The sequence below is a fragment of the Alnus glutinosa genome, chromosome 4 (genome assembly GCF_958979055.1).
Source record: "Alnus glutinosa chromosome 4, dhAlnGlut1.1, whole genome shotgun sequence".
NCBI lineage: Eukaryota > Viridiplantae > Streptophyta > Magnoliopsida > Fagales > Betulaceae > Alnus > Alnus glutinosa.
In genome coordinates, this window is record NC_084889.1 from 22203452 (window position 1) to 22309559 (window position 106108).

Below are 106108 nucleotides of genomic sequence, written 5' to 3' on the forward strand. Positions count from 1 at the left end.
TACAATGAGCATTTGGTCTTTAATATCATAAGATGGCATTTGCCTTAAAATTCGCCACCTATTCTTCCACACATGAAAAGTTCGCTCGATTGCACTTCTAAGTGATGAGTGAACATAGTTAAACCTCTCTTCTATCCCATTTCCTCAACCAGCTCGTCAAAAATCTAGAAGGTGATATTTATCCCCCTTGTAAGGTGTCAAGTATCCTTTCATTAAGGGGTATCCAGAATCAACGAAATAATATTTTCCTACACATGATAATAATAATCATTTATACGACTGCATTCATAATAAATAAGGAAAGAAAAATACTATACCTGGTGGTGGTTTCAGAAAGTTGGCAAATGGACTACGAATAGCATTTAAAAAAATACGTGTATCATATGCTACACCTTCCCATCCTGCCATAATAAATGTGAAAAGTAAATCAAAATCGCATGCCGCCATAACATTTTGAGTTATTGTTCCCTTTCTTCCAATGTATGGAATTTTCTTACCCTCTCTAACAACAGCTGGGACATGTGTTCATCAATGGCACCAACGCAATCCTAAAATACAAATTTCGTTAAATTTATATACTTATTAAATTACTTTAAAAAAGGATAAGCATAAATTTAGTAATACAAATGAACAAATAAAATAAATACCTTGAAATGTGGCCAATACAGTGGACAATGCCGTATTTTTGTTGGAACTTCACTGAATATAGGGTTAGAAGGTTTGATGAGATCCATTGCCATTAGGTTAAGCGCTTTTATAACTTTATGCAATTGTCTGTGTATAGTCTCACCAAAATGTTGAAATCTTTCTTGAACCAATCTATTACACAATCCTTGTGCAAGTGTCATCAAACATATACCTACTGACTCTTCTAGTCTAATTTGTCTCGTGTGCTGAAGTCCATATGTATGTTGTAGAACATTACATAATTGAAAGAAAACACGTGGTTTCATTCTAAACATATCATGACATTTTGTATCGCTGCCAATCAATGTATGTATTAACCACCTATACCGAGTTTCTTCAGAATTTCGACAAGATTGTTTAGCAATGTGTTTAATGGCATACGTCACTACTGCACGACATCCGGCAGAAATAAGATGATAAAATTTATCATCATGACCATCATCATTCTCGTCATTATCATGGCAATGATCATCATTACCATAATCCATATAGTCATCACAATCCATGTATATGAAACCTAAAAAACAATAACAATTAAATTGTTCAACAATCACAATCTACAAAATCATATTGTTCAAATATAAAATAACATAAGCTGCAGCAAGTAGAGAAAATAAAATCACATAGTCCAAACATTTTTTTAGCATAAAAATAAAAAAAATAAAAAACAAAATAAAAAAAAAAACAATAAAAAAAACACATAGTTTATCCACTTGCTAACCAAATAGAGAAGTGGCGTCCCCCCAACAATGCTGCTTCATCTTTTAGAAACATGAGCTGCAGATGTGGTTTTTCCATCACAAGAAATATATCTCTCTTCTCTCTATTCTAGAAAATACGAGCTGCCATGACATCACGAATACTGCTACCTGAATTCCTCGAACTAGTTGACCTCTTTAACTCTACAGCATCACTGATACGACCTAGCTCGTAAATCAGCTTTGACACTGTTCCTCCTTTCTTCCCTTTTACTTTGCATGAAGGTAGCTACTCGCTTCTTTCTCTTTTCTTGGGGTGGCTGTGTAGGATTAGGCAGTTGTGTAGAATTAGGTGGTTGTGTATGACTAAGTATCTCAATATCATCATGATCATTTTGAGGACTTGGCTCACCAGATGAGTCACATGACACATCCACGAGAGTCTCAAAATTAGTAGAAAAACACCTGAAGGGGGTCCATGAAATTTCTCCTGTGGCAACAATATCTTTGAATGTAATGTCTAATAAATGAAGGTTCTCTAAACCTTTTTCCCATAATTTTGAAGCATCGGGAACCTCCTACATAATTAAAATGGCTATATTAATAGCTAAAAGTGCGTAGTAGTCCTTTAAAACAACAAAATAAAATAAAAATAAAAATAAGAAGCATAAATTGGTTATGAGAAACACACATTTAACTTCCTATCCCACCACTCATTTGTTGCAACTATTGTTCCTTAGGTTGCGTCCCATCCCAATCCAGTTTCACTTTCATTCAATTTGTTCCAAAGAATCCAATATTTTTTCAATGTATCCCACTTATTCTTGAACTTAAGATATTCCCATGACTTACCGGTCTTATTTTTAAATGCCGCTTCAATGTTCCTCCAACCTATTTTTGTGAAGTGGGTATTTGGTTAATTACCCTTAAACACCTCATCTACACAGACTTCACAAAAGATTGTAGTAAATTGAACTGACCAAAGAGCTCTAGCATCTTAATTACTTTGTTTTGATTCAGGGTTGGGATTGGAGTTCATATTTTTATTATCCATTTACAAAATTATAATTTTAAAGTCAGATTGAACACTAATATATAACAATGAAATTTTTTTTAAAACACAATTCAATAGCATTCTTAAATCTAAAAAAACAGGCACGATCACTGAAAATGCCTATTATGTCATTTCTAAATATTCTTTAAGGCTAACTGGACCGTTTGATTCTTTTGTGATTACGATCTTTAATTTATTTATTTTTTTAACATTGCAACTAAACGTTTTGTTTTATATAATTGCATTGTTAAGTGGTAGTGTACTAGTGCTATTTGCATAATATCACTAGATTTCCTTAAATTACGGAAAAAAAAAAAAAAAAAAAAAATCTAATACAATAGCCCTCTAAAATATTTCTTCGATTTGTCTTACTGACAAAAGAAGTACAAACAGATCGGGGGTTTTTTTTTTTTTTTTTCTCTCTCTACTAATTGCTTAGGAAATAAGCTATGTCTCACTCTAATCAATCAGTGTACAGTTACTGTACAGTAATCCTCCTGAACTAGCTTGTCAACCTCGCTTATATTATATATGATATATACAAGTAGCGTTGGAGCCTGCTGTCTATGATAGGGATCCATAGGGCCATAGATTATTGTTCATTGTACAGTGAACAGTAAACAGTGATCATCACTATATTGTTTGCAGCACTCAGATATCAAGCACGTACTGTGCAATGTAGTGCACATTGCTCGATCACTGAGCACTACAGTGATGCGTGCATCTAGGGCTGTAAACGAGCCAGTCAGAGTCAAGTTTTAGCAGTCCCAAACCAACTCGTTTTAAGGAGAATTTAAACTAGTCGATCTTGAGCTCGAGCCTTAAGAACCTTTGTCCGGGATCGACTCATTGAGGTAATACCCCAACTTGGGACCAAGCTCGGGACTATTAAGTCAGTCCTCACGAGTTTATACAAATGCTCAACTCGCTCGAGTCAACTCGAGTTCGGATCAAACCCAAAAAGTTGTTTCAGATTCGATCCGAGCCCAAGTCCGAGCTCCAGGTTCAGGGCTCGGCTTGTCGAGCCCTAATTGGGTAGCTCGGCCTAATTAGGGCTCGTTTAGTTCAATAATAATTGGGAAAAAAAAAAAAACAGAACCATAAACAGACAAAGACTATATAAATTACATATTTGAAATTTGAAGTCTACAATTTACAAACTTGAAACTACATACATGAATCAAGATTCATCTAAAGCTAATAAGCTATGAATCACAAAATGAAACAAGTTGCATCTACCTGCAACTTAAATTACAAGTTTACAAATTACAACATACAAACTACAAAGAGATCAGATTTACATAGTCTGAAAGAGATCAAATTTAACCCAAATACAAAGAAATCAAATTTACAAAGAGATCAAAATTAAAAAGACAAGTCTACAACTCTACAAGACAACAACTGAAATTATAGCGCAACTGCAGCCTACAAAATGTTAAAAACAATCTGAGTTGTCACTTGCCAAATGCCACAGCCCAAAGTAGTCACAGGATCACGTACACTAAACTAAGACAAAAAAAAAAATTGTTAAACTATTTTTACACCCTTGCATATTTAATCAAAGTTTTATTTACCTTGATAAACATGTCAAGGGAGATTTTCATTTAAGATTTGTCTAGATAGACTATACATATCAACTGCAACTTCTCCAACAGAAAGGGTATAAAATACAAAGAGATCAAATTTACAAAGAAATCAAGCTTACATGAAGGATGAGTGATTCTCATTCGAGTGAAGGACTAAAAGACAACTTAAATTAGGACATATTAACAATTTGAAAATGAAAAGTTAAAAACAATTTGAGTTGCCACTACCAAATGCCACAAAACTACACTGCACTAAGACATTCTTGGGATAAAATAAATTGCATAACAGATTTCAGATTCTCACATTTCAATCTTATCATTAGTGCATAGCTTAGGTCATTTGGTAATGTGGCTTGCATGCAAGAGAGTCCCACTTGCCTCCTATGCTTGTGATTCTCTTGAATTACACGCATAAGAGGCAAATAGAATTCTCTTGGCATACAAGTCCGATCACCAAAGGTCTAACTTAGGTTCTAATGATAGATTAAAATGTGATAGTTCTATAGTTTAAGTATTTGGGTTTTTAAGGTTTTAGGGTTTTAAAGTTATAAGTAATAGTTCAAGATTATAGGAAAATGAGAATCTATTAGGGTTTAGTGTTTAAGATTATAGATTCATAGAATGTGGACTAATACTATCAAAGAGAATTGCAGATTCTAAGATTGTTAATTAAACAATCTAACCTCAAACAACATAGCATATTATATAATAGAACAAAGCAAAGCATCATAGATTACAGATTTCTAATTAAGCAAAGCATAACAAAGAACATGGCAGATTGTGTTTTATTAACTAAAAAATAAACATGGCAGAATATGAAATATGACAGATGAAAGAAAACTTTAGAAACCAAAGAAAAGCATAATTTTTTTAAAGAACTCAATTAATCAAACAAATGTCAGAACCAGAATAATAGATTACAGATTTCTAACTAAGCAGATCATAATTTTTTAAAGAACTCATTTACTTAAACAAAGCCTAGCTATCAGCATAATAGATGAGAGATTTCTAACTAAGCAGATCATAATTTTTTAAAGAACTCAATTACTCAAACAAAGAGCGATGTTTACCACTTCACCCAAATGGCCAAAATGCAAAGAGATCAGATTCATAATGCCACGTGTGACTTGTCAAATGCCACTGCTTACAGGACCACACTGCACTAAGACAAAAAGAATTATTAACAATTTTTACTCCCTTGCATATTTAATCAAAGTTCTTTTAATCTTGATAACATGTCAATGAAGATTTATCATTTAAGATTTGTCTAGACAGACTATACATATCAATTAAGAGTTAAGATATACCTCATGACTCATGACATGAGTCATATCAACTTCTCCAACAAAAAGGGACAAATGGTATATTAGCTCAGGTTAAACAGATTGTCCAGCAACAGATTGTCCAGCAGGAAGCAATTCAAGTTTAAACAGATTGTCTAGCAGTTCATATTACATACTTAACCAAAAATAAACATACATAAATTTAATAATGTTCGAATATCTGAATCAAATCCTGAGAGAATCAAGATGCTGCCAATTCAACTTCAATCAGTTTCTACAAAAACAAACACAAAGTCAGTTAATAAAGTTAGTTTATACCTAAACAAAAATCAGTGATAAACATATGTAATTTCATGCAAATTATGTGCTTAAAATGCCACTTACAGTTAGGGCTGAGCATGGGGCGGGGGGGCGGGGATGGAGATTTTTTGACCCCGCAGAAAACCCCATGCACCCGCACGGGGTGGGTGTGGATGGAGCGGGGTTGCGGGGCGGGGATCCCCGTGGGTTATGCCAAGGTGAGAAAAATTGGAACAAGAAGCTTGATTTTAATTGGAACAAGGTGAGAAAAATTGGAACTCCCTTGACTCTGAAATACAAAGGTTCTAACAAATTCATGAATAGGTCTGATGTTTTCTTCTTCCCCCTTGGTAATTCTTTGTATTCATGCTCAGCCAGTCTACAAATATATCTTAAACCAATCCAACCGGCTGTAGAAGCTCCAGTCCTTGATCTAATGGACAAGCAAAAGAGTTGAAAACCAAGGCAACTCATATAACTATAGGTCTATATCTTGAAGAAACATTTTGGCCACCAGAAGGTAAGAAAATAAAGGAAACTAAAGGAGAATAAAAAGATTAAAATTTAGAGATCCTGCCGGAATCGTCGCTGGGAATCGCGCCTTAGACCACCGGAATTGCGCTCCAGGCCACCCATGGCGACCCAACGGTGAGCCCTAGAGGATTGAACCCCCGGCTCTCACGATCGGCCTCTGGTCTCTCTCAGCCTCCAACTCCAATTCTCCCTCTCTGTCTCAGCTTCTCTCTAACTCTTAGTCTCTTTTTCCCCTTCTCTGCATCAAGCGAATACCATTACAATCGACAATCAAAATCCACAACGATGAAAAATAAATTAAAAACATAAAAAGGAAAGCCAGTGAACCGTTACCTCCTTAAAGCCTTCCCCTTCCTCTGCTGCGGCCTGCGGGTGTGTCCGTGCGTGCAGGGAGGTGAGGGCGTAAAGGCACGAGGGAATGAATCACCCAGTTCTCTTCTTTCTTCCTTCTCGCTTAATCTTTTTCCTTCTGTTCTTATTCTTCTCTCAACCGACCACCAAGAGAGAGGAGAAAAACAGAGAGAGTGAGAGTTGGAGAGGGAGAGTGAGACTGGAGAGATCAGAGATCGGGAGAGGGGGGAACAGTGAGGGGCTGTGGCGCTTAGGGAGTTAGAGAAGTTAAAGACTTAAAGTTAGGGTTAGGTTAGAAAAGTTGAAAGTTCCTGCCTCTTTCTTTCTTTTCTTTTCTTCATTTTTTTTTTTTTTTAAATCTGCGGGGCGGGGGCGGGGGCGGGGACCCGAGAAATTTCAAGGTCCCCCCCTGCAACCCACCTCGCACCGCACGGGGGGTCCAAAAAATGCCCCGTGGCCCGCACCATGGGTGCGGGTTTTAGGCTTTGCAGGGCGGGGATTGCGGGGCGGTGCGGGTCCTGCGGGGATTTGCCCAGCCCTACTTACAGTTATAGTTACAGTTTCAGAGGTTTTTTTCTTGAGACCATGGATTGCTCTCACTCAATCGGAGCCACACAAAAGCATTTGAACAGTTTCAGTTTTCAAGGATGCTCGATGTGGATCAATTACCCTACCACCTGCACTTAATGAAGATTCAGAAACAACTGTCGTGATAGGTACAACTAGAATGTCCTTGGCCATCTTAGACAAAATTCGGTACTTCAAGGCATTGAACTTCAACCATGCCAAAGCCTCGAATTCGTTATCAATATCTTCACCACTATCATCTTTCTCGCCTATGTACACATCCTCTTCAAGATAGATATCCAAATCTGATTTAATGGGTCGAATGACATCAGTAATTCTAACATGATCCCGATACCTTGATTGAGTTGTGGACACTTTAGGAACATGTGGGGTAGAAACACTTTGTGAAACTACTGCAGCCTGCTCACTAGCACTTAGTTTCAAAACAGAAGAATTAGGGGCAGTGACATACACTTCAAACAACTCATGCAGAACGGCCAGCACATTTTGTATGTGCTGTAGATACTCAAAATCAAGGTAAACAAGAGGAAAACTGAAATTGATCAACTTCATCTTGTATCTTGGATCCAAGACAGCAGCTATGGACATCAACAAATTGCATTCCCCCCAATACTTCTCAAACTTTTGAGTCATTTTTTCTGCCAATGATTTAATGTAGTCATGCCTATCAACACATTTCAACTATATAATTTTCTTCATTCTCCATACCTCAGGTAGAAGCAAATTTGAGGTAGGATAATCACTTCCTGATACCATGCTTGTAACTTCATTAAAAACCGATAAAACCTAGTTTACATTCTCAACCTTTTCCCACTGTTTCAAACTCACAACCCACTGAAATGCTTGATCAACTTGGTGATATTTTGGGAACACTTCTTTGAACCCTACTGCAGTGGCCAACATCAAGTAGGTGTTGTTCCAATATGTGGGGACATCTAGAACCAGTTTCTTAGATGGCAAATGAAAACGTTTAGCTATTTCACTAAATTCTTTCAATTCCAAAGCAACCACATACTTTATTCCCTGCCTAACAGAATCAACAATGTCTCCAATTTCAGCAAGCCCTGCTTGCACCAACAAATTTGTCACATGCGCACAACCTCGTACATGGAATAACCAACCCCCAACATCCAACTCATTCCTTAACTCAAAATCATCTTTAATGATTCTAATGGCAGAATCATTTGCTCTTGCATTATCAATTGTTATTGTTAATACCTTATCCCCAATGCCCCATTCTATGAAACACTTCCTAAGGGCATCAGCAATAACAACACCACTATGAGGAGGAGGTACATTCAAAAAGTTCAAAATTCTCTTTTGGAGGAACCAATCCAAATCTACATAATGCCAAGTAACAACCATAGATGACACCCTCTGCGAAGATGTCCACATATCAGTTGTTATGTTTACCTTCTCAACCCCACCAAGCATTACTTTAATTTTCTTCTTCTCACTAAGGTATGCAGCCATGCAATTACCTTTCAAAGTTGCACGACTGATCTTTTTCCAATGTGGCGTGCATGCCTTCATAAACTTGTTAAAAAGTTCATGTTCCATCATTTTAAAAGGGTACTCATGGAAGAGCACCATGTGGGCAGCAAGTTCCCTAACCCTTTTCTCACTATAAGAAAAATTTGTCAGGGCATCTCCAGCAATGAAAGTTATAATAGCTATTGAAAAAGTCCAACTCTCTACTTTAACTAATGTTTATCCTATATTCTCTCCAACAGATTTACTATTCAACTCTCTACTTGAATTTAAATATTACTTCTCATTCTTTTTTTTTAGTTTTTTGCCAACACTCAATGAAATAAGAAGTATTGAATTTCCACACATTCTTTGAGCTACATTGCACCCAATACATAAAACAATTTCCTTTCACTTTTTTTTTTCTTTTTTTTTTTTTAAGAACAAAAAAAAAAAAAAAAAACAAAAAACAACAATACAAAAAGGAAAACAAAGCAACTACAAACATACAATAAGACTAATAATTCTTAAAATAGACCATGCAATTGCCATAGGTGCTCGATAAGGTCAGATTGTAGCTGAGAATGAGTTTGACGATCTCTAATGTTCACATGCTTTTCAATGAACTGCAGAAATCCAAGGGTATGCTCGTGAGAAATTTGTACATAAGGAGTTTCATCGATTTGTTCATAATCAATGTCACGAGCATCGTCAGTATTTCGTTCATCTTCAACGATCATGTTATGAATTATTATGCACACTTTCATAATGTAAGTGAGCGTTTCATGGCTCCAACCATGTGCAGGTCCATGAACGATTGCGAATCGTGCTTGAAGCACTCCAAACGCACGTTCCATGTCCTTTCTTGCTGACTCTTGGGCTGCAGCAAATAGTTTTGCCTTTTTTCCTTGTGGGCATGAAATTGTCTTTACAATAGTTGACCACTGTGGATATATACCATCACCAAGATAGTATCCTATTGTGTAGTTATGAACATTGATTGTGTAATTGGCTGGAAGAGCACGCCTTTCAGTGATATGAGAAAACACAGAAGACCGTTCTAGAACATTGATGTCATTGTGAGAACCTGGTAACCCAAAAAATGCATGTTATATCCATAGATCTTGTGAAGCCACTGCTTCCAAAATCATTGTTGGTTCATGACAATGGCCAGTAAACATACCTTTCCCTGCAACTGGGCAATTCTTCCATGTCTAGTGCATGCAATCAATGCTACCCAACATCCCTGGAAAACCACGAGTTTCGCCAACTTCTAACAATCTAGAAACATCATTGCTGTTTGGAGACCTTAAATATTCATTAGAAAAAATATTAACCACCGCACTAACAAACCTTTGAAGAGATTCTACTGTAGTGGTTTCTCCAATTCGCACATACTCATCAACGTAGTCAGCTGGTACTCCATAAGCGAGCATCCTAAATGCGGCAGTCACTTTTTGAAGGGAAGACAAACCGATTGTTCCAGCACAATTTCTTCTTTGGACAAAGTACGGATCGTACTCTTCTACCTTAGACAAAATACGACAAAAAAGATGACTATGCATCAGAAACCTCCTGCGAAATATTTTTGGAGGATATACTGGTGAATCAGCAAAATAATCCAAAAAAAAGCCTTTGGTGGCCTTGCAAAGAATCATGATCGATGAACATACGTCCTGGAACAGAACCACCACGACGTGAACTAGATCCTCCCTTTCTTTTGAAATATCTACGTGCCAGAACAATTGCAGATAGTAGTTCCAACTCATTCTCAGAGTCAGAGTCTTCCAAGAGCATTTTTCTTATAGAATTGATAGACATTGTGTTGTAGATGAAGTGTATTTGTGTATTGAAGTGATAGCATAAAACTAAAAAAGCTCATGAATGTTAATAATCCACATGTCTGTGGTGTATTTAAGTGCAGCAACTTAATAAATTCACAACCACTCAAGTGCAGATTTTAATAAATTCAGCAATCAATGTTTACAAGTGCAGATTTTCCAGCAAGCAAGCTTGCTGGCCTAACTCTATAGCTAGTGCAGATTTTCCAGTTTGGTTTCGTATCTTACATTCTGAATTTCCAGCAATTTAATGAATTCACAACCACTCAAGTGCAGATTTTAATAAATTCACAACCACTCCTGTTTACAAGTGCAGATTTTCAAGCAAGCAATTTCAGCAGAATTTCCAGCAATCTCATGAATTCACAACCACTCAAGTTCAGATTTTAATAAATTCACAACCACTCATGTTTACAAGTCCAGATTTTCCAACAAGCAATATTCAACAGAATTTCCAGCAATTTCAGCAGAATTTCCAGCAATTTAATATAGCAATTTATAGCAGTATTCTTCAATATATAGCAGAATTTCCAGCAATTTAATGAGATTCAGTACAAGAAATTCTATACACGAGATCCAGGAACAGAAGAGAACAAAAAGAAACCATCATTTAAAACATAAACAATCCACAATCACCATCAACATAGAAACTTTTACACCAACAAAAATTATTAACCAGAAGTTCTAGCAAACAATAAGTGAAAAACCAAATGATTTCCAGCCATAACTCAAGCATGCTTTACTTCATCCTTCGACTTTCAAGGATTTCCATTTGTCGAATACAAATATATTCTCTTTGGGATTCAGACAAGCCACTTGTATCTGTGAGCATGATTTTGTCCTCATCTACTCGTAACTTAGCTTGCTCAATTTGAATCCTCTCTGCCTCAACTCAAATTTTCTCTCCCTCAAATTGAATCCTAGTATCCTCTTGAGCACTTGTTTTTTCCATAAGTTGTAGTTTCCTCTCAGTTGTTATCATTGCTCTTTCGTTCATCTGAGTTAGTAACCCCACAACAATATCATCATTGTTATCATTGCTCTTTTTTTTATTCAATCTTTGTTTTGCGGTCTTCCTGCCTTCATGTCTCTCCAAATCTACCAAGTTACTAGTAGAGACATTATCTTCCCCTAGATTTATCGGACTTTCAGTAAAAGGTGAAGATGCATTTCCGAATAATCTTTTTATTGTTTTATCACTGTTAGTACTCCCTTTTGGACAATTCTTCAATAAATTCCAGCAATGTTCATAAGCAAATGGAATGCAAACCAAAGTCCAGTATAACTCCTTTGCCCCAGTAATCTGCAAAATTAAGAAATAGGAACATAATTATACCTTTAATAAAAATTGGTGGATTGATGCGTTGACACAATAATCAATATAAATTATACCTTATCTTGTTGAGTGATCCCACTTTGATGTGCTGACTCAACCTGAGCTAAGCATCCACAAAATTTATTTACGTTCTTATGAATTACTCCCCATTTATTAAGTAGAGATGTCTCATTCCGACTAGTATTGAAGGTATTATGTTCATGGTACTTCTCCCAAATTCTCCACCAATATTTCTTCTTTGATTGCTCATTCCCATTCACTGGATCAACACTAGTATTTATCCATGATTCTACAAGTAGAACATCTTCTTCAATGCTAAAGTTGCCACTTCTGGGTTTCTTAAGATTGGTTGCAATCTCAGATTCTGGTTTATCAATTTCAACACTTAGATATGGAGATCCCATGGATTCATCATAATCTTGATTTAAGAGGTTGATGAAAGATGTGTTTCCTTTCCCTTGAGAATCCATTCAACAAAACCTTCCCAATCAACAAGGTTTTATAGTTAATACATTAGAGGGGGAGTTAATCCATTCCAGCATGCAAAGGCTTTCTATCATATATTCTACTCGAAGAATGCCAATTCCCAAAAATGAAATTTCTCATTTGCATTCTAATCGATTTTTTTTTATTTTTTTTATTTTAAAGATGAATCAAATCTTTATAGAACAAATACAACATTTTACAACTCTCTCTAATTAAAACTAGATGCAAAGGTCCCTAAACAATGAACAATGCTGTGCATAATCAAAAGTTGGGCTTTGGTGGATTGCATACAAGACAACCAAAATAATACTAAACTAAATAAAACAGGGAACTTTATCGAAGGTTGATTGAACATATAATTATCACTCAAAACAGGCAACTTAATCGAAATCCAACCCAATATCACAATGCAACACGTGCACATGCATCCCGAAGCTATCATTTTTTTTTTTTTGGATGAATTACAGCCTTTATAACCCAAACAAAGAGTCAATATATCCAGAAAAGACTGGATTCCACATTCTAGACAGGGACAAAACCCCCCCGAAAAGAATACCCAAAAGAGTACATTACACAATTTGCAAAATACCACAACACAAACAGAAAAAAAAAAAAAAAAAAAAAAAAAAAAAAAAAAAACAACTACAATCGCAATACACAATCTGCTATTAACACGGGTGGATTGCGTACAAAACAACCCAAAAATGGCAAACTAAACAAAACAGGGAACAATGCGTTTACCCGCTGCTCAGCTCCGTCGCTCCGTCGTTCAATCTGTCTCGTCTGCTTCGCCTCTCTCTCTCGCTCAGCCCACCGCCCCTCTCGCTCAACCCACCGCTCAGCTCCATCGCTCTCAAAGCGGCGTCGCTCTCTCTCGCTCAGCCCCGTCGCCCAGCTCTCTCGCTCCGTCATCTCTCTCTCGCTCCGCTCTCTCCCTGTGAAGCTCAAGCATTTTCATTCAGAAATGTATCTTCTAGATTCTATCTCAGAAATTGATTAGTTTATTCTGATGATGGGAGAGAAATTGATTATTTTATTCTGTAACTGATGAACAGTTAATAGCCAGTGTTGGCTATTCATTGTTTATATGTTAAGAAAAAAAGCTAGAGTGACTATTCTGCTGGAAGAGAGAAAAAGCTGATAATAGTTGAATTTAACCATTTTGGTTAAAATAGCAAGTCTGTTGGAGATGGCCTCAAACTAGCCCCCCCACCTAGATGACCATGATCATAGGTCAGATGCTTTTGCTTCTTACTGTTGGACTCCACATACTTCACACAAACTACCAAATGCCTACCAAGTGTTGAGGTATAACTAGATATAGAAACAGCAAACAACATTTTACACCAATTACACCGAGATTTTTTTACACTTAAAACTTCAATTTAAGAGAAGTCATCCCAAACTTTAGAAGTCTTTTGTCTCTGCTTCTTCTCATATGCACTAGTATCAGTAGTACTGACATCACCAAGAGTAGGAGCACTACCCCTAGTGTGAGAATCAGTAGGAGCAGGAGTGCTTATAGTTTGGGGATCCAAATAAGGAGTATCAACAGTTACTGGTTGGTCTGGTGCATTTCCATTGCTAGCAACTCTATGGATAATGGAATGAGTAGTTGTATTGATGTGAACCTCGTCAAGAATAACGAGACCCAACAACGAAAGGGAACCCAAGACCGTTTCTAAGGACAGATTCGAATGGAAAAACCTCGACCCGTTGTTTATGACAAACAAGAACCTCGGTATAAGGAAGACGCCACAAACGGTGGTGGAAATTCCGTTTGATAAGTCGAGATGAACGCCATGGGAAATCCCGATAAGTTCGAGTAGTTCTTCAAAGAACCAAAGAGAATAAAACCTCACAAGTTTTATGAATCATCAATGTCTTGATTACATGGTAAGTACACCTATTTATACAAGAAAATTACTTGCGGAGAAAGTAGTTCTAATCCTAATAAGTAAACAAATCAATTCCTAGCAAGGAAAGAAAATAAAGTCCAAATCAATTCCTAGCAAGGAAAGAAAATAAATAAAGATCTTAGGTAGGTAAAGAAAATAAGTCTTGCAATCCGATCCTTCTAAATTAACGAACAATCTCAGCAGTTCTTAGCCTTGACCGGATCCTTCTAGAACTTGAATCAAGATGACAATTCTTTGTTGCCCACGTGGGTCATGCTTAATGGGCCTCCACAAATTTCTTGAGCCCATAACTCTTAGATGAGTCCGTTGAGCACATCCTTAAACTTCTTTGCTCGTGCTCTCGTAACCGGCCCAATTGGTACTTGAACGAGATACTTCAAAGCGGTGCCTTGATTTCCATCATTAAATGAAGTGAACCTCGTCAAGAATAACGAGACCCAACAACGAAAGGGAACCCAAGACCGTTTCTAAGGACAGATTCGAATGGAAAAACCTCGACCCGTTGTTTATGACAAACAAGAACCTCGGTATAAGGAAGACGCCACAAACGGTGGTGGAAATTCCGTTTGATAAGTCGAGATGAACGCCACGGGAAATCCCGATAAGTTCGAGTAGTTCTTCAAAGAACCAAAGAGAATAAAACCTCACAAGTTTTATGAATCATCAATGTCTTGATTACATGGTAGGTACACCTATTTATACAAGAAAATTACTTGCGGAGAAAGTAGTTCTAATCCTAATAAGTAAACAAATCAATTCCTAGCAAGGAAAGAAAATAAATAAAGATCTTAGGTAGGTAAAGAAAATAAGTCTTGCAATCCGATCCTTCTAAATTAACAAACAATCTCAGCTGTTCATAGCCTTAACCGGATCCTTCTAGAACTTGAATCAAGGTGACAATTCTTTGTTGCCCACGTGGATCATGCTCAATGGGCCTCCACAAATTTGCTTGAGCCCATAACTCTTGGATGAGTCCGTTGAGCACATCCTTAAACTTCTTTGCTCGTGCTCTTGTAACCGGCCCAATTGGTACTTGAACGAGATACTTCAAAGCGGTGCCTTGATTTCCATCATTCCCTTCCTCTTGAAAAGGATTTGTCCTCAAATCACCACGCTCGAGGACTTGGAAAGGGCCATCTCCCTTTTTTTTTCTTTTTCTTTTTTTTCGTGGTCCTCTTCTTCTTTGTTTAAGGATCCAGCTTCTTCTTTGCAAGGAACTGCAACGCGCCCCTTTTGTCTCAGCTACAGTTCCTTTCCATTTTCCTTTAACAACAGATTCCCGGTTTACTTCTCTTTCAATGCAAAATCTGGAACTCTCGGGTATTGCCACAGCATGCTTCAATTTTTTTCCAGCAGCAAATTTCCGATTTCCGTCTCCTTCAACCGAAAGTCCGAAAATCTCGAATCCCATATTCATTCTTCCTCCGCCAATCAAACCCAAGTGTGCTCCTCTGTCCACCTCGCTCACAGGAAACTGTCGTTCATCGGCCGGCGCCTCTGCATCCGTCACAGAATCACATGGAGGCTCGCCCCTGTGCTCGATGGAAGATTCTGGGCTACCGTGGTTCACGCCGAAATCGTCGTTCAGTGGGTAATCGCCGTCTGGGGGGCGTTTGGGTGGCCGCAGACGACCGGAGAAATAGCCCGGTGAAGAAGCTTGCTTCGTCGGACCTCCCTCCATTGTTCCAGCTTCTGGGTCTTGTCGCCGGCCAGGGAACGGCACTCTGGGCCACGGCCCAGTTTGGGTCGGCTCCCCGAGCCTCCTCCTTGCCAAACGCCAAATCGTCGGAATTGTGAACCCCTGGATGTTGGCCCTCAACACCTGCCTCTTCTTCTTCGGTCCTCTGTTGCTCATTTTGTATCTGGCCCGTTTCTTCCTTTTGAACCAATCTATGTGGAAAAAATTGGGTTTCCATGGTGGGGATTGTTTTTTTGGTTTGATCCTTTTGGTTTGTGGCTGACCATGGGTGATCTTGAGGTATGGGAAACGTTGGGTTGAGGGAATCGTGAAGAGGGTGGCTGGGTTTTGAGGTTTCGGGGGTGGGTACCGTGGGTGATGGAGTGGCTGGGTGATTGATGAACATGGTGGGAATTTCGGAGGTGTTGCTACGACTGTGGGTATAGGCAGTGGTTGTTTTTCTGGAAAATTTTCAAGGGGTGATGGTGGTGGTAGGGTGGCTTTTGTGGGTTGTTTTTTGAGTGGTTTTTCTAAGGGTGATGGTGGTGGTTGGTCTTGTAGTCGTGCAGTGATGGGTTCGGGGTCTTTGCATGGTGGTGGGGCTGTGGTTTTGGGCAGTGATGGTTCTGCCGGGTTGATTTGTGGTGGGGCTATGGATTTTGGCAGTTGTTCGGGTGGGTTTTCTAATGAAACAGATGAGAATTGTACCTGACGTGCCGCAATTTCATCTCTCCATTGCTGGAAAAATTGATCTTTCCACCGGTTAAGTTCTGCCCATGATTCTTTGGAGAGTGTTATAGACATAGTTGGCTCTGAACTAGAAACTATGCTTTGATACCAAATGATGTGAACCTCGTCAAGAATAACGAGACCCAACAACGAAAGGGAACCCAAGACCGTTTCTAAGGACAGATTCGAATGGAAAAACCTCGACCCGTTGTTTATGACAAACAAGAACCTCGGTATAAGGAAGACGCCACAAACGGTGGTGGAAATTCCGTTTGATAAGTCGAGATGAACGCCACGGGAAATCCCGATAAGTTCGAGTAGTTCTTCAAAGAACCAAAGAGAATAAAACCTCACAAGTTTTATGAATCATCAATGTCTTGATTACATGGTAGGTACACCTATTTATACAAGAAAATTACTTGTGGAGAAAGTAGTTCTAATCCTAATAAGTAAACAAATCAATTCCTAACAAGGAAAGAAAATAAAGTCCAAATCAATTCCTAGCAAGGAAAGAAAATAAATAAAGATCTTAGGTAGGTAAAGAAAATAAGTCTTGCAATCCGATCCTTCTAAATTAACGAACAATCTCAGCAGTTCTTAGCCTTGACCGGATCCTTCTAGAACTTGAATCAAGGTGACAATTCTTTGTTGCCCACGTGGATCATGCTCAATGGGCCTCCACAAATTTGCTTGAGCCCATAACTCTTGGATGAGTCCGTTGAGCACATCCTTAAACTTCTTTGCTCGTGCTCTTGTAACCGGCCCAATTGGTACTTGAACGAGATACTTCAAAGCGGTGCCTTGATTTCCATCATGTATCATCACCTAAGTTTACTTCATTGACTAATACAATTTCATTAACTTCCATAGACTAACTTCTGTCCTCCATGGGCTGTTTTAAGTTGTAAACAACTATTAAACTTTTATTTTTATAACAAAACTAGAGTTGTTAACTACAGATTATGTCAGATTTGAGATTAGGGATTATGGATTTAGGGTTTTAGAGTTATAGGGATTAGGGATTTGTGGTTTTAGAGTTATAAGGATTAAAGATTTATGGTTTTAGAGTTTTAGGGATCAGGGATTTAGGGTTTTAGAGTTTTAGGGATTAGGGATTTATGGTTTTAGAGTTTTAGGGATTAAGTTTTAGAGATTAGGGATTTAGGGTTTCAGAGTTCTAGAGATTTGTCTCTTATACTTGTGATTTATGGTATAGTGTTTAAGATTATGAAATATAAGAGTTCTATGGTTTAAGTATGGGATAATTACACTTAACCCCCCTGATTTATCCACGGTGTGGCGATTTACCCCCCAATGTACCAAAATTGGTACATGACCCCCCGAACTTGCCAACGTATGGCAAAATCAACTTTCCGTCCAATCGACCGTTTGTTTGGACGGAAAGTCGATCACGTGCAAGTCACGTGACTTGGGGAGGGTCTCTATCTTAAACAGTCACGTGACTTGCACGTGACCGATTTTCCGTCCAAACGAACGGTCGATTGGACGGAAAGTTGATTTTGCCACACGTTGGCAAGTTCAGGGGGGTCATGTACCAATTTTGGTACATTGGGGGGTAAATCGCCACACCGTGGATAAATCAGGAGGGTTAAGTGTAATTATCCCTTTAAGTATTTAGTGTTTTAAGGTTATAGGGTTTTAGAGTCTTTTAGGGTTTTAGAGTTTTAGGGATTAGGGATTTAGAGTTTTAGGATTAGGGATTTAGGGTTTTAACTTTTAAGGAGAAATGTTTTAGAGTCTTTTAGGGATTTAGGGTTTTGGAGTTTCAGGGATTAGGGATTTAGAGTTTTAGGGATTAGGGATTTAGGGTTTTAACTTTTAAAGAGAAATGTTTTAGATTCTTTCAGTGATTTAGGATATTAAAGCCTCAAACTGTTGAACATGGTAGAATGGCAGGATATATAGTCAAACAACATGGTAGATTATATAAAGCAAAGCAAAGCATAATTTTTAAAGAAACTCAATTACTCAAACAACAAAATAGATTATATATGCAAACAAAGCAAAGCATAATATATTATAGCATCCTAACATAGATTACAAATTTCTAACAAAGTAAAGCATATTGTTTTAAACAACTCAGTTAAACAAATCCTAGCAATCCAGCATAATAGATTAGAGATTTCTAACAAAGCATAACATAATTTTAAATTTAAAGAACTCAGTTACTCAAACAAAGGCCAGCATAACAGATTATAGATTTCTAACTAAGTAGAGCATATATTTTAAAACAACTCAGTTACTCGAACAAAGGACAGCATATAGATTACAAATTTCTAACAAAGCAAAGCATATATTTTTAAACAACACAGTTACTCAAACAAAGCCCAGCATAACAGATTACAGCCTCTAACACGACTACAAAGCACAACAATAATGTCAATAAACAAGCCAAAGCAAACAAAATTAAAACACTTTGTGCATATTATTTTTTGTTAGCTAAAAAATAAACATGGCAAATTATGGATTACTCAAAGAACATGGTAGATTATGGATTACTCAGTTACCCAAACAAACCCTAAACCCTAATATATTGCAGATTTTCGAAAGACCTTTGAGTTGATATTGTTCTAATTGGTTTCACCGTTTTAGGTTTGGATCTGCAGTCAAGGAGGTTGATCTGGTGTCTCTGACTCTCTATCACTACCTGAGATTTGGAAGAAAAAAAACCCATACATTAGATCTAAGTAAAACTAAAAAAAATTAAAAACAAACAAAAAAATAAACTTGTTCCCTTCTTGAGATTTGAGAGTTGAGACCGAAGTTACATACCTTTAGGGTATGTAGTATGCTTGTAGACTGTAGTTGTAGTTGGCTTTGGCATTCCAAACCCTTCAGAGTTCAGAATATTTCCTCTCTCAACTCTCAAGCACCAAACCGTGAGCAATAGCGTGTAAGATCTATCATATGAGAATATTAGAGAAAGAAAGAACAACAAAAAATAAAATAAATCACTCAAGCGCAAGTACTCGAGTAGCCCATCCATCATATCATCTAGGTTTAAGGATTCTGGCTGCGAGATGTGAGGTATGGTAGCCTTTGGATGGATCAGGGTGGGATGGGATGCTAGGTTGATCATTGCCCCCTTGCACCCTTTACTGGTTTGAAGTCGACGAGAGTGAAGAACAAGAAGGAAATGGAAGACGGGAATGGCATTTGTGCCATTGGATTATCTCCTTCATCGTTCATCAACGGCGGATGGACAGAGTTGATGAACGGGTCATTGAGAAAATTGAATGAGAGCATAATGGGCATTCAATTTTCTTCTGAACTCCCATTAATGCTTGCCGATTCAATCGAGTGACGGTATGGTTTTTTCTTGATTTTCCACCATTCGACTGTGGAATTGGTAAAACTAATTCTTTTGAACGGCTTAGATCTATTCATCGGTGATGACGGTTGAAGAGAACATTTAATGGGTTGTCGGCAAAATGGTTTTCCGAAACCATGTGTAGGTTAAAAAAAATAAATAATCCCCTGCGTGCGTGACGGTTCACTATGGCTGAAACCGGTGCCATCTCTACATCTTGACTGTTGATTAGGACTACCATTTTTATTAAACTTAAATCTGCTCATTTAAGTGTTGAGCTCATGTGGACATGCAAACACCGGATTAATTTAACCTTAGTGGTGCGTTCTAGCTGCCATCCATCTTTCAATCCAACGACTAGAATTTCTTCCACTTTTAATCGGATAGCTAGGGGCATTGCCATTTGAATTCTTGGGAAATGGTGCAGGCCGAATGGATATTTTAGGTTAAAAATTTTCCCCCTCATTTTTTTTCGGCTTCTAGACTCTTCCTCAATTCCTCCTTTTTTTTTTCTTTTTTTTTTTTCGCTTCGTTGAATTTCTCTACCAAATTCCCAATTTTAGCATTTTTTTTTAATAATACGAAAAAAAAAAATTAAAATAAAACAAGGACTAGTCTAAATGTCTAATAAATTATTAAATTTAATTTTTTTTAAAAAAAAAAAAAAAACAACACAATTACTTAACAAAGACTATTAGACTACTTTAATAAATTAATATCATAATTTGTTCATTTTTCATAAGATGATTAATTGATTAGATAAGTGATAAGTTTTTTTTTTTTGTTAAAGAGTAAAATTTAAAGCATTAGGGTTTTAATGTAGATATAGTTATTAGGCATTAGCTAATGTTAGTCACTTAGTATGATAGTATTACACTATTACTATATAAGTTAATTTAATTATGAATCTTACTTTTTATTTATTTAATTTGTGATTATAATTTATAAACAAACACATTACAATTGTTAATTATAATGCTGTTATACATTTATACTAATGTTACTATATTAGGGAGAACTGGAGAAGATACAAGAAAGTAATAAAACTTTGAAGAAGCTTCAAACTGTGCATAACAAGTACATTGAGAGACAAGAGGTTAGCAGATATTAACGCAAATCACACACAAGACTCATAGAGTCATAGCCCATACATGAGTCTTGTGTGATGCAATCAATTCGAAAATCCAGAGATAGGAATACCGAAATTGCAAAAGTTGTTAGATTAGGAGAAAGTCTTAGAGGAAATTTAAGATAATCAATTCAAAGATAATCAACTCAGAAGTTGTAACTTGTAAGGATTTAAGGAGATTGAAAGGTAGGATGTCAAATATCGAGAAGATTTGAAGCACATGAAGCAAAAGATCAATAAACTTAATGATAAACTTGAAAAGATGCGGAAGATATTTCTCTAATTGAACCGAACACACATTTCTTTATCTAATTGGAAAAGGAGTGCGAAAACTCCACAAACCTGATTCCAAAACTTGAGGAAAATATTCCAAAACTGCAAAAGTTCTTGCTGGATGAGAAGAAAGTCTTAGAGAAAATTAAAGATAATTAATTCAAAGATAATCAACTCAGAAGTGGTAAGGAAGAGTTTGAAAGGCAAGATGTCAAATATTGGGAAGATTTGAAGCACATGAGCAAAATATCAAGAACTTGATCATAAAATTGAAAAGGTGAGGAAGATATTTCTCTAATTCAACCGAACACACATTTCTTTCTCTAATTAGAAAAGGAGTGCGAACACTCCACAGACCTGATCCCAAAACTTGAGGAAAATATTCCAAAACTGCAAAAGTTCTTGCTAGATGAGGAGTAAGTCTCAGAGGAAATTAAAGATAATCTATTCAAAAATAATTTATGATTACATGAATCACATTGTTACGTATGTAGGTTACGTAACATATCTAATGATAATACGTATATCATATGCTTACATAGTTATAGTTATATTCATATGATAATGATAAAATGATATGATATATGATATAATTATTAATTTATTACATCAAAATTGATTATTCGAATTTCTAAAATTTCGAGCCCTAAATGGGTTCGGTCGGGTCGGGTCAGGTCGCGCGTTATATGGGCCAGAAATTTCGAGTCACAAACGAGCCAGGTGGATCGGGCTTTTAACCGGTCGAGCTCACAAGCCCCCGTTGAGTTATGTCGGGCAAGTTGAGTATGTATCACTAACTAATCAAGCGGGATTCAACAGTAACAGGTGAGTTTGAACAGTGCCGAGCTCGAGTTCGGATTGACTTTAACCGGGCAGGTAGCGAGCGGGACCTCGAGCCCGGTCAACTCCCTTACAGCCCTAAGTGCATCAATAATTAAAGCACTACGGTGATGCGTGTGAATTCCGATCACGCATGCATTGCAGTGATATATACGCAATAATTAAATTTAGACCTACCCTTCTACCTTTATTTTCTAACATATACGCATATCAAACCACATCTGGTCTACCCCTTCTACCCTTCTTTCCCAACAGCTCTGAACTGGTTTATCAAAACCTTTTCATTTATTCATACAAAACCACACAAAAACTTTGCAAAACCAAAAACTGTCTAAGAGAGTCTGCAAAAGCAGTATCACCGATCATAGAAAAAGAGAGTCATGCTCTGGAAATAAGGTGAGATGCTTACCTGAGTTTTGAAGACTAGATGCAGCGGGAACCGCAATCAGGAGCAGTCCAATGCCAGTGAGAAAGAGCAAAGAGGCAGAGAGAAGAACAAGAAAAAGAAGGAAAAAAAAAAAAAAAAAACGGTTTTGATATATTAAGTGGGTTTGCCTGGAATTTTTTACCTTCCCACTCGAAAATTTGGTAATTGTCGCACCAAATATTTGCTTTATAAAATTGTGATTTTAGTTTAAATTCGCGCCTTTTCAATTAAGCACCCCCTAGCCTGCTGCCAGAAATCACGGATTTTTCCATGATTTTAGAAAATGCGATTTTAAATCGCAATCCCAAACACCTCACGTTTTGCAATTTTCTTTAAAATCGTTGATTATTCTTGCAAATAAGCAACCCCAAACGCACCCTAAGGGTGTATTTCACATTGCAATTTTATAAAATATATATATAGAAAGAAAGAAAGAAAGCAAAAAAAAAAAATTAAAAAGTGTGATGCCAAAATCCACCAACAAAAAAGGCAGAAGCTCATTGATAACATCGAGCAATCGTAGCCGAGGAACACAGGATATGTAGTAGGCCTCGGTGGCCTCGTCCTGGAGCTTAGAGGCACGACTCTACTACCATCACTGGCATTGGGTCCAACTCTACCCTTGACCAACACGTTGTCGTTCCCATCTTGCTCGTCATCGTCCTCCTTCTCTATCTTGTCTATTAGCCTTGCTTTCACCCCATTGATTGGAGGGTTTAAAGTCCAAGATATTAATTAAAATTTTAAAATATCAATTAGACTAATTAAGTGAGTAATTAGGTAAAGAATGAAAAAGAACATTTAAAAAATTGTTCAAGTATGAATTTTTGGGATGTGTGTTCGAACAGGGCATTCTTTGTATTCGAATAGGTCAAACAGTAAAAGCTCCGTTCACTTTCGCTTCCAGACAGCTTGCAGGCGGTGTTGGCAGTAGGTCCCAAGTTCAGCGCGTGTCTGGACTGGACATTTTGGTGTCCAGATGGTGCGACTTGAGAGTCGAGATGCGCGTTTCACCAAAACCCCTAATTTACAAAACGTTGAGAAAATATAGGGTTTAAGACCTCACCTTGTTTTATGGAGGAATCCGAATTTTCACACCACAAAACTCCTACCCGTAGCTTGAACATGGTTTGAAACTCATTTAAACACAAAATTCCCCAAAGAAATTTGAGGGATTAAGCCAAAGAACCCAAAATCAACTCAACTTCAAGTGAAAACTAAGATTCAAGGATTTACCTCAGATCAATTGGTAAGATCCATGTTCTAACACCAAGGATGATGTCCCCAAGGATGATGTCCCCGATGTTAGATTTGGCTTTGGAAATTCTATAAAATCAAAACCCAAGGTTTGTGTACAAATCCTAAGTGAGAGAAGAGAGGAAAATCGTGAGTGAGGGCAAAAATGTGGGAAAAATGAGTTGAAAATGTGTTTTAAAACCCCATTTACGCGTCAGACATAGCGCGCGTTCGAACGGTCTAAGCCACTGTTCTAACAGGCTTCTCAGTAAACAAAAAAGAACCCATTCGAAGGACCCCTTTCGGATGCTGTTAACGAATGGATCGCTTTGTCTCATACCCGTTCGCACACCGTTCGAACATTCCCCACAAATGAGACACTCTGCCCATTCCTTTCTTCATTATTCTCTACGTCGTTCGAACACCTTAGCGAACGACACATTTTAACTCACCATTGGAATGTTCTGTTCGAACTAAGAGAACCACCCGTTTGAACGCCCATCAAGTATAAGGAAATTTTTCTAATTTCCAAGGCTTTTTCCACATCCAAAGTATTTAAACTTAATTATTGAACCACTAAGTACCCCAATTTATTTCTTGGGCATTACAGAAGCTGCTACTGACTAGCTTCTAAGAGACTATTTTGAGGATTAACTTACCCTTGATTTTGCATGGAAGAGACACAAAAACTTTATATAGGGTTATAACCAATCTGGATTTTAGTTTTGAACAGAAAAGTTGGAGAAAACCTGAAGAAATCACTTGCTGGTTGCAACCTTGAGGGATTTTATTTGAAGACTTTTCTGTCTTAGCATGAAGAGAAAGAGAGTTAACTAACTTTTGAAAACTAATGTTGGGTGTTTTTAGGGCTATAGATGACAGTTGAAAATGTGACTTTTAGGTTTTTAAACTTAACAACAGATTAGGGTTTTGGTTTTGCTCAAAAGTTGCGGCAGTTTAGTGTAACTTTGGGGTATTTAAGTTGCAATTTAAAAGCTGGCAGTATTTAGGTAACTGACGGCCTTTTTTAGGTATGCTGCTAAAGGTTTCCAAGCATGCCTAATTTTGAGTAAAAGGGTCATCAGAAATTGTAATTTGGAAGCGTGTTATTTTGCTATAAATGTGCATTTTTGTATATATTGTCATGGAATACTTGGTGATTTGATGTCGTAAACTATAAACGTTTTTTTTAGTAAATATAAATGATTACAAAAGGAATGATTGTGTGATTCTTATTTACATGCATGGATAATAAAATTAATAATAATTGTAAGGCATGGTCACCATGAGAAAAAGAATTAAATAGTGAGGCTTGGCTAAAGCTCAAAGGAGAAAATATGGAAAGCTCGCAAAATCTCTGGAAGTGCAAACTTCTGTGCCTACCATGTGGCACGTTGGGCCGCAACCAGTTCTTTTTCTGGTAGCTTTCCAAGTTCTCCTCTTCTTTTTTCTTCACTTCTTATTGTAAGTGGTAAAGACCCCCTCCATCCTTAGTGATAGTAGGAGTCTTACCACCTAGTTTTCTTGTTTTCTCTATGCGTTTGTTTGAAAGTATCTATATAAAAAATAAAAAATAAGTTTATTAATTTATTATTATTATTTTTAATTCAAGTTGGATTCGTTTCATAAATAAATCAAACTCAAATTATAATAGAAATCGTTGAACTATTTATATTAATAATCAGTTCATACTCCAACGCGTCACCCTCCCACCTAAAACTTGTCCATCCATGACCATGATTTATGGGAGAGCGAGAGAGAGAGAAAAAAAGAGAGGGAGAGAGTGAACTTGAAATAAGATCTTTACAGTGGGGCCCAAACTCGAATATGTGCGTTGAATAAATCGCTTGATTCCAACCATTCAAGGATCGAAACACAGCCTCTCCTGATTACATGTGACGTGTCAATAAATTAGCGACTTAAAATGAACGTCTGGCCGTCCATTTGCGAGCACACATCCTCCTCTGCGCTTTTTAGACACACATTATATATACTCCTCTTCAATTAAAAAAAAAATAAAAAAAAAATCGATAGAAAATCAGAGAGGAGGACCGGTTGGAGGAGGTTGTGGTGGAAAAGAGAGAGAGAGAGAGCGGCCATGGAAACTGCTATGTGCGGTCGAGTCCCTCTTTCACCGAACCACGTCTTCAACCCTACCAAACCTGGTACTTTCTCTCTCTCTCTCTCTCAATTGTTGCTTCAATTGGATTTCTAAATGGAAAATTCGTGCAAAAATTGGTTCGTTTCTAAGGTTTTAAATTCGTTATGGATGAGATAATTGAATATTGCCTGTTATGGCTTGTGGCCCTCCGCAGGGGATAAGTACTCTGCTTACAAGCAATGCACGAACCGGAGCGTTTTGATGACAGTATCCGCCGCTGGGCTAGGGAAAGGTGGCGGCTTACTGGAGAAGCCTACCATTGAGAAGACGACACCTGGCCGTGAATCTGAGTTCGACTTGAGGTAATATGAAATCTTAACTGAGTGAACTGTATCAGTATGCCGAAGCAATTGCAATCTTATGAAATTTCTCACTCTTTTCAGCTCTCACATGTAACTAACTGATCACTATAGAATTAGTAAAATTCCTTGGAAACTTGGATTCACCAGAGAATGGAATGGTTTGTTTCAACAAGTGGGTAACTGAGTATTCACGTCGCACATCTCTAACAAGAGCAATTACTTGAACGGTGAGCTATAAGAAAGACTTTTAATCCTTCATCTTGTTAGGTACTTAACCAATATATATATATATAAAACGCCTCATTTTCAAGCTTTCTCTAAAATGCAGTTTTGGGCTTTTTTAGTGCAAAAAAAAAGGTTTTTAAGTTTTTTAAGTTTTTTTTTTTTTTATCAAAAGGACCCATTTTTGCTTGATACAGTTTTTTTATGTACTAAAAGTACTTCTTAAGTTTATTCTCAACGCAATCCCAAACAGGCTCTAAGCTGGCCAATCTAGTGCCCATACCCCAGGGTCCACCATGATCATAACAATCCACCACGCTTATGTGCTGATGTTCATGCCGGACTCTATAGCGGCTTTCATTCCAGATCTAGTGGCCTTTTCAATTTTGTGGCGGCTTCACTCAGGCACCAGGTAGCCCTTTTCATAGGTCGTCCCTTTCGAGATTCGAAAACGTGATGTAGTGGGATACTAAATGGTACCTAATCAATACGCCAAAAGCTCTAGAACTGATGGAATGCAGAAAGTTCGGTCCTTAAACCTATCCTCATTGTTGGCCCAATCTAGCTCTCATACCCCAAATTAGGCCCCACTAGGATCACAACACAACTATTTGCACATTTCTCAAACTACAAATTGCACATTTGTCTGACTTGTATAAGAAGCTTTCTGTTATTGTGCTCTTGCTTATACCATCGAGACTAGTTATATGCTCACCTGCCTATAGGCTATTAGATTCTCAACCTTTCGGGTATGTTCTGTTCAATCCCTTTGTCATCTGATACAGAGGCAGTTTGTTTTTCAGATAGGCTAGCTTTTATACTTTAAGTCCTATCTGTTTTCTATTTTATGTTTATTATATTTGTATGTTTTTAATCTTGTTCTTTCATGGGGGATCTCCTGTTTGTCATTTTTCTTCTAGGAAATAACTATGTATAGCTGATTATAAGTAATTGGGTGTCACTGGAGTAGATTTAGGTAAGTCAGGACTTAGATTTTAAACTTCATGTCTGGATTAGTGACATTTTAGACATTAACTGCTCATATGTGGTTGCATTCTTTGTTATTGCATATATGTACCCTTGATTTTGTGCAAGGATTAAGACTAGGATCATAGATATATGTGTTCTTGTCTTTTTTGTAATTCATATATTTCCAACTTTTGAACTATTGATTTTTATATATTCTTTTCCTCTTTTTGCTTTTTAGTAATGCGCGAGACAAATACTTATATGAAAAAAGTAATGCAAAAGACAAATCAAGTACATAAAAATTAAAAATTAATTTATAAATTACCTCCCTGTGGTTAAGGTCCTCCTTTCTTTTTTTTAGAAGCGTTACTAAACCTTCCTATTTTTTGGAGAAAAATAAAATCATCATGTTTTCCATTATAATTGATGGGTTCTCCCACATAATGCGCACATGTTTGATTTAAATACAAAATTTAGCCCTTAGGTGGAGCTCAATACAGCTTGAAGTTTCATTAAAATGGTGACAAGACAACTTTGTTCTTGATTTTTGGAAAAGCAGTACTATTCTCGTCCATTACAAGGGCCAAGTGAGGCTAAATTGTGTTTCACATAACATCTGCATGTCATATAAGGGAATTTGTCAATGGGGGATGGAAACTAGAAGAGTGTATTTTGCTCCAACCACATAGAGGTTTAATGACAATTTCCAAAATATAAAAAGGTAATTCGTAATTAGCCATAACCACAAGGATGTAATTTGTAATTTATCAAAAATTGAATAGCTGTCATAGGTTTAAATAGTTTTTAAGTATAAAACCAATCCTTTATAAATTATATCACATGTTAAAGTTTTCATTTTCAATATCTAGCATAATTTTTTGAATTTGCTAGATGTCAAATATACCTTAATATATGTCAAAGTTTTTCAAAAAAAACTAAACATTTAGTAGATAATTTTCCTTCAAAATTAGAGTATACATTCTCCAACAAAATTAGGCTTTGAATTTTGGTTTTCTTTCTTTCAAACTTTATTACTTCTATTTCTCCTAGATATTGCATGGCTTCAATGCTGTAAATTGTCTTTTTCTCTCTTCAACAATTCTATCTGCTTTCTTCCCCTCTCTTTTTCTAGTTACCACCAATACTAACTTTTAAGATTGAACAAAAAAAAAAAAAAAAAAAAAAACCACAATAAGTAATTTATATATTTATTTATTTTTTTGCATCCCTTTATGCGTTGTATGCAAATCCATCTTCCATCCTATTATGTTAACGACACTCATTCTTAAGTCAATCTCTTCACTACATCTAATTTGAACTCAAATTATATATGTAGTAGTCTCACACACTTTGTAACTTATTTGTCAGTATTCAACTTGTATATACATGTATATTAAAAGCTTATTACAATCATCTATCCAAAAAAAAAAAAAAAAAAAGCTTATTACAATATATATAGTCTAGATTAATTGCATATACTGAAATCACTTCAAAATGGAGTTGATTTGCTTTTCAAAATTGATTCAAAACCAAATTGAACTAGTTTTACAGTACAGCCTCTAACATGTCAAACTTAATTTTAGTTTCCTATTTTTACACACTATTTTTGCCTCCCCGAGATAAATCCTGACTTAACCATTGTGTTTGTACATGTTGCTCTTAATTGAGTGGCATTTCTCTTGGGGGGCTCAACTTCTGTCAGTTGTTCTCTGTTCTTTACTGTATTATTGCAATTTTAATCGTAAGTTAATTACGAGTGCTCCAGAGCAAGAGGTGGAGCATGGAGCATACCATCATCATTTTATTATTAGAAAGAAAGGGAAGTATGGAAATTTCCCACTGAAAGTAGAAAGAAGTAAATTATGAAAATGAACTTATCAAAAAAAAAAAGTAAATTATGAAAATGCCCTTATTTTTTTGGGGGTGAATAGCTAGTGCATTCTTTAACCTCAAGGTGATAAACCATAATTTCAAATGGTCAATTGTTGCTTGAATTGTCTAATTTAATAAATAAAATCAATCACATAATAGCCAAAACCATCTATCTAATTAACAATCCTTGCAGGCCTTTTCATCTTTCTTCTCTGGTTGTGCCTTACAGGTTGTTGATTAAACTATATTTGTTTAACATCATTTAAGTTCATGCAGAATTCATGCTAAGATAGGGATGACAATCCTTTTCTTTAGATGATAAGAGAAGATTCAACTATGTTCATTACTTTGGCTTTCAGAAAATCAAGGAAAATGTCGCCACCTTACCGTGTTCTGCTGCATAACGACAACTTCAACAAGCGGGAGTATGTTGTCCAAGTGTTAATGAAGGTCATCCCTGGAATGAGCCTCGACAATGCAGTTAATATCATGCAAGAGGCTCATTATAATGGCCTGGCTGTGGTAATTATCTGTGCCCAAGTTGATGCAGAGGAGCATTGTATGCAACTGAGAGGAAATGGTCTTTTGAGTTCAATTGAGCCTGCCAGTGGTGGCTGTGAGTAATCTCATATTGTCAGAAAAATGCATGTCTTTTGCAACAGTTTTAATCCATTTCTTGTGCTAGAATTCTGCTCATATGTACATATAAACTCGAAAAGTTCATATTAATATGAACCTTTGTTACCAAGTTAAGACATGTCTACAACTATAGAGATGGACGGTTATCAGTTTGCGTGCATTGTATCCAAATTTGTTTACCAAGACCGTTATCATCTTTACCATCTCTTTCCTCCATGGGATTCTTCTTTACCAAGTTATAGCCTTATAAGGACATGTTCGAGTTGATTTTACTTTTTTCTCATTATTACTTCTTTTTTTGGTTCAGACTTCTCTTCTGCTACCTACTGCATGCTGTTGTATCCTTGCCTCCTTGGTATATGATTGTTATTCCAATCAGATAAGAGCGATATAAAACTTTCAAAGTGCTTTTTAATCAGAGTAATGTTACATACTACATCTCAATCTCATGCATTTTTAATAGGATTAATAAAACATGTGATTTTTTTTACTTACATTTTTAAAATTGCATATGAGAATCACGTTATTTAAGGGATATATGTCAGTTCAATAGACTGAATTTTTTCCACCATTTATGATTTGAAATTAATTGAGTAACACTTTTGGCAATATATATTTGACAGGTTACAAAGCACTGCCTTCAGATCTCTGTCTCTGGTTTGGAACACTATAAAATGAAGTAACACATTTTTATTAAAACGTTGGTTAAGAAAAATCACATGAGGTTGGTTATGAAATGATTAGACACAGAAACGCAGAAAAGAGAGAATGAATATTTCAAATTTTCGAGAGGGAATCAGCTTTGAGTTGTGCGTAAAGTTTGAAAATAAACTAAAAACATATGGAGACGCGGGGAATCGAACTCCGTGCCTCTCGCATGCGAAGCGAGCACTCTACCATATGAGCTACGTCCTTATGTTGCAATAGTTATTTCTTTTTTATTATATTATTTTGAGTCTAAACATATTCCCTTAACACCTGATATTAACACCAAAAGATAAAAACAAAAAGGAGGGGAGGGGGGAAGAATATCTGAATATGTATGTAAAGAAGATGAAGTAAAATGTTTCAACTAAAATATTTATAAAAAAAAAAAAATTCATCACATAGGACGAAGTAAAATATGGTTCGGTTATATATAATTGGAGTGAGTACAGCGTACGATCAAATTGGTTCCCTCCTGATAAGAAAGGCTGCAATACTCATTTCCTATCAAATAAAAGAAAGGGAAAATATTTAACATTATAGTTAATGTATCACTTTTTATCAAATCCCTCCTATAGCTTCATTTTTTCTTATCGATTTATCCTCTAAAGTTTCGATCATTATCAAATGGATCATTTTGTCAAGGCTTCGTTAATTTTGCCACGTAATATCCAATTAAAAGCTGGCGTGAAATAGCATAGTTAGCATGTCTACTCAGTGTCTGAAGACTCCGACTTGTCACGTCAGGCCACATCAACATGACAATTTAGAAGTGTTATAACCTCTTGGAGTCTTGGGAAAGGGATAGATCAAGTTCTGGTAGGGTGAATTTAGGAAAAACACATTCTAGGAAAAACAATCGAACAATATCGATGAATGTTTGAACGGTCCATGAGAAACGACAAATGTTTTAGGCAGAATGTGCAGGATTAGGCTTTTTAGTGTAGATTAGATTTTTGCTTAGCATCTTGATTGATATTAGAGTATGGTTGGTAGAAACAAGAATTTTGACCTTTTGGTATGTCTGAGGTTGGATCTGAGCATTCGAGGTAAGTAATCACACATGAAACACCAAAATGTTTTGTCATCAAGCATGAATATTTTATCTATAAACCGTGCATTTTGGTACTCATGCCTTTCATAAAATTATGCCATGAGCCTAACACTTTATAAATGATGATTTACTAATTAATTGTTATCCATTGTTTACCCATGAACTAAACTGTGTTTCTCAATTGAATATATGTTTTTGTGTGTCGTATCCTAATGGGAAAAAGAAGTGCAGAATCTGGAGTGCGTACACACTAGTTTATGAACTTTACCTTATGGCCTAGATTTAGAGATGTTAGGTTGCCTTGGATTCATTGGTCAGAGTGATCGACGCAACTAACCACGGATAGTGGTCATGCCTTGCAGCATTCCTATTTGTGTTGATCACTCGAGGTTTGACTCGGTCAGACAACTAGTAGTGGCTAGCCACTATACCTCGTTGGGGCACCAACATTGTACTAGATGTCCCATGAAGCCACACAAACCTCACAGTAAGTGGTAGGGCTGGCAAAACAAGTACCCGACACAACCCGTTTATGACCCGTAGAGACCCCTGACCCGTTTAAGGTAGACCCAAACACGACACGACACGACAATTTCACTGGTCATCCGACACGACCTGTGAAACCCATTTAGCATAATGGGTCGTATCGGATCGACACACCTTACACGACCCATTTGATACGTTTAGCTTAAAAGTGATTTTTTTTTTTTAAAGAATTTCCATACAATATGGAAATCCTACTGTATCGTTTAAGCATCATACTGTATTCAACATATCTTGGATTTTTATTTTTTTTTACATATTCTCTAATCAAAGTATATCTCAGGATTTCCGTTCAATATGGGGGTATAGAATATCGATACAACTTGCTCAAACCCTCTCAATTATTATCTATTGTTTATTGAGTCCAATACAATCTGATGAGGATTTCCGGTCGGCATTTCTAAATGGACTATTGACTACTCAAGCCTATATATGTTCTATTAATGATATTATCATTCAAACAACTCTAAGACGAATTGTCATTGGCAAAAAATTATCTGACAAGGCTCTCAAAGACCCCAAAACTATTTACAAAACCAGAGGACCAGCTTGTACCTGAAGAAAAGGTGATAAGTCTTTAATTATTTGATTCAAGACCCCTTAATTTGTATTTGTTATACCTAGTTTGTGTTGTAAATATAATATTTTATTGTAGTTTTGTGTTTTGTCTTATTTTTAGGTCTTAGTTGAAATCTAGTTCAAAACACTTGAATTATACTTGAAAATACATCAAGGGTATTTTAGTCATTTCCAGAGTTCGAGATTGTTCCTGCGAGTTGAAGAATTGGCTAAGGCAATTAGATCGATCGACTTTAAATAAGATCGATTGAAATTTAGATCGATCGAAAGTTAGATCGATCGAAATAAAATTCGATCGATCGAAGTTCATTAGTCGAAGAAAAATTGATCCTGCGAAATGCGATCGATCGAACCAGGACAAGCCCGACTGCGATCGAACGAAATGCGATTGATCGACTTTATAATCGATCGATCAAATTTTCCGTCTTCCAGAAGATCAGATATTTCAAGATCTTTTGAATTCTTTATGCAATTCAAATCATAAGTTGGATTTTGTGGACAGAAATGGACACCGACCAGCTCTAAATACTTGGCTAGAATTAATTCTTGATGGTCTTTTGTAAATCAAATTCTCTATATATATGAGATTAGGGATTTAGGTTTAGAGATGCATCTTTTGGGGATTTCGGATTTGCTCAGGTGTATCAACTTCATTTTCTTGCTTTTTAGTTTCTTTGATGCTACTCTCTAGACCGTAATCCAGAGAGCTTGTTCCCTTTGTATTTTCTTCCTTGTTCTTCAATTTTCTAGCTTAGTTTGCTTTTCTTTTTCTTCCTTTTCTTGTATCCGAATTTTAGAAGTTAAATATAGTTGTTGTTCTTCATTTCCTTTACTGTTTTCATTAATTTTCATGCTTAAATTAGATTCAATTATGTCTAGCTAAATTAGCTCTTAGGGTTCGATCAAAATCCTCTCCAAAAACCATGAAGTGTTTTTGAGGTTCTTAGGATTTTCTAGATGTGTTTGATGATTGTGAAGGGATAGAAGATCTCAAAACCCATGCTAAAAGGTTTTGTTTTCAAGATTCCAATCTATTTATTCATGAAAAATAGTCAAACTTGTCTATGAGTTTTTTTAGATTTTTTGAGTAAAATCAACGTTCTTGAAAGAGAACGATGTCTTTTGCAATGGTTCTTTTTGACATGATATGCGTTTACTTATTAGAGTTACCTTATAGGGTATGCTAGGGAGCACCGGTCATTTCATACCTTTGGTAGTGTAGAATGTCTTTCCATTGTAGTTTAATCATTACATGGAATTGACCGGTGCAAAACTAGATATCTTATCATTGTGGCATAATTAGGGTTTTCATGTATTGTGTATGCTTATTAGGATGTATAATAGAGTAGTAAGCTAGGGAGCATCAATCTCCCACACCTTTGGTAGTGTAATTGTTTTTTTCAATTATAGTTTAAGTCTTTACGTGGTAAGTGATTGATGTGAAACTAGGTGTTCTATGATTACATTTTAACGAAAGTGTTTTCGTGTCGAGGTCGTCGTAATGGTTGACGCCCATTATGCGCTCATGTCATGCACATTAGGAAGATCCATATAGACGTTAAGCATTTTATCAGTTAAGGAGTGGATAAGATCAATACCCTAAGTTTTCTTTTAAGTTTGTTTTCATTTCCCGCTTTTCTTATTTTACTCGTTGTAACTTCAATTCTACAACCTTTGATTTTATTTTTACTTTCAAAGTTAAGTTAAATACACTCTTTACGTATCTTATTACGCAAAACAACCAATAATCTATGTGGTTCAATCACCCTTACTATAGTACAATTGATTTGTACTATTGCGAAGTGGTAAAACTTATAAATTTAAAATCCATGTAGTTGATTAGCGTACTACCAAAAGGCTTTAAATAGGAAAAACAATATCAAAACTCCCAAGTATGCAGAAATCATTAATTAGAGCCTCCATTTTAGTTCAAAGGCTACCCATAAACCAAAACTAGGTATATAACTACAATCGGTTCACAAATTCACTCATCAGTCATCACTAGATTACTATCTACATCTAGGCTATTTCAATGCAAGAACTAATATGCGAAACCCAAAGGACATAATAATATCCACAAGGTTTGCTATATTCATTCATCCTTCTAAATCAACCCAAACTTCAAGTGCATAAAACAATTCCAAACACAAACTTCCCACAAAGACAACAATATAAAAACAATCAAACAATAACCATAATTCAAAACTCAATCAAACAATGTCCAGCCCATGAAGCTGCTTCTTGCAAAGATAGCAAGAACTAAGAAAATCAGTTGTCTAAAACTCCATCCTGGCCTCACTAAAATTCATAGGGGAAGCTCAACAATGACTCATACATTGTTGTAAATAACATACTGGCGGTACCGGATGCGACATCGGGAGGAAGAAGAAGGGGCGACACTAAAGAAGAGCAGAGAGAGAGAGCGTTGCTGCGTCGAGCGGGAGGAAGAAGAGGGGGCGGCACGGCGGCGCGGCATTGAAGAATAAGAAAATGGAAGAGGGGGGGTGGCGGGCGGGGCAGCTGGAGGAAAAAGAAAATAATCTGATTCTAGAGCTTTTGTGTTTAAGTTAAGGCTAATAATAATCTAATCCCATTTCTTTTTCTTTTCTTTTCTTTTTAAAAAAAAAAGAGATAATCATGTCTGGCAGGTCACCCACGGGTGACCCGTGACCCGACCCGCTAGACTGAGATAAACAGGTCATAAACGGGTCGACCCGTTTATGACCCAAACTCGTTTAAGGTAGACCCAAACCCGCTAATTTCATGTCGTGTTCGTGTCGGGTTGTCTTGTCATGTCAAAATTGTCAGCCTTAATAAGTGGATTAAGGGTACAGGTAGGCCATGTGGGGAACAATTATGGACTGTGAATTAGATGATGAATATTATATTGTACATTTCATTAGAATAGTTTTCTACCTTAAATTGCAATATTGTGTCCTTGAAATTATGCATTAATTGCTTTATAAATGTACTATTTTTTTCTGTTGGCATAATTATGGAGAGAACGATCACTAGTATAATTTATTCAAATCTCATAACATTTCTAAAATGTCCATTTTTTATATTTATTTCCAACTAAACCAAGCTCACTGTATGAGTTAGGTTCCGTTGACGATTTACTTACTAAGTATTAAATGAATTTTTATAGTGAAATGTCTAAAACTTGAAGACAAAATGAATAGCTTAGGGTTCATTCAAAGCCCACCGTTTTGGGGAGATTTGATATATTTTTAAAAAACAAATAAAAAAAAAAAGTAAAAAACTTGATGAAGTGTCATGCTGACGTGGCATGATGTGGCAAGCCATAGTATTCATATCCTGAGTAGCAATACTGATTGTTCTTTTGTGATACGCGTCAAGTTTTAATTGTATATTACATGGTATGGACATTGGACATTAAAAAATTAACGGAATCTTGACAAAATTATCTATTTGAAAGGATTAGAACCTTAAGAAATAATTGATAAAATTTAAACCTTAGGAAGTGATTTGATAAAAAATGATACTTCAATGACTTCCGGGGGAAATGATATTTGGGGGACGTTTTACCGTCCTCCAGCAGCCTCTTTTAATAAAAAAATAATTTCATCAGAAGTTGTTTTTTCATTAAAAAATTCATTTTTAATGAAAAAGGACAGGCAGGGGCCGGCTGGTTTGCCCCTGCCTATCACTGCTCGACTTCTAGAGCATTTTTTTTTTCCTAAACAAAAGCTTTCTTTAGAGACGAGGCGGAGCTACATGTAGCTAATTTTATTTTATTTTTCTCTAAATTATATGTTTTTAATGAGATAGATCCTTCAAAAAAAGATTTATTTTCAGTTTTGCCCCACCCACATCTAAAATTAGAGTTCCGTCCCTGTTTAGACCATAGAGGCAACAAATAGCTTTTACTTATTTATTAATATATCGGTAGCACGCACAAAATACTAAGAAAAATTAAATATATTTTTCACAATTTTTAAACCAACAACTTGTATGGAGATATTTGAGTTTTGACTATAAAGATGCTCAAAACTTGATGATTTAGGTGCCACATCGTCACGTTCATAACCTCTAGTTTTATATAACACAAGCATCGTTTCTTTTTTTTCTTTTTTTCTTTTTCTTTTTAATTGAGAAAACAAGCATCGTTTCTATTTTCCAAATACTTGAACGATTATGATAATATGTTGCACAGCACGGGTGCGCAAAATATTGGGACCCTCTCATTCAACTCGACAAAAACAGGTCCATCCATAGGGGGTTTGGTTGACCGTCAAGTTTAAGGTGTTTGGAAAAACTAATATTCAATTTTATTAAAAATAGATGGTATCCAGGATTCAAGTTGATATATTTAATGGTGTCCATGATGCGTTTTGATTGAAACGGAAGAAAGAAAAGATTGATATTATGAGTTGTCTCATGCTTCCTTTCATTTATCCGACGAAAGGAAGCATGAGACAAATCAGACTATTAATGATTATTTCCTATTTTTGTGAAAAATGTGTTTAATTTACTCCTAATTTAATGGACTGCACCAGCATGGAACTTGTAACGAGTTCCGGTGCCTTCGTGCCAACCACCTACATGCATTAGCTTACAGATCGAGTTGAATGGAGAGAGAGTGAAAGAGACCCAAATAATCTAACGAGTAATGCTAATTAATAGTCTACTATGTAAAAATCAGCCAATGATTTTTTTTTTTTTTTTTTAACAAACGTTGATTCAATGATTGATTTCTACTGCCACATTATCAAGCTGTAATCAAGCTGTATGATGGTTGTATAGCAGTTTACTAAATAGCATTATTCTAATCTTAAACTGTCTTCTTAGTGTCCACAACTACAGCATAATAGCTAGATGAAGTAGCAACTTTGGTGCAAACTTCCAATAATTTAAACAATGTTCAATGTGAAATCAGAACCAATGGGGGGGCATTAATCTATCTACGGGAATAAGGCAATGGAGCTACAAATTAAGCTAATGCTACAGTTTTGAGTAGTTTACATATCAGACACAGGCTTCTGAGCTTTTACAGGCCTGAAAAAGTTAAAAGTGTGATGAAGCACGTAAGGATCCGGAAGTTAATGCCTAAGCAAAGGGTACAAAGCCTCTGGCATGTTTAAGGGCATTTTCTTTGAATATAAGAAGCCCCATGTTCTTCATACCTGTTAATAATAGCACACAAAAAGTGAAATGATGAAACAACATATAAAAAATAAACAAGTATTCACTTAATGCTCAACACTGATTTTGTAAGCGCTACTTCAATTTTGCTATTTATTTATTTTTTTTTTCCAATAGATAAGTGAAAAATAAAAATAGAAAAAAAGGATTAAATTGTTCATCTAAACTCCTCCTCCAATAGTTAAATACACTGTTCTACGCGTGCGAAATCTCGGTGACAAGGTGAAACTTACTCAGCCCTGGAGAACCACATCTGCTGGAATGAACCAAGAGAAGCCAAAATGCTCCCTCCTATCCAGACACTGCAAAAAGTACTCGGCACCAACAATAAGTTAGACGAAGCGCAACAGTGCATGAATGTCGTATGCATACAAAAATTTCGCAAAAAACAATCAAAGAAAGACATGTTCTTTCACCAACGGGTCCAACTATACAAGTATAATATTCAAAACTTGAAAGGCTACACAGCACAAAAAATAGAGAGAAATGTGTCATGATCAATAGATTGAAATTGCTAAAGGTAGAAAGCCAATCAGATCCAAGTGTGTCGAGTATATGGAATTGGTCTATATATAGGTTGCCCTAGTCAGAAGACACCTAGTAAAACATGTTAAAACACTTATTCTATACAGAAGCATGAATCACATAACATCATGCTTCAATCATACAGAAATCCACATCCTCATCATGCTCCAAGCTTGGAGAAATCTAGAGAGACAGACGTGTCAAATTGATGCCACCTTTACACAGGGTAAAAAGGATGTCCCCTCGCTCAAGCAGCACAAGTAGTCCTCATACATCGTAAGATTAGATCTTGTAAGATAAGAAATTGTAAAGAGATTTGGTTTGTAACTACACCAGTCTTTGGTTATTAGAGTAGGCTTATTTACCTCAACATAGGTCCAAAGAAAAATCCGTTGATCTTTTGAGATGTAAGTTTTGGGCTAACCAAAGAAAAAAAAACCTAATAGATTTACCTCAACACCGGGAAATAATCTAATCCCTCAAAAACTACAGATTCTTTTCATAGCAATATGATGAAGCTTTTCAATCAATGTAAGTCCTGGGAAATTGTTGAACAAAATATTATTTCTAACTTAACTACAACTGGAATCACTGACGCTGTACTTAGGCTCAGATAAATATGTTGTCCTTTTTGTTCATATTATATATAAGCATGGCACATGTACACACCCGACACTAAGAGAGAGAGAGAGAGAGAGAGAGAGAGAGAGAGAGAGAGTTAAAGTAAAATGCATCCTACCTGAATCTCCTTTCTGTTGCATTTCCACTCGCCAATACTTTAACTCTAGCGGCTTGAGGAGACTCCTACACATCGAGGATGATATATCTCAGACATGCAAGATCTCCGGATAAACCATAAATTCTTCATGACTTTCATAAGGTGTGGTGTGGGTGTGGATGTTTTGAGGTGGGATCCACAAGATTAAAATATTAAGTTGAAGGCTTGAATGTTCCACTGAAGATTGCAGATGATAAGTTGGACGAAATTATTAGAATTGCTACTCAAACAATAAGATCACAGAAGTTACTTTTTTTCTTTTTTTTTCTAAGTAAGAAATGTTATTAAAAAAAAGCGTAAGGCGCTCCTAAGTACACATGTAGTATACACAGGAACAACCCAGCTAACCCACAAAACCCACAAAAGAGAACCCAAATACAGAAAACCCCCAACAAACACCCAAAAACAGTAGAAGCCTCCTCCAAAATACAGTAGAATCCCCCATCAAATACCCAAAACATGTCCTGAACCCCAACAAAACCCCCAATGAAACCCCCAGCACCCAAATGAAGACCCAAGAAATATCCCAAAAAATCCCGCAAACCCAAAACCCACAGAACACCCAAAAACCCGAAATACAAAGCATACCCAAAATACAGAGAAAAACCAGAGCTACAGGGGAAGAAAAAAAAAACTGCAGTGGTGGAAACACTAAGTTATTTTTTAAGTTACAGAAGTTACTTTTTAAGTTATTTAGCTGTGGAAACACTAACTTGTCATTTACTACTTAAAGCCTACTGCAAGATGAAACTAATCTATATAATCATTGAAAAAAGAGTACAAACCAAAAAGTTCACCAAGAGTTGGGAGGAAAACAAAATGAAAAAAATAAAGGAGAAGAAGATAAAAAAAGGCTGTAGGTAGTGCTTCAGGAAAAACAATATACTTCTAGCAAGTCTTTCTCAAGGCGTTCCTTCAACTGTTGCATTGATGCTGTGCCACCAGCAAGCTGTACATAAGAGAAACAGCAGAACCAAATTAGTTTGAAAATGCTCCAAGCTAGAGTAAACAAAGAAAGTTACCTCTGTCGGGATATATATATTGTGTTGTCTGATCCAGTTGTATTAAGAAATTAGTTTTTGTGCCTAATTGTTGTCTCTGAAATGCATGTCAACAAGTCCCACGGAAAAGATTGAATCCTTGATATAATAATTAGCCCAATTAAGCTACTATGAAGTGATACATTATAAAACTATAATACTTTTATCAATTTTTCCACCAAAAGGAAAATATTATAAGGTATCCAACTTAAACTAGGTTACACTCAAAGTTTTCAATACCTAGTTGCATTTTCTAATCTACAACAAACAAAAAACAAAGACAAGAATTGATGATTGGAAGTAGAATGTTACATGACATTTCAAGGAGGAAATTGAAAAGAAAAAGGTGAACCGACACATATTAAGTTTACCAGTATGCTACTGAATAGCTCTCTCCGAATATCCACGTCACACTTATTAATGCTCTCTATTACCTGAACATATTAAAAAGAAATCACTAATTGAAGAGTGATTGAAAAAATAATTAAAACGCAAATACATGCAAGTCTACATCCATAATGAAATAAAAGGAGCTTACCATCTGTGGCAAACCACGAACTGAAGGAGCAATCTCCGCAAAATTATCCATACCAGGAATTGCCTGAGGTTTACATCATTAACAAAATTTGAAACATGAACAAACACCAAAAGAAATAAAAGGAATTTGCATTACCGAGTAAATTAGACAAGTGCACAAAACCACTGAGATCAAAATATCAGATCAACCAGTTTGCAAATGTATATTAATCTTTTTGGTATGCGCACATCATACTAAAATCGAAGATCAGATGTTTATTGCACATGCACTTGTCAAGAAATGATCAGTCGCCGAGGTGAATGAAAATTAAAGGGGTTAACATTTAGAAACCAAATGTGCTCTTGTGCCTACCATGTAAGGATTTGAGATTAATGCAGCCAATATTTAGTCAAAACTAGAACTATAGAGCTCTGAAAAGCTAGGAATAAACATTACAGAATTCAACTGATCAATTTAGACGAACATTACAAACTGTTGTCAGAGGAATTTAAGAACTTTTTTTTTTTTCCCCTAAGCAATAAACAAAGGGAACCAGTCTTGATTCTATTGGAGAGGGGGGGGGGGGGGGGGGGGGAGGAAAGAGAGAGAGAGAATTTGTGGGAATGCTTTCATAGACATCATGGGAAGCAGCTCATTTAACTACATCACGTGCCCGAGAGATGGCACTTCTATGAACTTTGTTTGCTGTCCAATTTGAGAAGAGCTTGAGATGGTGGATGTCAGAGATTAAGGGGGAAAAGTGCCAATCAGAAATTAGGTCTTTGTGCTAGATTGCCATGATTAAGTTAGTGAATCTCCTTTTCAGGATGAGGTTCTGCTAGCCCATATTTGCTGCATGGGTCACTGCCATCAAAGCTGCCCGGGCTTCCTCGGAATTAACATCAAGAGGAGGAAGACTGATAGAACACGGTTGGGTGTGGGTTGTGAATGATGGACGATATGTCAGTGAGGAATGGAATTGTATTGAATAATACTCCGCTTAGGGTAGGAGTCACCAGCATACACACGAGGTGATTGATAATATTTCTCAATGAATCTCTTCCCCTGTTCTGCACTTCTACTTATAAGCAACTAATGGAAACCAAAGCAACTACCACTACTAGAACCCAATGCAATTACGGCTACATCTATTAAGTGATCCCAATCCTTTACTAATCTGATAGAGCTTGGTTATCACGATTCCTATTATAACCCTACTGATACTCAACTACTGGATAAAAGGTAAATCAGATAAAGAGATAAATCAAAGACGTTCAGCTCTGGCTGAGAATAGGGAGTCCAATTTATTCACTGAAAACAGCTGCGATGAAAGAAAAGGGAACCCTCATAGTTAAATCAAAGATAGCTTCAATGAAATTTTTTGGAAGGGGAGACCATTCTTTTAGGCGAGAAGACAGAGGGTGTGTTTGGTAAAGTTTTTTGAGTGGGTTTTTTTAAAAAAAAATATATATAGTAATAATTGACTAATGTAGAAAGAAGTTTTTAATTTTTTGTATGGAAAAGTGAAAGTTTTGTTTTGTAGTGGGTTTTTTTGTTTGAATAGTAATAAAAAGTAATTGGTATAATATTAAAAGTGAAAATGGTTTAAATGTTTTGAAGTTGACTTTTTAAGAAAAAATTGGGGGTCGGGAGACTCGGGAGAGGGGTTTGCCAAACAAGCCCAGATTTTCCCAAGCCCCCAAATGCTTGTGGCTTGTAGTGCGGATCTAATTGATCAAAGAAAAGACCTCAGGCTGAATGGAGTTATGGACGGTAGAGTTTCTAGCCATCCAGATGAAATCCAGGACGATAGAGGCAAAAATCTGGAAATGATGCACCTCCGCCGATTCCATAGAAAGAGTTGCCTGAGGATCCAAAATAGATTTAATCCAAACATGAATGGGCTGATCAGCAAAAATGAGGGTACTAATGGGCCATTTTAATTCATACCAAGTGATTCTAGCTACGTTGCAGCAAAGAAAGAGGTGCTCTACTGAATGCAGATGAGAGTGGCGGATTGAGTAGGTCAATCTTCGGGAGTAGATAAGTGGATGAATCTGGAAATGTTAGTTTGGTAGGCAAGATGTTCCAGGAAATTTTCCACAGAAATGTTTGAGTCTTTCATGCAACCTGAGTTTCCAGTGTGTTTTCCACACAGAATTAGATAAAAGGCTGGTACGAGTAGGACTCAATTGTTGATCAATCTCATGAACCAATAGATATATTGGTACTGCATTTTGAATCTTGTAAAGCCAAGAGTAAATTGGCTTTTTGATTGAATCTGGTGCTTATTCAATTAAAAATGTCAAAATAAAGCTCTAATTAACTAATAAAGGAGAAGGGGTTCAACAAATGTCATATCCAAAACCCAAGGAAGATGATATGCACACTGGGAATAAGCTAAAGTGCAGGAAAACTGTTGTTAGTTAAGAAAAGTTCTCATCAACCACATGGTGGTTACAAGTGAGCTATTCAGAACATGAATAGTATTACCAAAGCAATAAAAGCCAATTTCTCCACAATCATTTTTAAAAACTGTTGGCATAAAAATCTGTCACCCCAGCTAGAGAAAGTAAACTACAGCAAGCAAGCCACTGGAGACAAAGTCTAGAGACTACGCTGCAATACAGTTCCAAAATTTTCTGGCATAAGTGACAACATTTCTGTTCCTTAGCTCATAAAGGTCAAGTAAACAAAACAACAACAAAAATCCTTTCTCCACCCAATGATGAATATTTTCAGCATCACAACAATCAGACATCTCCAGAACTTCAAACTGCATCAACATAGATGAGAGACTGGCAAAGCCACATCTAATTTCTACTGTGTTCCAGCAAACGACTTATCTTTCAGTGTCTTACTAAAGCAGTGTAATAGAAAAGGTAACCAGTTAATAGGAAGTTAGTGTTAATAGAGAGCCAATTGGACTTTTAAAGGTAGAATCCAACTTGGCCAATAAATGAGCAAAACGACTTAACTATTTCAACCCCATAGAATCATAATAGACTAGACAAGGTTAATGTTTAAAGACAAATATTCAAAGTCTCAATTAAATGAAAAAGAATAGAATTAAATAAGATATGCACCCAAATTTACCAATTTATCTGAAAATATATATAAAAATCTGACACTTCGTAAATTTGCAAGCAACCCACCTGAACCAAGGATGGATTAAATAAAATATCAGGAATCTTGAATCTGTCAGCTCCAATTTCAATTGTCCTGTGTTATGTGGAATAAATAACTATACATCAATATTAGAAATAACAATTTAATGCTTATCAAGTAGTATAAAACTAGGTAATATTATGTTGTTGGGATGCCACATTGTGCCTCATGAATCCATAAAGGTTACAGAGACAAGAACCAAGAAATTCAAAGATGCAAAGCAATGAAACAAGATGTAATCTGATTACTGGTAACAAAAGAATATGGGACTTACTGGCCATCAGGTAGCTCATATGGTGTCATTGGAATGTTTGAATAAGCACTTTCTGTGACAACAAGGACACTGTATCAGAAGGCTTAGCATGATCAATGCGTTTGGAGCCTCAAAGATCAAAGCATTTCCCTATGCAGTGGAGATTTAATCTTAAGAGCATTAACAAGATTATCAAGGTTTAAATATAGAAGAACAAGACCTATTGTATATTGTCTATTGCTCATGTGAAAGTACTAATTCTTGGCTTCTCAGGCCTCTGTACATTTTCCAAGATTCTTTGCTTGCCATTATGAACTACCAAAATTCAATTTAACCTAGTTTTGAAAGAATTAATTTATCTCAGTAGCCCTTCAGTAGTTCTTTGATAAGCAAGCAAAGAAGTTTATAAAACGCGTAAAGGCGCCTCTAAGCATACAGGAAGTATACAAAAAGGACACCAAAATAGGAAAAAAGAGGGAAGAGAGGAAAAACATTCACAAAACCCAAAAATAGGAGAAAACCCAAACACCCCAACATAACCAGCCCACAAAACCCAGAGACTATTACATCACATCAGTGGCCCTCTTGCCTTGCCCAGGCTAGAACCAAAACCCCTGGCATCATAATTAATCGTGCACTCTAAGTTCACTTCACGACTCCCTTTAAACTTAGAAGTGGAGACCAGAGCCTCTTGACATTGCACCGCATCAACTTGAGCCATAAAGTCTAAAAAATCCTTCATATTCCCCTCGTGGGAGACCCCCAGAGTTTGAAAACAGAAGCTAAGATCAATCACTGCCCCAAGAGGACCACCAATCTCTTCAAAACTACCTCCCGTTGAAGATTCACCCACCTTTTAGAAAGACAACAAATGAGGACACCGGAGCATAGACTGGACTGAAGAGAGAGGAGACCCACCCACTTCTGACGGAGGAAGGACCGTGCCGCTTGGGAGAAGGAAGGCACACCGAAGAAGAGGCTAACAGACCTCATCTCGAAAAGGCGCAAGTGGAGACACTACCCCATCCCTTGCTGGTGCTGACAAGGGCTTGGCAGCAACCCCAAATAATAGCATAGGAGGAGCCATGGGAGCACTGAAAGCCTCTAAAACCTCTGCAAGCAAATGCTCATCCAATCTGCCAACCTTATGCTTCTGGGAGTATCTAAGCATTGACTTGGATTCCGACAGGATAAATAGGCGCTTCAGACTCCGACATCACAGGGAGAGAATAACGCAGCCTTTCACCTAATGCATCTGCACCTCAAGGGCAGTCGCCTAGAACATCCAGGAACGCTGGACCAAACCCAACTAGACCCGGAGACGGAGCCAACTCCGACAAGGCAAACTAGTCATGCTGACCAGCTCTGGCGGACTTCCATATAGCACCCAGCTCCAGCAACCCAGAGCTGGCCTCAGACGAAGACGGCAAAGGAAGGACCCCATCAACAAGCCTTACCGAGGTGGAGGCAGCCGACATAGGCCCACCAACGCCAAGATCTGAACACATTGGTGAAACAGTGAGATCCAGGCCCACCGCAGAGGGCACCGTTGAACCCACAGCGAGATCCAGAACTGGAGCAGAGGGCACCATTGAACCCGAAGCAGACCCACCGCTGGCGAAAGTCATAGATAGAGGTCGAAGCCGCCAACACTCCTCCAACATGCATGAAAAGCACCAAACCCGAATCTCCAAATGGCCCAGGAGCAAAGTCAGAAGGCTTGGAAGAGGCCTTGGAGCCCAAACGTCTAGACCCAACCCGAAAATGGGCCCTTCTTAATACTACCTTACCCTCTTAAACATCCGACCCACCATTAAACAACTTGCCTTGCGTTTAAGCCTAAAATGCTTTAGGCCCAACCTCGGCGCTTGCCCAAACAAACCACTACCCAAAAAGCTCAAGAAGGTTTCTAAAAACTCTTGCCTTCGCCTTCTCTAAAAGGTCACCATCACCCTCTGAAACCCTACAACACGCCAGAGCACTCCTGGAGCCATCAATAGCACGAGGGTTGTTGCCTAAAGGATAAAGCTAATGCTTCTCCAAAGCACAACAATCCACCGGCTGCCGTTCCACCGCCAAGCACCCCATCCTCACCGGAAAATGCTTCTCCGAATCACCTCAAGCCATCGCATGCTGCGCTTCTACCAGCTCTGACACAACGTATGCAGCACCGCACTGCTTCCTAGCACCCTTGACAGAGACAGGAGCCGCCGCACGCACCACTTCTGCAAACAACAAAGACCCAGCTGCCTTACCCAATGTCTTCCCAGCATCTTCAAAAAAAAGCAAAGACTTTAGAGAACTTGCCAGAGACACAACTCCATCCCCGCCCACCACGACCTTCAGGAAACAGAACCAGACCTTTTCGGCCACCCACGTCATAGACCACCACCTACAAGAAACGACCGAAACTATTTCGCACGATGGTCACCTTAGACCCCTCCCTATAAGACTTCACGAAATCTTCAAATCCAGGATTACGCAAAGCCTCTTCCAGCATCGACAACAGCTACACGATGCAACGAAATCCCAAAAGGATCAACCCTACGAAAGCTTTCCACTTTTCCACAACTTTGAGCTCTGCAGTCCCAAGCCCCACCGAGAACAAAAACGACTTAGCCTCCACATAGAATCAGTTCTCCATATCCCCAAAGGGGAGCGAAACCAACACGCCACCACGCACCACTCACAAGACCACTCTCCAAGGTGACAAACATCCTACCGGCAGCTCCAGCCGAAACTCTCTTTTCTATTTCTTCTTCTTGTTTTGTCTAGGAAGATAAATTTATCTTCAAACACCCATGAATAAGGATACCAAAATATATATTCCCAAATGTATCCACTAGATGGGGCACCTTTGATACATTCCTTCCAACAATAACTAACACTGTTCCAACTCATGTCAGCCATATGCCATGATCCAACACATGTCCACACAAGTTCGAGTCCTCTAAGTGTCTAATGCTGCACAATTAAAACATCAATTCTATATAGAAAGTGCTTTGCTAGAAATTTACGTGTGAGGATCCAAGATGTGTCAAGCTACAATCCATTCCTAACCCAAACCCCTTAAAAAGTAACAAAATGGGGGGAAAAAGGTACGAAAGAAATAAGGGAAAATCAGGTACTGGTCCTATCAGCAGGAGTTGGGGAACCCTTTCAAACCTTTTTTTTTTAATTTATTATTTATAAATAGTACCCTTTCAAATATCGAGGAAAACATCCGAAAATGCACTCCCAAATTTTATGAATTGCTACAAGAAACATGCTGGCACACAAAGCAGTAACCGCATAAAACAAACACATTACCCAAATAAGTTAAGCAAAGATATATCAATCTCCAATTAGAAAAAACCTGACGGGCAAAAACAGAGTAGAAAAGCAGCTGGAGGTGTACATATGGGAGGAACACAAACCATCATATGGAGTATCTGGGGCTCGACATACACATTCCTTAATATCACTAGCGATTACCCTCTGCAATAGGAAAACGATCAGAAAAAAAATGAAAGGGTACTCCTAGCATATAAAATATAAAGGATAAATCATCTTAAATAAAAAGACATGCTCCTCCTACTCCCACATTTTACTCCCTCACCCGGACGTCAGGTTTCCACTATACCAAACCAAAGCCCATCTGACAGAATTCTTGTGCACACAATCCAAGGGGTTTTGGGGAGGTATAACCCTCACCCTCTTCTTCTTCTTCTCTAGAGCCTTTTACTGTCACAATCCAAAGGTGCAAATCGCTTTTCCTGGGTGAATGGAATGAAATCCTTCAAAATCCTTTCTGTGAGCATTGCGTTTTCTTCATCCTTATTTTTAGCGACAGCTCAGATCTCCTTCCTAATTTGGTTGAAGGACCTACATAAGGAAGGAGAACTCCCCTCAGATCCTCATGCATTAGAGAAGAAGAAAAAAAATTGAATTCCAAAGGAGTTTCGGAAAACTAAAAGCAAGGCAAGAAATTGGTTGAAGGACAAACATAAGGCAGGAGAATCTCTCTGGACCAATTTGTGCTTCTGTATTGTACACCCACATTCTTGTAGCTTCTTGGGATGGACGGTTGGTGAAAAGTGGGGTGAGTCAGAGATTCAGCAAGCTACTGAAAACTTACAAAGTGAGCCATTTTTTAATAAAGCACATTAAACAAATCAATTTAATAACAAAGTATGACCAATGCCTGATCTGTCAGAACAAAGTAGAAGCACAAAACAGAGTGATAGACGCAGACAGCATTGGTCATACTCTCAACCAATTTCTTGTCTTGCTTTTAGTTCTCCAAAACTCCTTTGGAATTCAATTTCTTTCCTTTTTTGGCTTCTCTGAAACTCTTTGGAACTCAATAAGAAGAAAAAAAATAATCACGCTCAAGGATCTGAGGGGCGTTTATCCTGCCTTACGTAGGCCCTTCACCCAAATTAGGGAGGAGATCAGAGCTGTCGCTAAAAATAAGGATGAAGAAAACACAAGGCTCACCGAAAGGATTTTGAAGGATTTCATTCAATTCACCCAGAAAAAGCAATCTGCACCTTTGGATTGTGACAGGAAAAGGCTCTGGAGAAGAAGAAGAAGATGGTGAGGGTTATACCTCCCAAAAACCCCTTGGATTTTGCGCCCAAGAATTCTGCCAGAAGATGTCAGAAAGCAACCCTATTTTACACGTTAAATGGATGCTGGATAGTGGAAATGAACTGTCACGTCAGGGCATAAGGTTGGGGGAGTAAAATGAGGGAGTACGGGTAGCATTTCTCCTAAATAAATAATTAACTGTGAAATCACAGACCTGGGAGTAAAGCCTGTAGCTTTCTGTTGTATTTGGAAAATCAATGTCTACTGTCTGAGATTCAAAAAAGTTCCAAAGATTGACAGTATTGAATAATGTTAACAATTGCACCTGATGACTTAAAGCATGAAAAAGCATACAACTGAGGCAAATGTGAATGCAAAATTAGGAAATGTATAACAGTGCTTTTCATTCAAGATAATAATGGAAGGCAGAATTAAGAATCTCAATTTATCTAGTAGTGCAACAATAAAATGTATTCTCAAACCAAGAAGCACTGTAATAAACCAAGACACATACTGAGAAGCAACAATCTTTTTGGTAAATGAAGACAAACCTCTTCTGATAATTTAACTCTAATCTTAGGCAACAACCAACAACTTTTTGGATTCCAAGGGCCTTTGATTACAAGCAGAACGTCAGATTATCAAATGGGAAACAGGTATCTTAGGGTCAAATGAAACCAAATCTCAGTGCCATCATTCCCGTTTGGACCAAGTGAATACGTTGTTAAAGAAGTCATTAATTTTTACTGAATCAGAATAAGGTCTTATGTTTCTGACCCCCAAAATTAATTCTCACATGAGCCTTCTCCAATAAAGCTTGGAAGCTACCTTACCATGTGGGTATAGCGAGAAGTCAAGACAGAGAAGGTGAGGGAAGACATGAGATTGAAATATGATACTTTCCAATTCCATACCACAAATAAGAGAAAATAGAATTGAAAGACTTATGCGCACAAAAGAGACTACCACTAATAATCATTAAATACCTGAAACTCTCCTGGCCGAGTTTCCTTTCTCTTGAATGAATATCTGGGTTTTATCTGCAACAGACAAGAAGAAAACATTCTGAAACTAAAAGGAAAGGAAACTAAACAACATGAGACAATTGATTTGTCTTTCAAGATAAAAAATTTATTCTAGCCACTTACCGTGATACCTTTGCTTTCCAAACTTTTCATTAAGCAATCACTCAGATAGTCTCCTCCAATTGCAGAGGATGCCACAGCCTATAGTTGCAAATGCAATAACAAGGCAAAGAATCTGTTACAAGCTGAGAATAGCTTTATCAAACTGTAACATATGGGCATTAACAAATATTGTCCTTTCATATGCCGGAGGATCAGGAGAGGGCCCACATTATAGACATATAAGGTGAATGTTCATTTCTAAAAGTGAAGCTTATATCACATCATTGAGTAATGTTATTGTGTGAAAATATCGAATATGTCAACAAAAGACTGGCATTGAAACTTAAAGGCTAATAACTTTTATACAATAAGTCAGCATAATAGTACAGCACCTTTTTAACAGATACGTGCTCTACACCTAAAAAAAAAATATAGAACTAAAGTCTGAGCATAAATTGCTTCAATGAAACATTGTTTTTCAGGAAAACCATAATGGCATATATCCAACCAAGAATGCACATGTACATACCTATGCACACACGTACATATTGAACAACTGTCTTGCAAATAAAGGACAATACGATTTATTGAGAAGTTATCACAAATATCACATGAAAATAAAAATATAAAGGAGCACCATAAAAGGGAAGAAATTTTTCAAGCACATAAAGCTACCAACCCACATATTGATATATTGCACAAAACCTTGGTTTTTTTTTAAAAATAAATAAATAATAATAATAATAATAATAATAATAATAATAATAATAATAATTAAAAGAAGAAAAGAAAAGGAACAGTAATCAGATCCTCTCAAAACCCTCTAAAGTCACATGCAAGAATCCCATGTGTAGAAATTGGGTAAAAACTGAGTTTGTTTGACACGTAAACAGAAATATGAACTCAATAAAATTGTGAAGCAAGTCATTCTTTCTTTTGGTTGGAAGGTGGGCAAAATACCTTCTGAAGAACATAACCATCATGCACTGGTGCAACTGTAGTTGATCCTCCACCACTGAATTAGTTTGTAAATATAGAAAATATCATACATTAGTTTTGCATCTAACATATATCAAGAAATATTAAAAGAGGATAAACATTAGATCAAAATATAAGTGAAAAAGGAAAAACATAACAATTGCGCATTGGGCATTTTTATTGACTTACAAAAAGACGAGAAGATTCTACTCAACAGATTTCTTACATGGAGAACGACAGAGAAGAAATAACATTCTTTTAGATTTCAAAAAATTACTATCATAACGATAGATGAAAGAAGGAACATAATATCAATCAATAAGTCAATTTCTTTTGACTCCAAAATATTGAGAATCGATTAATTCCCTTTCAAAATTGTGCTGAAAAATATACTAAGAACTTGATGAAATTCATTGTACAAACTTCTAATACCACTGCAACCGAAAGCATTTTGCAAATGAAACCAAACTACAGAAATGAGGAGTGCACTGTTGTAAGATATCCAATACTCTTCGTCTTTTTGAGCTCATATATGCATTTAAATATCTATTTTTTTCATGTATTTCTTTCTCAGCTTGGTGATACTTTTTTGGTGTCTTAACGGTGTAGCCCAACATATGAAAGCAAATTCAAATGTTTTTATTCCACCTATAAAAATTAAAAGGAAACAGTGTAACAAAAAAAGTAACTCAAGAAAAGGTTAGAACCAACATCAAACTCCTAAATAAGCCCCAAGAAACACTAAAATTCAAGCAATCTTACTCCATAGCATGGAACATCTCAAAATAATCACAGAAATACAATCCAAATATGATATACAAAGTGGCCTAAACTAAAAGGAATGTCAAACAATAACACTTTAGCATTTGGTAGAAAGGTAATGCAACAGAAGAGAAACCAATACTGATACTGTAAAATTACATATATCCTACCAGTCAACAACTAATGAGGTAGCACGTCCTGATGCAAAAGATGTGAGAACCTGGCATCAACAAGCACTCTAATCAATCACCATACTGACATTTCTTGATAAAAGGAGAGGAAAAAGAGCATATTCATATTGACAATCAAAGTGATTCAATTTGAAGTGAGTTCATGGGTCCACTCGGGGCATACAGCATTCTTGGCCAAAAATAGTGCGGGAACTTTGTACTTTTCAAACATAAGCTCTGCCGTCCTGCCAGATAGATGAAAATCAAACTCTTTTACTAAACATAAAGAAATATCCTAAAGAATAAAATACAAGGACTTAAAACCATAAATATTGGCCATCACTAAAAGAAATAAAGCTTTATTGAGTGAGGTTGGTAGAATTATTTATCGTCAACAAATAAATAAATAAACTGTTTAGCAAATATGCAAAATTAGAGCCAGATAATGAAGGAATATAGCCGTATGTGACAAGAACCTTTATTTTGTAAAGATTTTATAAAGAAACTACTAATCAGCTACCATGCTTTCCATCAAATAGAACTTAACAATATGTGCTATTTAAACCATTAAATTAAACTTTCCTCCATTAATCAATCCAATCTTAAATGTTACAAAAGAGCCTATTAGCCTAATACGACAGCACTTATGCTCAAACTACATACAACATTTTTATACAACTGGCACCCTGTTCTCGACAAATTCAACTAAAATGCATTTGTGTAAGATCATGCCACTTTCTAAAAGAGTATTATTAAGTCTTAGTTTTTCCTAATCTTAAATCTTAAAACATTTCCAATCACCCAAATTAACATCATCACCTCCACAATAAGTTGCTTTTGCACTTTTTCTTAAGGTTATCTTCTCATGAAGCTTCTGAAGAAAGTATGATTTCAAAGCTTTATATCATCCTTTCTTAAATTGTAGGCAACCCATCTGAGGCAGAGAGTGCAAAGGTCAGCGCTTAAAAGGCTTCGTCCAAGCTTATTCACTTTTTTTTAATAAGAGTGATATCATTAAAAGCGCAACCCAGTACACAGGGAGTACACAAGAGAAGCGTCTAAGAATGAGAAGAAAAAAGTATAAGGAAATCATTAAAGCTAATCACTAAGAGAGCTAAGAACGCAGCAGTCCAAGAAAAGAGAGAATAAAAGAAAGCTTTGAGCTCATCTATCGTCCTTTCTTGGTCCTCAAAGTTTCTATCATTTTGTTCCCTCCACAAGCACAACAAAAGGCAAGAAGAAACCATCTTCCACACATCAGCACTCCAAGAGCGTCCGCCAGCAAGCAAATAAATTAACCACTTGAAGAGGCAACCCAAGACAACCCAAAGCGGCTGAAAATAGCATTCCATAAGGCGCATACAACCTCACAATAGAGAAGAATATGGTCCACAGACTCCCCATTCCTTTTGCACATACAACACCTATCAATCACAATGACATGCTTCTTCCTATGATTGTCCATGGAGAGAATCTTCCCTAGAGCCGCCGACCAAGTGAAAAAAGCCACTTTCAAAGGAGCTTTGGTCCGCCAAATACTCTTCCAAGGTAAACGAGCTTCCTCTTTACAAGCAAGGACCCTATAGAAGGATCTAACATAAAACTTCCCTATGTGAGAAGGGTCCCACCAAAGCTTGTCTTCCCCTTCCCTTCTCACTCTAATGGAATACAACAAAGTGAAAAAGGAAGGCAAGACATCCACCTTCCAGCCATGAGCCGCTTGAATAAAGCTAACATCCCACTGAAGGGAACCACTAGCAGGGTCCAAGTGAGCTGCAACAAACGCATATTTTTCACGAGCAATGCCATTTAAAACCGGGAAGGCTTATTTAAGGGTCATCTCTCCGCACCACACATCATCCCAGAATTTGATCTTGGACCCGTCTCTCAACTCAAATATGGCATGGCTACAAAACGAATTCCACCCCTTCCTTATATTCTTCCATAGCCCCACCCCGTGAGACCCAGGGGGATCAATAGAGCACCACCCACCCCGCGCACTTCCAAATTTAGCATCCACAATAATTTTCCACCATGCCTCTCTCTCATGCATATAACGCCACAACCACTTCTCTAAAAAGACCCTATTGAAGATCCTCAAGTTCCATTCCCAAGCCTCCTTCAGAAATAGGAGAGCAAACCTTGGACCAACTAACCAGGTGATATTTGAAATCTTCACCTAAACCACCCCATAAAAAATCTCGATGGAGCTTCTCTATACAATTTGCCACAGAAGCAGAAATGGGAAAAAGAGACAAGTACGTAGGAAGATTAGAAAGAGTACTCTTTATAAGGGTAATCCTACCACCCTTAGACAGATATATCTGCTTCCAGCTAGCCAACCGCCACTCAATCTTTTCAACAACACCATCCCAAATAGACTTCGCCTTATAATAGGCCCCCCAGTGGAAGACCAAGGTATTTCATGGGCAAAGACAAAACCCCACAACCCAAAATGCCAGCCAATCCATCCACATTATCGACACAACCCACTAGAACCAAAACAGACTTAGCCAAGTTAACCTTAAAACCTGAGACAGCTTCAAAGTACAAGAATAACACACGCAGATAGCGAGGATGGTCAAGATTAGCCCCACAAAAAAACCAAAGTATCGTCCGCGAACAACAGGTGTGAAATATTTACCACCTCAAAGCCTAGTTCCCACAGAGAAGCCGGATAGAAAACCTCTGTCAATGGTAGCAATGAGCATTTTACTTAAGAGACTCCATAACAATAACAAATAAAAGAGGAGACATAGGGTCTTCTTGTCTCAGCCCGCGAAAGCTACTAAAGAAATCAGACGGTGTCATTTACCAAAACGGAGAAGTACACTAAAGAAATGCAATGCGCTATCCAAGAACACCATTTCTCTCCAAAACAACATATTCTCAACATATACAACAAGAGGTTTCAGTTGACATGATCATAAGCCTTCTCAATATCTAGCTTGCAAAGCACCCTTGGTTCATCAGATTAGATTTGACTATCCAAACACTCATTTGCTATAAAAATTGAATCAAGGTTTTGCCTACCTTTCACAAAAGCATTCTGAGGTTTCAAGATAACCTTCTCCACAACCTTCTCAATCTATTCGCAAGAACTTTAGCAATGATCTTGTAAACTCTACTCACAAGACTAATAGGCCGAAAATCTTTAAGATCCATCTCCTCAGACTTCTTCGGGATTAGAGCAATAAAAGTAGCATTAAGGCTTTTAACAAACTATGAACATCAAAGTCTTAGAAACCCCCATGATATCAGTCTTGATCACATCCCAGCAATCTTGGAAGAAAGCCATAGAGAAACCATCAAAGACCTGGAGCCCTATCTATGTTCGTGCCTTTTACCACCTCTAAAACCTCCCTCTCCTCAAAAGGAAGTTCTAACAAAGAGGCCTCCACTGCATCCAAAGAGTCGAAAGCAAGGTCATCTAGACTAGGCCACCAACTATCCGGTTCTACAAATAATGTCTCATAGAACTGAGCAGCATAATCCCAAATAACCAGTTGATCGGAAGAAACTAAGCCGTTTACAGAGAGCGACTCTATGAAATTGAACCTCCTGTTCGAGTTTGCTACCCAATGTAAATATTTTGTGCATTTGTCACCCTCTTTAAGCCAAAGAACCCTTGACTTCTTTCTCCATCTAATCTCCTCCTGAAGAGTAGTTTTTTCCAGCTCATTAACGACCAAACATGTCCTTACCTTCTCTTCAAAAACTAACCCATGCTCTTCCTCCAATATATCAAGAGCACTCAATTCTTTTTTTTGAAAAGTCCAAGCAAGCTTTTTTAAGGAACTCCACAATACCAAATACCTACTCGTTCCACCTCTTTAGATCAACCTTTAAAGCCTCAAGTTTATTCACTTTGAAGTTAGTACATGTGATGCAAAACATATTAGAAGAGGACTTTTACAAACACTTGATCATCAAGGAACACTAAAGGAAGCCTAGACGTCCATAAGTTTGATTATGTGACCAATCTTAGTTGATTTTACTTGTTGTTTTCTGTCTTGAACTATAGTATTTCCTTCTGATAAGTCTTTTAATCTTTATGTAATAACTCATGCGACTTTTTTATTAGGCATGTGACCACTACATGACAGATTTAGAACCGTTGGATTAGATTCGAATTAGTGGTTGTGATCGTGTCTTAATTAGGGCAGCCAAATTATTATCTTGTTTAGAGTTTTTTGAAGTTGTAAGAGCAGCTTTTTCCAGAGAATTAAATCAACTCTCAGCCAACATTTGTGACTTTTCTCTCCCTTTCTCTTAGGGATTGAGTTTGGGTATTCTTGCTAATTTGATAGCTTGAACTAGCTCTCTAACTTCCCCTCTTAAACTCTCATTTTCTTTCATTCAAATTAAGAATTGCATCAACATGGCAGTTGTTGGATCTTTCCAGACCAGAAGTACTTACATGCACTTTAATCCAAGTTATATGTGTTGAACAAATAGATTGGCTGTTCTCTCATAATGAACAACGCCAAAATTTAATTGTTACAAGAGTTATCAGGACAGAACCTTAACAGTTAATGAAAGTTATCCTAAGGAGTTACTCTAAAATTTGCAAGTCCTAAGAATTTTTTCCCCCGAGTTTCAGCTGAAATTCTTGATGCAAGATAACCTTTTGTTGAACTCTCAGTTTCATTTTGCAGAACATAAGCACTAGAACTATATTGTATCACAGAAGACATTGTTTATACAAAAATAATGTCAACATATTTAAGCAGTGTTCACTCAACAGTTACCAATATCTGTTCCTCAAAAGTTTTGAGAAACAAAAAATAACAGTTATAACTCGGGAAATAACTGACAAAGAAAGCTGCAAGGAATGACTCCATTAAGTCAATTCTCAGAAGCTCTAAAATAACCATACTACTCACATAAAGATTACAAATCCACGAAACTGCTCTAAAATGAGTTGATAATGAGAAGCACTCATCAAATGTATCATCAACTAAGAAAATATTACACAGTGCCAGATCACCTTTCTCTTTGTTGTTGAGTATTGGAAGATGGTTCTGCGAGTAGCATTGGATGCTCTTTAGGATCAATCAATAGGCATTCCCTAAAGCAACAGGGTGACTAGTTACAACATACAGAAACATAATTTGAGAAAACAAAAAATCAAACAGTATAAGATGGAAAGGAGGTACGAATTTCTAGGCTGATAACTGATTTTGTTTTATTGATAAATAACAAACACCTCTGATGGGTTTTGAACCCACAAGCAAACCACCGCCCAGCGTGCAGAAGTAGAGGTGTTATTTGAACTAGAACTCATTGGTCTAAGCTGATAAATGATATTTTTTAAATAAAAATGCTTTCACATAAGTTCATAACTACATATGAAATTTGACTGTGTTCAAGCAGGAGAGATGGCATGGTTCTATATTGTTTGAAATATAACATAAAATGTAAAAGTACATGCATAAGCAAATACTTGTAAAATTTAAGAACTTCTACACATCTGGAGATCAAGCCCAGAAAGTATGGCCTTGAAATGCTAGCATAGAAACATATTTTCAAGAGAGAGAGAGGGCAATGACAATGGGATCCTTCAGACTTCACCTCGTCTATGGGTGGTAACACTCTGGGCTTCTAATATCATGTTTTAGGAATTGGAAACGAAACATTACAGGTACAATGAGGCCTCATTTCCTAGTCTATATAATGGGTCAACATCGATGGTTCACAATCTCTTCTACAGTATTATCCTACCACTCAAGATGGAGAAATGACATAGTAGCTTTGCCATATCTCCAAACTGCAAGATATCATACGTTCATCATTATTTTCCAATCATATAATATTTGTATAATTTATTAGCACAAGCCATCTCTATTTCATGAGCACCAGAAGAGAAGTAGATGAATATGACCCTCGGTCATTACCTAAAAGCATGGTCCCATATGCTGTCAACCATATCCCAGTCAAGAACAACTCCATCCTTTATGGGTGACAGCACCTAATAGACAGCAGAACAGATAGTCAGAACCTTAAAACATGAAACAATCTGGAAATAAAGTCCCCCTATTAACAGATAATAACTAGAAAATTTACCTCCATATGATCCCGGCGAAAACCTAAGGCTTGAGATCCAACAAACAATTTGCGTTTTCCCTTGACTTTTTCAGAATCAAGGGTTCTGACAGTGTTTTTAGAATCTACAGCAGATCCAGAATTATTTTCAGTTTTTTCAGGGTCATCCACTTCCATTTGATCAATTGCTCCGACAACCTTAACAAGCATAGACATATAATAACATTAGTTTTTAACTGCTTTACATGCTAGAGAATAAAGAAAAAATACACTACAATTTCCAAGAAATTAAATTTGTTTAATACATAAAGCAAATTCATTAAAAGCACAAGGGGCACAACTCAAGTGTACAGGAAGTATACAAGAAAAAAACATCCAACAATATCAAGAAAGAGGAAAGAGAGTGCAAAAAACTACAAAGCTAGAGATTTTGAGAAGGGCATTGACAAAGATCCACTCAAAGAGTGATTTAAGAAAACACAGTTGTAGCTCGCAATCTTCAAAACTCCAAGGATTCCTTTCTCTCCGAATGTACCATAATTAAACAAGGGATTACATGCCAACCAATATTAAAATCATTCCGAGCAAACCTTCCTTTCCGGCATGCCAATAGCTCCACCACCCTTGTGAGCATAACCCACACTACTCCAAACAACTGAAAAACCAAATTCCACAACTCTCCTACAATATCACAATGAAGGAGATGATCAAGTGTTTCCCCACTCTTTTTTTTTTTTGATAAATAAGAGAATTTCATTAAAAAAGCGTAAGGCGCCCCTAAGTACACAGGAAGTATACACAGAAGCAAACTCAGCTAACCCATAAAAAAAAACCAAAAAAAGCCCACAAGAAAACCCCTAACAAGCATAATAGAAACCTCCACAAAATAAGAGAAACCCCCAAAAGTAACCTGCGAATACAAAAAGAGCCCCTAAGAGCACCGAAACCAACCCCATTACCCCCAACAGGACCCCCTAAACCCAAAGGAAAAACCCCAGAACCCGAGAAAAACCCAAGAGAAACACTCCACAAAATAAACCAAGCAAAAAACCGAACCCGATGAAAGACCCACAGACCCACCCAAGCAACAAAGGCACACAACTCTACAACATAAAGTCCTTTCCTATCCTACGCCTAGCGGAAGATTTATCGTCGCCATAGTTGATTGAGCTATGCAGATTCAGGAGCTCCCTCTTTCCTTTAGACTTTTGGCGCAAAATCATCTTGTCACGCTGAAATTCTTCTTCCATGGCATCCCGAATGGCCAATGCCTTGTCCCCAAAAGCATCCTCTAACGCCCAATCCAAAGGCGAAACATCCCAAAGATCAACATCCTCCTCCCAAACCACAATCTCCCCATTATGATCAAAGCCGATCGGCCAATTCCGAGATTGGGAGAAACTATTACCCTCAACGGGTGAAGAAGTGGAGCAACCTCTAGGAGGGGAGGAAGGCCCTAACATCACTACATCGAAAACCTTCCGAGGCGAATCCGTAGTGGCTAGCTTCCCCACTCTTTTTACACATACAACACCAATTCATCACTATGATGTGACGCTTACAGAGATTATCCATAATGAGACCCTAAGGATGTTGTCCAAGTGAAGAAAGCCACCCTTAAAGTAGACCTCCAAATGATCTTCCAAGGTAAAGAGGAATCAATTGGAATTTCCTTTTGTATATGATGAGGAGGTGTGGTTTCGGGGAGAAATGGTGCTCTTGGATAGCGCATTGCATATCTTCGATTCGCTTCTCTGTTTTGGTAAATGGCTCTTCAGCTGGCTTTTTCAGTAGCTCTCGTGGGTTGAGGCAAGGTGACCCACTATCTCCTTTTCTTTTTGTAATAGTCATGGAGGCTTTGAGCAAAATGATCACTACTACTGTTGATAGAGGTTTTCTTAGGCTTCTCTGTGGGTTCTAGGCCTCCAGGCGTGAATATCTCGCACTTGTTGTTCGCGGATGATACTTTAGTTTTTTGTGGGGCCAACCCAAATCATCTCCGCCATCTCCAAGTTCTACTCTTATTCTTCGAAGCTGTTTCTGGTTTAAAGGTTAATCTGGCTAAGTCTGTTTTGGTTCCTGTGGGTAATATGGACAACATGAGTGAGTTGACTGACATCTTAGGTTGTGGGACTTCCTCTCTGCCCCTGAAGTATCTTGGTATTCCGCTAGGGGCTTTTTACAAGGCAAATTATATCTGAGATGCCATTGTGGACAAGATTGACCGTCGGTTGGTCAGTTGAAAACGGATGTATCTTTCCAAAGGTGGCAGGGTCACCCTTATTAAGAGCACATTTTCCAACCTACCTACGTACTTTTTATCCCTCTTCCCCATCTCTGCTAGTGTGGCTAATCGCATGGAGAAGCTCCAACGAGACTTTCTATGGGGAGGGATTGGTGAAGAATTTAAATATCACTTTGTTAGCTGGCCTAAGGTTTGCTCCCCGATCTCTGCAGAAGGGTTGGGTATCCGTAACTTTAGAATGTTCAATCGCGCTCATCTAGGTAAATGGTTGTGGCACTTTGGTATTGAAAGAGACGCTTGGTAGAGAACTATGGTGGAATCCAAATTTGGCTGTTTACGGGGTGCTCCCATGTTCCCGCAGGAGCTTTTGAGGTGGGATTATGGAAGAATGTTAGAAAAGGTTGGGAGACTTTTTCAGGCCAAACCAGATTCGCAGTAAGGGATGGGACCAAGATTAGCTTTTGGCATGATCTGTGGGTTGGGGATATGACTCTCAAGGCAGCTTTTCCAACTCTGTTTGGTATAGCCGTTGTGAAGGACGCCTCTGTTGCAAATAACCTAGAGCTTTTTGGTGGTTTCAACCAGTGAAACGTGAGCTTTGCTAGAGAAGCGCATGATTGAGAGGTGGATTTTTTGCTTCTTTCTTCCAGATGATGCATTCAATTATAGTTAGAAGCGGTGGCGAAGACAAGATTTGGTGGGTCCCTTCTAAAAAAAGGCCTATTCAAGGTCAAGTCTTTTTTCCACTCCTTGACTTGTCTTATAGGTACTCACTTACCCTGGAAGTGTGTGTGGCAGACTCAAGCTCCCTCAACGGCAGCCTTCTTTTGTGGTTGGCGGTTCTTGGGAAGATCCTCACCTTGAACAATCTCATAAAGCACCATGTTATCATGATAAATAGATTCTGCATGTGCAAGAAGACAAAGGAGTCTGTGGACCATCTTCTTCTCCATTGTGATGTGGCTTCTACTTTGTGAAATTCTCTTTTCAGTCGCTTTAGGTTGTCTTGGGTTATACCTCGACGGGTTATCGATCTACTTGCTTGTTGGTGGTCCTCAGGCCGATCGATGAGTGATATAGTGTGGAAAATGGCGCACACTTACATCTTTTGGTGCTTATGGTGGAAAGGAATAACCGGAGCTTTGAGGACGAGGAGAAGACCTCTGAGGAACTTTTATCCTCCTTCTATCACACTTTGTATCTTTGGACTACGGCTTATGTGTTCCCCTTATCTTTTAGATTTCTTGATTTCCTTACTTGTTTCTTTAGTTAGGTGTTTCCTTTTGTATACTCCCAGTGTACTAAGAGGCACCTCATGCTTTTTTCTTTTTTCTTTGTTCTTTTTAATCAAAAAAAACATTGGCAAGGAGAACTTTAAAAAAAGTTTTAACTTTAAGTATTGTCTCTTCAAAGGAATCCAGCAAAGCTTGTCTTCATCCCCAACCCAACCTAACATAGTACAAAACATTGAAAAGAGAAGAAACCACGTCCACCCCTCAATCATGCACCAAACTGATAAAATTCATATCCCAATGCACCTCTCCATTGTGAGCTAACATGCGGTTAGCCACCAAAGCATCCCTATCTTGAGCAATGCAAAATAACACCGGAAAGGTTTGATTTAGAGGACGTTCCCCACACCAAAGGTTGTGCCAAATCTGGTCTGAGCACCATCACCCACCTCTATACTAACAAAACAAGAGAAGGCATCTCAGGCCCTCTTAATATGTTTCCAAAGACTCAACCCGTATGGCCCCATGATGACATTAGAGCACCAACCTCCCACCTAACTACCATGTTTTTTATCCACTACCTATTGCCAATAAAACTCTCAGCACAACATACCTCAATAACCACTTCCCTAAGAGAGCCTGACTAAAAGTTAACAAACTCCTAATTCCAATCCTCCAAGATTAAGGGTAGTAAAAACTTCTTCAATGTCCAAGAAATTATATTACACTGGACAATATATTTTGCATCTAACACCTGAACAGAGTAGATTAAGCCACATCGCCATCTTATCACAGAAAATTCATGTACCCATGTCAACAACTATGACGGTCCAATTGTTGGTGCAAGAATGCTACCGAGACACTAGTGTGCTGCTCGTAATGAACAAGCACCATGCATAAGCAATAATTTCCCATCCCTACAAAGAACAGCCAAAGCCACCCTCCAATATCCACAAAAAATGCAATAGATTCATTATTAACGAATCTAACAAATTTAATAATAGTTCCCCTTGTTGTTGATCAATTCAAGGCATAGAATTCAGAAGGCTTAAACCCCACCTCTAGCCTCCCCATACTATTTGTTCAATATAAATTACCAGAATCGCTACATTTTTCACAATTGTTTAAATTACATCAAAAACAGAAAACTTTCTAACTTTAGGCACCAGTTTCATCATGTTCCCTTTATCTTATATAAGTAGTGCATTATGTATTGGTGGCCTTTGTGTATACTTCTTGCATGCTTAGAAGCGTCTTACGCTTTTTTAATGAAATTTCTTTGCTTACCTATAAAAAATAAAAATATCAATAACACACAAACTCGTTTAATAGCTGAACCAATAATAGCTAAGCCAATTTCAATTTCTGCACTCTCCTAGGCAAATTCATTTAATAGCTAAGCCAATAATAGTTTCCATATCCAATTTCTAAACTCTCTTAGGCAAAGTTTAAAGCATGGTCTAAAATCCACAAGCACATAGCTCAGCCAGATCCAATAAATACGTAATTATCTGACATTAAGGCTCCGTTTTCAACTGATTTTCCAGTATTTGACTACCACCCTAAAAACATTTTCCACGGTTTGGTTCGCATTAAAACATTTTCCGTTCCAGTGAAGACTCTCGGACGCAGGAACACTTACAGAAGGAAACACAGCTTTGGGCGCATCTTCGCCGGCGTAACCAGCTTTGCAGGTGTGCGACCCCAGGTCGATTACTATAGCTGATACCTCATCTGTAAAATTATAAATATTCGGGAAAAAATTAAAATTGAAAGCGTTAAAAAATGAGAAAAAAAAATATGAATATTCGTGCACTCACCGCCTCCGTACATGGCTGCAGATTTGTCACCAATCTAGGCGGCGATTAAGGGTTAGAAGAGAGAAGGGATTCAAACCCTAGAAGAACGTTGGTGTTTCTTCTGTTTTTTGGGCTTTTGTTGGGTGAGTATTGGGCGTTAGCTGCAAAGAATTTGCCCTCAGATTTAAGGCCTTCTCTTTAGACGGGCTACCTCGGCCGAAGGACCGAGTGGGCCTTCAGGAAAATGGGAGCACACGCGCTAATTCAACCCCCCACTAAAATAGACCTGACTCTGAAAAATGCACAGTGTCTGAAATAGTTTGGGCGTGCACGGTTGTACCAGACCCACTGGAATTAGGCTTTGGATTAATTTATCCAAAGTCATGGGCCTCCAAGCAAATTTTGTGACATCTAGCTCAACTATCTAATGCTTGGGTTGAAACCAACCGGCCGGTCCAAACCAAACCGGTATCCATCCATCACCCAAGAAGTTGCAGACGTGCCAAAAAAAAAAAACTGTATTAACTTCGGCTGTTGCCAGCCTTGACGTCTTCAGGCTCGTGTTCTTTGTGCATAGATAGTGAGAGTCAGAGTAGAAAGCAAAAAGAACAGCAATCGGTTGATTGTGACAAACGACATCCCGTTTCTCATGTTTTTTGTTTGGTAAAAGATTTGTCACAAACGTTGAATCATTTAATTTAAAAAGTATAGTTAGAATTATAAAGAATTCTATAATCCTTTGCAGTTGTAGAATTTTAAGATTTAGATTCCTCTACAGTTCTTTGAAAACTCTACCTTGCACCTTATAATGAATTAAGATTTAAAAATAATAATTAAGATTTAATGAACATTAACAAATAGAATCTTTAAAAAGAACCATTGTTTGCATTTAGATAAATAACTAAAAACAAGTTGTTTTTTCTTATATAAAATAAGAAACCTTTTTTTTTTATAATTAATTGCAATTTATAAAAAAGCGCAGAGGGGCGCAACCCTTATACACGGAAAGTATACAAGAGAATTTCTAGAAGGGACAAACAGTGAATAATTTTAAAAAGCTTACATAAGTAAAAACATTCAAACTATGATGGGACGCTATCCAAATATATAACGTATTAAGCACACGCTTCCGTAGCTCCACCATAGATGTATTTACATCTTCAAAAAGCCGCGCATTCCGCTCCCTCCAAATACACCACAATAAGCACAGAGGAGCTAACCGTCAAGCTTCTTTAGCACGACCACACCCTATCGCGGGCCCCTAACTATTCGACAACTTCAACACCGATCGTGGCATAACTCATTCTACCCCAAATAAAATAAGAATGTAGCTCCAAAGATCCCGGGTGATTTCGCAGTGAAACAACAAATGATCAATAGACTCCCCACTCTTCTTACACAAACAACACCACTCAATCACTATAACATTTCTCTTACGCGAGTTATCATGCGTTAATATTTTGCCCAAAGCAGCTGACCAAACGAAGAAAGCCACCCTTGTTTGAGCCTTAACACGCCATGTATTCTTCCAGGAAAAATAAGGAAAATATGGGCCATATTTCATAATAAGCTCTTCATAGAAGGATCTCACCTCAAATAAACCTTTTTTAGATGGATTCCACACTAACCTGTCGCCCTCTCCATGTCGAGCTGAAACGGAGTATAGTCGATCGAAGAAAGAAATGACCATATCCATCTCCCAATCCTGAATTTGACGCGTAAAGAGAACATCCCACTGAATTACACCATTATGAACGACAAAATTATCCAACACCATCGCATCTTTGTTCCTCACTATACTAAAAAGAGCTGTAAAGCATTGCTTCAAGGGTCTATCCCTACACCACCAATCATGCCAAAAACTAATATGTGATTCATTCCCCACTTCAAAACGAACAAAATTGCGAAACTTCTCTCACCCCCTCGTAATATGTTTCCATACATCCACTCCAAAAGAACCCCACACCTCTTTCGAGCACCACCCACCCTTTAGACTCTCAAATTTGGCATCAATCACTAATCACCGTAAAGCCTCTCTCTCCCTATCATATCTTCACAGCCACTTTCCCAAGAGTGCTCGATTAAACTGGATGAAATTGTGAACTCCCAACCCACCTGCATGTAAATGAGTACAAATCTTGTTCCAATTCACTAGATGAAATTTGGCCTCGTCACCAATGCCACCCCAAAAAATCCTTTTGAATTTTATCTAGACGATTAGCCACCCTCACTGGAATAGGAAACAAAGATAAGTAATACGTAGGAATATTGGAGAGCGTACTATTAATAAGGGTCAAATGGGCACCCTTCGACAAATACATTCGCTTCCATCCCGCCAACCTCCTTTCTATTTTTTCAATAACACCATTCCAAATAGAAGTGGACTTGTAAGAGGCACCCAAAGGCAAACCCAAGTAAGTCATAGGCAAAGATGCAACCCGACATCCAAGAAGATTAGCCAACCCTTCGACATCCTCTACTTCACCAATATGAACAATTTCTGATTTTCCTAAGTTAATTCTCAAGCCATAAGCTGCATCAAAGCATAAGAAGATACATCTCAGATGTCGAATTTGTTCTTCTTGAGCACCACAAAAGATCAATGTGTCATCAGCAAACAGAAGGTGATTCACAACTAAGGCCTTGGAATCCCTGGAACCCACTCAAAACCATGTCAAATTACATTGATCCAATGCGGCAGTCAGCATCTGACTCAAAGCTTCCATAACCACCACGAACAACAAAGGAGAAAGAGGATCTATTTGTCGCAAACCACGATAACTATTAAAAAAAACCCATCGGGGTTCCATTTACAAGAATATAAAATCTCACCGTAGAAATACAAAAACGTATCAAGTCCCTTCATTTTTCCCCCCAAACCACATCTCTGCAACAAATAAAGTAAGAAGTCCCAGTTCACATGATCATATGCCTTTTCCAAATCTAGCTTACGCAAGAGTCCTGGGTCCCCCGATCGAATCTGACTATCCACACATTCATTAGCAATAAGCACAGAATCCAATATTTGTCTACCGCCAATAAACGCATTATGTGAGTTGGAGAAAATCTTGCCCAAAACAAATTTAAATCTGTTCGCAAGGACCTTGGATATAATCTTGTAGATCCCTCCAATCAAACTAATAGGGCGAAAATCTTTCACTTCCATGGCACCAGTCTTCTTTGGAATCAAAGAAACGAAAGTAGCATTAAAGCTTTTTTCAAACTTACCTCAAGAATGAAATTCTGCGAAAACAGCCATAATATCATGTTTTAAAATATCCCAACACTTCTGAAAGAATGCCATAGTGAAGCCGTCTGGACCCGGTGCCTTATCTCCGTTCAACTCCCTGGTCACATCCCACACCTCATTCTCCTCAAAATCTCTTTCTAACCAAATACTTTCATCCTCATCAATTGATAGGAAAGAAAGACCATCCACCCTTGGTCACCAAGAATAATTCTCAAAGTACATATTGTTGTAAAACTGGGCTATGTGTTCCTGAATCTCCGCAGGGTTCTTGGAAATTTCACCATTGATCTTCAAAGAGTTCACTTGATTGAATTTACGATGCGAGTTTGCCACCCTGTGAACAAATTTTGTATTCTTGTCCCCTTCCTTCAACCACAAAGCTCTAGATTTCTGTCTCCAGTTCAATTCCTCAAAAAGAAGAGTTTTCTCTATCTCTCTCGACATATCAATCTTACGAACCCTTTCGTCCTCCTCTAAGCTACGACATTTTTCAATAGCATCCAGCTCTCGAATACCCTCCAATAATTCTTCATTTTTCTTCCCTGTATCACCAAACACTTCTATGTTCCATTTCTTCAAATCTTTCTTCAAAGCCTTCAATTTATTAGCCAAAATAAAGCTAGGTAAACCAGAAAATTGATAAGACAACCACCAATTCTTAACCTGCTCAACGAAACCCTCATGTTTCAGCCACATGTTCTCAAACTTAAAGTACTTGTTACCTCCTCTTGGTGCCCCACAGTCCAGCAACAAAGGAAAATGATCGGATAGAAGTCTTGGCAATCTCTTCTGAATCACTTCGGGAAAACTATCTTCTCACTCCAGATAAACTAAGAATCTATCAATTCTATACCATATTTTGATCTGCCTGATTATTTGACCAAGTGAACTGACCACCATCAATAGGAAGGTCCACCAAATTTTGCATGAAAATGAAGTTTGAAAACTCTTCCATAGCTGCGGAAAAGCCGGCACCACTAGATCTCTCACTTGGAAAACGGACCACATTAAAATCTCCCCTAATACACCAAGGCAACTCCCACAAACTCATTAATCCAACTAATTCAATCCACAAATCATTCCTATCCATGTCATCATTCGGGCCATAAACACCCCCAAAAGCCCAAATTACATTATCTCCGGTGTTGCGCAAAGAACAAGCAACGGTGTACCTACCTATGCATTCATCCACTTTTTTCACCACCCTTCTATTCCACATTAACAAAATCCCACCCGATGCTCCATTGGCTCCCAAATAGCACCAATCAACATGATAGCAACCTTATAAACTTCGCACCACCTCCCTAGAGATAATTGCCATCTTTGTCTCCACCAAGCATACAATATCCGCCTTCCACTCCTTTAGAAGCCCTCTAATCTCCAATATTTTCTCAATCGCATTAAGCCCTCTAACGTTCCACATAAGTATTTTAGGCTTCATAAAGACGAGATGAAACCTTACCTTTATGTCGGCCTTTATCAGAATGAGTCCCTTTCTTCTCATAGTTCATAGACCAAGCCAGCCTATTTAATTCCCTCTGCCCTTTCGCCCCTTGTGGAGACAAGTAGTTAGTCTTAGGTGCTGCCAATGCGCGGTCTCTAGTAGCTTCAATCTCTTCAAGCACAGCCAATAATTTGTCCTCTAAATCACCACAAGATAGCCCTATAATTGGATAAAAACTCTTGAGTCTTTCCACCACCCATCTAGGTGACACCCTCTGCCCCTCTCCATCTTCCACAACCAATGATGTGATTACTATCGGCTCACATCTCTCTAACTCCCCCTGACCATCCCTGTCTTTATCTTGTAGCAAGAGGCATTTAGAAAAATGGTTTTGCAGATTCAAAGAACAATCAAGATTAGCTCCCTCCTCAGCCACCAAGTTATTTAAAGAAGACCCTCCAACCTCCATTTTGACCCTTGTGTCTTCCCATAGGCAGTTTCCCACTAGAAATCCCACAGAAGATGCTTCAGCTTTGTAGCCCACTTTGTCCTCTTCTTCGGAACAACTCACTAGCTCGAGGTTGCCTTCTTTTTACCTCTGATCCACTAGTTCTGTACCAAACTCAGAATTCCCCAAAACAGCATACACTAGCGAACTGGAAACCTGAGGAGCCATCATCAAACCTCCAACAGCTTCCGACAAAACCAATGAAGATCCTTCTTCTACAACAGAACCCTTCTCCTCTAACTAGATAGCCTTTCTAGCTTCATGTGAGCTGAATCCAGACTGACAAGAGCAATATGATTCCGACCCTAGAGATGCGACTGCTAACTCCTCCGGCTGTCTTATGGCTAATTGCAAGGCTTCTGATTCTCCTCCCCCACCGCACAACACATTCTCAGAAGCCGGAGAAGCCTCATGCTCGACCATCGAAATAAGCCTAGCCTTCTCCCTGCCCAGAGTCGAACCCGCCTTCGGTTTGGCCTGTCCCTGTTTGACTTTCCAAACCGCCGAAGATTTTCGAACTTTCCGACGCTAATAAACCCGGCCAGGAAAACCGTGTCTATACGCGGACGTCAAATTGCCATAACCTATTGGCGCCGACTGCACATCTGAAGTAGAAGCACCGGCGTCCAGCGAGAAACGGGGGGTTGGAATGGACGAAAGGCCGAACCCGCCTTAGCCTTACCCAAAAGCTTGGGCTTCTTAATGGGAAAAAACAAAGGGGCTTTACCTTTTGAGAGATGGACTGACTCTGAAGGACCTCGGGCCGACAAGGGGCTTGAGGGCTTAGAGGATTTGGGCCGGGGAAGTTTTGAGCCCAAAGATTTAGGCTGGGTCTTGGGTAAAGGGCTTGGACCGTGAAGCTTAGGTCCACTACCCAGCAAATCATCTTCCAGCAGGTGCAAACCTTTCAAACAATACCCGATTTCCACATGTAGCTTCTCCAACATCTTCCTGATGCTGCGAAGATCGAGGCTATCACCGAAATGATCCTTGTGTGAAGCAGAGGGTAACGTAGGGGAGCTTGAGCCAGCCACCCTACCCCTTAGGCTTGAAGTAGACTCTTTTCCCAACAAATCATAACGAGAGACCGGAGCTGTCTTCAAAGGATTATCCCTCACCGGAGACGACTTTTCTGATGAAATCTCCTGAACACGACCGCCCTTCTCCGAAGACTTCGCACAGACCAGGATGGGTATCTCCTTATCAGTATATGTCGACATAGCCCCAGCACACGCAGGAACAGCAAGCCACCTCGGGACCCTAGCAATAGTGGAATTGGAAGGACCAAATGGCTCTTCAATCTCTGGTAGAGAGGATCTCAAAACTTCAGCAAAACTCCTCCTCAACCCGGATTTAGGTTTGGGTTGTGAAACTTCCTTACCATGCAAATGCTTCGAGTAGCTTGTACTGCCAGCATGAAGACTATTGAAAGCTAAACGAAGCTCCTCCCCGAAACGCTTCCACTCTTCGCCAAATATCCCTTTAGGCACCGAGACAGAACCTCTCCTTCTTCCACCCTCATATTCTTCTATGGTCAAAAAGAAACCATGCCTATTGGAACATTGCTGTGCAAGAATCCGAGGGAAGCCCGAAACGGATTGGTTCCAGAACACTCTACGGTTTTTAATCGTTACCAGATCATGAAAGAACTTTAGCAACCATGCAGCCTCATCTTTGTCTAAGAGAATGGACCTCGTCACTTCTTTGCGCTTTTCAAAGATCCTAATACCTGTACATCCCCCCACCACCGACAAAGCAAACTCCTTTGACTCGATCGATCACCGGCACGAAGAAATCACCATCACTCCTTTACTCCCACCACAAATCTATAAAATAAGAAACCTATTTGGATAGATGTCATTTTCATTAGTTAGGTTTCCCTACCATCACATAAACATAACAACTAACCATTGCCCAATGTTTACGAGCATAACGATATAATTAATTTGAACCATAATTATTTTTTTTCACATTAAGGTGCTGTCCATCCTTTTTTCTTTTTTGTTTTTTTTCAATCCAAACAACTTATAAAAGCTGGAAACATAGAACAAAAACAATAATTTTTTTTTTTAAAAAGAAAATTTCAAAGCAAAATGTGCTACAATACTAAATCATAAAGTTTTCAGTCACTTTATAAATCACATTAAAAACTAATTTTATATATTTTTTCTATTAATTTTGAAGATGTGAATCCACTTTCAGCTCTTGGGGAGATATTTGTCATTTTGTCTATCATTAATTTTGAAGTGAAAACCATCGGTCTGTCCATCACCCGAAAAAAGAAAAGAAAAGAAAAAAAACAGAGAGAAAGAGAACATAGGATTAAGAAGTAAACAAGCTCTCAGATCCATCTGAGCCCATCTCTCTCTCTCTCTGGCCACAGCAATTGGAACAAATCGTCGTTGTTGCAGAGACTGATCGCGATATCAAAACTTTGCGTTTTGTGGACCGTTCGGATCCGTGAAAATGGAGGCTCCCCAAGGTGGATCGGAGAGGGACAAATCGAACTCGTCCTCTTCTCCCACCCCCGTCGTCGCCACTTTCTGGAAAGGTATCCCAAAATCTAAATTCTTCTTCTCGCATTCCGTACTAATTTGGGGTTTTGATTTTTTTTTTTTTCCTCTAATCTTGCTAACCTGAACTTTCAATTACATATTGGAAGCCTCTTTCGCCTAGCGTTGATTTTTTTATGCATGCAACATTGTTCAGTTCATTTTTTTTTCCCCTTTATTTTACTTGTAAAATATTCCCAATGCAATCTTAGGTAGACAACTTCTGGAAAGATCTATTGGCTATAATATTTTCATCTATCAGCAAGTTCTTTTGTGTATACATTTTTTTTTTTTTGGCTGTGTCTTTGTAGTTTTGTGTAGTCTTTTAGTTGAAGCTGTTGTTGTTACTATCAATATCTGGTAACAATCTCACTTGTTAGCGGGGAAGTTGATAATTTTCTATGTAGAGCTTTTCATAGATTGCTTAGCTAGTTGATAGAACGCAATAAGAAAGTCTTGGATTTGGATCTTCATTTGTGGATTAAAAATTACAAATGATTTTTTTGTTCTTAAATTACTTGTATATCTGAGAAATTGCATCTAATAATCGAAGTATGAGAGCTTTTTCTGATTGAAAAAAATGTCATGATGGAAAGAATGAAGATCATGTTTTAGGTCTGCCATCCTAGATCGAAGTTTCTTAGCGAAGTAGCAGGTTCTGGTAACTTTTCAAATCATTAGATAAGGTACCAACCTAAATTATAAAATGGTGTAGAATTGGTTGACTAGAATAATGATATCCATGGATTTGCAAAACGCCTCAAAAGTTGTTATTTTGTTTTTGTTTTTTGAAGTATAATGCCTCAAAAGTTATTCATATTTGTTCCATTTTTTTGCCATTTTAACCCACGCATTGTCTCTTCTGGAAAATACAATTGCCAACATTTATGGATTTCTTAACATTCTTTTTTTTTTTTTGATAAGTAAATGAAATTTTATAAAAAGCGTAGGGCGCCCCTCTAAATACATTGGAAGTATACACAAGGAAACGCCTAAGAAGGAAATGAAAAACGAACAAGAAAATCATAAAAGCTAATAGACGCGGGAGACAAAAAGGCCTCCGTCCAAAGATACAACATATGAAAAAACGAGGCAACAAAATTCTCCATGGAATTCTCAAAGTCTTCAAAACACCTAAGATTTCTCTCATTCCAAACACACCAAAGAATGCAAATAGGCACCATCTTCCAAATTGCAGCACTCATTGACCTTCCCGCCTTCCACCAACATGCAAACAAATCAACAACTCTCCTAGGCATAACCCAAGACATACCAAACCGAGAAACGACATGATTCCATAAAGTAGAAGCCACATCACAATGAAGAAGAAGGTGGTCCACAGTTTCTCCGTCTCTTTTGCACAAATAGCATCTATCCACAATGATGATCTTTCGCTTCTTGAGATTATCCACTGTAAGAATCTTTCCAAGGGCTGCCGACCACGCAAAGAACGCCGCCCTCGAAGGAGCCTCAGTCCGCCACACGCTATTTCAAGGGAAACGACTACCCTCACAGCCGGCCAATGAGCTGAAATATGACTTAACCTTGAACACCCCTTTCTTGGAAGAGATCCACCTAAGCCTATCGGCACGATCTCTACTCACCATGGCTAAATGTAACACATGAAAGAAGGAGGCAAAAACACCCACTTCCCAGTCATGTGCCTCTCTAACAAAGCTCACATTCCACTGGGTCGAGCCGCCCAACACCTCCATATTATCCGCAACGGAAGCATCCTTCATCCGTGCAATACCAAAAAGAACAGGAAAAGCTTCATTCAACACCCTATCCCCGCACCACAGATCATGCCAAAATTTTGTCATAACCCCATCCCCCACTTCCAATCTAGAGAAATCAAAGAAAATCCCCCACCTTTTTCTGATATTCTTCCACAGCCCCACCCCATGAGCACCTACAGGCTCGCGGGAGCACCACCCGCCCCACAAACTACCATACTTGGCATCCACTGCAACTCTCCACCAAGCTTCTCTCTCTATTCCATACCGCCACAACCATTTACCTAACAAAGCATGGTTGAACAACAACAAATTCCGAATACCCAACCCCCCATCTGAAATTGGGGAACAGACTTTCGACCACCTCACCAAGTGAAATTTAGATTCTTCACCCAATCCACCCCAAAGAAAATCCCGTTGTTGCTTCTCTAAGCGAGCAGCAACACTCCTCGAGAGATGGAACATAGACAAAAAGTAAGTAGGCATATTGGCAAGGGTGCTCTTAATAAGGGTAATTCTACCACCCTTAGAGAGATACATCATTTTCCAACTAACCAAACGATGCTCAATCTTCTCAACAACCCCATCCCAAATATGAGTGGACTTATAGGAAGCCCCCAAAGGAAGACCAAGATACTTAACCGGCAAAGTGGCAAACCCACACCCTAAAATGTCGGCTAGCCTTTCCGCTTGATCAACTTGCCCCACTTGAATTAAATTTGACTTTGCCAAATTAACCTTCAAACCCGAAGATGCTTCTAACAGGAGAAAGAGACTCTGCAAATTACATAACTGAGAAGAATGCGCACTACAAAAAATCAGAGTATCATCTGCAAACAGAAGATGCGAAAAATCTACGTCACCTACTTTAAAACCTTCCAACAAACCCCCACTAACTGTAGCTGAGATTATACGGCTCAAGGCTTCCATCACAAAAACAAACAAAAGGGGTGACAAAGGATCCCTTGTCTCAAACCTCGGGAGCTACTGAAAAAACCAAAAAGGGAGCCATTGATTAACATCGAAAACCGCACTGACGAAATACAATGAGCTCTCCACCTCACCACTTTTCCCCAAAGCCACACTTCTAATCATGGAGTTTGCAATTGAGCTTGAAAAAATCAATGTGGGCAGCAAAAAGTAATAGTTTTATGGGAAGTGGAGAGCGGCTTATGATTGAGAGGTGAAAGCCTTTGTCTCGTTCTTCGGGGTGTTGTATTTAGTGAGGGTGAGAAGCGAAGGGGAGGACAAGATGTGGTGAATCCCTTCCAAAAAGGGTTTGTTTGATGTTAAATCCTTCTACAGTGTCTTGGGTTGTCATGATTGTATCCATGCCCTTAAAAAAGTATTTGGCGAACTAAGGTTTCATTTAGGGTGGCCTTTTTTGATTGGTTGGTAGCTTTAGGAAAGATTCTTATCATGGACAATCTCCGAAAGCAGCACGTCATTGTGGTTGATTGGTGTTTATATAGAAGGAATGGGGAGTCCGTGGACCATCTTCTACTTCATTGTGATGTTGGCTGTGCCATTTGGAATGTTTTCTTCAATATCGATTTGGGTTGTATTGGGTCCTACCTAGATGAGTAGTCGATTTGTATGCTTGTTGATGGGCTGCTAGCAACACTCGGGGTATTGCTGTGTAGAAGATGAAGCATTCATGCCTTTTGTGGTGTCTATGGAGTGAAATAAATGATTATAAGTTTTGAGGACTGTGAGAGGATTTTGGAGGAGATTAAGTTGCTATTTTTAAACACATTATATCTTTAGACAACTGTTTTTGTTTTTCCTTTGGTGATTAGTTATCATAATTTTCTTGTTCTTTTTATTCCTCCTAGTTATATGGCTTATCTTGTATACTTTTTGTGTACGTGGGGCGCTTTACACTTTTAATGATATTTCGATTACTTATAAAAGAAAAGCTTTATGGGAAGCGGAAAAGGGCAAAACCTTTTAACTTGGGAAGTATACAAGAGATTAAGTTGTTATTTTTTAATACATTGTATCTTTAGACAACTGGTTTTGTTTTTCCTTTGGTGATTAGTTATCATGATTTTTTTGTTCTTTTTACTCCTCCTAATTATCTGGCTTATCTTGTACTTTTTGTGTACATGGGGCGCCTTACACTTTTAATGATATTTCGATTACTTATAAAAAAAAAATGTTTTATGGGAAGCGGAAAAGGGCAAAACCTTTTAATTTGGGAAGTATACAAGAGAAAACACCAAAATTAATTTAGGGATTTTTCATGAATAGAAGACGGTAATTTTCTAATATTTATGCTAGGTCACTACACTAACATATTCTCCATCTCCTTTGAATATGATGAGAATGAGAAATATTATGAGGGAAAAGAGCTTTCTATTGATAGAGTCAAGACTGCTTTTTTCCAATCTCTATTCTTTTGGATGTTGTTAGATGGAAGTAGTCCATTAACTTTACTGAAGAATTCATAAACTCATTGTAAACTTTAGTATTATTTTGGGGAGAAAATTTAGTGTGCAGCCTTTATACATAAGTTACTCCTGATTTTTTGTATACTGCCTCTGTTTGTAGTTTAATAAAAATATCTGTACTTATATATATATATATATTATTGAATATTAGTAGTCTAACTCATAGAATGGAACACATTCATTTTCTTTCCTTCTTTATTACTTTTAAGTTCTGGCAATATTGTTGTATACTCTTCGTGTACGAGGAATTTCCTTTTTCTTCAATAAAATTATTATTATTCATAAAAAAAAAAGTTCTGGCGATATTGCAATAGCATGGAATGGTGTATGATTGGAGCAAGTATGGAATGATCATGAAGATGTTAGGTGCAGTTAATTTGAGTACACTAGCAACATAAAACAGATACTATACAAGGTGGTCCAGCAGACTACCCTGTTTCATACTTCATTTGTTATCGAGTGCCTATAGCTTCTTCTTTTTTTATTCCTTTTTTTATTTTTTTATTTTTTTATTTTTTTCATTTTTTTCCTCTTTTTCTGCCTCCTAATTTTTTGACTGATCTAAAGCCACTTTGTTTCAGAGTTTTGTCAATCAGCCTATTTTTCTTGTGCATCATCACCAAATAGTTGCTATACTGTTAGAATGATTCACAAATTTCTGCTTTTCTTGTCTACAGATTTTGATTTAGAGAAGGAAAAAGTTGTGTTGGATGAACAAGGGCTTAGGATAGCTGAAAATCAGGAGAACAGCCAGAAAAATCGACGGAAGCTTGCAGAGAACACTAGAGGTATTAATTATATGTCTTTCAACAATTAGGTTAATGTTTCACACTTTATGTAGGAGGGAAGAAAGGAAGAGGAGATAGAGGGGAAATGATATCCCCCCACCCCCAATATTTAGTATTTGGTTCATTTAAAGGAAGGGGGAGGAAGAGAATCTAGGGGAACAAAAGAAAACTTACTTTGTATCTTGGCTCACCAAAAGTTTCTTTTTGAAAGGGAAATATTGGAGAGGTCTTAAGTGGGTTCTATCTTTGCTATTCTCTTTCTTCCTGCTCATCTCTCTTTCTGTCAATAAGATTTTTTTTGGTAAAAAGACTAAAAATGTTTTGCTTACAGATTTCAAGAAAGCTTCACCAGAGGAAAAGTTAAACTTGTTCAACTCTTTACTTAAGGGATACCAAGAAGAAGTCGACAATCTTACGAAGAGAGCAAAGTTTGGAGAAAATGCTTTTCTTAATATCTATCAAAAACTTTATGAGGCTCCAGATCCTTATCCACTTCTTGCTTCAATTGCTGTAAGTACCAGAATGTTTCATTAGATCAAGTTTGGCGAAACTTTGATTCTCAAGTCTTATAAACCTCTTATTGTTGTTGAGAGACCAAATATATATGCATGAGATGCATGTATGTGTCTGATATCTAAACCTGTCAAAGTATTGACAATTTGAATGAAGCAACCTTAGGGTCCGTTCGGGTTTGCAATTTTAATAAGTGTGATTCAAAAATGGCGATTTTAAAATGTGTAATTTGAAAACGTGATTTTTAACAATGCAGTTAAGCACTTGGCAAAATCGCAGTTTAGCTTTTAAAAATTGTGTTTTAAAAAAAGCATCCCCCTTGTCTGCGATTTGAAAACGCAGAAAATTTGCGTTTTTGAATTATTATTATTTTAAATACAATCCCAAACAATTCATTTTTTGTGATTTGGTTTTAAATTGCACTTTTTGTCTACGAAATCGCAATACAAAACACAACCTTAGTGAATAACCACTAGAAACATCCTACAGGCTACCATCCTTCCTTCCTATGCAATTTTTGTTACAATTACCATCTGCATTTACTCAAGTGCTATAAGCCTTTATGGTCGATATATTCATTTAAATATTTTCTTTTTGGTAAACTCAAGGGATTTTACATCAGGAATTTTTAAATCTCTTCAGGATCCTAGAGTATGTACTATCTCTTCGTCCATACATTTCTAAAAATTACCAAACAATTGTTCTCTCTCTCTCTCTCTTCTTCTTCTTCTATTATTTACTTTTCAGTATGTAATCGTAGATGTGGCTTTAGTTTAAAAACCAGCACGACACCTAGGCCTCTCTTATGACGCCTATAAGGCTTTTTGCTTCTAGTCTGGGTGTTGCCTTACACGCCATGACTCTATTCTTTGTGTCTGTGCTAAAAGCTCCTCTGTGCGCATTATGCCACACTTTGTGTGCGTATGCAAGTGGTTTATTAGTAAATTCACATTTCTCTCTATCCAGGAACAAGATTTGAAACTGTCTGAACTAGAATCTGAGAATCGGAAAATGAAAGTCGAGCTTGAGGAATTCCGGACTGAAGCCACCCACTTAAAGAATCAGCAGGCAACAATACGAAGACTTGAAGAGCGCAACCGCCAGTTAGAGCAACAGGTGAGTAATTTTTGCTCTAATTACAGTTGTACCACTAATATTTTTCTTTTTCGAAGTTTTTATAACTTTTTCTTTCGTCTTTGAGCTATAACTATCTTGTTTTCAGGTTTCTTTAATAGTCACTTTGATAGTGCCTATTTGATTCTCTTAAGCAGTGTTGTTATTGGTGCAAACACAACAAAATTTGTTCTACAGAATATTTGTAAAGACAATTGAGATATATTTCTGAATACCCATAGTAAATTGTTAATCATGATATGATCAGTTCAGTAGTTGGACTATACATAGGCCTCAGCGTTTAACAATTAAAGCTCCTGCTACTTTACATAAAGATGGAAGAAAATAAAATTGTTCGAAGTTCAGAATGGTGACATTCATATAATTTGCATACACGAAAGTAATGATATGCTGAAGCCTTAAGCACCATAAGAGTCAAAAAAATGTTGCAGTTTTATTCTTTTTCATGGGAAGTCTTCTCTTTTCTCTTTTTATTTTTTTCTTATGTTCTTCTATAAAATCTTTGTATCTTGTTGAAAACAAAAGGGCAGTGCAAGAAGTTAAATATGATAGCTTTGTGGGGTGGGTGGTGCTCCAATGTGGTATATGGGTCTTATGGGGTCCGGGTGTGGAAAAACATTAGGAGGGGATGGGGGGAGTTCTCCATATTTGTGAGGTTTGAGGTGGGAGATGGGTCTAGGATCAGGTTTTGACATGATGTGTGGTGTGGAGATCACACCTTGAAGGAAGCTTTCCCGGTGTTGTTTTCTATTGCTCGCCATAATGAGGCCTCGATGGCGGATCAAGTACAATTTTCTAACGACTCGTTAAAGTGGAATGACAACTTTATCATATCAGTGCATGATTGGGAAGTTGGTCACTTCGTTTTTTAATCTTTTGTACTCTCTCAAGTTGAGCTGAGGTGGCGAGGATAGAATGTGTTGGATCCCTTTCAAAAGGTGGAGGTTTGAGCTAAGATCTTTTAATCGGGTGCTTAGCCCCTCCATTGGCTCTCCCTTTCCTTGGAAGAGCATTTGGAGAAATAAGGCTCCTACGAAAGTGGCGTACTTTGTTTGGACGGTTGCGTTAGGAAAGACATTGACTTTGAATAATCTGAGAAAGAGGCATGTTATTGTGATGGATTGGTGTTGTATGTGCAAGAAGAGCGAGGAATCCATTGATCACCTTCTACTCCATTGCAAGGTGGCTAGAGACTTGTGGGTTTCGGCTTTCCGTCTTTTTGGGACAGAGTGGTCATGCCCCAACTGGTGGTGGAGTTGTTGAGCAGTTGGAGATGTCAGTTTTGAAGCACTGTGATCTAGAAGTCTAGAGGATGGTTCCCTTGTGCATAATGTGGCATATTTGGCTGGAACGCAATATGCAAAATTTTGGAGATTGTGAGAGTTCAATGATAGAGTTAAAAGTTATTATGTTCACATCCCCTCTAGATTTGGATGACTGTTCACAATAGTTCTCTATTTTCTAATTTCTTAAGAGTTTATGGATTTGTGTTATTCTTGTTCTTCGTAGTTGGGTGTTTCTCATGTATACTCTTTGTGTACTTGGTTGCGCTTCTTTGCACTCTCTAATATGATTGAATTAATCAAAATCAATAATGTTAACATTTCTCTCCCCTCTCATGGATTCTTTATAAACATATGCAAATTCGATGGGTTTCTCAAGTAGTTGGTCGGTCGAATCTAAGGAGTTTGAGTTGGTGGTGGTGGGAGGCGAAACAGGGGTTCGTGTTCGTGAGTGTTGTAAAGGGAAGAAGAGGTCTATTCTCTTAAGCAGGGATGAGTTAGCGTGGTTGGTGCGCTTTTTGAGGATTTGGTTAGAGTGGAAGATTCTCGTGTATTCTGGAACCAATCTCTTCTTGGGTTCCCTAGAATACTAGCACAGCGTTGCTTTAACAGGCATGGCGGTTATCTGGTGGTAGAGGAATTTAATGGTGATCGAAGGTGTGATTCAATTCTTGTTCCGAAAGGAAGAGCCGGTAAAGGATGGAAGATTTTTTGCTCAGAATTACGGCTGGCGTTAGAGTACTTTAGGGCAGGGTCCAGACCACAGGTGGCAGTAGCTGAGGTCCAGGCGGGGAAGGAGAATAGTAGAAGCTATGCAGAGGTGTTGGCAAGGTCGTCTCCACCGTCGGAAGAGCCTTTTGGTGAGTATTTAGGGCTGGTAGCCAGGGTGCCTCGGTGGGTTAAGGATTGTTCGGAGGGGAGGCACACGACTAAAACTGGACATTTTCCAGCGGTGAGTAAACAAAGGGTCTTAGCTTCAACTTCGGCTCCGGTGAACATACTTCCAGCGGAGCATGTAGCTTCAAACTGTGCCGACAAGGCAGCTGCGGAGGGGTACTCTTCTGACAGAAATTTCCTTCCTGGTGATAGCTTCGGTCTTTTCAACCTCAGAGGAACGTTACTGAAACTAAAAGAAGAAGTAAGCGCCTGTTTGGAGAGGGTGGTTGGTTTATTGGGCAGAATGCCTGATGATGTCATGGTGCCTAGTCTGTATCTTAATAGTCCTACATGCCAGATTAAGAATGCTGGAGGTCCTCAGCGCATTAGTGCAGAAGTTCCTACGGGTTGGACCGGTAAAAAGGCGGGTGGGCTCTCAAGGCCCATTGGGAGGAATAAGCCCAAGACCAAGGTCATTTATAGACAAAAAACGAAGCTGGGCTTGGGCGTAGGTCAGCAGGCTTGTGTTAAACCTGATCCTAAGGGCAAATCTCCAGCCCAGCATCCTCCGTTATCTGAACCAGCTCAGAGGGCCCTTGATTGGGTTGTTGATGAGAATTTGAAGTCAGGGGGTGTGGTTCAGCAGGAGCAGGTTTGTTTTGAGCCCGATCCCAAGGGCAAAGCTATTGCCCAGCCGAATTTTCAAGCCCTTTCTAGTTCGGACCCGTTGCCGGTGAGGAGTGACGCGGGTCAGTCCAGCGATTTAGAGGCGTTGACGTCTTCCGGTGTTCCTCCGGCAGTGTTGCGATCGTCGATGCTCTCAGGTAACTCACTTTCGGTGGGTGGAGGATTCTCCGGAGCCGGTGGTTATGATGGCTGTTGTGACTTTCGATGAGTCGACGGAAGTATTGTCCCCGGCGAGGGCACAACTGGAGCTAAACCAGGCGGTGAGTAAGAGCAGGGTCGACGGTTCGGCAGATATTTTTCAAGAGCCGACAGAGCTGAGTGCGGTGATTGAAGGTAGGGATCCGATGTCAAGGTTTCTTGGCCCAGGCTCAGGAAGTGTCGGTGGAGGTTCATTTGCCTGGCTAAGGAATTTTTCAGGGGAGCTGGTTGTATCTGGGTCGAATGGGTGGGGGCTGCCGTTGAAGCCCATTCAGAACTATCTTTTTATGCAGGGAAAGGATGGTGTGGGGAAATCAAACAACCAGCCAACTGGGTGCTCAGATTTGGTTGTGTTTCAAGAAGGTGATCAGCATAAGACAGTGGCAGACAGTGGGAAGGTTCTTTGGGAAGTGGATGTGGTGGAAAGTGAAGGTAGGGTGGGAGCGGTGTCACCGCTAAATACCTATACTAATGCAGAGGGGGATCTCTCAGGGTACTCTGATTGGGTCATTCAGCGTGCGAATGAGATTTGTCCCATTTTAGGGATATCATTTGAAGGTCATAAATTACAATTGCTGGACTTTTTGTCTTTTATTGAAGCGGACCGGCATTTAGGTGAGGAGGGAGCTCTGTCCTGTGGGGGGAAGAAAGGAAAAAGGGAGGTTAAGAATTTGGAGTGTTCCATTAACTATGATGATAGAGGCTCTTGCTCAAGCCGTGGGAAAAGGAAGACGAGAGGGTATCAAGTTGTGTTATGAAGCCAAGAATTTTGTCATGGAATGTGAGGGGGCTGAATAAGAGAAAAAAACGCCTAAGGATTAGTAATTTGCTCAGAGAATGGAAGGCAAATATTATTTGTTTCCAAGAAACTAAGGTTCATGGCATTCCGAGTAGCTTTGTGCGTAGTCTCTGGGGTTGCAATCATGTGGATTGGTGTTGTCTAGACTCCAGTGGGGCCTCAGGGGGCATTTTGATTATGTGGGATAATAGGGTGGTGGAGAAAGTTGATGTGTGTTTGGGGGCCTTCACTCTTGCAGTTTCTTTTAGGAATGTAGTGGATCGTTTTGTCTGGGCTTTTGCAGGTGTTTACGGTCCGAATTCTGACATGGATAGGAGTCTGCTTTGGGATGAGTTGGCTGGGATCCTTAGTTGGTGGAGCTTGCCGTGGTGTATAGGTGGCGATTTCAATGCGGCTCGTTTCCCTAGTGAAAGGTCTGGTGAGGGTAGTAGGCCTGCTATGAGAGAGTTCTCTGATTTTATCACTGAGCTGGGTCTCATGGATTTTCCTCTCGCAGGGGGTGCTTTCACTTGGTCACGTACTTTTGATCCCCCTGTTTGGTCGAGGATAGATCGTTTTTTAGTCTCCCCTGATTGGGAAGACCGGTTTCCTGTGTCGTCTCAAAAGAGGCTTCTTCGCCTTTATTCAGACCACTTTCCGATTCTTCTTGATTGTGGTGACTTCTCTAGGGGGAACAGGTCTTTCAAATTTGAGAACATGTGGCTTAAAGCAGAAGGTTTTGTGGGGAAGGTGAAACAATGGTGGGATTCGTACTCGATCCAAGGTACCCCTAGTTTTGCCTTTGCTTGTAAACTAAAGGCTCTGAAAAAAGATTTGAAGATTTGGAATGAAGAGGTTTTTGGTAAGGTAGAAAGGAACAAGAGGAAGTTGTTTGAGGATCTTCAGGCTTTTGATGATATTGAAGGAAGTAGGGCATTAGTTGAGGAGGAGATTCAGAAGAAGACAGAGATAGTCAGAGAGATAGAGAGGTGTTCTCTTTTGGAGGAGGTGAGCTGGCGGTAGAAATCAAGAGTATTGTGGTTAAAAGAAGGGGACAAGTGTACTAAATTTTTCCACTCCATAGCAAACTCAAACAGAAGGTACAACTCTATTGACTCTTTAATGATTGGAGATATTCTTTCTTCCAATAAGACAGAAATTGGCGATCATGTGGTTAATTTCTATCAAAAGCTCTTTCATGAGCCGAGTAGGTGGAGGCCTAGGGTGGATGGTTTGTCCTTTGATTCTATTTCAGATTCTGATGCTAGCTGGTTGGAGAGAGCTTTCGAAGAGGAGGAGGTCAAGAAGGTAGTGTCAGCTATGAATTGAGATAAGGCATCGGGTCCTGATGGCTTTTCTATGGCCTTCTTTCAAGCGTGCTGGGATGTCGTGAGAGTGGACATTATGAAGGTTTTTGATGAGTTTCATGCCAGAGGCTTATTTGAGAAGAGCCTGAATGCTTCGTTTATTTCTCTTATTCAGAAAGTTCCAGGGGCTAACTCCATCGAAGATTTCCGACCTATTAGTTTGGTGGGAGGCATCTACAAGATTATTGCTAAAGTTCTAGCAAACAGATTGAAGTCAGTCTTGGAGAAGGTCATTTCCAAATCTCAGAGCGCTTTTATTAAAGGGAGGCAGATTCTTGATCCGATTCTTATTGCTAATGAATGCATTGATAGTAGGCTTAGATCAGGGGTGCCAGGCATCATTTGCAAAATGGACCTGGAGAAAGCATACGATCATGTTAACTGGGATTTTATTTTGTATATGTTGAGGAGGTGTGGCTTTGGGGAAAAGTGGTGTAGGTGGATAGCTCATTGCATTTCAACTGTGCGGTTTTCTATGTTAATCAATGGCTCCCCTTTTGGTTTTTTCAGTAGCTCCCGAGGTCTGAGACAAGGGGATCCTTTGTCACCCCTATTGTTTGTTTTTGTGATGGAAGCCTTGAGCCGTATGATCTCAGCTGCAGTTAGGGGGGGTTTGCTGGAAGGTTTTAAAACAGGTGACACAGATTTTTCGCATCTTCTGTTTGCAGATGATACATTGATTTTTTGTAGTGCTCATTCTTCTCAGTTACGTAATTTGTGGAGTCTCTTCCTCCTGTTTGAAGCAGTCTCGGGTCTGAAGGTTAATTTGGCAAAGTCTAATTTAATTCCAGTGGGGCATGTTGATCAAGCGGAAAGGCTTGCCGATATTTTAGGGTGTGGGTTTGCCACTTTGCCGGTTAAGTATCTTGGTCTTCCTTTGGGGGCTTCCTATAAGTCTACACATATTTGGGACGGGGTCGTTGAGAAGATTGAACATCGTTTGGCTAGTTGGAAAATGTTGTATCTCTCTAAGGGTGGTAGAGTAACCCTTATTAAGAGTACTCTTGCAAATGTGCCTACTTATTTTTTGTCTCTGTTCCATCTCCCGAGGAGTGTTGCTGCTCGATTAGAGAAGCTACAACGAGATTTTCTTTGGGGTGGATTGGGTGAAGAATCTAAAGTTCACTTGGTGAAGTGGTCGAAAGTTTGTTCCCCAATTTCAGATGGAGGGTTGGGTATTCGGAATTTGTTGTTGTTCAACCAACCTTTGTTGGGTAAATGGTTGTGGCGGTATGGAATAGAGAGAGAGAAGCTTGGTGGAGAGTTGCGGTGGATGCCAATTTTGGTAGTTTGTGGGGTGGGTGGTGTTCCCACGAGCCTGTAGGTGCTCATGGGGTGGGGCTGTGGAAGAATATCAGGAAATGGTGGGGGAGGTTCTCTGGTCTCTCTAGATTGGAAGTGGGGGATGGGGTTAGAACAAAATTTTGGCATGATCTGTGGTGCGGGGATAGGGTGTTGAAGGAAGCTTTTCCTGTTCTGTTTGGTATTGCTCGGATGAAGGATGCTTTTGTTGCGGATAATATGGAGGTTTTTGGCGGATCTATCCAATGGAATGTGAGCTTTGTTAGAGAGGCACATGACTGGGAAGTGGGTGTATTTGCATCTTTCTATCATGTGTTGCATTCAGTCACGGTGAGTAGAGATCGTGCTGATAGGCTTAGGTGGGTCCCTTCTAAGAAAGGGGTGTTCAAGGTGAAGTCCTATTTCAGCTCTTTGGCCGGTTGTGAGGGTAGTCATTTCCCTTGGAAGAGTGTGTGGAGGACTCAGGCTCCTCTGAGGGCGGCTTTCTTCGCGTGGTCGACAGCCCTTGGAAAGATTTTTACAGCGGATAATCTCAGGAAGCGAAAGATCATCATTGTGGATAGATGCTATTTGTGCAAAAGAGATGGGGAAACTGTAGACCACCTTCTTCTTCATTGTGATGTGGCTTCTACTTTATGGAATCATGTCTTTTCTCGGTTTGGTTTGTCTTGGGTTATGCCTAGGAGAGTTGTAGATTTATTTGCTTGTTGGTGGAAGGCAGGTAGGTCAAGGAGTGCTGTAGTTTGGAAGATGGTGCCTATTTGCATTCTTTGGTGTGTTTGGAAGGAGAGAAATATTAGGTGTTTTGAAGACTTGGAGAATTCCATGGAGGATATTGTTGCTTCGTTTTTTCTTAAGTTGTATCTTTGGACGGAGGCTTTTTTGTCACCCGTGTCTATTAGTTTCTCTGATTTTCTTGTTCGTTTTTCTTTGCCTTCTTAGGTGTTTCCTTGTGTATACTTCCAGTGTACTTAGAGGGGCGCCTTACGCTTTTTATAAAATTTCATTTACTTATAAAAAAAAAATATGATTGAATTACTTATAAAAAGAAGGCAATACAAGAACAAAATGTTTCATTGCATTCCTTTGTTTCTGTTTAAACATATAGTTCCGTTGTGTGTGGGAAATATCATTATTGCTTTATAAACTCTTTATTAACTATCAAGTAAGTTTTAATTGTGAAACTAGGATCTGAAAAATTTATAAGTTCTAGCAGGGGCAAGGCAAAGCGGCCTAATGTGATGTATTAGTCTCTGGGTTTTGTGGGCTGGTTTTGTAGGGGTTTTTGGGTTTCCTTCTATTTGGGTTTTTCGGGTGTTTTTTTCCCTTCTCCTCTCTTTCTTGTTTTGGTGTCCTTTTGTATACTTCCTGTATGCTTAGGGGCGCCTTTACACTTTTTATAAAATTCACTACTTATAAAAAAAAAAAACTTTGATACAAAGTGATGTGTGAGTCTCCTCTCTTAATGAAAGAATAAACTGATTAACATTCATGTTCTTGTGTAAAATTGTATTTTTTAATTATGAAGTGCATGCTTGTTATGTGTGTCACAAATTGTGTATATATAAGTCAATGCTCTGAGGTGGAGGCTTCTGAGGTTCTTGTGCCATTTCCTTCCTTTCTTCAAATTTTATTCATTAAGAGTGTAAAATTGTGTACTTGGTGGTGTATGATGGTTTCTCCTTTTAATGCTAAGCTTTCTAACGTGTGGTCAGATGGAAGAAAAAGTGAAAGAAATTGTGGAGATGAAGCAACGCAGTTTGGCAGAAGAGAACCATAAGACTCTGGAAGTTTTAAAAGACAGGTAGTATCCTCTCTAGTGGCACTGCAAGTTAGGATATGGAGCTGAGGCCATTAGACGTGTATTCTATTTTCTTGACAGTATTGTGATTGTGTTTATCAATGTCCTATTGAAACTATGGTATTTGTCACCTTGTTATGACCCTGATTTAGGATCCCTTTATTTCATGCAGGGAGCAATTGCTACAGGATCAATTACGTCAAGCTAAAGAAAGTGTTTCGAATATGCAGAAACTTCATGAACTTGCACAAAGCCAGATGTTTGAAATCCGTGCACAATCAGGTAATATGCTGATTTTGAATTTCTGAATTATGTCGTAATCTCATTTCTTAAGTCAATGGCGTCTTCTATTCTTATTGTTGTTGCAAGACACACTGATTTCTATGATTATGCCTCATCAATCTGCCCAGCAAAGGGTATGTCTTTAAGTGTCTTATCTATTGTTATAACAATTTCAGACGAAGATAGGGCAGCAAAGCAATCAGAAGTCAATCTTCTGATGGATGAAGTTGAACGGGCTCAAACACGGCTTCTTACTCTTGAGAGAGAGAAGGTGCATTTTTCTAATCCAACCTGTATTTTTAAAAGGATTCAACTTGTCATTAATCCCTCCAACAATAAATCTCAAGCCTTTTTTTTTTCACCCCTTGGGGCCAAAAAATTTACTTATCTATGAACTTATTTACTTAGCTGCTTGCTCATCATCTATCACTTGGTTTTTGGTTGTGTTTCTTTCTTTTTCCTTTTTTCAATTTCTATGAACTCATTTTTCTGAATTTAACTTCTCTGAATACTTTTTAGTTACTAGATCTTGTTTCATTCTCTGTTTCCAGTAGAGGAGATGGGAGATCATAGTTGTAGATTGCATTAAATTTCCAAGCTATCTGCCATGATTCTAAAGCGAGAAAATAGGCACCTGATTTAACCATCTAAAACTAGGTGTTAATATCCTTCTGGTAACTATTCCATGTCAACCAGCTAAATTTTTTTTGTGGCTGCACAATGCATCAGGTCAAGTTGTCAACTCAAGGTTAGTCACACAGAGTAGGATTCATCAAAACTGTCTGTAGGTAGTTTGCGGAGCATCACATGGAAAAAGAAATGGGGTTTTACTTGTAGTTATATACTCTAAAAGGTAATTAAACAATATGAAGCCATTGTATAGTTTATCTTCAGAAATTTTGTTACCTTTTTTTCTTTATATTTTTAATTTGGAATGCTCAAAAATGCTTTTACCGGAAGTTGTGCATGATCTTTGTGTTTTTGCAAACCGTCATACCAAATCCTAGGGAACAGGACTATTTATTTAGAGTTTATCATTAACCTAGATTCTTAGCTTTTCCTCAAAAACTTTTCTGACCAGTTGGTTTGGACTGGGTTATCTGTACAAATACCTGGAATCTTCTGCTTCACCTTGAGTTTCTTTCTTAACTCTTGTGATATCATTATTAATCATATACATTGACTGGATGGTCCAATCTAGCGAAGTGCATAAAGTCTCCTTTTAACAGTTTGAATATATGGAAGGTGCATACATCTAGGCGAAGCAACCATATATTCAAACTGTTAAAAGGAGACTTTATGCACTTCGCTAGATTGGACCATCCAGTCAATGTATATGATTAATAATGATATCACAAGAGTTAAGAAAGAAACTCAAGGTGAAGCAGAAGATTCCAGGTATTTGTACAGATAACCCAGTCCAAACCAACTGGTCAGAAAAGTTTTTGAGGAAAAGCTAAGAATCTAGGTTAATGATAAACTCTAAATAAATAGTCCTGTTCCCTAGGATTTGGTATGACGGTTTGCAAAAACCCAAAGATCATGCACATGGGGCTTTCTTGTGGTCGCCTAGATGGGTGGTGGAAAGAATTAAGAGGTATTATCCAATCATTGGGCTTTCTTGTGGTCGTTTTGAGGACAGATTGGTGGCTTTGTTTGAGGAGATTGAAGAGGCCAGAGACCTCTCTTTGGCAGATCCTAAGGCTATGCTTTCGCCTGCTCAAGGGGTGAAAGGGCAGAGGGAATTAAATAGGCTGTCCTGGTCTATTAATTATGAGAAGAAAGGGGTTCAGTCTGACAGAGGCAGGCATAAGGGTAGGGGACCGTCTCGCTTTTATGACGCCTAAAATTCTGACGTGGAATGTTAGAGGGATTAATGCGATCAAGAAACGAGTGGAGATTAGAGGGCTTCTAAGGGTTTGGAAGGCGGATATTATTTGCTTGGTGGAGACAAAGATGGCAGTTATCTCAAGGGAGGTGGTGCAAAGCTTATGGGGTTGCGTTCATGTTGATTTGTGTTACTTGGGTGCCAATGGAGCGTCGGGAGGGATTTTGTTGATGTGGGATAGAAGGGTGGTGGAGAAAGTGGAAGAGTGTATTGGTAGATACACTGTTGCCTGTTCTTTGCGTAACACTGGAGATAATGTTGTGTGGGCTTTTGGAGGGGTCTATGGTCCAAATGAAGACATGGAGAGGAGGGATCTGTGGGCTGAGTTAGCGGGATTGATGAGTTGGTGGGAGATGCCTTGGTGTATTGGGGGAGATTTCAATGTGGTTCGTTTTCCTAGTGAGAGATCTAGTGGTGCTGGCTCTTCTGCAGCTATGGAAGAGTTTTCTGACTTCATTTTCACGCATAATTTGGTTGACCTTCCCCTTGAAGAGGGCCAGTTTACTTGGTCTAACGGTCAGGAAGATCAAATTTGGTCGAGAATTGATAGATTCTTAATTTCTTCGGAGTGGGAGGATCGTTTTCCTGAAGTTTCTCAGAGGAGATTGACAAGACTTTTCTCCGATCATTTTCCGTTGTTGTTGGATTGTGGGACAAATAGAGGAGGAAACAAGTATTTTAAGTTTGAGAACATGTGGCTGAAGTACGAGGGTTTTGTTGAGCAGGTGAAGAAGTGGTGGATGTCTTATGAGTTTTCTGGGTTGCCTAGCTTTGTATTGGCCAATAAACTGAAGGCCTTGAAGGCTGATTTGAAGAAATGGAATGAAGAAGTGTTTGGTGATATAGGGAAGAAGAAGAAAGAATTATTGGAGGGTATTCGAGAGCTGGATTTAATCGAAGAACGCCGTTGCCTAGAGGAGGATGAAATAGTCCGAAGGGTAGATATGGCGAGAGAGATGGAGAAGACCCTTCTTTTTGAGGAAACGAGCTGGAGGCAAAAATCCAAAGCTTTGTGGTTAAGGGAGGGGGATAAGAACACAAAATTCTTTCACAGGGTGGCCAACTCACACCGTAAATTCAACCAAGTGGACTCTTTGAATATTAATGGTATTATTTCCAGAAATCCTGCGGAGATTAAGGAACACTTGGTGCATTTCTACAGTAATTTGTACTTGGAGAATTGCTCGTGGCGGCCTAGGGTGGAGGGCCTTTCTTTTTTATCCATTGATGCGGAGGAGAGCATCTGGCTAGAAAGAGCTTTTGAGGAGAAGGAGGTGTGGGACGTGATCAGGGATCTGAATGGAGACAAGGCGCCGGGTCCTGACGGATTCACTATGGCTTTCTTTCGGAAGTGTTGGGATTTTTTAAAATCTGACATTATGGATATTTTTGCAGAATTTCATGCTCGAGGCAAGTTTGAGAAGAGTTTGCTACCTTTGTCTCTTTGATTCCTAAGAAGACTGGTGCCATGGATGTCAGAGACTTTCGCCCTATTAGTTTGATAGGGGGGATGTACAAGATTATTTCAAAGGTTCTTGCCAACAGATTTAAGTCTGTTGTGGGCAAGATTATCTCCAACACTCAGACTGCGTTTATTGGAGTTCGTCAAATATTAGACTCTGTGCTTATTGCAAACGAATGTGTGGATAGTCATATTCGATTGGGGGAACCTGGACTCCTGTGTAAGCTAGATTTGGAGAAGGCTTATGATCATGTGAACTGGGATTTCTTGCTCTATTTGCTACAAAGATGTGGTTTGGGGGAAAAATGGAGGAGTTGGATACGTTTTTGTATTTCTACGGTGAGATTCTCCGTTCTTGTAAATGGAACCCCTTCGGGTTTCTTTAGTAGCTCTCGTGGATTGCGGCAAGGAGATCCTCTTTCTCCGTTATTGTTTGTGGTGGTTATGGAGGCTTTGAGTCGGATGCTGACTGCCGCATTGGATCAGGGTAATTTGACAGGATTCTCAGTGGGTTCTAGAGATTCTGAGGCCTTTGTTGTGAACCACCTACTATTTGCTGATGATACAATGATTTTCTGTGGTGCTCAAGAAGAACAAATTTGACATCTGAGATGTATCTTTTTAGGATTTGAGGCAGCTTCTGGTTTGAGAATTAATTTAAGAAAATCAGAAATTGTCCCGATTGGTGGAGTAGAGGATGTCGAAAGGTTGGCTAATCTTCTTGGATGTAGGGTCGCTTCTTTGCCTATGACTTACTTGGGTTTGCCGTTGGGTGCTTCTTACAAGTCCAAATCCATTTGGAATGGTGTTATTGAAAAAATGGAAAGGAGGTTGGCGGGGTGGAAGCGGATGTACTTGTCGAAGGGTGCCCGGTTGACTCTTATTAAAAGTACGCTCTCCAACATTCCTACTTATTACTTATCTTTGTTTCCTATTCCAGTGAGGGTGGCTAATCGTCTTGATAAAATTCAAAAGGATTTTCTTTGGGGAGGCATTGGTGGCGAGAAAAAATTTCATCTAGTGAATTGGAACAAGATTTGTACGCCTTTGTATGCAGGTGGGTTGGGAGTTCACAATCTCATCCAGTTCAATCGAGCGCTCCTGGGTAAATGGTTGTGGAGATATGGTAGGGAGAGAGAGGCTTTATGGCGGTTGGTGATTGATGCCAAATTCCAGAGTCTAGAGGGTGGGTGGTGCTCGAAAGAGGTTTCGGGTTCTTTCGGAGTGGGTGTATGGAAACAAATAAGGAGGGGGTGGGAGAAATTCCGCAACTTCGTTCGTTTTGAAGTGGGGAGTGGATCAAATATTAGCTTTTGGCAAGATTGGTGGTGTGGGGATGGTTCCTTGAAGCAATGCTTTCCAGCTCTTTTTTCTATAGTAAGGAACAAAGACGCGTTGGTGGCGGATAATTTGGTGGTTCATAATGGTGTACTTCAGTGGAATGTTCTTTTCACGAGACAAATCCAGGATTGGGAGATGGACATGGTCCTTTCTTTCTTCGATCGATTATATTCCACTTCGACTCGTCAAGGAGAGAGTGACAGATTAGTGTGGAATCCCTCCAAAAAAGGTTTATTTGAGGTGAGATCCTTCTACGATGAGCTCATTAAGGAAGATGGCCCTTATTTTCCTTGGAAGAATATTTGGCGTGTTAAGGCTCCAACAAGGGTGGCTTTCTTCGTTTGGTCAGCGGCTTTGGGCAAAATATTGACGCATGATAACTTGCGTAAGAGGAATGTAATAGTAATGGAGTGGTGCTGTTTATGCAAGAAGAGTGGGGAGTCTATAGATCACTTGTTGCTTCATTGCGAGGTCACCCAGGCTCTTTGGAGCTACATTCTTATTTTATTTGGGGTTGAGTGGGTTATGCCACGAACGGTGTTGGAGTTGTTAAAGAGTTGGGGAGCGGCAATGGGGAGTGGTCAAGCTATAGAGGCTTGGCGTTTAGCTCCTTTGTGCTTGCTTTGGTGTATTTGGTGGGAGCGGAATGCTCGTCTGTTTGAAGATGTAGAGACATCTATGGTGGAGCTTCGGAAGCGGCTGATCGATACTTTATATTTTTGGATAGCACCACACCATAGTTTGAGTGTATTTACTTATGTAGATTTCTTAAATTTATTTTCTGTTCGACCCTGTTAGGGGCTCTCTTGTATACTTCCCGTGTATAAGGGTTGCGCCCCTCTGCGTTTTTTAATAAATTACTATTACTTATAAAAAAAAAAAAAAAAAAAATTTCTCTCTTTCCTTTTTTTTTTCCCCCCAAATTGATCTGTTCCCTATGCACTAGAGCTGTGCACTTTTTTGATTAATTGCTACTCTATCCAAAAGAAAAAAAGTTATCAGGTCAAGGAGTTTTAGTAAACAAGGATAGATTGCAGAAAACTGCATGCTCTCACATCTTGATGCACTCATTGGTCATATTGAGTGAAGATCTCTGTACAAAATACTAGTAGTTTTTACAACAACTGCCTTTTTATTTAATTGAAGCTAATCCATTAGAACGCCTGAGAATTCTATATCCTATATCAACTACTTCCTTTTTTTTTTCCTTTTTATTTGTTTTTCTTTTATAAAGTGACCAGTTTTCATTTGAATTCTCTTTTGACCACTAGGTTTTTGATATGAGATCCTTGGACTTTAATTTGGAGGTGTACCAGTCTCAAGATTTATGCTAAACATTTTTTTTTTTGTCCTCTTTATCAATTAGTTATAATGATTTTCTTGTTCGTTTTTCTCTTTTTACTTAGGTGTTTTCTTTTGTATACTCTCGGTATACTTAGGAGCGTCTTACGCTTTAATAAGATTAGTGCATGACTTATAAAAAAAAAAGTACACAAAAAGTATACAAGAGAAACACCTATCTAAAAGGAGAAAAAGATCACGAAAATCACTAAAGCTAGAAAAATAAATGCAATCTAAGGCAGTTGTCCATTGTTAAATGGTATTGAAGAATAAAGCTTTTAATTCCACCACCGTCTACTCGCGGTCTTCAAAACTTGGATCATTTTTTTCTCTACAGATACACCACACGAAGCAGGATGATACAAATTTCCACACTGCTGCATTATGAGGACTACTAGACTGCCCTCTCCAATCGGCAAAGAACGCCTACCACTCGTCTATGCATGACCCAATGTAACCCAAAAAGACTAAAAATAAAATTCAATAAAGCAATAACAATCTCACAATGGAGTAAGAGGTGGTCAACGGATTCCCTACTCATTTTGCACATGCAACACCAGTCTACACCATCGTATGCCGCTTCCTCAGATTATCCGTCGTGAGAATCTTCCCTAACGCAGCCGACCATGCAATGAATTTCGCTCTCAATGGAACATTATTTAGCCATGGAATTGATCTTCAACATTTTTGAAAGAACAAGCAACAGAAAACTCCTCCACACACTCTTTGAATTTTTCCATCACTCTCTTATTACACGAGCTAAATACCACCAAAAGCCCCCCTTGAATCTAAACAACACCAAGCTACATGACGGTAGTCCGACAAGCTACACTCAATGCTACAAGTCATAAGCTCCAGTTTAGTTTGCTGAAGACAAATAACATCTGCCTTCCATTCTCTAAGCTAGTTTCTCACTCTAAGCTGCTCATTCCCCTCATTTAACCCTCTTACATTTCAGGATAACAATTTAGGCTTCATAACAAAACCGAGAGACCCCTCCCCTTAACTCTGCTTCGGCTAGGACTGACACCTGTAGAAACATAATTGATGGAGCAGGACAATCTTTTAATTCTCTTTTACCTCTGTTGGCTGATTTGGAATTGGAAACCCACTCCTCCCGGTTATGACTCGCTTGAATGGCTGTTAACAAAGCCCTGAGTTCCCTTTCAAACCCCTCACATGATAACCTTCACCTTCTGTGACCCAATGAAGTTGATGGCCTTGAACACTCAGGATTGTCATTTACACCAGGGGGACAACAACTTCGAGGTTCACAAATAATGGGTTCATCCCGAGAGCATAATACCAATTTCGAACAGGGCAGGCTATTCCCTTCTACACATCACACATCAAGCACAACCAAACTGGCAGAATCTTTAACACCCAGAAAAGTAGCATATCTCCCCTGGGAACCAGTTCGTTCTCCCTACCCTGAGCTGCTCAGAAAATGATGTTAACAGAGGCAAGTCCAAGCCTGAAATCGAGATCCTTTTACCACCACCGTCCAATCAGAAGACTTAGGGGTTACCTCATCAATAAAAAGGCACAAACTATGTGCGTAATAGGATCAGACACTAAAGACTCCTTTTCTGTAGCCACACCACCCAAACCCATGAGTTTATCATCGGCAATAGAATCTGCGTCAGAATCTATAGTCCTGCTCAAGCCTGATAACCCTACCAAACTAGAAGATTCGCCGTCAGACAACAAAGGGGCCCAGAATTGAAAATGATCTTCTCTACCTGGACCCTAGTGAGATCTGAACTTGGAGATTGAACAAGAGACTGCGGCTGAGCTTCCTCCGGCGAAAACTTTGACAGAATGCCATCGGTGGCATAGCTGACACCATTGTCCCCCAAAATCCCCTTCCCCTCTCCTCTCAACTGTATGACGGCAGCAACAGAACCCACCTGCAAAGCACACGAAAGTCCACAGGCCCGGACAGCACTTAGGCCTTCACCCACATAGCCCCCACACCAGTACCCAAGCCAAACACCAAGTTGGAACAATCCCCAGCCCGCAATTTCACCATCCACTTAAGGGTGGTTTTGACCTGGGGCCAGATTGTGTGATTAACACGGGCTACGAACGGACCCTGGAGATTGCTGTACTCTTCCCCTGACCAACCAGTACTTGTACAATATCTTAGCCACCTCCTCCCCTGGTGCAAGGATCATGGACGCTGGAGGTTGCACTACCATGCTTGACGATGAGTGCCCACAAAGAGCTTCCTCCGCACGAGCTGCTCTGTTACAACCACCGAAGGTTTGCTGGAAAAAATTTTAAAAATTGCATATTTATAAAGCAAAACTCGACCACCCCTGCCTTTGGGAATGATCACCAAACCTCTCCGTCCCCCTCCTCCATTCTCCACGATTGCCAGGTAGCTTCCAAACTTGTTTGCAGAACGCCAAACAATAAAAGCTTTGTTCCCCACCCTAGAGGACTTCACAAACTCTTTCAATCCCTCTGCTTGCTGTAGAGCTTCGAAGGTGGCCAACAACCAGCTCACAGTTACTTTGCCAAGGAAGACTGAATGAATCGAGCCCCTGCTTCTCTTAGAAACCAGTAGGACCAATACTCCAACCTCAAATACAAATTCAAAAGACTTTGCTTCAACGAAAAATCAGCTTGAATACCCCATCGCAGAAAATCCTAAAGGAAGATGCTGTTGCTGGAAAACCCAACACAGAAAAGACACGACGTGATTTGCCTAGACACCAATGAGAGAGAGAGTCATCATCAAATTTTTAACACCATAGACGGGTCAAATTTTGATAAACATTTGATACCTGGAAACTTTGGCCCCGTTTGAAATTCCCCTTCCCTTATTTTCACTTCTCCTAAAAAACATCAATTTCAAATCATTTTAACTTTTTTCACTTTTTATTTCACATCAACACTTTTTTATTACTTTTTAAATAAAAAACTCACTACAAGACAAATTTTATTCACTTTTCCATATAAATTATTTAACTTTATATCACATCAATCATATTTTCCAATCATTCAAAAAAAATTCCTAAGGGGAGGGGGAATTTCAAATGGGGAATTTATTTATATATATTTTTTTTGATAGATAAGTTAACACATTTTATAAAAAGCGTAAGACACCCCTAAAGTATACTAAAAGTATACACAAGGACACCAAAAAAAAAAAAAAAGAAGAGAGAGAGGGAGAAAGAAAATAAGAACAAAGAAGCAAGAACCAAAAAAACCAAAAATCCACAAAACAGCCCAAGCAAACAAAGAACCCAACAATCCAAAGAAACAAAATCCCACAACAACACTACTTCTTTGTTCCTTTGCCACGGCTGGACCCGCATAATTAACTGAACACTTTAAATTATTCGGTTCCCTTTGGCCTTTCAGCTTGGAAGCGGAACTCGCTTTCGAAGGAAGGTCCCTCCCAAAGCCTAGGTGAAAGACCAAGCATCCGACAGAAACATAGCAACAGCTGCATCGTCCCCCTCCTTCTGAGCCTGGGGAAAGACTTCATCACCCTCCCACGGGTAATCTTCTCCCTCCTCAGCCTAGACAATACCTTCCTCCTCATCCGAGTTAGTCCCAAAATTCCAATCAATAAGACTTGTAGATGCTGTAGCTTGATGAATGACCTTCGATGTAGACGCCATAGAAACAAGAGTCGGGTATCATTTATAATGTTACAACCATTGCTTCTTGTCTTTCTGTACTTTGTTTCCCCACCTGCAAGAATGGGTATTAGGATTTAGGATGTATCTTGTCAAAGTTCCATATGGCAAGTCTGGTTAATAGTTGACCATTGAATGCAATATATTTTATTTTATTTTTTCACAATCAAGTGTGAACTTTTCTTTTTTGGATAACTATGGACTCTGAACTTATATAAGCATGCATGAGTTCTTTATAGCTACTTTATGATATATACAGTGCTTCTTCCAAGTACATCTACTAATCCAGGAGCGTGTTTGAATTCAAGTCTCTCTTGAACACTATGCTAGGTTACAATTTATATATATAATGGTCATGCTGCTGATATATTTGCATATTCAATTTTTTTTTTTTTAAAAAACTTTTGTTTCCTGTTGTAAGTGCCTTACTTTTGAATCTCATCATTTTTCATTACAGGGACTGCTTCGCTCTCAATTACAAACTGCAAATGAAGAGACTCGAAATAAGATGAGGTTAGGTACTTTGATACCATTGCCTATACTTCTATCTACCTAAACTATGACTTTGGGTTCATTCCAATTAATCCATGGATGGCGTTTGATATGAAAATATACTGAGTAAAATATGTAAAATATCTGCCTTTCCACTAAAGGAAAACTGGGAGAACTTTTTGAACTTGTTATACTAGTTTTTTTTTCTTCGGCTCATTAAGTAATAAGACTGCAGTTGAACCCCTCTCCCTTCATCTTCACTGGTTATAGCAGTCCTGTAAAATTTTGTGGCCATTATTTTTGGCTCAAGGCTTTACCTGGATTTCTACCCAACAGAATGGACTACTGTAAGAATTTGTGTCAGATGTGCTTAGTTGTCATCCTTCATCCAACAACTGTTTCTTCCATTATTAATATACTCATCTTTCTAATTTTTCCAAATTATGTTTCTTTTTGGCCTATGTTTTAAATTGTACTCTTGGTTGCTGTGGTTGCAGTGATAATTTAGATTCAAATAGCATGCTTGAGAATTCTTTGAGTGCAAAGGAGAAAATAATCTCTGAACTGAACCTGGAACTTCATAATATTGAAACCACCTTGTCAAATGAGCGAGACGAACACATGAAAGAGATCAAGAGATTGAATGCACTGCTCAATGAAAAGGTATGCAACTATGTTTTTCAATTGATTGTTCAATGTTAAGACTTAATTATGTTTCGAAATAACCGTAAGGTATTTGTTCTGGTTTTCCCTTAATTGGGAATTCTGTTCCCATGACTTAAGATGGTATAACTGGTAATACTATCCCCTCATCTGATATAATGTGCTTTTCATTAACGAATGCTTTCTGCATCTCTGTTATTTTTATTGTCGAGTTCCTGGCTACTGTTGTAAAAATAACTTGGCTCCTTTTACTTTTACTTCATTAAATCAGGAAGTTGCTCTTGAAGAGATGAAGAAAGAGCTTCTGGCAAGGCCAACAGAGAAGTTGGTTGATGATTTGCATAAGAAAGTGAAAATTTTGCAGGTAGTTCGATCCCTTCTCTGTTACTAAATTGTAGTTCCCTACAGTTTCAGCTTTCATGACGTTAAGAACTTAGAGTGCTTAATTAATTATGATGTTAGGGGTTTTTGTTCTAGCCAGGGCAAAGCAAGAGGGCCCTTGCTGTGATGTATTGTTCTCTAGGTTTTGTGAGCTGGTTCCTGTTAGGGTGCTTGGGTTTCCTACTGTTTTTGGGTTTTGTTTTCTTTCTTTCTTCTTTCTTTTTCTGTTTTGGTGTCCTTTTTGTATACTTTCTATATGCTTAGGACGCCTTTACGCATTTTATAAAATTTCTCTACCTAACTATATAAAAAAAATGCTTTCAGCTTTCATGAAATGTTATGCAAATCTTGGAAAAGCAAGTTTGACTTTCATGAATTTTTATTGATGACACTGGAAAAAATCCAAGTTCCAGTAGCTTAAATATTCAATAACAGTATTTACAATAGTTGGCTTTTGACGTTACTGTTTTAAAGTTGTCTATACCATCTTCTGGGGCCTAGAATAAGGGTCTCTCCAATAAGATGCTTTACTGATCCTACAACCATAGTTTACTGTTACTTTTACTGCTTTGAAAACCATCTCAATGACCAGATCCTGTTGGACAATATAATGATTTGGTCATTTGCATCACTGAATATCCCAGTATTTTAGTATGGCCATCAACAGTTTGTTCTGTTGGAGATTTTTATATGATATGTAAAAACCTGAGGACGTCAACCCTGTTGCTGTTACTAGTTCTGATAGCAGACCCATTGACGTTGAATAGCTTAAAACAGAACTTGTAACAGAAACAAGGGTGAAGTTCTCAGATATTTTTGATAGGTAAAGTTCTCATATATATATATATATGTGTGTGTGTGTGTGTGTGTTAGAACTTGTGTGAATAGCTTAAAACAGAACTTGTAACAGAAACAAGGGTGAAGTTCTCAGATATATATATATATATATATATATTGTCTGTGTGCGCGTGCATGTGTGTCTGTGTTGAAGTTCTCATATATATATATATATATATATACTGTGTACTTATCTGTGTACCATTATATGTACAGGCGGTGGGGTATAATTCTATTGAGGCTGAAGATTGGGAAGTAGCTACTAGTGGGGAAGAGATGAGCAAAATGGAGTCTCTTCTTCTTGACAAGAACCGAAAAATGGAACATGAACTCACACAATTGAAGGTATGGATTCTCCCTTGTTAGTTTGTTAAATTAAGAGAAAAATGGAAAGGGAGAGAGTGGGGAGTGGTTGTTGGGGGGGGGGGAGAGGGGAAGAGGGAGACTTACATGTACAGACACCAGACACATTGACATGCATAAGAGCATTATGAACTAGATATTTTGCTGAAAGGAATTACAAGTAAACATCTTCTGGACATTGTTCCATGTCTTGTCACATATTTTATTAATGTTCCAGGTTTAAGTTCAGCATCCTTCTACCATTTTCAGGTCAAACTTAATGAGAAAACGTCTTTGCTGGAAACAGCTGAAGGCAAGATGGCACAACTTGCAGCAAAGGTTAATGAACAGCAAAAACTGATACAAAAGTTGGAAGATGACATATTGAAGGTTTGGATCTATGACTTCAGAAAGTCTCTGAATTGACTATTTGCTGCCAGATTTGCCTCTTAAGTTATATCCAGTGTGCTGCATATTGATTGTTGAAATAGCAATTTATGTAGCATTTAGTTCGGTTAAGATTCTGAGGAGTGGTGTTTAGAGTCTGAATTTTAGTAATTAGATTACATGAATGCATTAATAGTTAAAAACATTAGTTGTCGACTTACAAAAACATGCATATTACACATGCATATGTGTAATAGATGCATGGCTTGACATGGACCTGGATACCTATGAAGTTACTCTTAAAGCTTATGTTGTAACTTATTTTCTTCATATCAGTTACTTGTTAGAGTGTGTATTATAACTGAAGAAACCTTTTGAGTTTTAATTGTCTGGCATTTCTGTATATCACCTTCTTTATTCATTCTGATTCTAATGCAGGGCTATAGTTCCAAAGATAGAAAAGGCAATCTATTTGATGATTGGGATCTTTCGGAGGCCGGGGGTTCTGAGCTATCTGAGGTACCTGTCAGTCTTTTGTTTCTACTTCGCAATTCAGAAGTTTGCTCCATGTAGAAGTTCTGATTATTTGGATTTTCAAGCTTGCTCATCTAGTGAGCGTCTATTCAGTATATATAGAGATTACACAGAATACAAGATAAGTCCTATCTTCTAGCTTTCTAATCTAACACTTACTCTTAGAGAACCTGATTACAAGTATCCTATTCTAATACAGAAACTGTAATCAGCAAACTAAATACAAGTAAAAAAACTCTTCCACTTAATCTTATCTTTATCAACCAGTTGTGTTATCAACACTCACTAGGAGTTTGATCAACCGGGAGTCTTCTCACCACACTCACTAGGAGTCTTAATAGTTTGAGAACCACTAGGAGTGTGCTGTGCGTTAATACTCCAAATATAAACCAACAACACGGAGTCGGTATTTTCTTTGATAAATGATAAGTTACTTAAAGAATAAATAAAAAACAAACAATGTAACCTACGAAAAACAGAACATGTGCATAGGATTTAGGGGTGAAAAGGCGGGCGGCAAATTACTGCTAACTGCCCTAAACTGCTTACCGCCTAACCGCTTTTGTAGGCGGTTTAAAAAAACCGTTATATATATATATATAGACACACACAAAAATACGTCGTTTCATATGGTGTTTTAAAAGAAACCATATATCCGGCCAAAAAATAATAATAAATAAATAAATAAAAATAAAAGCCCAAAAAACATCTTAAATAGGCCCCAAATAGCCAAATTTAAAACCGGTTATGCAGTGTCGTTAACTTTAAATAATTGCTAACCGCCTAAGGCAAGGCGGTTGCGGTTATAAAAAATTGAAGTCCAAAAAAGTAGCAATATAAAATTTAAAAGAGCAAGAAAAACCAAAAACAAAGAACACTGCTTGTACTTTGCTATTGCAACGGTTCAATCTAGCCCAGTACTCCCTGGCTAGATAATGGCTCCAAGATGCTGCTCTTTTCTTCCCCATGGATTTGTCTTATTCATGTTACTCCTTTTTGGGTCAGAATACAGATCAAAAACATGTTTTCTCAGATCAAGATCAGAGTTCAATGCTTAAGGTGATTTGTAATCAGCGAGATCGATTTAGGGCACGCTTGAGTGAGACAGAAGAGGTATTCATTCTGTCTTTTGAAAATATTCACTTTTGGTTTCCAATCTTTATTTGATATTGTTACAATTAGATCATTAGATTAAGGGTTCACATGTCGAACTTTGCTTCTCCTATTGTGCTAGGAAATAAGACAGTTGAAGGAGAAGATCGGGGTGCTTACAGTGGAGCTGGAAAGGACAAAAGCTGATAATGTCAAACTTTACGGAAAGATTCGTTATGTCCAGGATTACAATCATGAAAAAGTGGTCTCTAGAGGATCAAAGAGGGTGCTTGATTGCAATTCTATCTCTCATTTCTTTTTCTTTCTTTCTTTTTTTTATCTTTTCCTGATTATCGTTCTCTTAGTTTCTTGAGGCTCATATTTTTTATGGTATTGTCATTTTCAGCAACCAGAGGATCTTGAAAGTGGTTTTACCTCAGATGTTGAATCTAAGTACAAGAAGATATATGAGGATGATATAAATCCTTTTGCAGCATTCTCAAAGAAGGTTGTTATTTTTTGAGCTCCTTTGACAGATTTTATAAATTTTCTTAGTATTCATGTGTGGATTCTTTAATTGAGCATTACATCACATTTCAGGCCTACAAAGTTCCTGCTTTTCTTCCATTTTAAAGTTTTAATAATTATATTGAAGAGACAGTTTCTGTTTGTTCCTCATATGCCTTCTTTTTCTTTTTTTTTTTCTTTTTTTTTTTTGCATTTAGGGGCTTTTTGTTGCATGTTATTTATTATATATTGTTCTGAATTCTGCAGGTCTTTCTTGAAAGATGTTAATTTGTTCTATTAAATTATCCAATGAATGAAACTGAAGTTCATATTTTTTAATCACCAAGGACTCCAAATGATTGTGGGTTTATCCTATTTATTCCTGGTTGATTCCATCTTCCAATCTCAAATTTCAGTCACAACAGAGCCTAGAGTTTTTGCAAACTTCATTTTTTTTTTCCTCCTACTTTGGAGGTTACTTTAGATTGCCTTTGGAAAATTGTTTGGCCAGAAAATATTACCTAATATTTTCTGAAGCTGCTTATTTAAGTTCATGAAAAAAGTTTAGAAGTGAGCTAATATCAAAACTGCAATCCTGCCAAGTGTGTAATACTAGCCAAAGAGACTGAAAGAATAACACACTTGGTTAATGGCAGCAGAAGATACCACCTGCTCTTACTTTTGTCGACATTGGCAACAGTATTGGGTTACTTTGTACTGAGAGCATTCATCTACAATTTCTAAATATGTATCCCCTGTTTTCCTTTCTGCATCATATCCATTTGTTGTCCTTTTTCTGTAGGTTTTGTTTTTGATGATATAATTGTTATAAATCATTTACTAATTTAGTTTGTTTACTTTAATCAGGAAAGGGATCAAAGATACAAGGAGTTGGGTTTCAGGGATAGAATCACACTTAGCAGTGGGCGTTTTCTTCTGGGCAACAAGTATGATTCTGTTGTCTGTATTCTAAGTTTCTTGAATGTGTACATTCTCTCCTTGTGGAATGTTTTCTTTTGATCTTCATGTTTTCTCTGTCACCATGTGTTCTTTGCCCAGTATTTTCTTTCCAATATGAAATTGTTTTTATCTTCCTCTTCTATTGGTTCCAATGTATTCTTCTGGAGTCTCTATAAATATGATTAAAAACAAAAATTATTCTTTTGCAGGTATGCTCGAACTTTTGCCTTTTTCTACACCATTGGGTTGCATATCCTGGTGTTCACCTGTCTCTACCGCATGTCTGCTCTGAGCTATCTTAGGTAACCATCAGTCAAATTCCTGACTTGTTTGGTCTTTTGGTTTGGTTTTTGTTGAATCTTCAACATATTCTGTTTTTACAGCAATGGCCCTGAGGAATACCTCGTTGGAGATAAAACTCTGAACCTTCCACATGCGCTTTAGTCTCCACCGATATTCTTTTTGAGTTGATTTTCTTATATCCGAAGCGAATATAGTGTTGACATAATAAAAAGAGAGGTCCTGGGCTATGTGTATATAACAAAAAGTTGATGTTATTTTCTTTTTTACCAGTTTGATAGTGCAATGAATATTGTAAATTCCTTTTCACTCGGCTTCAAAATTATTTACTTCTGTCTACATTGTGTTGATGTTAGCGAGTAGAAAATGGCAAAGAATTCTGTGCAATTCAAAAATTTGCAAATACCAGATTGAATATATTATTAAAAAGAAATGATATATACCATATTTTTATTCAACAATGTCGATGTGGTAGTTTTAATCAGTTTTGTTTTGTTTTTTGTTTTTTGTTTTTTTTTTTGTAACAATGACTAATTCAAGAGGGGAGTCGAATTGTCTAGATAATGAGATAAAAATATAAAATATGATTTATATCATTATGAGTACTCATAATCAAATGCTTAACGCTGATTAAAGCCAAACAAATTGATATTTCCATTTTGAATTCATGTAGCCAACGAGATCTAGAACCTTTTGTGGATTATCATTTTTTGTTTGGGAAATTTTTTAAAATCTATAGCCTTTCTCTCTATACTTTTTCGAACTCTTCGTATTTGTCTCTGTTTTGCTCTTTCTTTCTTTTTTCTTTTTTTATCTGTCTCTCTCTCTATGATTTCTGTCTCTATCTATCAGAATCAGTATCCAAGACAAACACCGAACATCAATTAAGATGATTAGTTCTTCTTTTTGCTATCGTTGGGGTTTTCAAATGTAAGTAGTATAAAGGGTTGTTTAACAGGTGGTGGGATAATGCTTGTATAGTTTGTGGTTTTTCTACAGACGTTATTTGCAGGTAGTGTCCATTTTTTTGGAATGTGAGTTTGGTATTTTAATGATGGTTTTGACCCTAGTGAAACATGATTGGAAATTGTTGTTGTGTGGCCTTGTTTGGTTGGGGACAAGACAAAGGAAAATGATTTACTTGGTATCGAAAGATTTTGGTTTCTCTTGTACTCTCTCCTTATCAATGCATTAAAAACTTACGTAAGTGAAATAGACTTTGGAGTTTGTCTGCTTAAAATATCAATAATTCTCAGTTAAAAAAAAAAAAAAAAAGTGCCAATAGTGAAGTAATGCAGTCCAAGAGAACTTGAAAAATGAATGATGGATACCTTTGTATGATTTTAACTATATGTGTAATGAACAATTTTTTACAATGAATGTTACTTTATCGGACATGGTCTCTCTGTTGTTATCCTCTTGCAAGATTCCTATAATGAGTATTAATAGTGAAGAACCTGAGATAATCTCATGTCCTGGTAATTTGATTGAATATGGACATGCTGACAATGAAATGGTAATGATTTGAAGCCATCAACTGTTAGCTTTCCTTCATGTAATGGCCCTATGAATCCATGTCTTAATATGAAGTTTGATGAATTAGAAGATGGACATGCATGCTATAATCCTTATGCAAGACAGGATGGTTTTAGCGTTCGACAAAATCATTCTCGACTATCAAAGGAAGATAAGTCATTAATTGGGGTATAATATGTTTGTACAAGGGAAGGATTTTGTCATAAAAGTCATCAAACGAAAATCTATACAAATCTAGAGCCCGTAGAAACATAGGTAGGATGCAAAGCAATAATAGGTTTAAAGAAGGCGGGGTTAAGATGCACTATAAGTAAGTTCACAACTGAACATAATCATGAGTTCTTTACTCCTAAAAGTACAAGTTTTCTTCGTTGACATAGAGTGGTGACACGTGCCCAAAAAAATCTTATAGATACGCACAATGAGTCCGGTGTACTGCCAAGAAAGATAATGTTGGTATTGAGTAAAGAATTTGATGTTGACTATAATGTTGGTTTTATTGCTAAAGATGTTCAAAATTATTTTGGCAATAGAAGAAGATTTATTTGGAGAGGAAGATACACAAAAAAATAATGTACAATTATTTTCTTGAGCGCTAATGCAAAAATCTAGGTTTTGTTTACGCAATCCAAGTAGATGAAATTGATGCATGAGCAATTGCTTTTGAGCAGATGCTAGATCACGAGCTGCATACCAATATTTTGGTGATGTTGTTACTTTTGATACTACCTACTTAACAAATTGTTATAGGATGCCTGTTGTTCATTTTACTAGAGTTAACCATCATCATCAATCTGTGATGTTTGGATGTGATTTGCTCGTAAATAAAATGGCTGAATCTTATATATGGTTGCTGAAAACATGGCGTGAGGCAATGCTTGGATGTGCTCCTTCTACAATTATCACTGATAATGACAAGGCTATGGGTAAGGCGATTACAGAGGTACGACCAAATACCACTTATAGATTGTATTTGTGGCATATTTTACAAAAAGTTCTAGGCGCATCTGAAAAGGGCTCGAGTGCATTTGAAAAGGGCTCAAGTGCATTTGTGGCGGCAGAACTGACAGTAAGGCAGAAACCAGAAAAATGAGTTAGTTTTACGACTTCTACTTGGATTAGATATTCTAAAAGGCACAAATCCATGTAGGACTTCACTTGTACTCTATAAATACACCACATACTCGTCTAAATCAATGAGACAACATTACATAGGAGAATAAAATAGCAATTCGTGCTTAGGTTTTAGAAAAGAGTGTAGCAGAGTTCCAGCAACTTATTGGGATGAATTGTTGTTTTACAAAGACGATTTCCAGCAGCTCTTGAGTGGCTAACTCATCCATTAGGTATTGATGTAACTCTTTCCAAGTAATAATGGTGTAATCATGTTTTTCTTTGAGAATTTTATGCACATGAATGATGGTTATTTAACCTTGAGATTTGTTTTAATATTTATATTCAATTTTGATAAACCCATGATCTTGTCTTAGAAAGTTTTTCATCTTTATTGAACTCAACATTTGTATTGTTTGTGATTATATGGATGATGGTTTTACAACAATTTAAATGGATATAAATTAATAGGGTTTGATAGGTCATGCCTATGAATGATGAATTGTTCAACATCCTAGTTTAGTTTAATTTAGCTAGACTATTCATGCATTGCCGAAAGATGAGTTATGCTTATCCAATGATTGCGTATATGCTAAATAAACGATTTTATAGTTCATACATAGGGAAGGCAGATCGTTTTGCATCTTAATAATAGGTGGACTATCCGCGCCTACCAAAGATGGGTTATTATTATTTATTATTAAAAGTATTTTCTTAAAGACATTGTTGGGTGCTTGACAAACACACACGAGTCATGTCATTCATGTAAGTAAAATTCTTATGTTAATTGCGGGTTACCATCATTATGAGGTTAGTAGTGAAGTTAATCATTTATATCTTCTTCATCTTATCTTACTTTTACTTTTAAATTTTTATTTAGTTTCAATTGCAAAAGAAAATCAAAATCAAACATCTTTCCTAAATTAGATTAGAATTAATCTTGATATCTTGACAACCAAAATCTATAGTTATTGAGGTTCGATATCCTCACATAGACCTATCCTATAAAGATTCATACTATTGCGAGTGATAACTTTATTATTGATATATACATATACTCAAATCCACAATCATAGCCCAAATACAAAGTCACAGGGTGCTCATCGACATCTGTTGCACCTGCAACCA

At 38.1% G+C, this 106108-nt stretch overlaps 4 protein-coding genes across 5 annotated transcripts; 2 read left to right on the top strand and 2 right to left on the bottom strand.

Moving 5' to 3' along the window:
* Positions 1-11284: 11284 nt before the first annotated feature.
* Positions 11285-12198, bottom strand: LOC133866217 (glutathione S-transferase T3-like). The gene is made up of 2 exons (XM_062302756.1): positions 11785-12198; positions 11285-11695 (listed from the first exon to the last, which is right to left on the bottom strand). Exons 1-2 carry the CDS (start codon positions 12196-12198, stop codon positions 11285-11287), a joined length of 825 nt encoding a protein of 274 aa, XP_062158740.1.
* Positions 12199-25784: 13586 nt separating this feature from the next.
* On the top strand, positions 25785-30224 carry LOC133867480 (ATP-dependent Clp protease adapter protein CLPS1, chloroplastic). Its single transcript, XM_062304258.1, has 3 exons — positions 25785-25941; positions 26092-26239; positions 29662-30224. The coding sequence occupies exons 1-3, from the start codon at positions 25875-25877 to the stop codon at positions 29924-29926; spliced, it is 480 nt and encodes a 159-aa protein (XP_062160242.1). The 5' UTR covers positions 25785-25874; the 3' UTR covers positions 29927-30224.
* Positions 30225-37578: 7354 nt separating this feature from the next.
* On the bottom strand, positions 37579-63427 carry LOC133865681 (actin-related protein 4). 2 transcript variants are annotated; one of them, XM_062302110.1, is made up of 20 exons: positions 63221-63423; positions 63043-63134; positions 57945-58121; positions 57776-57849; positions 56869-56949; positions 52063-52123; positions 51879-51928; positions 50929-50983; positions 49990-50067; positions 49828-49881; positions 49056-49109; positions 47686-47746; positions 44291-44342; positions 44004-44070; positions 40870-40932; positions 40703-40765; positions 40178-40240; positions 39253-39317; positions 38222-38290; positions 37579-37969 (listed from the first exon to the last, which is right to left on the bottom strand). In XM_062302110.1, exons 1-20 carry the CDS (start codon positions 63231-63233, stop codon positions 37924-37926), a joined length of 1338 nt encoding a protein of 445 aa, XP_062158094.1. In that variant the 5' UTR covers positions 63234-63423; the 3' UTR covers positions 37579-37923. The 2 variants fall into 2 exon arrangements, with proteins under 2 accessions (XP_062158094.1, XP_062158095.1); XM_062302111.1 differs by lacking the exon at positions 49056-49109 and having other exon boundaries at positions 63221-63427.
* Positions 63428-70651: 7224 nt separating this feature from the next.
* On the top strand, positions 70652-102670 carry LOC133865964 (protein CASP). Its single transcript, XM_062302501.1, has 19 exons — positions 70652-70952; positions 75820-75930; positions 76262-76440; positions 77410-77559; positions 85784-85872; positions 86042-86151; positions 86328-86422; positions 96294-96349; positions 96826-96991; positions 97263-97355; positions 98426-98554; positions 98822-98941; positions 99377-99457; positions 100478-100585; positions 100707-100850; positions 100971-101072; positions 101939-102018; positions 102241-102333; positions 102415-102670. The coding sequence occupies exons 1-19, from the start codon at positions 70868-70870 to the stop codon at positions 102473-102475; spliced, it is 2052 nt and encodes a 683-aa protein (XP_062158485.1). The 5' UTR covers positions 70652-70867; the 3' UTR covers positions 102476-102670.
* The last annotated feature ends 3438 nt before the right edge of the window (positions 102671-106108 follow it).

Coding starts and splice junctions, on each gene's coding strand:
- LOC133866217 (XM_062302756.1), bottom strand. CDS start 12,198: ATGGATTCTCAAGGGAAAGGAAACACATCTTTCATCAACCTCTTAAAT. Junction 11,696..11,784: donor GGATCACTCAACAAGATAAG/GTATAATTTATA, acceptor TTAATTTTGCAG/ATTACTGGGGCAAAGGAGTT.
- LOC133867480 (XM_062304258.1), top strand. CDS start 25,875: ATGGAAACTGCTATGTGCGGTCGAGTCCCTCTTTCACCGAACCACGTC. Junction 25,942..26,091: donor CTTCAACCCTACCAAACCTG/GTACTTTCTCTC, acceptor GGCCCTCCGCAG/GGGATAAGTACTCTGCTTAC. Junction 26,240..29,661: donor GAATCTGAGTTCGACTTGAG/GTAATATGAAAT, acceptor TTTGGCTTTCAG/AAAATCAAGGAAAATGTCGC.
- LOC133865681 (XM_062302110.1), bottom strand. Junction 44,071..44,290: donor TATGAGCTACCTGATGGCCA/GTAAGTCCCATA, acceptor CACATAACACAG/GACAATTGAAATTGGAGCTG. Junction 38,291..39,252: donor GCAACAGAAAGGAGATTCAG/GTAGGATGCATT, acceptor TACTTTTTGCAG/TGTCTGGATAGGAGGGAGCA.
- LOC133865964 (XM_062302501.1), top strand. CDS start 70,868: ATGGAGGCTCCCCAAGGTGGATCGGAGAGGGACAAATCGAACTCGTCC. Junction 85,873..86,041: donor CTGGAAGTTTTAAAAGACAG/GTAGTATCCTCT, acceptor TATTTCATGCAG/GGAGCAATTGCTACAGGATC. Junction 101,073..101,938: donor TTGCAGCATTCTCAAAGAAG/GTTGTTATTTTT, acceptor TACTTTAATCAG/GAAAGGGATCAAAGATACAA.